Genomic DNA, 144179 nt, shown 5'->3' with positions numbered 1-144179 from the left:
TGACGGGGTATTTTCATCTGCCAAATCGTGCTACATGATATCTATGTGCTTCTACATAGATAAATACAGGTAGGATGATTTGACAGATGAAAATAACCCGTGAGATCATGCTTCCACATAGATAAATGCATGTAGGACTATTTGACAGATGAAAATAACCTGTGAGATCACGCTTCCACATAGATAAATGCATGTAGGACTATTTGACAGATGAAAATAACCTGTGAGATCATGTTTCCACATAGATAAATACAGGTAGGGTGATTTGACAGATGAAAATACCCTTTGAGATCACACTTCCACATAGATAAATGTTGATGTCTATGTGGAAGCGTGATCTGACGGGGTATTTTCATCTGTCAAATCATCCTACCTGCCAATATCTATGTGGAAGCGTGATTTGACTGGTTTTTTTCTTCCGCCTAAGCGTCTTACACATAGATCTATGTGGACGCACATTCTGACTTCCTGCTGTTAAATCGTCTATTTGCATGAAAAAGGTTTTGAAAAATAGGAAACTGAGATAAAAGAATCGGGGATCGTATGGTAGTATTTTCTGCCGAGGTAGGACACCTCGGCAAGGTAGGACATCTCGGCAAGGTAGGACATCTCGGCAAGGTAGGACATCTCGGCAGAGAAGTCTGTCATTTCATCCTACGGGTAGGACGATTCGCGGAGGTAGGACAACTCGGCAGAACACCGGCTCGTGTCAGAAGCGGATCTTGTGGCAAGAATTCATGCAACTGGTACGTAGTCGGCTGGTTACAGCATGCTGTGACGGCACTCTTTGGTTACTTTTTTCTAATTTACTACCGACCTGCATCTGATCACTTTTCTAGCACGTCCGTTGTTCAGCATCCTTGCAGCGCAGACGACTCGTGAAATGCAGCGAGCTGCTTTAGAATGATTAAGAAGCCTTACATCGCCTGGTATGTGTCTTTTTTTTATGAATCCCGGTCTTGCTGCAGTTATTTGTGGCATCAATTAAGTGTTGTGTACGTCCTTATAGGTGTTGCGGGTTTTTGCCCCCACTGCCGTTCTTGCCAGCGTTCTTGTCTACGGGAAAAACACGGAGCCGTGGTCTGGCTGGACTGACACGGCCGCTCACGTGAAGAGGCTGCAAGACCTTCGAGCATCCAAGACTTTTTGATATACTAAGTTTTTAGCAATTGTGCGTGTGTGTGTGAGAGAGAGTGTGTGTGTGTGCGTGTGTGTGTGTGTGCGTGTGTGTGTGTGTGTGTGTGTGTGTGTGTTTGGAGCGTGGTGTGAGGGATATTCTTCTTTTGGGTTAATTTGTGTTCTTTTTGTTGCCCCTGCCTTAAACCTATTGGCAGGAGGTCCATTGTATAACTGCAGATAACCAATAAGGTTTTTTTTGGGCCGGGCTTATTGTGTTTTCTTTTTCTTTCCATATCTGTTATTTGTTTTGGGGCTCGAGAGCTTGTTGAGTTCATACGTCGTGTGGTTGGTAACCACATTGGTTAATTTCTTTATTTTTCCATTACTTTTGTGCTGTTTACATTTGGTTTTGTATGTTTGTCCTTGATTGTTCATCTCCTAATACCCTTTATTTTGGTTTCTTTGCTTTCCAGGTGCTGAGCGTCCACGGCGGGGTGGCAAGCCAATCCTTTGGGTGATGGTGCTTTATTTTCCGTGTGTGTGAATTTCACGTATGCTTAGTTTTCCTTAGTTTGCTGTGCCTCTTGATTTATATTATCCTACGTTTGCAGTTCTTGGTTTATTTAACTTACTTTCTTTTGGTTTATAGTTAGTGTGACACGTGTGTCTGCATGGTGTGAATCTCTGGACCATTGATCCATTCCTCTGGTAACCCCCCCTGCTGGTGGGCCTCAGCCCTGTCCTTAGCGAGGATCCCCTCATCCCTGCCCCAAAATACGGGGGTGTGATTGTATTATATATTGTATTTTTTTTAAAAGAATCCTGGTTTTTTTACAGACATTAAATAAAATAAGAATTTGTATTTTCACAACCGTTTGTCTCTGGTGTATTGGTCATCCCAGAATCTCACGTGCGCCCTTAAACCGTGTAAGGCCACACAGGCTAGGTAGCCTCAACAATTACTATTAAGTCAAATTCAATATCAACCACCATCAGGGGACTATTTAAAGCAAAACATTATCTTTATTTTATTAATTTATTGATTTTCAAATAAAATAGATGAGATAAGCACTAATCTACAAAACACAAGATCCCTATTTGGCTATGTTGGTCCTAATTATCACTTCTAAAACAGGAAAAATAAGCAACAACAATGTAGGTTATATTTTTCTTCAAAGGAGGATTATAAATCACTTCAAATTTGTATCAGGCCTACTAAATGATATTACTGGATCAACATTAGCCTACCGGTATGTCCAGTGTTGAGTCCCATCAGTGTCAGTCCCACAGGTGTTCAATATCCCCCACTACTCCATTTCCACTTCAGCAAGGAAAACTTCAACTTCAGTTGGTGTCGCAAAAAGTTTACGCTCTCCTTGAAATCTGATCTGCAGCTTAGCGGGGTAGCGGCTGGTATATTCAATACTTTTCTCTCGGAGTTTTTTCTTGACGTCTTTGAACTGAATCATCCTGCGCTGGATCTCGACGCTGTAGTCTGGATAGAAGGAGATGCGCTTGTTGTCCAGGTACACCGCACCCTTCTCTCTGGATAGACGGAGCACCTTCTCCTTTTCCCTGTAGTTAAGGAATTTAGCGATGATGGGTCTGATCCGGTCCGAGGGTCTTCCCAAGCGGTGAGCTCTCTCCAGGGTGATCGGGGAGGTGAAGCGGTCGTTCCCCAGCAGGTGCGGGATGATGCGCTCCAGATATCCGACCATGTCGTTCCCCTCAGATTTCTCCGGCACGGTTATGATCTTTATATTTGATCTTCTGTTTCGGTTCTCCAGGTCGTCTGATTTTTCTTTTAGAAAAGCGATCTCCTTTTCCATCTTTTCCATTTGAGAGCAAGTGTCTGTTAAATTATCCTCATTTGCACTAATTCGGGTCTCCATTCCGTCAACCCGGTCAATTTTAGACAATGAGGTTTGAATGTCTGTTGTCTTTTTGTACAACTTATGCTTATGGGGGCGGTGGCCGTGAGTGCGAGGGCCCGTTCATCGCTGCTTGCAGCTTTAATTGTATTTGTTTTCGTAATTCTTAAGATCCTTTGTAACCAAGATAATTTAAAAACTTGAATCAATTGTAATTGGATCAATTGTAATGTAGACTTTGTGTTTGAGATGGAATTAATTGATTTGACTTGATGTAAACCACTCCCACAACAATTCTTCTAGGTCTGTTTTCATTGCTGAGCTCTGCCAGGGGAAACTGAAGCCTGCTCGTGTGGTTGTACTCAGACTGTTTGAGTTTGAAGCCACAACCACAGGTATCCTTGCAAAAATACACGATGCCCTGCAGAGTGATGACCCTCTCATCCTGACTGATGCCCAGGGAAATGAGATTGTGGACTCTGAAGGGACAAGAGGTACTAATTGAAAAAAAATGAATGATGACATAATAAATAAAAATACTTTGTTTGATCAACTATATGCCCCATCTACTACAATACTGTGCTCTCTTTGTCTATTAACGTTTTGACCCACAAAGTATTCTGTTTTGCTGCAAATGTGTCTACATTATATCTGTTAAATGATTTGTCTTCCTCTCTTGCTAGGCTCCAAACATTGGAAGCAAAATGCAAAAAAGTTTCTTGCTGTCCCAGAGCAGGGGCCTTATGTACTAAGAGTGCGGCGCACAAAAAACGTGCGTACGCCGCTTTAAACGCTCACGGTCGGATGTACAAAGAATGACGTGAACGTAGAAAGCTGCGGTCCTTCACTCACGCATCAAGGCTGTTGTACGCACTTTTCTGAGGTTTTGTCCGTTGGCGACACTCACTGGTGATGCAGTGAAGTGCAGAATATGAGGAAACTTAACGTCAACAATAAGTTCACGACCACGTGAAGGACATGACAGTCCCCACATCACCAGATAAATTACACAAGAGTGGAGCTGCAACAATCTCACAATCAACCACATGATCTGAACAAACAACTAGAGGCAGGAGCTCAACGATGGAACCTGCAAATCCTGATGGAGCTTTGGCTCCGTTAGAGGAACCTGCTGATGGCAGGATCGGGAGCGAGTCTTCAGGGACCAGACTGATCTGCTGGTCCAGGACTAAGACTGAACCATCAGCTGGTTCAGGTACCAAGAGGATCCTCCTGGATCTCTGCCCTGAACTGGACCAGCTGCTCCGGTTCAGACCAACATGATGCTTCATCTGGAGCTGCAGGTCGGACATCTGTCTGTCATCATGACGACCGTATGGGACGAGTACTGGAGATAAAAGCCAGACCCTAAACATCCCATAACTGTGTCTGGACAGAAATACATTAAAATTAATTTTGAAGCAAAAACCGGTGTCGTGCCAAAAAGTGATTGCCTGCCAGAATCTGATTTCTTCTGATTTGTGGCCGCGGGAGCGCGCACAGCAGCCCGTTGAGCGAGAGCGCTAAACAGTCAGATTTCAGATTATGAAGCTCAAGAATGAGATCAAGTCATATTTAGGCAGAAACAACCTTTCATTAACTGTATTTGGCCTTCAATCAATTTTTGGCAGGTAAAAAGACCCATTTTCAGGGGAGAAATCAGATTCTGGCAGGCAATCACTTTTTGGCACGACACCTGTCTCCTCCTGCGGATGCAACACTCGAGTTACAGCAATTTTGCTCTTTATTTCTCACGTTTGCACCTCGATAATCCCGTTGGCACAAATTGTCTTTATTTCCGCAGCAGAGGAATCAGATCGTAATGCTTCATGTTTTAAATATAAATGTATTTTGTTCACATTGTTATACTTATGAGAGTGGTGATCGCGGACATCCACAATGTGTAAGACTCAATAAACGTGTACATTGGTCTTAATCCGTTATTATAATATGCATGACAATAAAGCGGAACGAGGAGCCGTTTTTCATCCACCAAAAATTCTGGTGTCGGTTCTTAAAATACAAACAAGAAAAGCAGAGTGTAATGATGCACTAACGCTGCCCATAAACATTAACAGACCCGTACGATCATAATAAAACCACAACTCTTCACGGAACGCAACGCAACGCAAAGCAAAGAACAGCATAATGTAGGTGTCAAAGTGAATCCCAGAAGGGCCGGTGTCCTGCATGTTTTAGATGTTTCACTGCTTTAACACACCTGATTCTAATTAATCATCATCACCAACTTGTCATCAAAGTCTGGATAGTTCTGTTGATGACACAGTCACTTGTATCATGGTGCAATGAAGCAGAGAAACATCTAAAACCTGCAGGGACACCGGCACTCGAGGACTGGAGTCCGACACCCAGCTCAGAGCCGATGTTTTCTTTTTTTATTTGTTTTACTTTTTGCACATTTCTTGTTAGGATGAGCAGTTTTTAATGGATAATTATCTTCATTATCATATTCAAACATATATTTGAGGGAGGAGACAAGGCGGAGTGTTGTGCTCCCGCATGTGCGCTCAAATCCACGCTGATTGGGATGTACAGAGAAACCTGCGTGGATTTGGGCGTACGCACAGTTTTGTACATATGAATTGTTGCGTTCTTGTTAATTCCACGCACGGATTCAAGTTGAAATCCACGCACTCTTAGTACATGAGGCCCCAGATCTTCCATGAGTTCCAGCAAGGAACAAAGGGAAAGAAACCGAGGTAAACATTTTAGTTACTGCCTATTAATATTTGTCTTTCATTTTGTTTTTATTAACATCTCTCTTAGAAAAAGGGTTATCTGAAGAGAACTGGTGAATATTGTCTGATTTCTTTTTGTCCCTCCTTGTAGTCATAAAGATATGGACTCCACCAGTCTGCAGGAGGTCCAGGATAAAATAGAAGAAGTGATCTTGGCTGCTCAAGGACTGAGTGAAGTCACCACAGTCATGAAGGACCTGTCAACACATGCCAGCAACACCAGGGGCGCCATGCTGGTTCTGACCCACACCATGAACACACATGAAGGATGCCAAAGGTCTGTAACATCATTTTCTGTTTGATCTATATTAAAGTCTACCTTTAAACAGGATCAAATTGAATGTCGAAGTGAATCAAGCATTAATTCACTTTTGCATGTTAAAGTGAAACTGTCCCTTGCCAAACTTTTAAACATATGTAATATATAGGTAAAGAGAAGATAATATATTGAACTCTAATCTTGCATGTGTATTGTCCTTTTTATTTTCTTCATCAAACAGGGCTAATGGAAGAACCTGTGATGGCCGTGTGCTGCAAAAGCTTTGTTGGCTGCAAAAACTGCGTTGACCAGTGGATGCTGACATCCGACCAGTGCCTCAAATGCAGGGCAGATGAGTTCTCTGTCAATGCACACAGGCTGATCGGTCTGGACAATGTTCTCTCCATACTGGGGGGTGTAATTAAGATGTGATTGATTTAAGCTTGATTACCTCTGTTACAGTACGTCTGGCTAATTGCCTTGTTCAAAGCCAGTTGGGATTTTGCACTTGTTCAATGGCTGTAGAGGATACAGAATATTTTTATTATACATTTTTTGTATTTCATGTTGCACAAAAATATGTTCACTGGGTGGGGAACATAGTGTAATGTTTAGCATTGCTATTGTAGCAAGTGTTCAATTTTGTTGCAACATCTTAAGCCTTAGAGGTTAAAGGAAAATAATAAAATATACATTATATCCACAACCAACTTGTCTTTATTTGACATGTTCTTTTTTTTTTATATATATATTATATAATATTTAATATATAATATTTCACAACAATTCATCTGCAGAAGGGTTTTTAAACTATTGTTAAATTGTCGTTTTCTTTAGCCCTGTTTCTTTTTTTTTTATTTTCTTTATTATTATTATTCTCACATCGTACATTACACAGCTGGTGTACAATTGGTTTACTATTATTGTCAGGGAGAAAGAAAAACATCAGCATGTCAAAACATAGCTGTTGCCCTATAGTTGTGTAATGTTGAAAGAAACAAATCCTGCGTATATTTATATTTTTTAAGGTAAAACGAACAAACAGAACTAACCAAAGACAAACATACACACCAAAAAAAAAAAAAAAAAAAAGGGAACAATGATGAATCAGAACGGGATGTATGGGCTTGTAACAGCGACTTAATTCAGTTGCAGGGAGACCAAACTACGATATTATAAGGGTTTGGACACACATAGAATTATGTACGTATAAAACACATGAAACCTGGCAGTTCATCAAACCAACAGAGAAATGACCGAGAAAGTAAGTGAGTGGAGACAAGTAATTCAGTTTCTAGATAATTGTGACTTTTGTTTATAGGAGACCCATTTTGACCATGACCTTGTGAATTTATCCATTTGTAGCCGAAGTGAGAAAGTAATCCATTCCATTTTATATATTTCATTGACAATATCAGTCCATTCCTCCATCGTGGGGGGGTCAGGATGCAGTATTTGACATGTTCATGCATATTGTTGCGTAATGTTTATCAGATACAGCAATGCATCCTGAAAAGGTACAAAGTTATAGTTTACCACGTTGTCTAATAAAACTGAAATATCAGGGTACTCCTCAGCGAAATGTTGTTCTGCTGATATTTTGTCCTCAGTTGAGACCATGGATGTATTATAGAACTGGATGGGACATCAAAAATGGCCGCCCATTCATTTCAATGCATTCTGCTCAGCCAGCGCATACGCTGAAAAAGTTCCTGACTTCCGGGTTTACTTCCGCATACAGCGGCCCATAGAGCATGCTCAGTTGAGTCACCTCCCATGATGCTCTGGGGCCTCCCATCATGCCCCGGGGGAATGACGCGAATATTAATATAATATGTATTAATATAATATATTAATTAATGTATATTATTACATGTATAGCATTACATATATTATTAATGTATTAATATAATATAATTACATAATATATATTAATATAATATATTAATAATGTATATTATTACATGTATAGTATTACATATATTATTAATGTATTAATATAATATAATTACATAATATATGTTAATATAAACATCCGTGGAATGCACGGACACGGCTGTGACGTCAGCCGTGACGTCACGCCCAGAAAGAGACTTTTCTTTGACTTTTCTGGCCGTTATAAAACATTTTTGACGGATATAAAGTCCATGACTTAAAAATATAGAATACAAAGATTAGTAATTGCCGGTGATTACAGCTGGAGGTTCCTGTGAACAGTTTTAGAGGACGATCTTTTACTATTGCGGTCTATGGGAAAAAAGCTTTCTGGGCCCCATGGGATTTTTGGTTGCAGTACCGCGGCTGGACACTGGGGGAAATTGGCGTGCCTGCTGAGCGCGAGATTACTAATAATTGCTAATAAATCCAAAAAGCTCCAGTTTGGTCTCATCTGTCCAAAGGACATTCTCCCAGAAGCGTTGTGGCTTGTCAACATGCATTTTTGCAAATTCCAGTCTCGCTTTTTTATGGCACATCAACTCTATGTTCATAGACTCAAAAACCAAGCATACGAAGAAAAGAACACTGTCCCTACGGTGAAACATGGAGGAGGCTCAGTAATGTTTTGGGGCTGCTTTGCTGCATCTGGCACAGAGTGTCTTGAATGTGTGCAAGGTAAAATGAAATCTGAAGACTATCAAGGCATTCTGGAGAGAAATGTGCTGCCTAGTGTCAGAAAGCTTGGTCTCAGTCGCAGGTCATGGATCTTCCAACAGGACAACGATCCAAAACACACAGCCAAAAACAGCCAAGAATGGCTGAGAGAAAAGCGTTGGACTATTCCAGGAGCCCAGATCTGAATCCCATTGAACATCTGTGGAAGGAGCTGAAACATGCCATTTGGAGAAGACACCCATCAAAGCTGAGACAACTGGAGCAGTTTGCTCATGAGGAGTGGGCCAGAATACCTGTTGAAGCTGCAGAACGCTCATTGACAAATACAGAAATCCTTTAATTGCATTGATTGGCTCAAAAGGTTGTGCAACAAAATATTAAGTTATGGGTACCATTATTTTTGTCCAGCCCTATTTCATTAGTTTGTTTTTTTTAATAATTATGCTAATCAACAATTCAAAAGTAATGGCTGATTTTGATTATTTAATTTTTCAAATTTTTCTTATTTATTGTTACTTTTGAAGTTTCAAGTGATTTCAGTGAGAATTGTGGGTTTTTCCTTCTTTAACTGAGGGGTACCAACAATTTTGTCCACGTGTGTATGTACCAACATTTTACTTTAATGCATGTCCTCTAATTACAGTATGTTTTACTAACTCATTGTGCAGGTGATTTGTAGAATGTGTTAGTTATTTAATTGAAGGTGTTTTCTGTTTCTCTGATTCAACAGGTTCACACCTGTTGAGCTTGCATTCCTGGCCGAATACATGAAGACCATGGCCCCGGTGGCGAAGGCCCTGGATGTCCTGCAGGGTGAGAAGACCAACAATCACAATACTCAAGAATAAGCTCCAAAACCTCCACTTTTCCACCAAGTTCTTTAGGCCTTTAATTGATGCCAACTAATATGAATCCTTTATTTTTATTACAGAAAAGACTTTGAGTTATTTACAATACGCATTACAGAGAAAACACCAACAGATTATTTATTGAATCAAGATTAACTGAAACTCCATGATTTGGTTCAGTTACAGACACTCACAATCATGTAACAGCTAAATGTAAATTATTAACAGAAAACGTACAATACATGTTTACTTTCAGTTCAAATAATGAAGATAGTCGTAGAAAATGTAATTTTAAACATTTATTTGCCCGAACAACGTTAAAGCAGATGAGCGTTTCTGTTGTTGGAATTAAGTTATGGAATTAATTACATTATAATTTAAGGGCTGTATAAACATATTTCAGTTTAAATATAAATTGAAAGAGAAAAAAATAGCAATGTATGGATGAAATAGTCAAAATGTATAATAGATGCGTATGGAGACAGACAATCTATCTTTGATTTTTTTGTTTTTCTTTCTTTGTGATGTTAACTAAGTAATTAGTTACTTAGCAAGCGGGGGAAACGCGCCGGAGCCCTCGTGCGTCTGAGAGAGAGAGGATTCCGAACCGCGCTCCCCTCCATTCACCTGGGAAACGTCCGATCCCTTACTAACAAAATAGATGAGCTTCTTATGCTCATCACAAGGAACCGGGATTTTAGCAGATCTGCCGCCTTTTGCTTCACGGAAACCTGGCTCAGTGATCTCGTCCCGGACAGCGCAGTACGGCTGCCGGGATTCCAGCTCATCCGAGCGGATCGCTGCAAGGAATCATCAGGGAAACGAAAAGGCGGCGGGGTCTGCCTCTATATAAACGAAGGCTGGTGCACAGATGCCACAGTGCTAAAAGTTTCTTGCAGTCCTCACTTAGAGACACTTTTTGTGAACTGCAAACCGTTTTATTCACCGCAGGAGTTTTCATCCTTTGTTCTGGTCGGCGTCTACATTCCACCCGACGCGTGTGTGGCTGAAGCCACTCAGTGTCTCGCCGATCAGATAACAGACCTGGAGAAAAAACTCCCGAACTCATTTTTTATTGTTTTGGGGGACTTTAACAAAGCAAACCTCACTCACGAACTCCCGAAATTCAGACAACACGTCACGTGTCCCACCAGGGACACGCGGACCCTGGACCATTGTTACACCGTCATAAAGAATGCATACCGCTCTGTTCCCCGCGCAGCTCTTGGTCACTCTGACCATTGTCTGCTCCATCTCATCCCTACCTACAGGCAGAAATTAAAGACCTCGAAGCCTGTAGTTAATACTGTTAAAAAGTGGACTGAGGAGTCAAAGCTGGAGCTTCAGGACTGTTTTCAGATCACCGACTGGAGTGTCTTTGAAGCTGCGGCCTCAGATCTCCATGAACTGACTGATACTGTTACATCCTATATCAGTTTCTGCGAGGACATGTGTGTGCAGACCAAGACGTTCTGCACATACAATAACAATAAATCCTGGTTCACCCCGACCCTCAGAAAACTACGCAGAGACAAGGAGAAGGCCTACAGGAGCGGCGACCGAGCCCTGTTCAGGCAGGCCAAAAACACACTGACAAGAGAGATCAGGAAGGCGAAGCGATCCTACGGCGAACGGCTGCAGAATCGCCTCTCTGCCAACCCTGACCCCTCGTCTGTGTGGAGAGGCCTGCAGAACATCACGGGGTTCAAAAGACCAGCTCCACGCCCTGCAGGCAACCGCAAACTCGCCAACCAGCTGAACAGCTTTTACTGCCGGTTCGACTCATCATCATCATCACCATCATCATCATCATCATCATCACCTTCATCATCTTCATCATCATCATCATCACCATCATCATCATCACCATCATCATCACCTTCATCATCTTCATCATCATCATCATCACCTTCATCATCATCATCACCATCATCATCATCACCATCATCATCATCATCATCATCACCTTCATCATCTTCATCATCATCATCATCACCATCATCATCATCATCATCATCATCACCTTCATCATCTTCATCATCATCATCATCACCATCATCATCATCACCATCATCATCACCTTCATCATCTTCATCATCATCATCATCACCTTCATCATCATCATCACCATCATCATCACCTTCATCATCTTCATCATCATCATCATCACCATCATCATCACCATCATCATCACCTTCATCATCTTCATCATCATCATCATCACCTTCATCATCATCACCTTCATCATCATCGCCATCATCATCACCTTCATCATCTTCATCATCATCATCACCTTCATCATCATCACCATCATCATCATCATCACCATCATCATCATCTTCATCATCATCATCATCACCTTCATCATCATCACCATCATCATCATCACCATCATCATCACCTTCATCATCTTCATCATCATCATCTTCATCATCATCATCACCATCATCATCATCACCATCATCATCATCTTCATCATCATCATCACCTTCATCATCATCACCATCATCATCACCATCATCATCATCACCTTCATCATCTTCATCATCATCATCACCTTCATCATCATCACCATCATCATCATCACCATCATCATCACCTTCATCATCTTCATCATCATCACCTTCATCATCATCCCCCCCCCTCACCCTCCCCCCCTGCAGCTACACCTCCACCATTCCCCCCCTCCCCCCCCACTGCCCACCTTTTCACACCTCACCTCAGCCAACCCCCCCCCACCTCTGTCTACCCCCCTCCCCCCACCCAAGACCCTGCCTGCACTCAAGATCTCTGTGGAGGACGTGTGCCGGCTGTTCAAAAGGCAGAAGATCAGGAAGGCTCCAGGCCCGGACGGCGTGTCCCCTTCCTGCCTGAGAGTCTGCGCCGAGCAGCTGCTCCCACCTTCACACGGATCTTCAACCGGTCCCTGGAGCTGTGTGAGGTGCCCTCATGCTTCAAACGCTCCACCATCATCCCAGTCCCGAAGAAACCCACCATCACAGGTCTAAATGACTACAGACCCGTCGCCCTGACGTCTGTGGTCATGAAGACCTCTGAGCGACTGGTGTTGAGCCACCTGAAGAACACCACAGGCTCCCTGCTCGACCCCCTGCAGTTTGCTTACCGGGCAAACAGGTCGGTGGATGATGCAGTCAACATAGGACTGCATTACATCCTGCGTCATCTCGACACCTCAGGGACTTATGCAAGGATCCTGTTTGTGGACTTCAGCTCGGCGTTCAACACGATCGCTCCCGCAATCCTCCACCAGAAGCTCACCCAGCTCACCGTGCCTGCCCCCACCTGTCAGTGGATTACCAGCTTCCTGAGTGACAGGAGGCAGCAGGTGAGGCTGGGGAGCATCACATCCAGCACCCGCACCATCAGCACTGGCGCCCCCCAGGGCTGCGTCCTCTCACCACTGCTCTTCTCCCTCTACACTAACGACTGCACCTCAGGGGACTCGTCTGTGAAGCTCCTGAAGTAACGGACGACACCACCGTCATCGGCCTGATCCGGGAAGGTGACGAGTCCGCGTACAGACGGGAGGTGGATCAGCTGGTCCACTGGTGCAGTCGGAACCACCTGGAACTGAACCCGCTCAAGACTGTGGAGTTGACAGTGGACTTCAGGAAAAACCCACTGCCACTCCTCCCCCTCACCATCCTCAACAGCACCGTCTCCTCCACAGACTCCTTCAAGTTCCTGGGGTCCACCATCTCCCGGGACCTGAAGTGGACCACCCACATCAACTCCATCAGGAAGAAGGCGCAGCAGAGGTTGTACTTCCTGCGGCAGCTCAGGAAGTTCAACCTGCCACAGCAGCTGCTGATCACCTTCTACTCTGCCATAATCCAGTCTGTTCTCTGCTCTTCCATCACTGTCTGGTTTGGATCAGCCACCAAACTAGACAGGCACAGACTGCAACGGACCATCAGGACTGCAGAGAGGATAGTTGGGACTAACCTCCCATCTATCGACGACCTGTACCGGTCCAGGACCAGGAAACGGGCAGGTCGAATCTCTGCAGACCCCTCACACCCGGGACACTGCCTGTTCCAACTCCTCCCCTCTGGACGGCGCTACAGAGCACTGTACGCCAAAACCTCCAGACACAAAGACAGTTTCTTCCCGCAAGCGGTTGCTCTGATGAACTCCCACAAATAATAAGTCTCAGAGTAACCAATCACGTGCAATAAAAATCATCCAGCACCCTCTTTAACAATCATGTCTGCCTCACTCTGCTGCACCTCTCACTCTTGTACTTCCTTTTGTATAATTTTTTGTATTTTTTGTATAATTTGTCTGTTAAAATTGTATATAGGTTATACTTATACTTATTCTTATTTTTATTCAGAACTATCCTTCTTTTATCACTACCTCAAACTGCTGCACCTTAAAATGTTAAAATGTTTATACTGTAGATAGTAATACCACATTTGTTTATTGTTTATTTGTTTATTGTTTATTTTTTTACTACCAAAGAGCGAAATAACCGAATCAAATTCCTTGTTGGACAATGTTCGAACCTGGCCAATAAAGCTGATTCTGATTCTGATTCTGATTCTGATTGTGCAGAAATCTGTTATTATTTTTCAGTTTAGTTTTGAGGGAGGGGCAGGTAGAATAAGATTTTCTTCTTCCTGCTCCTGTCTGGTTATGGAATAAGCTTTTGATTGTGTTGTCATTTTACTTGTTTGTTTCTTTTGTTTGCATATTTCCATGATCGGAATAAATAAAAATGAAATGAAAAGCTCTACTAAAAGGCATTGAGAAGCGTTTCGGACACGTCCTCACAGAACCAGAGCTGATCGCTGCTGCAATTCTCGTGCCCAAATTCAAGACCAGCTGGACAAGTGACGACTACACCCTGAGACTCGGTATGTGCTGCTTTTTTTAACAATAATACAGGTGGGTGGGGTACATTCATGGCTGAAACTGTTGGCACCCTTCAGGATTATTTATTTATTTTTGAAGTTTTTTAAATAACCATATCAGGCTTTTATTATCCAAAGCAGCTGAAATGCAATGCGTTGTACAATTTGTTGTAATGTCAGTGTTTTTGTCTTTTCCCCATATTCATTAGACCTTGACTACATCACTGGCGCCCCCCAGGGGTGCGTCCTCTCACCACTGCTCTTCTCCCTCTACACCAGGGGTCGGCAACCCGCGGCTCTAGAGCCGCATGCAGCTCTTTAGCGCCGCCCTAGTGGCTCCTGGAGCTTTTTCAAAAAGGTTTGACCTTTTATTCTTTTTTTTCTCTTTTTTCCTTTTTTCTTTTTTTCCTTTTTTCGATTTTTATCTTCTTTTTTCCTTTTCTTTTTTTTCCTTTTTTTCTCTTTTTTCTTCTTTTTTTCCTTTTTTCTATTTTTCTTCCTTTTTCCTTTCCTTTTTAATCTCGACATTTCGACTTTTTCCTCGAATGTAGTTCAACATTAATCTCGACATTACGACTTTTTTCTCGTCATTTCGACTTTTTTCTCGATATTTTGACTTTTTTCTGATATTTTGACTATTTCCTCAACATTTCGACTTTTTTCTCAACATTGACTTTTTTCTCCAAATTTTGAATTTTTTCTCGACATTTCCACTTTTTTCTCAACATTTCGACTTTTTTCTCGAAATTTTGACTTTTTCTTGATATTCCGCCTTTCGCCATTTGTCTTCATTCTAAGGCTTATACAAGACTTTTCATTTTTTGCGGCTCCAGACATTTATTTTTTGTGTTTTTGGTCCAATATGGCTCTTTCAACATTTTGGGTTGCCGACCCCTGGTCTACACTAACGACTGCACCTCAGGGGACTCGTCTGTGAAGCTCCTGAAGTAACGGACGACACCACCGTCATCGGCCTGATCCGGGAAGGTGACGAGTCCGCGTACAGACGGGAGGTGGATCAGCTGGTCCACTGGTGCGGTCAGAACCACCTGAGCTGAACCCGCTCAAGACCGTGGAGATGACAGTGGACTTCAGAAAAAACCCACCGCCACTCCCCCCCCTCACCATCCTCAACAGCACTGTCCCCACCACAGACTCCTTCAGGTTCCTGGGGTCCACCATCTCCCGGGACCTGAAGTGGATCTGAAGTGGTCCTGAAGTGAACCTGAAGTGGATCTGAAGTGGACCTGAAGTGGACCTGAAGTGGATCTGAAGTGGACCTGAAGTGGACCTGAAGTGGACCTGAAGTGGACCTGAAGTGGACCTGAAGTGGACCTGAAGTGGACCTGAAGTGGACCACCCACATCAACTCCGTCAGGAAGAAGCTCAGCAGAGGTTGTACTTCCTGCGGCAGCTCAGGAAGTTTAACCTGCCACAGGAACTGCTGATCACCTTTCACTCTGCCATCATCCAGTCTGTTCTCTGCTCTTCCATCTCTGTCTGGTTTGCATCAGCCACCAAACTGGACAGGCACAGACTGCAACGGACAATCAGGTCTGCAGAGAGGATAGTTGGGACTAACCTCCCATCTATCGACGACCTGTACCGGTCCAGGACCAGGAAACGGGCAGGTCGAATCTCTGCAGACCCCTCACACCCGGGACACAGTCTGTTCCAACTCCTCCCTCTGGACGGCGCTACAGAGCTCTGCGCGCCAGAACCTCCAGACACAAAGACAGTTTCTTCCCGCAAGCGGTTGCTCTGATGAAGTATCACAAATAACAGTCTCAGAGTAACCAAACACGTGCAAAAATAAATAAATAAATCATCTAGCACCCTCTTTAATAATCATGTCTGCCTCACTCTGCTGCACCTCTCACTTTTGTATTTCTCTTGTATAATTTTTTTTTGTATTTTTTGTATAATTTTTCTGTTAAAATTGTAAATAGGTTATACTTATTCTATTTTTATTCAGATTGTTACCAGTTTTAAATTAAAAATTTTAAATTACCAGAGTCAAATTCCTTGTTGGACAATGTTCGAACCTGGCCAAATCTGATAATAATTATTATTATTATTATTATTAATTATTATTATTATTATTATTATTATTATTACTATAGCGAAAATACCACAGTTTTTAATGCTGACCTTGTAATTTTATTTAGTTTTTATCAGCTACACCTTTAGATTGGGCCATGAAAATATTGTCAGACATTAAACCGGTCCGCGGTGCAGAAAAGGTTGGGGAACACTGGCTTAAGGTCCTGCTCAAGGTTTCTTCCTACTAAAGGGGAGTTTTTCCTTGCCACTGTTTGGCTTAAGGTTTTTCTCCCACTTGGGGAGTTTTTACCTGCCATCGTTTATGTAATAATTGCTCGGGGGTCATGTTCTGGGTATGGGTCTCTGGAAAGCGTCTAGAGACAACTTTTGTTGTATTAGGCGCTATATAAATACAATTGAATTGAATTGAATTAAGGTACCAGGTACACGCCTCGTTTTGTTGTTTTTTTCCCAGTGTTTTAAAAAAAAAACGCTACGAACAAGATATCGGAGTGCAGAGAAGAGCTCCTGATGGAGATGGAAACTAAATTATTTGCACTAAAAGTAAAAAACAAACTGTACAGAGCAGTGGCAGCTGGTGATAAAAATTTTTGGGGGGGGGCATTGGCGAGTGGGGATTAGAGTTAGGATCAGTGTTGTGCTAGTTACTGAAAATAGTAACTAGTTATTATTATTTACTTCATTAAAAAGTAACTCAGTTAGTAACTCAGTTACTTAGACCAAAAAGTAATGCGTTACTATGAAAAGTAACTTTTTAGTTACTTTAAATAAAAACATAATTTTAAATGCTCCCATTAATCCCCTCTAGCCTTCATTTCAGCAGGTTCTGTATGGATTTACATTGTGCATCGTGTTCTGCATTCTGATTGGCAAAACAGTCTCCCCGCTTCTTCACTTCCTGTGTCAATAACGTTGGTTGCTTAGCAACAAGCTGAGAACGGCCAATGAGCTTCAGCAGCAGCTCAAGCATGGAGCTAGAACAGTCTCATAATACACAAATGCACAGGACAAGTTTTACAAATGCACAGACCAATTTGCAAATACACACACCGTTTCACACGTGCACAGAACAATTCACACGTGCGTAGGACAAGATATACAAATGTATTTTTGGCGCACACACAAATATAACCTGATTTACAAACGTTTATTTGTCTGTGAGCTGCGCTGGATTTGCGCGTGACTTTTGAGACTCCCCTGACGTGACTCGATCCACAAATACGTTTTTTTTTTAACACGGACGGATCTGCAACCAATCAGATGTCTTCATTTGTTCCAGCCAATCATAAGAGCGCACCCACGTGGGGGACGCAGAGCAGTGGATACAGCACGACTTACTCGTAAACCAATCAGATTAAAGGGGTGGATACACCTGCTGTTTGAACTGCGTTAGCGCCGTTCGCTTAGAAAAGTGATTAATATTTCGAGTTGGTGGAGTAAAGATAAATAAACAGCAACAGGAGATAAAAGATAAATAAACAGGATGGAGAGGATATCACTGCTCTGCTTTTCTTGTGATCTCGGTGAAGAAAACAGCGCGATCAGAGATGGTTTGTCGGGCCGTTCAACCACAGCTGTCGGGAGAGCTCTTAGTCCTGCCGATGCAGCAACTGCCTCTCTCATCTTTTTAAGTGGAAGAACTTGCACAATTGGTGGCTGACTAAATACTTTTTTGCCCCACGGTATGTCCCGCAACATGAGTCTTTCAAAGCAGGCAGTTGAAAACCTGCAGCATCCATCTTGCTGTCGGGAAAATGTGGCAACCAGAGATTATTTGCATGGAATTTAAAATTTTGCGCACTGGTTTTAAAGAATGTCAGTTTCTGTAGTTCAGAGAGAAGCAAGAGATAAAATATGTCCTTCCGCATGAGTCTCTCAGAGCATGCAGGAGAAAAACCTGCAGTATCCATCTTGCTGTGGGCATTTTAGCAATCAGTCTTGTTTTTTGGATTTAGTGTGTAATTGTACTTATATTTTGTTTCTGTATTTTTGGGCGAGTGGGCACTCCTTTTTTTGATCCATCTTGTTCTTCCCACTGACAGTCCAGATTGACAGGTCCCGCCTCCTGCCGCAGCCATTGGTCCTCCACAGCTGGGGCAGATGAGACTGGCGAACTAACAACTAGCTGCTGGTCCAGCTCAAAAGCTGCTGGTCCACCTCAAAAGCTGCTGGTCCACCACAAAAGCTGCTGGTCCACCTCAAAAGCAGCTGGTCCACCTCAAAAGCTGCTGGTCCACCTCAAAAGCAGCCCACCTCAGTCAGCTTGGAGGGCTGCTACTGTTCAGTGTGGCAATCCTCCTCGCTGTGTTCCGTGCATTCGATATCTGTGTTAGTCTGCTGTCTGCTGAGCAGTTCTTGCTTGAGTTAGCTGTGTGGTTTTGTAACTGGCTTTAGCCTGTCTTATATTTTATACCGAAGCAGTAAGGGTAAACCGCCATTTAATTCTATCCCCTTTTTCTCCTGTTTTTGTTAGTTTAGGAAGTTAGGCTCAGAGATTGTAATTTTGTTTGATCTTTTGTTTCGTCCCAGGGCTTAGGTAGTCTGGTTGAGAAGGTAGTTTCTTTTGTTTGTTATTTAGGCTTAGGTTTACCCCGAAGAGAAGCTTCATTTTTCGTTTCGTCATTTTGTTTCGGTTGTGCTCACCCAGTTAGCACGGATTTTAACTTTTTTATTGAAAACCTTGAGCTGTGCAAAAATAAATACAGCCTTTTTGTTGTAAACCGTCTCTCATTTTTATGTTGCGCCTCTGTTCCCCTAGTCTGGGACGTAACAGTGTCTTGGCCCGCCGATTTCAGTGCATGGCAGTGTCCGTAGTGTAGTGGTTATCAAGTTCTCTTAACACGCGAAAGGGCCCCTGTTCAAAACTGGGTAGAAACATGTATGACTTTGCAATAGCATTATTTGGACTTGGAAAACCACTCCAGTCTCTACTCTGTGCTCAGGACAGGAAGGCCGACCATCTCTTTCTCATATTGGGTCTCATGCAGAAATGAAATTTGTTGCAGTTCCACAACTGACCAAAAGCCAGTCATTCTCCATTCACCTACACTTTAAAATGTGCAACTTTATAACAAAAAAACATTAACTACCTGACTTAAAAAAAAAAAAGTTTTCACACCCATGACATCTCTTCGGTGGATGTTTTTTTAAAATTGTACCACAACAGGACAGTTTATATAAAGCCATACGTTTATTTCTAATATGATTCATATGAAGATAATTTCAAAGCCAATGTGCAAAGACTTGAAGAAAAGGAAGAGATAAAATATTTCTCAGAGAATGAGTCTTTCAGAGCAGCCAGGAGAAAACTTGCAGTATCCATCTTGCTGTCAAGACTTGTAGCAGAATTTTTTACAGGATTTTGTTTGTTATGCCCGCCAACTTTGCAGGTCAAAGCATGTCAGTTTCTGTAGTGTAGCGGTTATCACGTTAGCCTAACACGTGAAACGTCCCCTTTCTGAAACTTGGTGGAAACGTGAGACTTTACAGTGTTATTATTTGGACTTGGAAAACCACTCCAGTCCTCTTCTTGGTGCTCAGGACAGGAAGGTCGACCATCTCTTTCTTGCATTGGCTCTCATGCAGAAATTAATTTTGTTGAAAAAGAAAGTAATTCACCTACACTTTAAAATGTCCAACTTTACAGGAAAAAGAAACATTAACTGCCTGCTATAAAAAGAGGGAAAGAAATTTTTTCCTCAAGGTTTTTTTTCACACCTATGACATCTCTGTGGTGGAGGATTTTTTATTCTACCACAACAGGACAACTTATATAAAGCCATACATTTATTTCTATCATTGATGTTGTGCCACAGGGGAGGTGCTGGTTCAGTTATCAAAGAATTATTAATGATTGTCGAAGGACAATCAATAACAATTAATAAAGTAGATTATCAAATTGAATTATCAAAATGACGTAATCAAAACGGGGCACCACCTGATTTAATCAGGAAAAAGATAACTAAACCGCAAAAATCAGTCTCAAGGTAGATTATTCTTCAGAATAATAGTGAAGGGAGGAGTTTGAACAAAGGCCTTGCAACAACAGTTGTGACAAATAAGCACAAACAACTTCTCTCATTCAAATTAATCAGAATTTATTTACACAAGTGTCAAGAAGATGGTAAAAAAAAATCACTTCGGATAAATTCTGATGGCTAAACTACCCAAAAACAACAATTAACTAAACATGTACACAAAACTTCAGATTACCTGAAGGGGGGGGGGGGGGGGGGGGGGGGTAGTAGGAGCAGAATGAGGGGAGAAAACAATAAGATAAACAAACACACTCAACTAATGAGCACAGTTGTGACGGGATCACCAGTCTGGCTCACAACGTAAAACTAACTTTTCAAATGTGTTACTAAGTTTCTCTGCCCAGACACAGAACAGCCTCTTACGTGAATCTTTGTAAATGAAGAGAAAGTGGTTTGATTCTTAATATTAATTTGTGTAACTTCTCAATACATCAAGATTTTTGACATCTGACGTCTATGTGAAAACATGGTATTGAGTTCAAGGGGTAGGAGAAGTTTTTTTTACTTCTTCCTATTTCTTTTTGAACATGTCAAAACTGCTGCTGTTTCAAAAAAAAAATCTCTTGCATTCATTGTTCAAGTATGTTTGAGCATGTCTGTTACTTACACTACCATCATGTTCAAAATAAAGACTTTTGAATTTAATTATTGTACTTCATTTTATAAATCTGGTTATAACTGAACAGCTCTTACAGCTCTAAGAATCTGCTGTTTTTAAAAAAAAAATATTCAAAATCTCTCCCACAATCAAACCATCACAATTATTTCTTTCAAACTAAATTAACTTAATTGGTGAATGTTAACTGAACTCTCAAAATAAATGATATCAGCACTGATCACAAATGTACAATTTTTATCCAGTGTGAATACGTTGATGTCTCGTCAATTGATCGTGCCGGGCAAAAGTCGCTTCACACTGATCACACCTGTAAGGCTTGAATCCAGTGTGAATACGTTGGTGACTCGTCAAATGATCTTGCCGGGCAAAAGCCGCCCCACACTGATCACACCTGTAGGGCTTGTCTCCAGTGTGAATACGTCGATGTTTCGTCAAATTACCTCGCTGGGCAAAAGCGACTCCACACTGATCGCATCTGTAAGGCTTGTTTCCAGTGTGAATACGTTGGTGTCTCGTTAGAGTACCTTGTTGGGTAAAAGCCGCTCCACACTGATCACACCTGTAAGGCTTGTCTCCAGTGTGAATACTTTGGTGATTTTTTAGATGATATTGTCGGGTAAAAGCCGCACCACATTGATCACACCTGTAAGGCTTTTCTCCAGTGTGAATACATTGGTGATTTTTTAGATGATATTGTCGGGTAAAAGCCGCACCACATTGATCACACCTGTAAGGCTTGTCTCCAGTGTGAATACGTTGGTGACTCGTCAAATGACCTTGCCGGGCAAAAGCCGCCCCACACTGATCGCATCTGTAATGCTTGTCTCCAGTGTGAATACGTTGGTGACTCGTCAAATGACCTTGCTGGGTAAAAGCCGCTCCACACTGATCACACCTGTAAGGCTTGTCTCCAGTGTGAATACGTTGGTGACTCGTCAAATCATCTTGCCGGGCAAAAGCCGCTCCACACTGATCGCATCTGTAAGGCTTGTCTCCAGTGTGAATACGTTGATGTCTCGTTAGAGTACCTTGCTCAGCAAAAGCCGCTCCACACTGATCGCATCTGTAAGGCTTGTTTCCAGTGTGAATACGTTGATGTCTCGTTAGAGTACCTTGCTCGGCAAAAGCCGCTCCACACTGATCACACCTGTAAGGCTTGTCTCCAGTGTGAATACGTTGATGTCTCGTTAGAGTACCTTGCTCGGCAAAAGCCGCTCCACACTGATCACACCTGTAAGGCTTGTCTCCAGTGTGAATACGTTGATGTCTCGTTAGAGTACCTTGCTCGGCAAAAGCCGCTCCACACTGATCACAGCTGTAGGGCTTGTCTCCAGTGTGAATACGTTGGTGACTCTTTAGATGACCTCGTCGGGTAAAAGCCGCACCACACTGATCACAGCTGTATGGTTTATCACCAGTGTGAGTTTTCTTATGGATCTTCAGGTTTGATGAAGTGGTGAAGACTTGCTCGCAATCATCACAGCAGTATCTTTTGGGTCTTCCTTTATGATTCTGTAATAGAGAAGATGACTTGCATTATCTTGGCTGCATTATCAAAAGCCTTTTCAGTTTCAAGTATGGAGCTAGTCTCATAATTCACACATGCACAGGACAAAATTCACAAATGCACACGCCCATCCACAAATGCAAAAGCACAAAATTCACACGTGCTTAGGACAAGATACACAAATGTATTTTTGATGCACACACAAATATAACCTGATTTACAAACATTTTTTTTTGTCTGTGAGCTGCGCTGGATTTGCGTGCGACTTTTGAGACTCTACTCGCCTGACTTGACTCGATTCAGAAATGCGGCTTTTTTTAACACAGAAGGATCTGCAACCAATCAGATATCTTCCTTTGTTTCAGCCAGTCATAAGAGCGCACCCTACATGGGAGATGATTTACTCGTAAACCAATCAGATTATAGGGCGGATACACCTGCTGTTTTAGCTGCGTCGTGCCGTTGGCTTAGAAAAGTGATTCAATACTTCCGAGTTGGTGGAGTAAAGATAAATAAACAAGACAGCAACACAGGATGGAGAGGAGATCACTGCTCTGCTTTTCTTGTGATCTCGGTAAAGAAAACAGCGCGATCGGAGAATGCTTGTCGGGCCGTTCAACCAGAGCCGCCGGGAGACTGGAGAGCTCCAAGTCCTGCCGATGTAGCAAATGATGATGAGAAACAGCGGAGATATTTATGTATGTATCACCACCCACCCGACCCCACTAGGTAATGAAGCCTATAATCGGGGACCAGAGAGAATGCAGTTCTGCCGAATGATGTTTAGTGAAGGCAGACATTATCTCATTACTGATATGATTTAACAGAAGATTCCTAAATTGATTAATACATAGATTGGATTTTTGTTTCCAGTTCATTAAAATGGTTTTCTTTGCGATACATAAGGCAGTGAGAACCAAGTGAGCCAGGTTTTTTTGATTTGATTTATTTTATTTTTGTACATGTAAAAATAAATAAATACACTTCATGAGAAGTTTAAGAAAACAAAACATCAAAACAAAGAATTTCATCCTTTAAAACTTGCTATCTTGATTTACATGTGCCAAAAAAGGAGAGGGAGGGGAGAAAAAAAAACATCTTCACACCGAGTATAATATACAGTGTCAAGGTGTAAAAAAACACCTCGGCACACAAAGCAACAAACATCATCACAAGACTTGCATGTGGGGGTGGGGGGGTTGGTGGAGGGATCCCGGCACATTACATCCAAGTGATCGCCGCGGCTTAGTGGCGCTCGAAACCCGGAGACTGCGTTGGGGGGGGGGGGGGGGGGGGGTTCAGTCAGTTCTGAAAACAGGTCCACAGATGTTCCTGGAGAGGGGAGGATTAGTGGGGGCAGAGTCCCCTGTTTACATTCCACCAGGGAGATTGTGACTAGAGCGATCGGCCAAAACCGCTCTGTCAAGGCCAGATTATAGAATAAACTATTATATTGCAAAGAACAGAGAGACTCAGTAATTTTCCGTCTGCCTTTAGTCTCTGGTTCATCAATGGCGACTCCAAACAGACAAATTTGTGATCAATTCCCGCCAAGCCGAGCTTCCAACTTTTCCAAGGTCTTCTCCATCTTGCCAATGAGCTCAAAGACTGCCGCTAGCCTGTAATTCTGTTCAAGAATCGCATCCAGTTTACGGCTTTGCTCCTCCAGCGTTAAAGTCTGAGTGTTGATCGCCGTGCTTATCCCCCCACGTCCGGCAGCTCGGAAAGGGCCAAAACAGCTGTCGACGACTTACGCGTTTGTCGGTAGACCAGGATTTCCCCCCCTCCGATTAGGAGAAATCCTTCTATCATAAATCCAATTATGAAGCATCTTCAATGTCCTCGACAGACAGGATCGCCAATAGGGCTGCAACGACTATTTTAATTGTCGACTAGTCACCGACTATTGAAACGATTAGTCGACTAATCGGATAATTAGTAAAAAAAAAATAAATTTAGTATGAGGTTGCTTTAATTATGTGGGAAATGATAATAAAAACAAGAAAGATGGGTACTTTAATGAAAAAGATATTTTATTAAACTTTGCTGCATAGAAAAAGTAAATAAAATGTCCTATCTCAAGGACAGGCAGTTTTCAGTCAGAATAGACAAATGCAAAAATAAATAAACCTCTGTCATTTTTAATATTTTAAAGGACGGGCAAATGTTATTTAAAATATAAATAAAACTAAATAATATAAATAACAAAATCAAGTAAACTTTTTTTTCCTGCAAACCAAGGGCAGGCATATTAGCAGCAGTAAAACAGTAAACAAAACAAATTAAGTGCATTTTGTGAAGAACATTCAGTGGTCAACTGCACAGTTGCAAGAGAAGTTTTCAATTCTTAACAGACTGAAACTTGTTCACAGTTTATTCATACAGAGGAAAGTCAGCATATCCACATGGTCTTGTGTCAGGCTTGCTCTCTTCTGAGAGCAGATATTTCCTGCTGCTGAGAAGATTCGCTCTGCCGGGGTGGATGTTGCAGGAATGCACAGAAGAGATCTTGCTAACTTTGACAGTGTGGGAAAACGCCCCTCATTTTCTCTCCACCAGCTGAGAGGGTCATCCTTTTTGGCTATTGGTGGCTCTGTGAAGAACATCTGGACTTCCCTCCTCACCATTTGGATGTTTTTGTCCTCCTGGGTTTCCTCCTCTTCCTCACTCAGACTGTCTGTGTCAGACTGAAGCAGGTTATCCAGCGCTGAGTTTCCCCCTGGGACACGCCCCCTCTTCTGCTGTAGCTCAGGGTCATCTTTGATCCTAGTCTCGGCCTTTGCTTCTTTTTTTTTTTTTTTTTTTTTTTGATCTTTTTAGAAAAGAAAACAACATACAATGACAACATGGACACAAATAATCAAAAATATGAATTATGCATTATACATTGTCCTTTTTTTTTTTTTTTTATAAACACACAGAACTAAGAACAGAGTCTCTGTAGAGTTAAATAAAAAAAAATAAACAGATGAGCAACAAATGAACAATGGAGTAGAGTATGGATGAGCAAATGCGGCATACAAAAACAAATGCAGTGATAAATGCAAATGCCCATCACTAATATCCCATTAATTGGAAATAATAATAAAAAAAAAAAGCAAGCAGCATAAAATGCAGCATAAATAACAATAATCAAAACAAATAAATAAATGAAAGAAATGAAAAGAAAATTGAGGTAAGGGGGAGGGATCAGTCGGTGGGTAGAGTCTTCAATGAGTTAAAATAATCTACGAAAGATTGCCATTTACGAACAAATTTAGATGAGTTGCCTTTTACTGAATATCTCACCTTTTCAGATTTTAGAAAAAACATAACATCACTAAGCCAAAGAGCAATAGACGGAGACTTGGGGGATTTCCATGAGAGTAGGATACGACGTCTAGCTAGAAGAGATGTGAAAGCCAATACTTCTGACTGTACGGGGCTGATACGTGAGGAGTCAACCGAAAGTCCGAATATTGCTATGAGGGGGGTCATAACAACATTTTTCACCAGAACTTTAGACATGATCACAGAATAGTCACTCCAAAATTTCTGTAATCTAGGACAGGAGAAAAACATGTGACTTAAATTGCAGGGAGAGCCCTGGCATCTGTCGCATAAGTCTGCAACATTGGGATATATTTCGGATAATCGGGATTTTGATAGGTGGGCTCTATGCAGCACCTTGAATTGAATAAGTTCAAGTCTAGCGCAAGGCGTGCTAGATCGTATGCTACGGATAGCTTTATCCCACAGCTCCCCTGTGAAGTCCAGGCCCAACTCCCGTCCCCAACCCTCCCGAGCTTTATCTACAGAATGACCATCAAATGTCATACACAGTGCATATATCCTAGATATGAGAGACTTTTGACTAAGTTTCATTGTTAGAAGATCATCCCACGGTTGGTTAGCAGGAAGGGAAGGGAAGCATGGAAACAGAGCAGAGGCACAGTGTCGAAGCTGGAAGTAGCGAAACAGATGGGAGGCAGGCAAATTGAACTTTGACCTCAGATCTGAAAATGTGGAAAAGATCCCATCCTTATACAGATCCCTGAAGTGCTTAATGCCCCGGCTGTGCCAAATCATAAAAGTGGTGTCTATTAGTGATGGAGGGAACAGATGATTCTTAGTAACAGGTGTATAGGCGGATGGAGAAGCAAATTTAAAATGGCGCCTAAACTGTGACCAAATCTTAAGGGAGGAAAGCACCACAGGGCTATTTGTGAACTTAGAGGGATTCAATGGTAAAGAGGAGGAGAGTAGGGCCGTTACAGAGGATGAAGAGAGTGACTGAGCCTCCAATCTGCACCATAATAACTCAGGAGACTGAAGCCAGAAAATTAGTTTGTGAATATGCGCTGACCAATAGTAAAGCAAAAAGTTTGGTAGTGCTAGACCCCCATTAAATTTAAATTTTTGGAGAAGCGAATACCTCACTCTGGGTGTCTTACCGGCCCATAAAAAGTTGGAAACAATTTGGTCAAGTGATTTAAAAAAAGATTTTGGCAGAAATAAAGGAGTGCATTGGAACAAAAAAAGAAATTTAGGCAATACAGTCATCTTCACTGTGTTAACTCTTCCTATTAGCGACAATGGTAGGGAGTTCCACCTCTGTAAGTCCGCCTTCACTCGAGTTACCAGTGAGGAAAAATTAGCGGTGAAAAGAGAGGGCAGAGTGCGGGTCACATTAATCCCTAAGTATCTAAAGCCCGACGGGCTGAGTTTAAAGGGGATATCAGATTGTTTGAGTAGTAAAGCAGAAGTGTTTATGGGGAAGCATTCACACTTGTGAAGATTGACCTTATAGCCGGAGAAGGATCCATAATTCTTCAACAGAGATAATATTGGTGCAATGCTGGTTAAAGGGTCAGATACATATAAAAGGAGGTCGTCTGCATAAAGTGACAATTTGAGTTCCACATTGGACCTAGAGATTCCTCGAAATAAAGGAAGAGTTCTTAAAGCAATTGAAAGTGGTTCGACGGATAGAGCGAAAAGCAAAGGGGAGAGAGGGCAGCCCTGTCTCGTGCCACGTGATAATGTAAAATAAGTGGAGTAGTTGTCATTGGTGTGAATGCTGGCCTGAGGGGAAGTGTAAAGAAGTCTAATCCAAGATATAAACCTGTGTCCAAATCCGAATTTATGAAGTGTTGCAAAAAGATAGTTAAATTCGACACGATCAAACGCTTTTTCAGCATCAATCGCGATAACAACTTCAGGAAGTGGGGAAGAATCTTTAGAGAAAATCACATTTAGGAGTGTACGAACATTATAAAAGAGCTGGCGTCCCTTGATGAAACCATTCTGCTCCTCAGATATGATGCTAGGAAGGATCTTATCAAGACGAATTGCTAGTGCTTTTGCTAAAATTTTGACATCCACATTCAGTAAAGACAAGGGCCTGTAAGAAGTGCATGATTCAGGGTCTTTGTCCTTCTTCAAAAGGAGGGCAATGGACGCCTGCATTAAAGAAGGAGGCAATGAGCCATGATCAAGGGACTCATTGTACATTGAGAGTAGAAGGGGGGCTAATTTGTCTTTGAATTTTTTGAAAAACTCAGCGCCGAACCCATCCGGACCAGGGGCCTTGTTGCTTTGCGTAGCTTCAATGGCGGCAGCAATTTCTTGCAAGCTAAAAGGAGCATCGAGGCCATTAGCCACATCCAAATTGATAGTAGGAACAGTGATACTTTCAAGAAAGGAGGTCATTTCTGCTGTGTCAAGTGGAGATTCTGATTCATATAGAGAGGAGTAGTATGACTTAAAAATTGTGTTGATGGCGACTGGATCGGTGGTAAGTGTGCCAGTAGAATCTCTAATGCTGGGAATCAGTCTCGACGTTGCTTGCCTTTTTAATTGATGAGCCAATAACCTGCTTGGTTTATCGCCGTGTTCATAATAGTTGGCATGAGCGCGTAATAGGAGCCGTTCAGAATCGGCTGTCGCTATAAGATCGAATTTTGATTGCAAATCGAGCCGTTGTTTCAGTAAATTCGGACTTGGGTTAACTGAATTAAGTCTGTCTATGTCCTGAATTTTAGATGTGAGCTCCTGTAATTTAGACCTGCGGATTTTACTGGCATATGCTGAATAAGAGATAATCTGTCCTCGCAAATATGCTTTGAGTGATTCCCATACTAGCGAAAAACTGGTAGAATCTGTTTTGTTTAATGCAATGAAATCATCTATTGAAGCAGATATAGAAACATTAAATGCATCGTCGGATAAAAGCAATGGATTAAACCTCCAGGGAGAAGAAAAACGGGGGCGCTCAGACAATGTTATATTCAAAGTTAGAGGGGCGTGATCTGAAATAACAATTGGGTGGTATATGACAGAAGTAACTTTGGAAAGAAGAGAGCCATCAACAAAAAAATAGTCAATACGTGAATATGACTGATGTACTTGTGAAAAAAAAGAAAATTCCTTATCTCCAGGATGTGAGAACCTCCACGGATCAACAAGCCCGTTCTTGACTGTAAAATCGGTAATAGATTTTGACATAGAGGATTGAGTCAAAGTACGAGGATTCGAGCGGTCCAAAGAAGGATTAATAACACAATTCAGATCACCGCCCAGAATTGTAATATGCGTATTTAAGAAAGGGAGGTTGCCAAACAGCCTATCTGTAAAATTGGGGTCATCAAAATTAGGGGCATACATATTCACCAACAATACAGGGTTACAGTATAGAGTGCCCGCCACAATAAGATATCTACCATTCTTATCGGATATTGTCCTGGAGACGGAGAAATTAACTCTTCTGTTGATCAAAATTGCTACTCCTCTAGACTTAGAATCAAAATTTGAATGAAAAATATCACCCACCCAAGCACGTTTGAGTCTAAAATGATCTTTATTTCGCAAATGAGTTTCCTGAAGGAAAGCTATGTCAGTGTCCAAGCGTTTCAAATGTGAAAAAATCTTTGATCGCTTAATTGGATTATTCACACCTCTAACATTCCAGCTAGTGAATCTGATGATTGACCCAGTATCAGGCTTGTGCAGATTACGATCGTTCATATGGGCATTCTTTGAGAGAAAATAAGACAGACTCACCCACCACAAGAAGAAATATAAGAAAAAGGGGTAAAAAGGAAAACCAAAACAAACAAAACTCGGGAGTATATACATACCTACAGAGACATAATCCGAAAGCCAACAACCCATAACTCCCGCCCACCCACCCGTCGCACATTTGATGATCCCATCCCCAAACGATGGAAACAGCCGTGCAGGCTTCAACGGAAGCCATTCTCAAAAAAGAAATGCTTTCGACTATAAAGCTAAATACAAAAACAAAAACAAAGTCAGCTCCTGCAGAGTTAAAACCTTAAAAAAAATAAAAAAAAAATATCAGGCATATAAGACCAACAGTCTGAGCCATTCTGACAATCGCTGTCTTGTCAGGGTAACAACAAACATTAATTAAATTAAGTAGATCTTTGGCCTGTAGAACAATGATATATACATATATGCACTCGCACACCCACACAGACACGCACACACATACACACAAATTAAACAATAGACAGGGGTGTGTGCATATTTCTAATCAAGGCATCATACCAGAGAAATGATTAGGCCTTCAATTTTAAACGGTGCTGTTCCCATTGAAAGATAGAAAGAAAGAAAAAAGAAAAAAAAAAAAAAAAAAAAAATTAAAAAGAAAATGAAAATAAAATTAAGACATAAAGTCCTGTTTTATGAATTAACTCACTCACTCACCCACCCAGGGCCAGAGTCCCGCATGGACAGCATGCTGGATAAATAAAAAAAAATAAAAAAAAAATAAAAAAAAAAAATAAATAAATAATAATTAAGACATAAAGTCCCGTTTTATGAATTGACTCACTCACTCACCCACCCAGGGCCAGAGTCCCGCATGGACAGCATGCTGGATAAATCAAAAAAAAAAAAAAATAATAATAATAAATAAATAAAAAAAATAAATAAATAAAAAAATAAAAAAATTAATTAAGACATAAAGTCCCGTTTTATGAATTGACTCACTCACTCACCCAGGGCCAGAGTCCAGCATGGACAGCAAGCTGGATAAATCGTCCCAGAAAACTAGCTGGTAGTCACTTTTTTTATTTTCTTGATGAATGCCAAGGCTTCATCTGGCGCCGTGAAGTCACGTTGTTGGCCGTTATGAGTTACACGCAGCCGGGCGGGGTACAGCAATCCATACCGGACTCCTTCAATCTCCCGCAGCTGACGGCGCACCTCATTAAAGGCAGCGCGCGCCCGCGCTGTCTTGGCGGTGTGGTCCGGGAAGACGGAGATGGTCATATTCCGAACCGTTATCCGCTGCCGCTCTCTCGCCTTTCTGAGAATGTCAGCGCAGTCCGTGTAATAATGGAGCCTGGCCACTATTGCGCGGGGCCGGGCACCGGGCTGGGGTCTCGGCATGAGGGTGCGGTGGGCTCTGTCCACCACCAGCTCCGCGTCGAGGGCGAAGGCTTCCGATAACAGCCTGGAAACACCGGCTGCAGATGAAGAGTCAGGATCCTCCTCCGGGACACCAATAATCCGTATGTTCTGCCGACGAGACCTTGACTCCAAATCCTCGCATCTGTCCTCCAGCCTCACACATTCTTTCGACAAGTGATCAACTTTTTTCTGGAGAGCAACTATGTCGTCTGAGCAGCTTGAGAGAGCCTGCTCCATCACAGCAACCGTGGCTGTAAGACCCGCGACGTCCGCCTTCATGGAGGAAATACTGCCGGAGAGATCCGCTTTAAGTGAAAGCAGCTCGGACTTAATAGAAGTTAAATTGTCACTCAGTGCTGCTTGAAGCTCTGTCTTAAATATAGCCGCAACATCGTTGCGAAGCGCGGAGAGCAGTTCCTTTTTGAGCTGGCTGAACTCCGCGCCGGGAGCCGGCGCGGCGCAGGTGCTTTCCGGAGGAGGAGAATCACCGCGGGGCGAGGAGACAGCGTGAGCCGCAGGCCGCGGGTTAGCTGGAGGGTTATTCCCCGCTTTGATGGACTTTGGAGGCATTTTTCTGGTGAGTTCACGATGTAACCGCGTTGAAAAAAAAAATTTGTTCAAACCCAAGCCGTGGGAGTAATTCAAATAGTGCCAAAAAATGGAGAATTATATTAACTCTGCAGGAGCTCCGCTAAGCACGTCTCACCCCATGTATAGCTAAGCCGGAAGCCGTCCGGCCTTTGCTTCTTTTATAGCAAGAACTTCGACTGTACCTTGCACCCTTGTGCCATCTTCAGGTGAGATAAACTTCAGCTTTCTGAATCTTGGGTTGATGGCAGCTGCAAGAACAAGTTGGTTGTCTGTCTCTGCAGAGACAGTGTTAAGATTCTCCCATCTCTCACTTATTCCTTTTCCTGCAATGGTTCGAAAGGCTTTTCCTGAGCTTGTCTCAAACTGGGTTTGCTGTATGGACCGTTGCAGCCCTTTGACCAGCTGTGGAAGACATGAAGCAGTAGCATACTCCTGTCCACTGAGGTAAACTGTAGCACATTCAAACGGCTGCAACCCTTGCACCAGCTCTTCAAGCAGCACCCACTGCTCTGGCTTCAGGTCGAAGTAATGCTTTCCTCTTGGAGTTACCTCAGGGTCTGAGAGAGTTGCAGTAACTGGCCAGCGCTGCTCCAGGAGTCTCTCTACCATGTAGTAGGTACTATTCCATCTAGTACTGACATCCTGGATCAGCTTGTGCTCTGGGGTGTTCATTTGCTGCTGCTTCGTCTTCAGTTTGGAATTTGCCAGCTCGCTTCTCCTGAAGTGCTCCACTAGGTGTCTTGCAGCACCAGCAGCTTTGCTGATGCTGGGCTCCTTGAGGGCACTGTTGACTACAAGTTGGAGGGTGTGCCCAGCACAGCGGACTGAAGACCAACCGTGTTTTTCTTCCAGCAGTCGAACTGCTGCCACCATGTTGGACCCGTTGTCATGAACTACTGCTTTAATTTTGCCTGGCAAGATGTCAAATTTCTCTACCACCTCTTCCATCCATGTCATGATGTTGGCAGCAGTATGCCTCTCCTCCAGAGGTAGAGTGGCGAGGTTCAAGGTCTTCATTTGCCAGTCTTTGGTGATGAAATTACATGAAACTCCAAGATATGCCTCTGTGGCACGACTGGTCCACACATCAGCAGTCAGTGTGAGGGAGCTGTTGACCTCTTTAAGGATATCCTTTACCTTTAAACACAAAAGTTGATTTTTGTAAATATTTTATGTGCAAAAACCTACATGTAAACAGAAAATATTCAACATAAAGGTTTTACATATTTAATTATTGCAGCTACTCTATGATTTTACCAAAATTAAGTTATGTATTTCAGCTATTTTATATATTTTTTATATAAATATAAATATATAATTGCTTTTAAATGAAATTTGTGATTGTTTATATGAAGTGTGTGTGTGTGTGTGTGTGTTTGAAACAATTACCTTCAGAAACGTTGTCTCATATTTCCTCTCCATTAAGTGAGTAAAATGGGTCCTGGATGGCAAGACGTACTCTGGGTTGAATTGCTGTAACATTTTTTGAAACCCGTCACCATCAACCATGGAGAGCGGTCTCATATCGCTGATCAGCATCTGCAGTACAGAGTCCGTGAGGACGGTCGCCTGTTGCGGGGTACACGTCTGCCTCCTCTGCAGAAAGTTGTCCATGGTGGCTCTCTTCTTCGGACTGCATGCATTTAATTTAAAATACTTATCAGGCACAGTCAAGCATAACGTTAAAGCTCTCTTTTAAAGCCAAAATACGCTTAATATCTTACCAAGGCGGCCCGTTTCATTCAGAACCCCGACATGCTTTCTTTTCAGGTGCTCGTGCATCACTGACGTGCTTCCGTGATACGCAAGGTCGACTTTGCAAACCTTGCAAGTAATTTTTTTGTTTGCCGTATCTAGGCTAAAATGCTCCCACACTTTCGAGGTTTTACTGCGCGCAGCTCCTGTCGGGGACGACATCATTTTGTTTTTGTTTTAACCGCAACCGCTCGGCTCGGAATCGACGTTATTGCGCATGCGCGACTCTCGGCAGAGACTGTATTGAAGTGAGATGCCTCACTCCGTTGGAAAAACACGTCTGGCGACAATTGTCGACAATGGAATTTCGTCGTTGACAATTTTGATTATCGATTTTTGTCGACAACGTCGACGAATCGTTGCAGCCCTAATTGCCAAACACAACGTTTTCCAATGTTTCCAGGAATCCATTGTGTATCCAGCAAAAAATGTCCCATCGGGGCAAGAGGGCTCCCTTACCCCCCGACTTCTCATCGCAAAAATGTGGTCAATTTTGCTGAGAGACCAGTTAATCAATTCCATGATTGTAGAATTTCGGAGGATTGAAAAGGAGAGACTCTGAAGACAAGACAGGACAAAAAGCAGTAGCAGGGCAGATAGATAAGGGAGAGGAGCAGAAAAGAGAAATATATTATATATATATATATATATATATATATATATATATATATATATATATATATATATATATATATATATATATATATATATATATATATATATATATATATATAGCCGGTGGGGATGGTGGGGATTTCACCCCCCTCTGGTTTACACTACCCTCTGGTTTGTCCTACCCTCTGCTGAATTATTTTTATCCTCGGTGGGGACTAAATGTATCCCCCACACCCAAAGTATTTTCACCATTACATCGTAATTATTAACAAGTAATAACAACCAAAATACACAGAGTCCGTGTTCATTCTGCTTGTGCTGTGATTTTGATACCGGGAGCGAGTCAGACGCATCGCGCCCACAGAAAGCAGTTTTATTTTGAAAACCAACCGGATTTTCTTGCATTCCAAAAGTGCGACTTCCGGCCCGCCAAAATAAAAGATGTAGTCAGTCAAATGAATGAAAAAATTAACTGTTTTCGGAATCTGACCTATGCCCGATTAACCACAAAAGACAAATACAAAAAAAAAAAAAAAAAAAACATTTTGACAGCACATTATTTCATGTTTTCTGTTAAACTGATATCGAGAGAAAGAATTAAAAAAATATTTTGTTTATTTTCATTTGGCACATTTCAAAACAATATTGGAAGAAAATATTTCTGCAAATGCAGTGGTTCAGTTCATGTTCAAAATAGGCCTACTGCCTACGTTATGTAGCTTAAGTGTAAGGTTTACACAAGAAACAAGTTTTATACCGCTGGCCCGTTGTGTGGTAATTTTTCTGAAAAAAAAAGTTTCTCCAAATTATCCCCCCCCTCCCCCCCCTCCTCTGGTTTTTTCACAAATCGCACCCTGCACGCATGCACGCACGCACGCAGGCTGCTGCCCATTTCTGTACATAAATAAACACAGATCTACCCATTCACCTAATAGTGTATTTTGCAGGCTCCTAAAGGCCGTTAAACCCCTTCCTCTTTGTACCTCATGAGAATCATGTTTTTATATTTGTTTTTTTAAACTGGTTAATTTTTGGACATTGTTTTAATTCTCAAGATGGCCGCCCAGGGCAAAAGTGGTTTGTTGGGCCCCATTCAGGCCCTTTGTGTTTCACAAATAATTGTACTGTTCCTTCTTGTTTGGACCTATAACGTTTTAGCACATGATGGTACTTTGACCAATCTTCCAATAAGTGAAACTGGCAAGCTCTACAACTGTGCACGGGGAACCAGCAGCACACCACAACCCGGAGGACACATCTACTTGTTTGCCTGCCAAAGCGAAAACTAATCTTCGGCCTGTGTGGACCAAGAAACCAATTGACGCCAAGGTAAAATATATTCAACAACAGACGAAACTGTTCCAAACTGTAAATCATGCAAAGATTCTCTGGGACCCGGATGCTAAACCTAAAGGGGTTTTTGGTGGACATATTAATATTAGGAGTCTTCCATCTAAAACAGAACAACTGGAAAAAGTATTGAATGACTAATCTTGATTACTTGGGGCTTTCAGAAATATGGCTGGGCAAGAATACTCCTGCAGGTGTCTATACTATGCCAAACTACAATTTATTCAGAAGAGACAGGACCCACAAAAGAGGTGGTGGGGTACTCTTGTATGTTAAAAGCAGTATCAGATGTAAACAATTTCCCTCAAATGATCTGGCGTGTGTAGGAGTCACAATGTTTTTGTCCCCTGAGATGTCATTCAATGTTGTTGTGCTGTATAGGCCACCAAATGAGAAGAACTCTGCTTTTTTTTGACATATTGAAAGATATATTGAAAGCTTGCAACAATAGAGAAACTATTTTAATGGGTGATTTTAATTTAAACTGGTTCGATAAAGCATGCTCTGAGAAGAATGATTGCCAAACAGTTTAACTTATAGACAGGGTCAATTTTCACAAAATCAGAACCCCGAAGGCATTTTGTGAATATTTATAATATACAACATTTCTAGGGGTATTAAGGGGTGCTGAATCCAAATCTGCTGTATATGAAGCTCAAAAATGTCCCAAAATGCCTCAAAATTGAGAAATCCAACATGGCCGCCACTGCCAGGCTGAAATCTATTTTTCAGTATATCTTTTTGACTAAACAAGGTACAAACATGAATTAAAAGTGCTTTTGTAAGTTTTCCTACATGGGCAATTCGATGCCATATTCAGAATTGAGATGTAATGTGAAGAAACTGCTTAGATATTGCAAAAATAGTTGTTTTTAACTATGAATAATTACTCAATTATTATCATTATAATTAGGCTACTTTTACTTACTTTGTATTTTGTTTTGAGGTAAAATGTATCAAATGTGCTGGAATGGAACCTTTGCCATCCCCAATATCACCCCACCGCTCAAGCTTAGCCTTTCTCACACTTCTCAGAACGGCTGATCGGAAACATGAGACAGCTAACAGGTAAAGTCATGTCCAGTGTATATTTTGATAATGTGACATGTTTTATGTAGTTTAAATAATCGCAGTATATATTTTTAGCATTTTTGATCACTAAAAGAAGCCTAACTAGCTAATGTTAGCTAGCTAGTTGCTGGGATTAGCTAACGTTAGTGGCTAGCTAACATTACTGGCTCAATGAGCTAGCTAAATAAATACATATCGATGTCTTAGACTTTGCATTCGTATTCTAAGAAAACTCACTCTTTCTTGTAGGTCTGAATTAGTCAGTTGGCGACAGAAACCAATGGCTGAAGCAATAGATTATACCCAAGAAAGCTTAATGTCCTCGGACCCACAGTTATGCATCTTTGTTCAGATGGCTGTGTGAAACAGTCTGCTACTACAGTCCGCTCTGTGATTCCTCTTTGGTGCAGGTACTATATTCGTCATTGCCTTGGGGATATTGAGGGTTTCTGACTTGGAGTAAAGATCAATTCCTTCAAGGAGATCACCTTCAGGTGGACCACATTGCCAGGTGGCCACTTGAGTGGCATGGAATGTCCCTTTTCCGTCCAGAGTGTATTCGTTGATGTCAACATTGTCCGCTGAGAAATGAACAAAGCGACCCTATATCAGATTTTGTGGAACAACGGCACCATCATCCCCCATGGTTTCCAAGGTCGTCTTAGCCAGTGCAGTGTCAAGTTTGATTACCTCACGGTAACTCATAACATGACCTGCCTGGTGAAACATGTTCACCAACTCCTTCGAACGTTTAGCTTGATGAAGGGTACTGGCCAGTCCTATGTGCTTCGGAGTGAGGAACTTGTCTCCACTAACTGTGTACATAAGATCCTGTGCAATGCTGAGGATCTTCGGCAGGAGGGTCCCCCCTTATGAGCCTGGTCCTGCTCAAGGTTTCTTCCCTCCTAAAGGGGAGTTTTTCCTTGCCACTGTTTGGCTTAAGGCTTTTCTCCCACTAGGGGAGTTTTTACCTGCCATTGTTCATGTAATATGTGCTCGGGGGTTTATGTTCATGTTCTGGGTCTCTGGAAAGCGACTAGAGACAACATCTGTTGTATTAGACGCTATATAAATAAAATTGAATTGAATTGAATTAAGCTGTCGTTTGGCTGTGTTATTATCATAATCTTCAACGTCATCCCCCAGCAGGCGCTGACCACCTAGTAACAAGTTGAGGAACATGTACAGACTGTTGGGTATGCTGTCTATTGCTCTGTTTTCACTGATGTCTATCCCCTCTTGTTTTGGATGTGAGATCATATCTCTTCGGATGTGCAATGCCACATGGACCATGTTCAGGAACATATCTTGATCCTTATGTTTGAATGTAGGAATGACTCTATGAATAGTGGAGGTGTCATCTTTCACCATTGCTGATACTGGTATGTGCCGGGTATTTGGATGGAACCAAGACAGTACAAGGTTCATTTCGAGGCTGATCATGCAGTACAACAAAGTCGTATATGCCCTCAAGACGATCAGCTATTTGTTCCTTGAAGGAGTTCCTTCGGCTTAGAAATCTAGATGGTATATCTAATTGAGTGTAGAGTGCCGGTCCCACACATGCACAAGATCCAGAATATCCGCTTGCTTTGCTGATTGTTCAAGTTCGTGGCAGATCCACTCTAATGGCATTTCCGTGCTCGGAAGTGACTCCATGCGTTTGGTCCTACGTTCAAACCTGTTTTTGCAAGTCATGTGATAACTTCCTTCTGCAGCTATAAGATCATTTACTCAATCTAGTCGCACTCTTAAGAATGAATCACAATTTACTGCTTGTAGGATTCTGCTGCTGACTTTCATTTCTTGTATGAGATGTAGTTTTTCTTTCTGATCTTGGTGGCAAAAGATACACTGCTTCCAATCTATTGGAGGTATTTTGCTCCGTAGACTAACATTTTGCGGAGTTGGGGTGGGTGCAGACGAACTTTGTTTGGTATCCTTTTTCGATTCTGCCTTCAATTTCCTTTCTATTTCACGTTTATTCATGTATTTAGCTCGGCAGTTCCTATGCCTTAAGAATTAATGAGGCAACTCTCCTTGAAGTATCTCAGTAAGTCAATTGGTTGCATTTCGGAAATTGTCATGATGTAATTTCATCCGGAGTTGTCTTATAGTGTCAGCTGACTGGAGGCCATCCTTACTAATTGTCATGAGATTTTGCTTATTGTCTTCCTGGCATATGATGCATAACTGTGGGTCCGAGGACATTAAGCTTTCTTGGGTATAATCTATTGCTTCAGCCATGGTTTCTGTCGCCAATTGACTAATTCAGACCTACAAGAAAGAGTGAGTTTTCTTAGAATACAAATGCAAAGTCTAAGACATCGATATGTATTTATTTAGCTAGCTCATTGAGCCAGTAATGTTAGCTAGCCACTAACGTTAGCTAATCCCAGCAACTAGCTAGCTAACATTAGCTAGTTAGGCTTCTTTTAGTGATCAAAAATGCTGCGATTATTTAAACTACATAAAACATGTCACATTATCAAAATATACACTGGACATGACTTTACCTGTTAGCTGTCTCATGTTTCCGATCAGCCGTTCTGAGAAGTGTGAAAAAAACATCTCTTACATCTCAATTCTGAATATGGCATCGAATTGCCCATGTAAGAAAACTTACAAAAGCACTTTTAATTCATGTTTGTACCTTGTTTAGTCAAAAAGATATACTGAAAAATAGATTTCAGCCTGGCAGTGGCGGCCATGTTGGATTTCTCAATTTTGAAGCATTTTGGGACATTTTTGAGCTTCATATACAGCAGATTTGGATTCAGCACTCTTTAATACCCCAGGTAAAAAAGTAATATACTTTAATGTACTAAAAATGTACTTAATTTTCTGAAAGTACATTTCCAGCACATTTGGACTTAATGTGTTAAAATAAAGTAAAACAAAAATATATTATAAATGTATTAATTACAAATGTATTATTCCCTCAGTAGTACTTAAGTTTACTTAGATAAAGTACACTACTTTGTACTAATACTTAAATTCATATTAAGTACATTCATATAAAATATACTAACATTGAAATATATATAAGTGTTTTATTAGTATATTCATTTATTATGTACTTTGAATGCTTTAAATATAAGTTTAATTTTAGTATATTTGCATCTACTTTTATTAAGTGCACTTTTAGCAACCTTTTTATAAGTTTACTTTTATAACATTTTTTTTCATATCATTGTTAGCATAGTAGTGTTAAAGTGCACTTAAAATAAGTGTATTAATAATTAAAAACTACTTCAGTGGTAAATTAGTGTATTCTTCATAAGTACACTATAAACCAGAACAAATTCATCAGTATTTAGCCATTTCTTTTAGTGTGCTTAGATCAGTTTAAAAGCATGTAGAATAACAGTTAATTTCTTTAGCTGACCCTTTCTCTTCAACCTTTTAAAATATTGTATTTTACTAGCAAAATGCAACATTGCTGTTATGTAACAATACCTTTTCTAATTGAAAAAATATCCTTACATTTCTATTTCAATTTTAAAATGTTAGCAATTAGTGATACAAAGTACATTTGGATTACTTCAACACCACCATTGTTTTTATGCAATACTTAAAAATCCATCCATTTATTCTTCAAATTTAATGGTGAATTATGAATAAACATGAACAGCAACAACATAGAGCACCTTTCAATTGACCATATGCTTTTATATAATGCAGTAGTCACCAGTATTTCTAATTTAAAAAAACAGTACAACCTTGTGTATTTCTTATCATCACATGGAAAGTACATATTCCAAAGCTTGGATTGTTTCACTTACATTTTACAGCAATCAAAAAACACATAACATAACTGAAAAATTAAGTCTTTGATTTTGCATGAAAACAGTTTGTTAAAGTTCAACATTTTGAGGCCAGGTACAGTGCCTTGAAAAAGTATTCACCCCTATGATTTTGTTTGTATTTTGTTATACCACAACTGTTGGACTATTACTATTACCATTTTTGTTTTAAGGCACACCAAGAATACACACTGATATGTAATCCCTATTTTTTACAATTTGGCAGTGAAAATTTGCATGTGGTGCATTTTTCACATTTTTCAAATTGACCCTGAAGTAGCCTACTCGCGGCTGCGCTGCCGCTGATTGGTTTCCCCCGAATGCAACCTGCTTGAATGAAGCTGAAGGAAACGTCGTCATAGTCGACAATGGCGCAATGCAAGTTCGGGATGTTTTATTTTAGGGACAACACAATTCACGTCGAAAGTACTGACATTGTGACACCTCAGTACAGACAGCAGCTTGTTCAGGTATTAAAACGGCCGGACCTGTCGAGTGAAGACGGATGGATACAAGTGTGCTGGCCGACCAGGAAAGCACCTAAAGACAAGGTGGCCGCAAAACCGCTCCTACTCGAGGTTTGTACTGCTCGTGCATGGTGTGAAGTATTTTATGAATGAATATTATTTCTACAATGACTAAACAAGTTAATAGGCAAAGTAATCATTCACATGCTGCATTAGCTAATAACTAACTAGTTGGCTGCAGCTAATGCGTCAATTAGTGTGGACATTTGTGAGCATGCTGTGTGGAGCATGTTTAGCTAAAGTTTTGTGTGGTGCTAACCATAAATGCATAGACGGATTACCGCATGGGCAAAGTGGGCTTGTGCCCAGGGCCCTGGAGCCAATGGGGGCCCTCGGCTTTCAAAATAAATTTACAAGCTCATAGGGCCCAATGATAGGGCCCCGTTTTGTGTGATACGTTCATATATAATCGTAAATTGTAGGCTATAATTACGATAAAATGTGTATTGTGCGGCCAGTGTAGACTAATTCTTACTTTACAAATGTCCTGAACGCATCAGGGCCGTGAGCCAACGCTGATTGGCTGGAAAGCCTGATTTATGGTTCCGCGTTAAATCGACGCAGAGCCTCCGCGCATCGCCGCGTACCTTACGCCGTAGTCGCTGCGTTGGTTTAACGCGGAACCATAAATCAGCCTTAACAGTTGGAGCCAATTTGCCGACTCGGCAAATTTGCGGCCATGAGATGAGCGCTAAACTTTAAAAGAGGACTAAGCATGTACAGAGTTTTATGGAAGAGTCAACTACCATTGGTGAGTCAGTGGAACCTTCATAAATAATTTCTCAGAATGTTGTGTAGCCTTGACCAGCTGCCTATTTGAATGAGCTTTGTGTTGTTGTTAATTAGACCGCCGAGTCTATTCTCTGTTATAGAGCTCAGAAATGATGTTATAGACCGCTGTGTCAATATCTATCTAAATAGATTGTGTAATGTTTTTTTTTTGTATTTAAGCTGTATCAAAGATGGAACTGAGTCAGTCCGTGACTGAGTTTTCAGCGCCGTGTGATTGACAGCTGTCAGGCCGGTGTGTGTGTGTGTGTGTGTGTGTGTGTGTGTGTGTGTGTGTGTGTGTGTGTGTGTGTGTGTGTGTGTGTGTGTGTGTGTGTGTGTGTGTGTGTGTGTGTGTGTCTTCTGAACAAGTTTGTGACTTTACTCTGCTTTCTGCAGCATAGGCTTAGCTCAATAAAAGTGAGATAAATGTTGTTTGATGGGCAGGATGAGGTGTTGTTGAACGTTAAAATGACTATCATAAGGGCCCATGGAGAATGCTCCGCCCCCTCTGTACTGAGACCCACGCTCCGCCACTCCGCCATCCACAATCACACGGTGTTATTGTGGATTCTCTGCGCCATTGTGTGACCAAACTGAGTGATTGGGGAGGGCATGCACCGTGCACGTAGGATATTATTGTAGGTAGGGGCCCATAGCGAGTTTGTGTCCAGGGCCCGTGGTCATGATAATCCGTCCTTGCATAAATGGACAATTGCCACAATGTAAAGAAAAGAACAAGAACAAAATTGTTTGTACAAATTTGTTCTGCTAGCACTTGCCAACCACCAAGTGTTAGTGATTATTTGATAAAGAATTTGCCAGTGGCTCATGCTAATGATTGTTAATGTTAACCTTGTATGTAATTTAAATTTTTATGTAACTGTCTTTATAAAAAGACTTAAAGTGACTTGTTGTGTATAATATTAGATTGACCGTGGTGCATTTCACGAGACATACAAAATATCTAAAATATTGAGCAAAAGAGGGAAAAAACCTGGTTTTGACAGTTTGTCTGGTGTATGGTTGTGGTTACAGACAACTACAAGGAGTTGATGGAAAGAAAAGAAGCCTTCCTCAAGGATGAAGACATCTGGCACATGGCAGTTGCAAGGATAAGGACCTCACCTTGTACCACAACATATGACGGAAGCAAACCAAAGGTTATTTTTGTTGCTTGTGTTGGTAGTTTATTTAGAAAATAAACTTAGATTAAAACACCCGTAGGTTCAAAATGCTGCTCCATTTCTTATACTTACCAGTCTTGATTCACTGAAATCCATATTTGTAGGTTGGTTATGCTTTTAATATTGTCTCGTCATCTTGTTTATGAAAAATGATATGAAGTGAATGTCACCCACTGAATTATTTTTGTCTGAAACTATAGAACCTTGAGTGATGAATTAATCTGTTTTGAATATCCCAAAATGCACTACAGTAGCTAGTAAAACATTTTGTTTCTCCTGCTGGCTGCAAAGATGAAAGAGAAGAGGAGTGTCATGTCATACACATAAAATCCTTAATGAATTTATGACACTGTAATACTATGATGTTTTATATTTGAAATGTTTTTCTAAAAAAATCTGTGGTATAGTTCATATGTTGTTGTCATATAATACATTCTTTCTCTTCGGTACAGAAAAAAAGAATTACTGCAACTTCCAGTCTCACTTCAGATGAAGATGAAACACAGATTGACCCATCACAAGTTCTTCAAACAAATGTAAGTATTTACAGGAATAAGGGAATATTGTGGGAGGATAAGACACATTTTTCATTATAAGTTTAAGTCTATTTTTCCTTATTATCATTTTGTTTTTCTGCCTCCACCCTTGCCTTGGCCATAGCCAGAAGCAACATGTTTCAGGTTTTCCTCGTGTATGTAAGCCCCCTTCTTGCTAATGTGATAACTTTGGAAAAGCATGATTTGTAATACCATTTTATTTGTCCTTTTCTATTTTACAGATACAGTTATTGCTGAATTTCCAGGAACAACTGTGTCTGATGTGAGAGCAGTGATTCGGAGAAAATGTAACAATGAGAATTTTGTGACCAAAAAGAAACAGTAAGCAGTAACATCAGTAACTGGTTGTAATAGTTTTTGTTTGTTTATTTTTTGGTGGACATACATTTTGAGTTTACACAAACTGTGTCAATGTTTCAAAAGTCAGTTTAATGTTCATTTCTGTCATTACTAGCTTCTCTGCGGTGCACAGCTAGCACATCTATTGTTTCTTCTGAAGATCAAGTTGTTCAGGTCTCTGTAAAATTTGTTGATAAACTTTTTTCTTTTTTTTTTGTGAACTTAATATTACTAAAAATAATTATCTGGGGTCAAATGATCCAAATTTGAAAAAAAATGTTACGATGAAGAGCAACTGTTTGAAAATGTTGTTTAGATGTACTGTACCAACACTAAACTTTACATCTTTAAGTTGTACTTAAATGTACTTGATTTATGCACATTTTCCTGCAATGCCGTGCATGTTAAAAATAAACTTTTTTTCTACTCCAAGTATGTTCTAATTATTTTTTATGTTTACTTAAAACTCATTCCAAATTCAAATTAATTATGAAAAAATTGTACTTTCTGTGTACTATTGAAGTGTATTTTAATGAAGTACATCTAGTATACTTCCTGTGCACATAATTAGTGTACTCACAGTGTACTATTTTCGATGTGCTAACAATGTACTTAGTATACTAATGATATATCATTAGTGCTACTTAAGACATACTAAAGTACAACTTAGTGTACTTATCTGTACTATTTTGAGACACCATTAAGATGAAATATAATATACTTAAGTACAACTTTTTAATTTTTATTATTTTTTTTTTTTAAATATATTTAAAATGCAATGGCAACACATTATGATTAAATTAGAAATACATTTCCAGTATATTCTAAATGTATTAATAGTAATCTGAAAAGTGGATTAAAGTATACTTTAAATCGAATTAAAGAACATTTTAAATAAGTACAGTATTAGTAGAGAAAATTGTACTTAAGTATGTTTAAGTTGATCTTAATGGTGTCTCAAAATAGTACAGTCAAGTACACTAAGTTGTATTTAAGTGTCTTAAGTAGCACTAATGATATATCAGTAGTATACTAAGTACGTTTTTAGTACTCGAAAATAACACACTTTGAGTACAATAATTATGTGCTTATGAAGTATACTAAGTGTGCTTAAATTTATTATGCTAAAGTATACTTTTTTTTCGCCTGGGCCAGCGACCTCCGTCGTCACTTGTGTCCAGCTGGTATCAGACCGGGAACAGCGCCACTCGCGGCCACAGCCAGAACTGCAGGTCGCGTACGCGTTCACTGTCTTTTTGAGAACGTGCACGTCCACGCGCCAAATGAACGCAGGATACGCGTGACGACAACGACGCGTACGCGTTCTGAACTGCAAGTAGAACTGAGCCCTAACTGATGACGGTTGGATTCTTCCTGATGTTGGTCCTCAAAGGCCTTCAAGAAAGCAGCTCAGCGTGAAGTCAAGACACTAAACTGTGGTGTTAGGTAAGTAGGGATTGTTGAGTTTTATGTAAAGCGCTTTGCGTCGCATTTTTTATTTTGTAAGCAAAGCGCTTAATAAAGTTTGATTTGACTGGTCCTTTTCTGCAAGCTGCTACAGCGTTGTCTGCTTCTGACGAGGTGGGGGGCGGGGCGGAGCGGCGCTCTCTGTTCGTGTGTTTGGCTGAAAGTATTTGAGACTCGACGTACTTCGATGGTAATTCATTTCAAATCAACAGAACATGCAAATAACTTACCATCTGCATCTTTTTGAACGTGAACTAGCCGTTCAAAAGTGCCTTTTCATTCTCCATCTTTCAATCCACCATATTTTTCCTCAGGCTACGGGTGCCGACGAGCGTCAGGAATGATATCATGCCTTTTTTTTTTTTTTTTTTTTTTTTTTTTTTTTAAATCGTGCATTAAAAAAAATTGACGGCGTTAAGAGGACGTTCAGTTAACGCGTCGTTAACTTGGACAGCCCATTATATATATATATACATACATATATATACACACACACACACATACATACATACACATATACAGTCAGTCCGGAAAGTATTCAGAACGCTTCACTTTTCCCACATTCTTTTATGTTACAGCCCTATTGATAATAGGAATACATTCATTTTTTTTCTCAGAATTCTACACAAAATACCCCATAATGACAACATGAAATAAGTTGTGTTATGATTTTTGTAAATGTATAAAAAATAAAAAACTATAAATATCACCTGTGCATAAGTATTCAGAACGTTTGCCATGAAGCTCAAAATTGAGCTCTGGTTCATTCTGTTTCCACTGATCTCTCTCAAGTTGTTTCTACAGCTTAATCGGAGTCCACCTGTGGTGAATTCAGTTGATTGGACTTGATTTGGAAAGACACACACCTGTCTATATAAGCTCTCACAGTTGGCAGTGCATGTTGCAACACAAACCAAACATGAAGTCAAAAGAATTGTCCTCAGACCTCCCAAACAGGATTGTTTCGAGGCACAAATCTGGGGAAGGGTACAGAAACATTTCTGCTGCTTTGAAGGTCCCAGTGAGCACTGTGGCCTGCATCATCCTTAAATGGAAGAAGTTTGGAACCACCAGGAATCTCCCTAGAGCTGGCCGCAGCTTAAGCTGAGCAATCGGGAGAGAAGGGCCTTAGTCAGAGAGGTGACCAAGGACCCGACGGTCACTCTGTCAGAACTCCAGCGTTCCTCTGTGGAGAGAGGAGAAACTTCAAGAAGGACAACCATCTCTGCAGCAATCCACCAATCAGGCTTGTATGGTAGAGTGGCCAGGCGCAAGCCCCTCCTTACTAAAAAGCACATGGCAGCCCGACTGGAGTTTGCCAAAAGGCACCTGGAGGACTCTCAGACCATGAGAAAAAAAATCCTCTGGTCTGATGAGACAAAGATTGAACTATTTGGCATGAATTCCACACGTGGTGTTTGGAGGAGACCAGGCACCGCTCATCACCTGGAGAACACCATCCCTACAGTGAAGCATGGTGGTGGCAGCATCATGCTGTGGGGGTGTTTTTCATCAGCAGGACCTGGGCGACTAGTCAGGATTGAGGGAAAGATGAATGCAGCCATGTACAGAGACATCTTGGATGAAAACCTGATCCAGAGTGCTGTTGACCTCAGACTAGGACGACGCTTCATCTTTCAGCAGGACAACGACCCAAAGCACACAGCCAAAATATCAGCGGAGTGGCTTCAGAACAACCATGTCAATGTCCTTGAGTGGCCCAGCCAGAGCCCAGACCTGAATCCCATCAACATCTCTGGAGAGATCTGAAAATGGCTGTACACCGACGCTCCCCATCCAACCTGATGGAGCTTGAGAGGGTCTGTAAGGAAGAATGGGCAAAACTGCCCAAGAATAGGTGTGCCAAACTTGTAGCAACCTATTCAAAAAGACTTGAGGCTGTAATTGCTGCCAGAGGAGCTTCTACAAAGTATTAAGCAAACGTTATGAATACTTATGCTCATATGATTTCTTGTTATTTTTATTTTTAATACATTTACAAAAGTCACATCAAAACTTCTTTCATGTTGTCATTATGGGGTGTTTTGTGTAGAATTCTGAGAAAAAAAAATGAATTTATTCCTATTATCAATAGGGCTGTAACATAAAAGAATGTGGGAAAAGTGAAGCATTTTGAACTGCAAGTAGAACTGAGCCCTAACTGATGACGGTTGGATTCTTCCTGATGTTGGTCCTCAAAGGCCTTCAAGAAAGCAGCTCAGCGTGAAGTCAAGACACTAAACTGTGGTGTTTGTTTCAAGATAACGGAGCCTGGAAGCAGGTTTACCTTCCTCTTCCTCAGCTTGGAGTCGTTGAGCTCCTCCTTGACGGTAATCTCCTGCTTGGGCGGCAGAAGTTCCAGCTCCCTCTCCTTGGCTTCTCTCAGCAGCTGCTCGGCGGTGATCTGCACCTCGGCAGGAGCTTCGTTCTTCACCTGAAACACCACAAACACCCTGAAATATCTCTGCAGGAGCTTTGTTCTTCACCTGAAACACCACAAACACCCTGAAATATCTCTGCAGGAGCTTTGTTCTTCACCTGAAACACCACAAACACCCTGAAATATCTCTGCAGGAGCTTCGTTCTTCACCTGAAACACCACAAACACCCTGAAATATCTCTGCAGGAGCTTTGTTCTTCACCTGAAACACCACAAACACCCTGAAATATCTCTGCAGGAGCTTTGTTCTTCACTTTTTTTTCACTTCGCTCTTTGGTCTTGACTCCAAGTTTACCGACGACTGATATGTTTTCTATGCTGTTGACTGCACATTAGTGCCCCCCCCACCAACTTTGAAACATGTTTTCTCCAGATTTCAGGCAGAAGAACCCGGATGTGATCAAAGTTCTGCTGAAACAAAACTAACCAAACTAAACTAAACTCTGCCAGAAGTCTGGATTAGGGTCGCCACCTGTCCCGTAAAATACAGAATTGTCCTTTATTTGAGAAAAAAAATGTTGCGTCCCGTATTGAACTAATACGGGACGCGATTTGTCCCGTATTTTCATTAACTGTTCTCTATTCTGTCACACACACATTAACACTAAATTTAACAATAATGAACAAAATAAAACACAGGAAACATTAAGGCCAGCAAAATCTTTGTGGCGGGACAACAGGACCTGCTGCGTCTGTGCCAGATCTGTATATATTATTATTATTATTATTATTATTATTATTATATACATGTGTGTGCCAGACAGCGGGGAGGACTCGGGCTTCACCTCCAGGTCGGGGTTGGGAATTAAAAGTTGCGTTCCGTATTGAACCAATACGGACATTTATTATGCTCTTATTTATTGATGTCATAATATACAGATGAAGGTTGGAACATTTGAATATATTGCAAAACGTCATTCGTAGTAAATTTAACTAAATATGAAACAAATATATTATTTCCCACTACATTCAAAGTGAGATAATTCAAGCCTTTATTTGTTATAATTTTGGTGATTATGACTCACAGTTTATGAAAACCCCAAATAAAAAATAAATTAGAGAATAGTTTATGAAATCAATAAACAATTCCACCATCAAAATTATAACAAATAAAGGTTTAACATATCTTGCTTTGCATGTAATAGGACTAGGTAATATATTAGTTTCACCTTTTAAGTTGAATTCTTGAAATAAATTAACTTTTACACCATATTCTAGTTGAATTATTGAAATAAATTAACTTTTAAACCATATTCTAGTTGAATTATTGAAATAAATTAACTTTTACACCATATTCTAGTTGAATTATTGAAATAAATTAACTTTTACACCATATTCTAGTTGAATTATTGAAATAAATTAACTTTTACACCATATTCTTCACCTGTATATTCTACATCTGGGCTGATGTGGACATACATACATACATAGGAGGATATTTCAGTTACTATATGGTTTTTCTGTCTCTACAGTCATGAAAGTTCAACGCTATTAAAGCACTTTAAACTTTAAATCAATGCATTTAGTTTTTTCATATAAAATAAACACATTTTTATGCAGTTTAGAAGTTTTGGGGCTTTTTTTTTTTGCTCCTGCGCTGCTGAAATCAGGACGTCCCTTATTTCTATTTGTGAAAGGTGGAAACCCTAGTGTGGATTAAACTAATTAAACTGAATGAATCCATCAATAAGAACTGATTCCACTAATTCATATGAATGTGAGCCCGACACCAGCCCCAGTTTGACACAGAAACAGTTTAAAACGCTAAGACTTCATGACTAAAACCCGTGCCCTGTCCAAACCCTGCTTAGCTTAGCTTAGCTTAGCTTAGCTTAGCTTCCCTAAGCTCCGGGTTTCGTACCTTCGCCACCTCGGGGATCCGCTGCTTCCCTGCCGCGGTGGACGCCATGATCCTCGGTGTGTCGGGGGTTCGAGCCCCGGAATATCAAACCTGAGCGGGTCAAACAGCAGCTTTTAACGATACATGGTGGTCTTTATATCTATATCTTTATATATTTATATCTATGTATCGCAGCAGCTCCACGGGGCGTCTACATTTATATGTCTACGGTTTGTAGAGCAACATTTGATAATAAAGTTTTTTAAATAAAGGCTCCATAACCCGGAAGTGCTGCCGCCATGATTTCCAACGGAGTCCTATGGAAGCGTCGCCTCTGTTTTATCCACTGCTCTGGTTCAGACCAGAGAAACTCCCGTTACATTGAAGATTGGAACATTTTGGAAGAATGGAGAAGGAGAAGGAGAAAGACCAGGACCAGGACCAGGTAAGTTTTTGTTTGAAACCTTTAAAGTTTATTTTGTGAGTCTAACAATGTTGCAAGTGTTGAGCCGCAGCCACGTGTTGAACATGGTAAAGGTGTAACTTCAACTCTGAGGTCTAACATCAACTGTAAGACCACATTGTCTTCCAGTTGACCACATGGCCCGAAACAAAGAAACCGAGACAATGACCCATCTGGTTTCAAACAGAGCACCAGCATCACTCATACGTAGTTTTTGAAAACTTAATCTACACTTATTTTTATGCCATCTTCTTCCTTCAGGATTATTTTGTAACCCAAACCATATTCATCACCAAGAGCTAGATAACTTTTATTTATTTATTTATTATATTTTTATTTTGTGCATGTAAAAAACAACAATTAAAGACAAGATAAGAAAACAAAACAAAGAATTTCATACTTTAACACTTACTATCTTAATTTACATGTGCAAAAAGCAGTAGGAAGAAGTGTTACATATTTAATTCTATACCCCCATTCACTAATCATTTATTAACATGTATTTATAATAACTAACTATACTATAATTATACTCACACACTTACCTATAGATACATACACATAGTTGAGTATTTCTATATATTTGTACACACACGCCCATATAAATATTTATATATATATACCTATTTACACCATACTATCTCTATATTAACTCCATCTGCGCTATATCTACCTGTATGTATGTATGTATGTATATTAGGGGTGTAACGGTACACAAAAATCTCGGTTCGGTACGTACCTCGGTTTGGAGGTCACGGTTCGGTTCATTTTCGGTACAGTAAGAAAACAAAATCCAAAATATAAACGTGCTAGTTGTTTATTACACACACACAAAATAACATTGGCTCAGACTTAAAAACAAATATCTCCCTGATGTGCAAAATTGAACAGTTGCAACACTGAACAGTTTAAAGTTGTTGCTCAGATTAAATAACATTTATAAGGCTCAGACTTATAAACAACAAAATCTTAAAAACAAATCTTTTCTACATCAAATGTGCAAAATTGAACAAATGCAACACTGAACAGTTTAAAGTTGTTCTCAGATTAAATAACATTTATAACCCTGCATTCACACTGAAAGCGTCAGTTCCTGCAGCGGGGCGGGGGTGGGCGGGGTTTCAAGCGGCGCTGCAGAACTGGAGGGAACAGTGGGAACAGCCTACACATATAGCGTACACATCTTAATTTTCCTATTTCACCATAGATCACACTTTGGGACGCCTTCTTTATATTTTTGCGTTATTTCCGCGTAGATAAGAGTGAGTTTGATGCTCCTTAACAAGTTTGGTCCGCAGATCAACATCAACCCAGCGAGCCCCTGCTCCCGGTGGCTGATTTATGGTTCCGCGTCACACCAACGCAGAACCGATGGCGTAGGGTACGCGGCGACGCACACCGCACTGCGTCCCTACGCCGTCGATTTAACGCAACATTTAACGCGGAACCATAATTCAGGCGAAGCTGCAGTCTAGGGCTGCACGATTAATCGTTAAAAAATCGCGATCTCGATTCATGCTTGAACGCGATCTCATTTCCAAATGACGAAGATTTAAAAAAAAAAAAAAAAAAAAAAAAAATAATAATTTTTTTTTTTTTTTTTTAAAGATGGCTGCATAAAAAAAGGACTAGGCCTATGTTCTAGGTTGTTGTAGTCCTGTCATGGTCAACTATCATGTTGTCATGTTTGTTATATTTTGTTAATGATTGTGGATTACATTTGGAGAAACATCTACCTTTCTCATCACCTGACACATATTGCACATAAATATTGTTAAAATTGTTATTGTTAAAATTATTTACAGACAAGAGAGATGTTTATTGTTTTTATGTTCAATGTCAGCTGTTACAGCAAAAAGCAGCCAGAGGAATAATTTGTTGCCTCAGAACTACAGGATCTGTTACAAGTCCCCTTTCTGAAAGGGTGTTCAACTCAGGGAGGAACAAATATTGTTCAAAATTGTTATTATTGTTTAAATTATTTAAAGACAAGAGAGATGTTTATTGTTTTTATGTTCAATGTCAGCTGTTACAAAGTTGATGCCAGTCTTTTATCAGGCACCATCATATTTTTTGTAACGTTTACCTTTTGTATCGGCAGCTTCTTAATAGCAGCAAAAGGCAATGGGGGGTTCATCCCAGCCAGAGGAATAATTTGTTGCCTCAGAACTACAGGATCTGTTACAAGTCCCCTTTCTGAAAGGGTGTTCAACTCAGGGAGGAACAAATATTGTTCAAAATTGTTATTATTGTTTAAATTATTCAAAGGTTTGTGTAAAGAAGACAAGAGATGTTTATTGTTGTTATATTTTTGTTCAGCTGTTGCAAAGTTAAAGTAATAAGTGCAATACATTTTATATTGGAAAAAAATCGTGAGAGAATCGTGATCTCAATTCTAAGCAAAAAAATCGTGATTCTCATTTTGTCCAGAATCGTGCAGCCCTACTGCAGTCTGTCTGCGCTGATCACAGACACACCGGGTCGGAGCGGATTTGGTCGGCTACAACTGTTGCTTGTTGTTTCTCGGTGTGAGCGCAACTGCCTATGTGCAGCTGCAGCAGCGCTCTGCTCCACAACGTGCGGTCCTCTACTTAATATGTCCGTGTGGAAACTCGTTCGGTACGCCTCCGTTCCGAACAGAACACGCTATACCGAACGGTTCAATACAAATACATGTACCGTTACACCCCTAATATATATATCTACTTACACACGTATTCACACACATTTTATATATATAGTGTGTGTGTGTGTGTGTGTGTGTGTGTGTGTGTGTGTGTGTGTGTGTGTGTGTGTGTGTGTGTGTGTGTGTGTGTGTGTGTGTGTGTGTGTGTGTGTGTGTGTGTGTGTGTGTGTGTGTGTGTGTGTGTGTGTGTGTGTGTGTGTGTGTGTGTGTGTGTGTGTGTGTGTGTGTGTGTGTGTGTATATATACATATATTATATTCACTCTTATGATTAGCAGCCCATTTCTGTACATAAATATAAACCAGTCTACCCAATAGTTTTATATCAGGCCCCTAAAGGCGCTAAAGCCCTTCCTCTTTGTACCTTGTGAAAATCATGTTTTTATATTTGTTTTTAAACTGGTTTAATGCTCACTGGCGTCCGTGCACTCAGTATGCTCTGGCGACTGTTTACCTTTGGAGAATACGCACGTGGGTAACTCTGATTGCATTGGCTGACAGGAATTATCGACCCTTCTTTCAAAAGTTTACAGTCAATAGAAGAGAGAGGCGGTCTCCAAAATAAATCAGACCAAGCTTTCCGGGGAAGAAAGACGGCCGGCTCCCTCCTGACGTTTCAATTCTGCTTCCCAGGTTTCCAGAGGAGAGTTAGGAGGATTCAACTCCGTGAGGCAAAGCTCCAATCTTGTTGCAGCGGTCTCAGGACCTGAGGCCCGTAACACTGACACCAAGGTAAGGTCCAAGAGACACCGGCCATCAGCAGGCCCACAGAGCCAGGGGGTGCAGGTCTAGAAATGGAGGATATCACCACCACATTTTTTTTAAATCAATTTTGATTTATTTCAATTATCAATGTTAACAAACACATTTAAGACGAATTCCTCAGATCCACGGATCAGGAAAGAAACTGTCAAATAGAAAATAGTAATACCAATAATTAGAGATGCACCGATCAGGATTTTGAAGGCCGATCACCGATCACAGCGTGAAATCCATAAGTTTGTCAATATTGTTGTCTCATGTACACAACACTAACATTGTATTATTAGGTATAAATCTTAGGAGATGAGAAAGTATCATGAATTGACTGTTTTACTTCAGGCTGAAGCAATATTTCCCCCTCTAGATCAGGGGTGTCCAAAGTCGGTCTCGAGGGCCGCAGTCCTGAATGTTTTAGTTGTTTCCTGCATCAACACACCTGATTCTAATTAACGGTCGTCACCACCTCGTCATCAAAGTCTGGATAGTTCTGTTGATGACCAAGCTCATTGTATCACGGGTTGATTAAAAAAAGGGACACATCTAAAACGTGCAGGACACCGGCCCTCGAGGACCGACTTTGGACACCCCTGATCTAGAGACTCTTAGAGACGATTTAGACTCGGCTTACAAAGAGTAAGTGTAGCTTACTAGCTTAAGCTTTCCTGTGGTAATAATTATGTACAACTTGTGCAGCAACACAGACAACAGCAGACATGTCACTCTCTAAAAGTTGAATTTAAAACAGAAAGCTTTAGTTGAATTATTAAGCTTTGTGAAAGCTTTAGCGGTAGCATCCGCCGCATGTGAGGAAACTCTTGTGAGTGAAGCAAAACTCTTGCCACTAGAACTCCACATGTCACTCGTGAAGCGACTGACACGGCTTTGGACTGTAAATAGTCTGGTAAAACTCTGACAGGATTTCATCAGTGAAATATTTACGACGCGGCAGCGCGCACCGCGGTTCCAAGCTGCTAACGACACTTTCAAACCCGATGTCTTCTACAACAGAAAGCGGCTGATGAGCAAAGCATATGAATTCATTACCTTACGATGTAGTTCTTTATTTTTCTTGCTGTCGTTTACATGTCTCTGTTACGTTCAGAGGAGTTAGCGGTGTGGCTGCACCTCCTTTTCTTTCTCTGCCTTAGCAGCAGCCAACTTTGACAACTCAATATACTCCTTCGTATGAAAAACTTTGAAATGTCGTATCAGCTTTGTTGTGTTGAAATTCTTTTGTAACATTCCTCCCCGGGGTGTCTTCTCTCCACACACCTTGCAAACTGCAAATTGGTTGTCCTTTTCAGACATTGTAAAACTCCCATACCGGCGAGGCCGACGCCTCCTCAGGACAGCTCAGTCTGAGATGAGATTAGAAATAAGATAATAAATCCTTTAATAGTCCCACAGAGGGGACATTTGCAGATTACAGCAGCAAAGGGGATAGTGCAAAAAACAAGAGGCAACAATAGAAATAGTTATCACACAGTAATAATAACACACTACAAACAGGAAACTGGTATATACAATAATAATAAGAAGAAGGAGAAGAAAAATAAATAATAAGAAATACTAGTATATAAAGAATAAAAAATAACAGATGAATATTTACAGAAGTTATTTACATAATTGCACGTTGCAGAGAATGATATTGCACATTATTTTCCGGTATGTATATTTATTGTCAGGTTGTTATGTTTGTGGTTTACTGTGAGCAGTGCTGGTTGTGTAGTCTCACAGCTGCAGGGAGGAAGGACCTTCTGTAGCTCCTTCACACATTTAGGGTGAAGGAGCCTGTTGCTGAAAGAGCTCTCCAGCGCTCTGAAGGTGTCCTTCATGGGGTGGGAGTCCTTCTCCATCATGGATGACAGCTTAGCCATCATCCTCCTCTCTCCCACCACCTGCACTGTGTCCAGAGAGCAGCCCACGACATAGCCGGCCCTTTTGATGGTTTTGTCCAGCCTCCTTCTGTCTGCAGCTGTGATGTTGCTGCCCCAGCAGACCAATCCGATATGTGGGAACGCACGCGCAAGCAGCGTTTGTTGTTGTAAACGTCATCAGATCGGCCGCTCTGAACTATTATTTTCTGATCTCCGATCAAAACCGATAGAGCCATTATCGGCCCGATAAAGAGGATAAAACAAATTAATACAAAAAAAAACACATAATAACCATTCAGAAAGATCGAACAGATCCTGTGCACAGTTATGTAGTCACTTCTTTCCTTATATGACAACCATTTTCCCCAGTTCGTTACAAAGAGATCTTCTTTCATTTTCAACTTATATGTGAGATGTTCCATCACCAGTAGTTAATCTATAATTGACATCCATTGTTTGCTACTGGGGGGATCAGACTTGAACCAGTTTTTTGTAATGGCCTTCTTCCCAGCCACTAGGAGAATCTTTTTTTTTTACCTTGTCTGCAAACATATTGTTGTGGCCATTTGTAGACAAGAAAAAAGATCATAGAAAAAGAAGTTTCTTCAAAAGTTTCAAAGTTCAAAAATCAAAAAGACAAAAATCCAGTTTTCAGTCAAGATCCAGTTTAAGATGATTTATTTTCAATTGTTATCAGCAAACAAACATGCTTCAAACATGCTGCCTCTCTGCTCTGTCCTGCTGCCTCAGGTAAAAAAACATTTTCCCTCCCAGTGCATTACCTGTCTTGACACACCTGGGCTGCATTACCTTACTTACTTACTTACTTAGGCCCGTCGCTCCCAGTGGAGCATAGGCCACCGACGACTTTTCTCCATTTAACAGCATTTTGGGCTGTCCTCTCTGCCTCCCCCCAGCTGATTCCATGGCTTTTGAGTTCTGCTTCAGTGTCCCGTCTCCAGCTGTTTTTGGGCCGTCCTCTCTTTCTCTTCCCCTGGGGGTTCCAAGTCAGAGCCTGGCGTGTGATAGTAGCCGCCGGTTTCCTCAGGGTGTGACCGATCCATCACCACTTTCGCCTCAGTATTTGATTTTCTACTGGCTCCTGTTTTCCTCTCTGCCACAGTTCCTGGTTTTTATTTTTTTCTGGCCACCTGATTCTGAAGATGCGCCTCAGACAGCAGTTGATGACGGTTTGTATCTTTTGCAACGTCCTTTTTGTCCTTCTCCACGTCTCTGAACCGTAGAGAAGAATGCTTTTCACGTTGGAATTGAAGATACGCACCTTAGTTGTTGTGGTTGTTTCTTTGGATGACCAGATGTTTTTCAGCATGATGAACGCTGCTCTGGCTTTGCCTACTCTCGCAGTGACGTCGCTGTCTGTGCCACCCTGCCTATCTATGATGCTGCCGAGGTAGGTGAAGGAGTCAACCTCTTGTATGGGTTTGCCCTCTACTGTGACTGGGTTGTTGGTTGAGGTGTTTATCCTCATCAGGTTGGTCTTCTTATGGTTTATTTTTAATCCCGTCCCAAGGGATGTGGTTGATAATTTGGTGGTCTTGTCCTGCATTACCTTGCCCTCAATTAAATGATTGACCTACTTAGTGCCCCCTAGTGTTGACCCATAAATGAACAATAATAAACAAACAAAATAAACTAATGAAATAGCTCCTTCACATATTAATGATTGATACCATGCAGGTAAAAACCAAAGGCATATATATGTGCATTATTGCTATATATTTAATATATATACGCATACATACACATACATAAATATATACATACAAACCCAGTGATTTGTTTTTTTTTTTTCTTTTTGGGGAGGTGGGGAGGTGGGGAGAGGGCGTGACATCCACTGCCAATCCAGGAAGCAGGAACACACGGAGGCCTCACGTCGAGCAAAGGAAATGTACAACAAAAACCACAAACGAAACACGAAACCGACACGGAGCCGACCAAAATACGAGCAGCAACCGACCCACAATCTAGAGATCCAAGAACGGTCTGAGCTAAGCTACCGCTAATTAACCCCAAAAACTACAGAGAGGAAGGAGGCAACCCACCGCCAGTGAGTCCAACCCCCCCCCCCCCCCCCCCCCCCCCCCCCCTGTGGCGACAACCCAGACAATCCCCGGCCACCCGGTCCGGGCCGGACACGTGGCCAGGAGGCCACCCTCCAGGCCAACGACCCCCACCCGGTGAGGGGCCAGCCTGCCCAGAGAGACAGAGCCGCCCCAGCCGCCGACGCGGGCAGGAGCACCAGCCCCCATGAAAGTGGCCCTCCAAGACCAGAGGGGCGCCCCGCAGCGGGGGGGACCGGAGACGGGCCCGAAGAGAGGGAACCCCCCAACAGGGGGACACCCGCGCGGGCCCGACAACAGAGGGCCCCAGACCCAGGCATCCCATTCATTCATCCATTAACCTATCCAATATCTATACTAATAATAATATGATATACTATACACAATAATGATGATAATAATAATAATAATAATATTAATAGTAATATTAATAGTAATAATAAAATAATAATAATGTTAATAACCATCTTTGTATGACATAATATTAATAAATTATTAAATTTTGTTGTCCTGCCAATGGAGGCCCAAATCCTCCATGGCAGGACTCTTCCATACCGCATTCTCACAGACACAGACGCACAATCACGCACCGTTCAACCAATCAAATAAATAAATAAATTATTAATTATAATAATAACAACTGTTTGCACTAAAAAATCTGATTTGTATCTGATTTAGAAGTTTTAATCTCTTTGATCTGTTCCCGGCTCCATTTACATTCCAAGTGACAAACTTTAATTTATCCATAATCCAATCATTGAAAGTAACATTATATGTAACTGGTAATGTTGCATGAGGAACTGTTGCATATGTGTGTGCCATGTTATTCTAAATGTATAATATGTGTAGTTGTACCAATTTACCAAACGGAAAGTGCAGCAGAGTCAGACATAGAGGGAAAGAAGAGAAAAGGGAACATTTGTAAAAGGAATGGGAAATTGGGGTGAGGCGGGGGGGAGGGAAATAATTCTAATCATAATAAAAAAAATAGAGAAGAAAAGGAAAGAAAAAAGAAACGATCACCAATGTGTGCCTATGACTTACTGAGACTAGCAGAGCAAGAATTATTAATACAATAATATGTGCCGAAAGTGTTTATGAAGCTATATCTAATCTAATCACCAAGTGTATATGAAGCTATATCTAATCTAATCACCAAGTGTTTATGAAGCTATATCTAATCTAATCACCAAGTGTTTATGAAGCTATATCTAATTTAATCACCATTTAGTGAGAAAGAAAGAGAAAAGAAGAAAGTAAATTTGTACTCATCTTTTAGCAGAGCCAGGGAGTGATGTTGGGGTCGCGGTACATTTGTCCGTTCACGTACAGCTTGTCCACGGTGATGACAGCACGAGCTCCCTCCGTAATGAGCTTCTTCCGGATCGGGAAGAGGACTCGGCGACGGTCCAGGATCTCCCGGGGGAACTGGTATTTCACAGAGAACGGCAGTCCGCGTAGCTGGGGTCCACGGCTTCTCACCTGTTCCTTCTGCTTATAGTGTTGAAATTTGGCAACAATGGGTCTAGGTCTCTGGGCTTCCGATCTTCTTCCTCCTAGGCGATGGACGCGGTGAAACGTGATGGAGTTCGCCAGATCTTCTGGAAGTTTCAAGTGGGTTCGGGTGAAATCCTGGACGGTTGGTTCAGGATCTTCATCAGACTTCGGAATCCCAGCAAACACTAGGTTGTCCCTCATGCTGCGGGCCTGAAGGTCTAAAGCGGCCTCTTTCATGGATTTATTTTCCCTTTTAAGCTGGCTCATCCCCTCTGTTAGATTTTTTACCGACTCTTTTAAATCCCGGTTTTCAGCCGCGAGCGTTTCAACCTGCCGTTGGCTGAATTCCAGGGAGGTCTGCAGTGCTTGTATCTCCCTGTGCAAGACCTCATGGAGGGACAGACAGGACTCAAAGCTATTCATCCGGGCGTCGATGGACAGCAGGGCGTCTGTGGTGGTGTTACCTGGGGGTGATATGGCTCCAGGTGATTTTTCATCTCGGGATCTCTTGGACGATGATGCGTTCAGGGTAGCTCCGTCTTTTTTACCCATGACAATCCTATTATAATTTTCTTCCATATACTCCTCCAGAGAATCTAAGGTTTCTACCTGATCCAGATTATTTATACGTGTATAACCTCTCTGTCAAATAAGTTTTCGCTAATGTATTCTTGCTATTTGTTTGATAACCGAAATGTATTTTTCAGCTCGACATTGAATGTTCTCCTCGCGAGAACTCAGTCTCCTCCGAGAACTCAGCCACCGCTTCTAAACAATGGCGGAAGCTCCGGCTGGCGGAGATAGTTGTGGGCGTGGTTTCACGCAGTGGAGGCCGACCTATGGAAATCAATCCTGTCGTTACGTAACGACAGGAGCAGAATCTGAACGGCTCGTAGAAGTCACATGACACTGGAAGGATCCTCCGGGCGGGGTGAACGGAGACTGCAGAATTTGGTTTATTTACTCCTCCTCTGTGTTGGCAGGGTGAAGGGAGACTACTTTATATATGTTAATAAAGGAAAAACGTGTTTTTCATAATAGGTCCCATTTAAATCATATCAGTAATGAGATAATATCTGCCTCCACTAAACATCATTCGGCAGAACTGCATTCTCTCTGGTCCCCGATTATAGGCTTCATTACCTAGTGGGGGCGGGTGGGTGGGTGGTGATACATATATAAATATCTCCTCTGTTTCTCATCATCATTTGCTGCATCGGCAGGACTTGGAGCTCTCCAGTCTCCCGACGGCTCTGGTTGAATGGCTCGACAAACCATCTCCGATCGCGTTGTTTTCTTTACCGAGATCACAAGAAAAGCAGAGCAGTGATCTCCTCTCCATCCCTTGTTGCTGTCGTGTTTATTTATCTTTACTCCACCAACTCTAAATATTGAATCACTTTTCTAAGCCAACGGCGCGACGCAGCTCAAACAGCAGGTGCTCCGCCCCTTTAATCTGATTGGTTTACGAGTAAATCGTCCCCCACATGGGGTGCGCTCTTATGATTGGCTGAAACAAAGGAAGATATCTGATTTGTTGCAGATCCTTCCGTGTTTAAAAAAAAACGGATTTGTGATTCAAGTCACATCAGGGGAGTCTCAAAAGTCACACGCAAATCCAGCGTAGCCTACGGACAAAAAAAAGTTTGCAAATCAGGTTATATTTGTGTGTGCATCAAAAATACATGTGTGTATCTTGTCCTACGCACGTGTGAATTGTTCTTTGAATTTGTGAATCGGTCTTTGAATTTGTGAATCTTGTCCTGTGCATTTGTGGATCGGCGTGTGCATTTGTGAGTCTTGTCCTGTGCATTTGTGAATTATGAGACTATTGTTCTGTTACTGTTCTAGCTCCATACTTGAAACTGAAAAGGCTTTTGATAATGCAGCCAAGCTAATGTAAGTCATCTTCTCTGTTACAGAATCATACAGGAAGATCCAAAAGACACTGCTGTGATGATTGCGAACAAGTCTTCACCACTTCATCAAACCTGAAGATCCATAAGAAAACTCACACTGGTGATAAACCATACAGCTGTGATCAGTGTGGAGCGGCTTTTACCCATAAAAGTAACCTAACGAGACACCAACATATTCACACTGGAGACAAGCCTTACAAATGTGATCATTGTGGAGCAGCTTTTGCCGAGCAAGGTGCGCTAACAAGACACCAACGTATTCACACGGGAGACAAGCCTTACAGGTGTGGTCAGTGTGGAACGGCTTTTGCCCAGCAAGGTGATCTAAAGCGACACCAAACGTATTCACACTGGAGACAAGCCTTACAGGTGTGATAAGTGTGGAGCAGCTTTTGCCCATCAAAGTGATCTAACGAGACACCAACGTATTCACACTGGAGAGAAGCCTTACAGGTGTGATCAGTGTGGAACGGCTTTTGCCCGGCAAGATGCTCTAACGAGTCACCAACGTATTCACACTGGGGAAAAGCCTTACAGGTGTGATCAGTGTGGAGCGGCTTTTATCCGGCAAGGTGATTTGATGACTCACCAACGTATTCACACGGGAAACAAGCCTTACAGGTGTGATCAGTGTGGAGTTGCTTTTGCCCAGCGAGGTCATTTGACGAGTCACCAACGTATTCACACTGGAGACAAGCCTTACAGGTGTGATAAGTGTGGAGCAGCTTTTGCCCATCAAAGCTATATAACGAGACACCAACGTATTCACACTGGAGACAAGCCTTACAGGTGTGATCAGTGTGGAGCGGCTTTTGCCGAGCAAGGTGCTCTAACGAGACACCAACGTATTCACACTGGAGACAAGCTTTACAGGTGTGATCAGTGTGGAACGGGTTTTGCCCGGCAAGGTGATTTGACGACTCACCAACGTATTCACACTGGAGGCAAGCCTTACAGGTGTGATCAGTGTGGAGCGGCTTTCGCCCAGCAAGGTGCTCTAACGAGACACCAACGTATTCACACTGGAGAGAAGCCTTACAACTGTGATCAGTGTGGAGTTGCTTTTGTCCATCAAAGTAGCCTAACGACTCACCAACGTATTCACACTGGAAACAAGCCTTACAGATGCGATCAGTGTGGAGCAGCTTTTGCCGAGCAAGGTGCTCTAACGAGACACCAACGTAGTCACACTGGAGAGAAGCCTTACAACTGTGATCAGTGTGGAGTTGCTTTTGCCCAGCGAGGTCATTTGACGAGTCACCAACGTATTCACACTGGAGACAAGCCTTACAGATGTGATCAGTGTGGAGCGGCTTTTGCCCAGCAAAGTAATTTGACGAGACACCAACGTATTCACACTGGATAAAAAGTGTACATCTGTGATCAGTGCACGACAGATACACGCATTTCCACGTACATATACACCCACAAGTCCAGTCCACCCCACCATCCCCTCACCCAGCGCAGAATGAGGAAGTCAGCCGTCCCGATCGGCCATCACAATACAAATGATGAGACAAGACAAGAGAAATATTTGTTGGGCCACAGTCCGATATGAACTATGGATTGTGTGATTATATGAACAGTTGAGGCCTTGGGTCAGCTCTGAGTCCCAGTTCTGGGGCCTCAGGCTGAGACCAGCCTCGAATTTATGATACCTGATCGCATGGTTTGGAACAAAGGAAACCTCATGGACGCAAAGCTCAACCAGGATTTGGATCTAAGGCCCTGCAGTGATAAGGAACGGCCCCTGATTGGACACAGACCCCAAGCCACAGGGAGGCCTTGACTTCCTGGGCCAGCTATAAAAGGAAAAGCTCTCTTCTCCTCTGCTCTGTCCGTTTTGCAGCGAGTGGCACGCAAGTTTTCTGAGCCCAAAGAGGAGCCGAACCAGGGACCCTGCAGGCCTCGACGTGAACACCTTTGGACCGACCTGGAGCTGAAGCAGGCCCAGCTGCTGTGCCCATGTATTCCCCTCATCCACACTGGTCCTCATCTGGACCAGGAGAGAGAGAGAGGGACGCTCTTTATCAGGATCCCCTGCTGAGCGTAACTACTCTTTGTTTCATCAAGAAACACTGACCGGCCGGATCAAACCACTTTCTCTTCATTTACAAAGATTCACGTAAGAGGCTGTTCTGTGTCTGGGCACAGAAACTTAGTAACACATTTTAAAAGTTAGTTTTACGTTGTGAGCCGGACTGGTGGTCCCGTCACAACTGTGCTCATTAGTTGAGTGTGTTTGTTTAATGTTTTCTCCCCTCATTCTGCTCCTACTAACCCCCCAAAACACACACACACACACACACACAGGTAATCTGAAGTTTTGTGTACATGTTTAGTTAGTTGTTGTTTTTGGGTAGTTTAGCCATCAGAGTTTATCCGAAGTGTTGTTTTACCATCTTCTTGACACTTGTGAAAATAAATTCTGATTAATTTGAATGAGAGAAGTTGTTTGTGCTTATTTTACGCATATTTGTCACAACTGCTGTTGCAAAGGCCTGTGTTCGAATTCCTCCCTTCACTTTTATTCTGAAGAATAATCTACCTTGAGACTGATTTTTTTCTGTTTAGTTATTTTCCTGATTACATCAGTTGGTGCCCTGTTTTGATTAAGTCATTTTGATAATTCAATTTGATAAATAATCTACTTTATAAATTATTAATGATTGTCCTTCGACAATCATTAATAATTATTTGATAACTGAACCAGCACCTCCCCTGTGGCACAATATCAATCATATTAGAAATAAATGTATGGCTTTATATAAGTTGTCCGATTGTGGTAGAATAAAAAATCACTCACCACAGAGATGTCATGGGTGTGAAAAAAAAACATTGAGAAAAAACAATTTTTCCCTTTTTCTTTTTTTCTTTTTTCCTTTTTTTTAACTACGGAAACTGACATTCTTTGAAATCAGTGTCCAAAATTTAAAATTCCATGCAAATAATCTCTGGTTGCCACATTTCCCCGACAGCAGTCTTCAACTGCCTGCTTTGAAAGACTCATGGTGCGGGACATACCGTGGGGCAAAAAAGTATTTAGTCAGCCACCAATTGTGCAAGTTCTCCCACTTAAAAAGATGAGAGGCCTTCAACTATGAGACACAGAATGGGGGGAAAGTATCCAAGAAATCACATTGTAGGATTTTTACTGAATGAATTGATAAATTCCTGGGTAAAACAAGTATTTGGTCACCTACAAACAAGCAAGATTTTTTCAAGCAAGGTTTTTCTGCAAAGGGACCAGGACGACTGATCCGTTATTTGCAAATACATTCTTTTTAAAATCAGCCTATGTGATTTTTTTTTCTTTCATTTTGTCTCTCTCTCTATATATATATATATATATATATATATATATATATATATATACACACACACACACACACACACACACACACACTTACTTTGATCTACTTCAAATCATGTTTCTCTAGTTTGCCCTCTATGATTAGATTTGTGTTAATTAAACAACCTCAGACCGTGTCAGAAAAGGCTCTGTGGTGCAATGGTAGCGCGTCTGACACCAGATCAGAAGGTTATGTGTTCAACTCACATCAGGGTCATAATGAACTTTCAGTTTTTTTATTTATCCATCCTCACGAGTTCACCAACCAGACAAACTTTAGCTGCAACAGAAAACTTTGATATGTACCTGGAATTGTTCAAGTCTGCATAATCACCTGACTTGATGAAAGGAGGAACAAAAGATAATCTTAATAAAAAACGAATTTCATTTGTTTATCAGGAGACACAAGGCAAGTTTATTTGTATACCACATTTCATGTACAATTTAAAGTGATTTAATAGCAACATTTAAGATAAAAATATGTGTCAAAGTAATAAAGTAAAATCATCCAGTTTTAAAAAGTCTCTAAATTGTCTGATTCTGCAGATTCACACATATAGGAGTGGTTGTTGTGGCCGAGTGGTTAAGGCGGTGGACTCGAAATCCATTGGGGATTCCCCGCGCAGGTTCAAATCCTGCCAACAACGATCGATATTTGAATGGGGAAAAAAGGCTTGTTAAATCTTGTCTGTCTTAACCTCAGACAAAACTGATAAAACTCATCCATCAGGGGCCTCATGTACTGTTACGAAACCCCTGGTCAGGCCATGTACAGGTGTTGAGACCAAGGGTCACATAGCATGACATTTAAACCAGTAGGGAACCCAAGCATAAAAAGGTGCAAATAACTGAGACAACACAGGGTTTTAAACTGGGGTGCTTGATTTTACTTACACTCCAGCAAGATATTTACAATATTTACAAGTGTACAAAATGACCAAACAAAAGTATGCCACTGCCAGGGGACGTGGATGTTGCCAAAATAACAAATAAGCAGCTAAGGAAAAACACAGTTCTATCTAACTGTCTAATAAGGAAACCAAAAGCCTGTCTGCCTAACTACACTAACCAGTGGGACAAAAATACAATAGTGGCAACCATCCCTTACCTAATGTGACTAAACATAGATTCTACTACGTGATGCCTGTGTATAGGGGCCCCCGTCTTACCTGTCCCAAGGCAGGGCATATACACCAGACTATGAAGCAGAATAATAGCAATAACAGCAGGATGTGCTTCTGGACTCTAGCAAGCAAGCAAGCAACCATCAACTTGCTATGAGAGAGAGCCAGCAGGAACTGGCAAACAGCCCTTTTATAGGGCACAGGTGGAGTTGATTGGAGGAGGGCACAGGTGGAGTTGATTGGAGGAGGGCACAGGTGGAGATGATTGGTGGAGGGCAGAGACAGGGAACCAGAGGCTGGCCAATGGGAGATGGGTGGTGAATGGCTGCTGGTTATGGACCTCACCTGCAGAGAATGAGTGGTAGGGAGGGGAGGAGAAGGTGGAAGAGAAATGCAGAGCCACAGAAAATCCTACCTCTGTGGCACGTAACACGCCCACCGACAAGAACAAACTTACTCTAAGTTTGTTCACAAGCAAAACAAAAACTATTGTGACACTTAGATGCGGGACAACGCATCAGCCATCACGTTGTCTAAACCTTTCTTATGTCTTATGTCCAGGTTGTAGTTCTGGACGATGAGAGCCCATCGCTTTAAGCGCTGGTTCTGGTTATACATTCTGGACAAGAATGTTAGTGGGTTATGATCGGTGAAGACGACGACAGGTACAGAGCTCGAGCCAACATAAACTTCAAAATGTTGCAAAGCCAGCATCAAGGCCAGTGCTTCCTTCTCAATGGTGGAATAATTAAGCTGTGGCTTAGTAAATTTTCGGGAGAAGAAACAGACGGGGTGATCAAGTCCATCAGCATCCTCTTGAAGCAATACAGCCCCAGCTCCCAAGGCACTTGCGTCTACCTCTAACTTGAAGGGCAGAGTAAAGTCTGGAGCAGCAAGCACCGGGGCACTGCAAAGCAAAGCCTTGGCCTTCTCAAAGGCCTGCTGACAATCTGAAGTCCAAACAAACTGTTTAGCATCACTGAGCAAACTAGTTAAAGGAGCTATTACAGAGGAAAAGTTACGGCAGAACGAGCGATAGTAGCCAGCCATCCCAATAAAACGTTGCAGCTCGCGTTTGTTCGTTGGGGCTGGATAATTAACAATAGCCATAACCTTAGCATGCACAGCCCGTACCTTTCCCAATCCAACCTCCTTGCCCAAGTAAGTAATTGTTGGTTTTGGTTTTCCGGTGATCTGACAGTGATGACAGGTTTTGCAAAACTGCGCAACAGAAGATCGTAACTTAGGCCAAAAGAAATGCTTCCGTACCCTGTTGTAAGTTTTAGTTATCCCCAAATGACCAGACCAAGGAGTCTCGTGAGCCAACAGCAGAACCTGGTGGCGAAAGGGGGTAGGCATAACCACCTGGGTCATCACACCCCAGTCCATGCCAGCTGCAGCAGGCAATGACCATTTCCTCATTAGCAAGTCATTTTCCACAAAATAGGCTATTGGTTTGCCCCTTGCAGCCACAGGGGAAACAGCCAATGCAAAGCAATGAGCTAAAGAGGGGTCAGTTTTCTGGGCAGCAATTATCTCGTTGCGAGTAACTGGAAGTGTAATGGAAGGCATATGGACTGGCTTTGATTTTACCTTCGCTTGGCCAGTTGAATGCTGGGGAAAAACGTCAGTCGCAAGTGGAGTGGCCAAAATGGAGTCTGACAAGTGAACCGCCCCACTCTCCTTGCGTGCCTGAGCTCGTGTAAGCACACAGGCTGGAAATATACCTGGGTGGACATCTGAGCCGCATGGCATAGCCATGACATTGGGGTGTTCAACAATCTCCAGCACCGGGCAAACCTTGTCACCTGCAATGTCGTTCCCCATAATGAGGTCTATACCAGGAACAGGCAAAGCAGGGCACACAGCTACCTTAAAGCAGCCAGAAACCAGTTTTGTGTCAAGAAACACATTGTGTAGTGGAACTTTAATGAAACTCATATCAATTCCTTGAGCAATGTTGTGTGCACCAGAAAATGTTGCATCCGACAGAGGCAGCACATCATTTAGCAGGAAGGACTGAGCCGCCCCAGTGTCTCTCAAAATACGAATCGGCTTCTTACTACCGGGGTCACCAACCAAGGACACCATGCCCTCGAATGTGAAAGGCTTGAAGCCGTCACAGCATGTAGGAACAGCACTGGTTGGAGTCTGCTCAGACACTGTCCTAACAAAACCCATCGGTTTAGCATTAGCAGGTTTAGAGGAACCAGAATTCTTTCTCCTCAACTGAAAACAATCCTTCTGGACATGACCCTTAGTGTGGCAATAATAGCATTCCCTCTCCTCCTTAGCACCGGCAGGAGGGGCAGAGTTAGCCACACCAAAACCCTTACCTCGAGGCGCCACAAACACCTCCTTATGGGTCAACATATACTCATCAGCAAAAATAGCGGCTTCATGAAGCTGAGAGACCTTCTTCTCATTCAAATAAACAACACAACGCTCTGAAGCACACTTCTTAAACTCCTCTAAGAGTATTAGCTCTCGAAGTCCAGCAAAATCAGTGACTTTGCTAGCAGCACACCACTTATCAAACCGTTCGCCCTTCTCTCTAGCAAACTCTACAAAAGTTTGAGTGGGACTTTTCTTGAAGTTTCGAAATTGCTGCCTGTAGGCTTCGGGTACGAGCTCGTAGGCTCTGAGTACAGCAGACTTACACACATCATAATCAAGACTATCGGCAAGAGGCAATGAGGCTATTACGTGTTGTGCTTTACCGGTTAGCTTGCACTGCAGCAGAGTGGACCAGTTCTCTTTTGGCCAATTAAGAACAGTCGCAAGGCGTTCAAAAGTATGAAAAAAAGAATCCACTTCCGTTTCTCGGAAGGGAGGAAGTTCTATGTGCCGAAATAAATCATATCTACCAGGTGGTGTTGGCGAGGCAGTGGAGGTGAGTGGACCATGGGTGCCAATTGAAGAGGCAGGAGCCGCCACTGTGGACGGAGAGACGAAGGCGGAGAAGGTGGACGGTGCCACGGGTTGGGGAGAGGACTCCAGCTCCAACTTACGCAGCCTTATGGCTGTCTCCAGTTGGAATTCCAGCTCTAGCCTGCAGATGGCAAGCTGCTGGTCAAGTTCAGCTCTCTGAGCTCTTCCCGCAGCTTCTCGGAGTTCCCTTTTCTCCTCCCGCTCTCTGTCGAGGCGAGCCAGACGCAACTTGAGCTTAGCGCCATCCAGGGACCCCGTTGGGGACGGTGAGTAAGCGTTAGGGTCCCCCTTTGGCAAGGTCGGCGTCGACCTTACCCTCACCACTGTTTCCGGGGAGGCTGCACCAACCAGCCCAGCCTCCAGAGGGCCACCCAGAACACCTCTGTCCACTAACCCCTCCAGCACCACTGGTTTTAACTCCCTTTTAAGGGCACCACTGTCAGTCACAATACTATAATGTTTGGCCACCGAAATCAGGTCAGCCTTGCGACACTTCTCAAATGACTCACGGGAAGGGTTTGCAATGAACTGGTTTAAATCAAAACCGGATGCCATGGTACAACAAAAAACGCACAAAAACCAACTATCACCTCAAGTCTAGAGAACCAAGTATTTGCACCCCCAAATGCTCAGAAATTTCCCGGACGAGCCCCCACTTTCATGCTACGAAACCCCTGGTCAGGCCATGTACAGGTGTTGAGACCAAGGGTCACATAGCATGACATTTAAACCAGTAGGGAACCCAAGCATAAAAAGGTGCAAATAACTGAGACAACACAGGGTTTTAAACTGGGGTGCTTGATTTTACTTACACTCCAGCAAGATATTTACAATATTTACAAGTGTACAAAATGACCAAACAAAAGTATGCCACTGCCAGGGGACGTGGATGTTGCCAAAATAACAAATAAGCAGCTAAGGAAAAACACAGTTCTATCTAACTGTCTAATAAGGAAACCAAAAGCCTGTCTGCCTAACTACACTAACCAGTGGGACAAAAATACAATAGTGGCAACCATCCCTTACCTAATGTGACTAAACATAGATTCTACTACGTGATGCCTGTGTATAGGGGCCCCCGTCTTACCTGTCCCAAGGCAGGGCATATACACCAGACTATGAAGCAGAATAATAGCAATAACAGCAGGATGTGCTTCTGGACTCTAGCAAGCAAGCAAGCAACCATCAACTTGCTATGAGAGAGAGCCAGCAGGAACTGGCAAACAGCCCTTTTATAGGGCACAGGTGGAGTTGATTGGAGGAGGGCACAGGTGGAGTTGATTGGAGGAGGGCAGAGACAGGGAACCAGAGGCTGGCCAATGGGAGATGGGTGGTGAATGGCTGCTGGTTATGGACCTCACCTGCAGAGAATGAGTGGTAGGGAGGGGAGGAGAAGGTGGAAGAGAAATGCAGAGCCACAGAAAATCCTACCTCTGTGGCACGTAACATGTACAAAGAGTGTACGTGCGCCACTTAGTACGCTTACGGTTGGATGTTCAAAAAGTGATTGAACGTGAAAAGTTGTGGTCCTTCACGCACACATTAATTCTGGCTTACGCACATTTCTGAGGTTTTGTCTTATGGCGACACTCACTGGGGATGCAGTGAAGTCCAACATATGAGGAAAAGTGACTTCAACAACAAGTTCACTACCACACATGAAGGGCACGGCAGTCCCCACATCACCAAATAAGTTACACAGGAGTCGAAATGCAACAATTTCACAATTAACCACATGGTCTGAACATAAAACTAAAGGTTGGTGCAAAACAATGTATACCTCAAATCACACTGTCAGCCTTGGCTCTGTTAGAGGACACTGCTGAAGTAAGAGTGAGGATTGAGGGTTTCTTTCAGAATAACAAAGTTTATAAGGATACGCTGAATTATCATAAAATTGGTTACCTGGAAGGGAGTGCCTAATCTGACCTCTCTGAACAGCTTGGTATAGAGATTTTGAGTTCCATCGTGAATCTGACCTTTCAGCTTAGTTTTGCAGTGATTCACCACATGTTCAAACACCCTAGGTGGGACTTGGCCCCACAATTCCTGTTTTAGGAGGCCGGTTCCTTGTCCACTAGGCCACTAGGACTTCAGCGGTAGCATTTCCACATATAAGAGGCCCAAAGCCAGGAAACGTACCCAGGAACAGTGGACTCTCCCTGCATGTAGGACCCTGGAAGGTGCACATTCCTGGTTTTGGGCCACAGTCCTACGTGAATTATGCGACTGTGTGATTATGTGAACAGTAAAGGCCTTGGATTAGCTTTGAGGCCCAATTCTGTGCCTCGAACTGAGACCAGGCTCGAGTTTTACAACACCTGACCACATGTTTGGAACAAAGGAAACCCTCCCCCCCCCCCATGGTGTTTCCAAGCAGAATTTGCATCTAAGGCCCTACAGTGATAGGGAACAACCCTCTGATTGGACACAGACCCCAAACTGCAGGAAGAGCCACATTGACTTCTTGGGCGCAGCTATAAAGAGCAAGGCCCCCCTCTCTCTCGCCCTCTCTTCTCTTTTGCTCTTTTTCCTACAGGATCTCTGCACCTCGGACCTGCCAAGAGAGTTCCCTGTGAGCAGGAACTACCACTTTAGCATGACGTGCGTCTAGCCACGAGCTGGCCCCTCCAGGATCATTGACCGAAGAAACGTCTTATCTGGAGCGCTGCAACTGGTGGCCCACGAGTGTTCCGAGCCTCAAGAGGAGCAGAACCAGGGACCCTGCACGCCTGGATGTGAACGCCTTTGGACCGACCTGGAGCTGAAGGAAACCAGCTGCTGTGCCCTCGCTGCAGAACCCTCATCCACAGCACGGATAACGGGAGAGAGTGAGAGCCGCTCTTAATCAGGATCCCCTGCTGAGCATAATCACCCGGCTGTTCATCAAGGAACGCTGACCGGCCAGACCAAATCACCTTTTCTTCATTTACAATGATCCACGTAAGGGCTGTTTTGTGTCTGGGCAGAGAAACTTAGTTAACACAAACTTAGTTTTACGTTGTGAGCTGGATCGCTGATCCCGTCACAACCGTGTTGTTAGTTTAAGTGTGTTTATTTACTTTATTGTTTTCTCCTCTCCTACTAACTCTCACACACACTCTTATCTTGGTCATAAAGACCCCAAGCTTGTTTGAGTCATGTGACACACACACACACACACACACACACACACGCTTTACGCATTACGCAGTGTTAGTATGTCAGGCCCCGGTTGTCTTTGGTAAGAGAAATCACCATGGAGACGAGGTAACTGAGACATTACGGTGGCCCTGTGGCTTAGTTGGTCAAAGCACCTGTCTAGTAAACAGGAGATCCTGGGTTCAAATCCCAGCAGAGCCTCTAAACTCATCTGTCTTTGGAGGAGAGAAAGATTAGAGATGTTTCATTCATTCATAATTCAACTGTGGTGGTGAAATGGTTAAATGACATGTAGCTTAATAAAGGAAGAAAATCACATTGAAGATTTCTTAACCAAAGTTAATTCACACTTAAAGTTCTTCTAAGAGATGTGGACTGCTTGAGAAGCAGGTAGTGTCTGGTTCTTCTCCTTTTAGTCACTTCTATGACTTTAATGGTTTGCTGTTCTTCACTCGTGCCACAAGGTGGGGTACTCCTGCAATTCTTTTTGACCAAATGTGTATTTCTTTACGTGGTGTGTCTGACAGTCAGTTACTTCCCAAGTTTGACCTCACTTAAAAAAGTCTCTACTTGGTTCGGGAGACTGTGCATGTAACTCAAGATGTTGTAAACCCAGCCTGGATCAAACATATACATGCATACATACGTACGAAAAAGAAACCCTCACCATGAAGGCCTGTTAGCTCAGAAGGTCAGAGCGTGGTGCTAATAACGCCAAGGTCATGGGTTCAATCCCCATACTGGCCAGAATGTTTACCACTAAAACACGGGTTATCTTTGAAAGAAAGCACCTGTCTTGTAAACAGGAGATCCTGGGTTCAAATCCCAGCACAGCCTTTAAACTAACAATTAAGTATATCACTCCTGTAATGATAAAAAACAGTCTTTGTGGAAAAATGGATCCAGTTTGTCTTTTTTCCACATGGTTGGATAAAGTCTTCACTTTCTCTGTTTGGGAGGAAACTGTTTGTCAACACAAACACTTACAATGTTTCTCAGTGTAGCAAGTGCTTCTTCTAACATTTCCTAAGCAGTAAAAGCAGACTGAACTCATGACGTTTTAACAGGCCTCGTTCATACTGAGATGATAATTGTTGCTCATAAGGGAACAGTCGTTGGCTGACCGTCACTGCCAGGGTTCTTGAGAAAGCTGTAATCCAGTCAGGAGTAGGTACGAAGAGAGAGCTGTTCATTCAAATGTCAATGACAGTTGTCATTATCAAACCTCTCCAAGTCTATGGTCTCTTTCTAAGAGGATGCTGTAAAGCAGTGATTCTTAACCATAGGGCCGCGGCCCACACTTGGGCCGCGAGCGCCATCTAGTGGGCCGCCAAAAAAAATTCAGTTTTGTACGTGTGGGCCGCGGGGGCCGCGGGACTGCATAGCAACTCCCGACCAAATGAGGAGAAGAAGACACTCAGCTAGCTGTACGTGTAATAGTAAGAGAAATGGTGTGTCTTTACAGAGAAAATCCTTCATTTTGCACAGAGTAGGTTTAGATCCGCCAGGATTAGGGATCGATTAATTGGGTCTGCGCCCAGAGCAAGCGAGCGCGGCGTGATCATTTACCCTGACGCGTCCCCGCGGCCGGGGAGGTCGGCTGAGGCTGCCGCTCGGGCGGTGGGCTCCGTCGTTACTGCTGAAGGATGGTAGATGTAGATGCGTGGGCTGTCGTGTCTGCTGGACTGGACTGTTCGGGCTTTCGAAAAAGCATCGGAAAGTAACTGCTGCAGCGCGACCAGAGAGCTGCGGTGCGGGCTGTGCCCGTCGCAGCTGATCAGGCTCGGATGAACCCGACACACTGAGTCCTGACAACTTATTAATGTAAATAACTTAAAGTAAAATCAAACTAAGTTTTGTCCTCGCTGCATTTTTAAATATGCAACCCGGAATGGACAAATTCATCCTGTTCAGTCTTCCCACTGGGACAAAACCAGTGTCTCATACGTTCAGAGACCGTGGCGTTCAAAGTGCGAAAGTGAAACGCCACTGAAACAAAACACAAAGTTTTTCATCAAACATATCCACTCAAGTCTGAACTGAAGTCACAGAAAATAAACTGACCATCTTAAAAGATCCTGCCCATGTTTGGGTCCAGATACAGCTGTGAAGCAGCTTTCTCCACAGTGAACATAATTAAAACTAAATATCGTTTCAGGCTCATCAATGAGCACCTCCACATGCATATGAGAACCTGACACCATCCAGCCCAGATTTAAAGTCCTGGCAGGAGAAATCAGAGCTCAGTTCTCTCACTGAACAACAGAAAGTGGGGGCATAAGATTATAAGAGGGGAAGAAAGAAAAACTGCAAAACTGTTAAATTGTTAAGATGTGTTTATATTAATTTAGTATAAAAATGTGTTGAGACAATTAACAAAGAAAAGGGGAAATTCAAAGTGCTGGTAGAGAAATAAAATAAGATAGCATTTGAAAAATAAAATAAAATCTACTTTATTTTTAAGAGAAAAAAATATGTTTAATTCAAGTTAAACATGTTAATTGGCAAATATGTACTTTTTTAATATAACAGTCAGATGCAGATGTTGATACAACTATGAGGCTACTTGAATATATACACACACACATATATATACACACACACACACACATATATATATATATATATATATATATATATATATATATATATATATATATATATATATATATATATATATATATATATATATAAATATAATGATGTTCTGGACCTTCGCTTGAGTAAATTTTCTCCAAATGGACCTCTTAAAGTTTTAGTTGAATACCCCTGCTATACAGTGTATTTAATGGGCCCCGGGCCCCTCTGTACTGAAAAAATTGGGCCCCAAGGTCAGAAAGGTTAAGAACCCCTGCTGTAAAGCAATGGATGACATACAACACGTGTCTAACTGAATATACATGCAAACATTCAATCGTTAATGTAGAAGTTGTTGTATAAGGTGAAGGACAAATGGAGGTAAGTAGCTTGGGATTTTGAAGAAACCATCAACAAACAGTTACTTTCCTGACATCATGACTGCTCACCTGCTCATGTGGCTGGTCAACTGTGACGTCTCCTGCAGCGTTGGTGGTTTAGTGGTCAGCATATCTGCTAGCAGTTGACCTCGGTTCAATTCCAGCCCATGCAGCAAACATGAGAGGGAGTTAAGAGTGAACTTATCTTTTTGGGGGAAACTCAGCAGTCATTATGAACATGAGTTCTAACAGTCGACACCTATGTCCACATGGACAACAATACTCTGATCATAATCAGATAAAAGATGTTTCTCTTTAGCTTGGAGTGGAGATAGCAGCTGGGTTTCAGCTAAACATGCGGTGAAGTAGCAGGAGAATGCTAGAGACAGACAGGTGGGAGGTGGACGGGTCCAGCATCTCCTGGTGCCGGAGGAGACGATGATGGAGCAGTAGAAAAACCATGAATGAGCTGGAAGATGAGACCTCCATCTATCTGGTTCTCCTTCTGCCTGAAGCCTGTTCTTCTTCATCCCAGATCACACATCTCTCACATTGTTCTGCTGCAGCTTGTTCTCCGGCTTCCTCCTCCTTATCTTTAGTCTGGACTTTCAGTAGTTTTTGTCCTGACCTCAATAATCTTCTGTCTCCCTCCCTGAAGGCTCTTTTCTTCTGTTTGAGGATTTCCTTCAGGTCACTGGTGATCCAGGGTTTATTGTCGGGTAAACACCTTTGTGTTGTGGTGGAGATGATGTTTTCCACACAGAAGGTGATGTAGTCACTCACACACTCAGTCCTGGCACTGATATCATCTACATGTGGCTCAGAGTGAACAAGTCCCACTTTGCTGCCATTAACATTGTTCCGTTATTGTTGTGTCAAATACCAAGTTTCATACTCCAAACCAGCAGAGGGCGACCACACACAGTACTGCTGCTCCCAGGAAGTCACTAATTGGGGCCATGTTCACCTGTGCACAGGAAGGCATGGCAGGAAATGTTTGGTCTGGTCTCGGTTAGCTCCATCTCTCTCCTGGTAACTCCTGACCACACACCTGATCCATTGAAAGACGCAACTGGTAGAAAGAACCAGTTTGAATGTGGATGTGATTGGTTTTTTAGTTTAGTAAATCCAATGCAATTTAAGTTGACTTAATTTGTTTATGTTAATCTAAGCATGTATAGATTATTGAAAGTAGTCAAACATGATGTTACTTTATGTTTAGTTAATATTGATCATTTGAGAAACTATTAAGTTAAGAAATTAACTTTGAGAAGTTAATTTAAATGTTTGAGTAACACTGAGTGACATATTATTTAGAAATCTTAAAGGAAAAATGCTTACTGATTGTTGTTTAAATTGAGTCTAATTAATGTCTTTTCTGTTTATCTTAAAGGTTATCAACCTACTACTACTACTCTTCTTTATCCCATTCCATTATTTGATTATCCCGATTTAAACCATCAAACTAAACCCATCTTCAAGAAAATAAAAACTTACGAGTAAGAAGATTTGAGTTGTCCTTTGCATCCTTCTACAATCGATCGAGCAGTTTGTCAAGTTTGGGCAGAGTTGGGCACAGTTATTGTTTGGAAAAATACAGGTCCCATGGATTAAGAGTGTGATGCTCTGAATCCGAACTACCGAGGTCTTGCAAGAGAGCTTTGTCTCTGTATTTCACCCTTTGTTTTTTATTTAATAGCTTGAGATGGACATTGAAAATAATCCGGTTGTTTCTTAACAGTTAGAAATTGTGGTCAGCAGTTTATCCACCTGAACAGGGACTTGAAACCTGGACCCTCAGATTAAAAGTCTGATGCTCTACCAGCTGAGCTACTCAGGTTATTGTCTGAATATTTAGTTTCTTCTTTTCTTCATATTTTTACAAATATAAGGCATTGGAAAGCCTTTACCACTCGGCCACAACAACCTGTCAGAGAACCTGGAGAACCAGAGCATTTAGAGCCTTTTTTATTGTTGGATGATAATTATTTATCACTGACACATATTTCTATCCTCATTTTTCAAATGTTTTAATGTAAAGCACTTTGAATTGTACATGGAATGTCTATTACAAATAAACTTCCCCTCGCTTTATAAACTTATTACATTCCTTATGTTTAAAAGTCATCTTTATTTCATCCTTTCTTCAAGGTAGGTGATCCTGCAGACGTGAATAATTCTTGGTCCACATAAAGTTAACAATGAAACATACGATCTTTAAAAACTGAAACTTTGTAAGATCCCCAGAGTTTAACTGGTAACCAGTTTGGCCAGTATGGGGATTGAACCCATGACCTTGGCGTTATTAGCACCACACTCTGACCTTCTGAGCTAACCGGCCTTCATGGGACATGGTTGTTTTTCGTATATATCTAGGTATGTGTACGTAGAGATCCAGGCCTTGATTACAAAACCTTGAGTTACATGTGTAGCGCCTGTTAGATAACGCCAGCAGAGCAACTGTGTCACTAACATGATAGTGCTGGTTAGCACCAGAGAAGAAGCCCTTGTTCTTTGTTGGTTTTTAGAGTTGAGGGAAAAAAGCAGAGAAATGTACTGAATGCCTCAGAGCAACCGTATGGTTTTACCCTGTCTTCCGCTGAAATAAAGTCCATGTCTGCACCACCAAGTCGTCCCAGTGAGTGCTGTAACAATTTGGAGATGATTAATGGACATTATTTCACGGCGAAAGACCTTTCCAACTCTGGAGAAAAACGCTGTAACGCCGGACACGTGTGAGAGCAAGCTAACTGAGGAAGCGCTAGCTTAAGGCAGTGGTCCCCAACCTCCGGGGCACAGCCCGGTACGGGGCCGCACAGAAAGAAAAAATAATTTCTGTAGAATCTGATGGTTGACTCTCAAACTGAGGGTTCACAAAGTTTTTATTTCTTGAATGTACAGTAAATACACTGCAAACACACCATAAGAGCTATAAAGTTATAAAATAAAATAGTTAGTCTTTCTACATTCATATAAGTTTAATTTAACTTAAATACAGACCGAGCTGCTCGCTCGGTCGGCAATAAAGCTTCCACAATACATGAGCGACCAAACTCAAGCTGGACATAAATACGGTATAAAATTTGCACAAATCCTCATCAGCAGTGTCAGTTAGGCTCCAATTTAGCATTCCCGACACTCGCTTAGTCTTTCAGACACACTTTCTACTGCCGTTACACTTTTACCGTTAAAGTCTGAAGCGCTGGATGTTTACAAGGTCTCGCGAGATGCCTTCAAAATAAAAATACTAAATATTGGTCTCCTTAATATATAACAATAAAATAAAAGCCTGGCTTTAAATAACGTTAATGAGAAAAAAAACAACATAAAAACACATTTATAGAAATTCTGATATTGGTAATTTACAATTTCCATTATTTCAATAAATGTTTTCAAAAATTATGTTTGATTATTTATTATTATTATTATTATTATTATTATTATTATTATTATTATTATTATTATTATTCATTATTATTACTATAGCGAAAATACCACAGTTTTTAATGCTGACCTTGTCATTTTATTTAGTTTTTATCAGCTACACCTTTAGATTGGGCCATGAAAATATTGTCATTGACATTAAACCGGTCCGTGGTGCAGAAAAGGTTGGGGACCACTGGCTTAAGGTACCAGATACACGCCTCATATTGTTGTTTGTTTCCCAGTGTTTTAAAAAAAACGCTACGAACAAGATATCGGAGTGCAGAGAAGAGCTCCTGATGGAGATAGAAACTAAATTATTTGCACTAAAAGTTAAAAAAACAAACTGTACAGAGCAGTGGCAGCTGGTGATAAAACAATTTTTGGGGGGGGGGGGGGGGGGGGTGCATTGGCGAGTGGGGATTAGAGTTAGGATCAGTGTTGTGCTAGTTACTGAAAAATAGTAACTAGTTATTATGATTAATTACTGCATTAAAAAGTAACTCAGTTAGTAACTCCGTTAATGGTAACACTTTACTTGAATGTGTTGTCATAAGACTGTCATGATGCTGTCATAATCATGACATAACATCTTTCATGACACATTATGAATGCTTATGACAGTCGTCAGTAAGTGTCATTAAGTGTCATTTGGTAAATGATGTCACTTTTAATCTCAAACAATGTCAACTTGGCATTAAAAGTGACATCATTTACCGAATGACACTTAATGACGACTGTCACTCTGCTGGTCCAGGATGAAGACTGGATCATGAGCTAATTTTATTCCATGCAAGGATTCACAATTAAATCCATGCACTCTTTGTACATGAGACGCCAGGTGCTGGAAGTCAATCTGGCCTTGCAGCAGAAGATGCTGAAACATCCAAATGAGGTTCTGGAGAGACATGTTCCAAAACGAGACGAGGTAACTGAGAGTTTACAGAGGCCCTGTGGCTTAGTTCAGGGGTTCTTAACCTTTCTGACCTGGGGGCCCAATTTTTTCAGTACAGAGTGGCCCGGGGCCCATTAAATATAAACACTCTATAGCAGAAAATTTACTAAAATTTACAAGCGAAGGTCCAGAACATCATAATATATATATATATATATATATATATATATATATATATATATATATATATATATATATATATATATATATGTGTGTGTGTGTGTATATATATATATTCAAGTAGCCTCATAGTTGTATCAACATCTGCATCTGACTGTTATATTAAAAAAAGTACATATTTGCCAATTAACATGTTTAACTTGAATTAAACATATTTTTTTCTCTTAAAAATAAAGTAGATTTTATTTTATTTTTCAAATGCTATCTTATTTTATTTCTCTACCAGCAGTTTGAATTTCCCCTTTTCTTTGTTAATTGTCTCAACACATTTTTATACTAAATTAATATAAACACATCTTAACAATTTAACAGTTTTTCTTTCTTCCCCTCTTATAATCTTTTGCCCCCACTTTCTGTTGTTCAGTGAGAGAACTGAGCTCTAATTTCTTCTGTCAGGACTTTAAATCTGGGCTGGATGGTGTCAGGTTCTCATGCACATGAGAAAGTGCTCATTGATGAACCTGGAACGATATTTAGTTTTAATTATGTTCACTGTGGAGAAAGCTGCTTCACAGCTGTATGTGGACCCAAACATGTTTAAGATGGTCAGCTTATTTTCTGTGACTTCAGTTCAGACTTGAGTGGATATGTTTGATGAAAAACTTTGTGTTTTGTTTCAGTGGCGTTTCACTTTCGCACTTTGAACGCCACGGTCTCTGAACGTATGAGACACTGGTTTTGTCCCAGTGGGAAGACTGAACAGGATGAATTTGTCCATTCCGGGTTGCATATTTAAAAATACAGCGAGGACAAAACTTAGTTTGATTTTACTTTAAGTTATTTACATTAATAAGTTGTCAGGACTCAGTGTGTCGGGTTCATCCGAGCCTGATCAGCTGCGACGGGCACAGCCCGCACCGCAGCTCTCTGGTCGCGCTGCAGCAGTTACTTTCCGATGCTTTTTCGAAAGCCCGAACAGTCCAGTCCAGCAGACACGACAGCCCACGCATCTACATCTACCATCTTTCACCAGTAACGACGGAGCCCACCGCCCGAGCGGCAGCCTCAGCCGACCTCCCCGGCCGCGGGGACGCGCCGGAATAAATGATCACGCCGCGCTTGCTCGCTCTGGGCGCAGACCCAATTAATCGACCCCTAATCCTGGCGGATCTAAACCTACTCTGTGCAAAATGAAGGATTTTCTCTGTAAATACACACCATTTCTCTTACTATTACACGTACAGCTAGCTGAGTGTCTTCTTCTCCTCATTTGGTTGGGAGTTGCTATGCAGTCCCGCGGCCCTCGCGGCCCACACGTACAAAACTGAATTTTTTTTGGCGGCCCACTAGATGGCGCTCGCGGCCCAAGTGTGGGCCGCGGCCCTATGGTTAAGAATCACTGGCTTAGTTGGTCAAAGCACCTGTCTAGTAAACAGGAGATCCTGGGTTCAAATCCCAGCAGAGCCTCTAAACTCATCTGTCTTTGGAGGAGAGAAAGATTAGAGATGTTTCATTCATTCATAGTTCAACTGTGGTGGTGAAATGGTTAAATGACATGTAGCTTAATAAAGAAAGAAAATCACATTGAATTTTTCTTAACCAAACTTAATTCACACATAAAGTTCTTCTAAGAGATGTGGACTGCTTGAGAGGGAGGTAGTGTCTGGTTCTTCTCCTTTTAGTCGCTTTAATGCTTTGCTGTTCTTCACTCGTGCCACAAGGTGGGGTACTCCTGCAATTCTTTTTGACCAAATGTGTATTTCTTTACGTGGTGTGTCTGACAGTCAGTTACTTCCCAAGTTTGACCTCACTTAAAAAAGTCTCTACTTGGTTCGGGAGACTGTGCATGTAACTCAAGTTGTTGTAAACCAGGCCTGGATCAAACACATTTATTTACTTTATTGTTTTCTCCTCTTCTACTAACTCACACACACACTCTTATCTTGGTCATAAACCCCCAAGCTTGTTTGAGTCATGTGACACACACACACACACACACACACACACACACACACACACACACACACACACACACACACACACACACACACACACACACACACACACACACACTAGGGGTGTAACGGTATTTGTCACGGTTCGGTGCACGTAGTCATACGGTGAATACGTCTGACTGAGTTAAAAAAAAAAAAAAAAAAAAATCAATCATCGTTTTTTTTTCCCTTTATAAAAATCAACAGTAACGTTCCATTACATACCTAAATGTGTGCTAGTCTGTGCATATCAATAAATATATGTGCAATTCATATATCATCATAAATTGTAGGCTATAATAACGATAAAATGTTCATATTCTTAATTTACAACTGTCCTGAACGCATCAGGGCCGTGAACCAACGCGGATTGGGTGTAAAGCCTGATTTATGGTTCTGCGTTAAATCGACGCAGAGCATACGCCGTAGGGTACGGCGCAGTCTACGGCGAGGTTATGCGGCGACGCGCAACCTTCGCCGTAGGCGCTGCGTTGGTGTAACGCGGTACCATAAATCAGCCTTAACAGTCACAGTGAAGGAGATTAGCGCTAAAGTTTAAAAGAGGACTAAATTTGTACAAAGTTTTGAATGTTACCCCGTTTTCCACGTTACCTGGATTATTTTGGGTTATGGAAGAGTCAACTACCCAAGTGAGTCAGTGTAACCTTCATAAATAATTTATTTATCAGAATGTTGTGTAGCTTTGACCAGCTGCCTATTTTAATGTGCTTTGTGTTGTTGTCAACGAGACCGCCGAGTCTATTCTCTGTTATAGAGCTCAGAAATGATGTTATAGACCGCTGTGTCTATATCTATCTAAATAGATGGTGTAATTTTAGACCAGTTAGGTTTTTTGTATTTTGTATTTAAGCTGTATCAAAGATGGAACTGAGTCAGTCTGTGACTATCTGAGTTTTCAGCTTCATGTGATTGGCAGCAGGCGTGTGTGTGTGTGTGTGTGTGTGTGTGTGTGACTTTACTCTGCTTTCTGCAGCATAGGCCTATAGGCTTGGCTCAATAAAAGTGAGAATAAATGTAGTTTGATGGGTAGGATGATGTTGTTGAACATTAAAATGACTATCATAAGGCCCATGGAGAATGCTCCGCCCCCAGACGGCTCTGCCCATATGCAGCAGTAGAGGAGCCCGGGTTCAAGTATTTATTAAAAGTCCTCGAGCTCGTTACAATGTCCCATCCCGCACTCACATAAAAAACATAAAAAATTAAAAACACTAATGCAAAAGTTAAATGTTTTATTCTATTTATTTATTTAAGAGATGCTTTTTAGTTTTCTAGCCAATTGAACAAACTTTAACTTTCAAATGCTATGATCAAAATAAAGGAAGAAAAAACTCGTCTTATACATTTGGGACTTTTTGTATTTTTATATATATATATATATATATATATATATATATATATATATATATATAACAGTGGAGCAAAAAAGTATTTAGTCAGACCACCGGTTGTGCAAGTTCTCCCACTTAATAAGATAAGAAAGGTATAGATATATCTGTAATTTTCATCACAGATATATCTCAACCATAAGAGACAAAATGAATAAAGAAATCAGAAAATCACATTGGCTGATTTTTAGAGAATGTATTTGCAAATTATAGTTTAAAATAAGTATTTGATCAATAACAAAAGTTAATCTCAATACTTGTGTTACTGGTTATCAATACTGATAACCAGTTAAAACAGGGGCCATTAATGCAGGTAACGAGTGGAGGACAGAGGAACCTCTTGAAGAAGAAGTTACAGATCTGTGAAAGGCAGAAATCTTGCTTGTTTGTAGGTGAACAAATACTTGTTTTACCCAGGAATTTATCAATTCATTCAGTAAAAATCCTACAATGTGATTTCTTGGATTCTTTCCCCCCATTCTGTGTCTCATAGTTGAACACCTCTCATCTTTTTAAGTGGGAGAACTTGCACAATTGGTGGCTGACTAAATACTTATTTGCCCCACGGTATGTCCCGCAACATGAGTCTTTCAAAGCAGGTAATCGAAAACCTGCAGCATCCATCTTGCTGTCGGGAAAATGTGGCAACCATAGATTATTTGCATGGAATTAAAATTTTTGCACACTGATTTTAAAGAATGTCAGTTTCTGTAGTTCAGAGAGAAGCAAGAGATAAAATATTTCCCTCAGCATGAGCCTCTCAGAGCATGCAGGAGAAAAACCTGCAGTATCCATCTTGCTGTGGGCATTTTAGCAATCAGTCTTGTTACGGCCCCCAGCCGTTAGTGCCTTTGATTTAGTGTGTAATTGTACTTATATTTTGTTTCTGTATTTTTGGGCGAGTGAGCACTCCTTTTTTTGATCCATCTTGTTCTTCCTACCGACAGTTCAGATTGACAGGTCCCGCCTCCTGCCGCAGCCATTGGTCCTCCGCAGCTGGGGCAGATGAGACTGGCGAACTGACAACAAGCTGCTGGTCCACCTGAAAAGCTGCTGGTCCACCTGAAAAGCTGCTGGTCCACCTCAAAAGCAGCTGGTCCACCTCAAAAGCTGCTGGTCCACCACAAAAGCAGCTGGTCCACCTCAAAAGCTGCTGGTCCACCTCAAAAGCAGCACACCTCAGTCAGCATTTCGAGGGCTGCTACTGTTCAGTGTGGCAATCCTCCTCGCTGTGTTCTGTGCTTGATAATCTGTGTTAGTCTGCTGTCTGCTTGTGAGCAGTTCTTGCTTGAGTTAGCTGTGTGGTTTTGTAACCGGCTGTAGCCTGTCTTTTATTTTATACCGAAGCAGTAAGGGTAAACCGCCATTTAATTTGATCCCCTTTTTTTGTTAGTTTAGGAAGTTAGGCTCAGAGATTGTAATTTTGTTTGATCTTTTGTTTCGTCCCAGGGCTTAGGTAGTCTGGTTGAGAAGGTAGTTTCTTTTGTTTGTTATTTTGGCCTAGGTTTACCCCGAAGAGAAGCTTCATTTTTCGTTTCGTCATTTTGTTTTGGTTGTGCTCACCCAGTTAGCACGGATTTAAACTTTTTTATTGAAAACCTTGAACTGTGCAAAAATAAATACAGCCTTTTTGTTGTAAACCGTCTCTCGCTGCCTCATTTTTATGTTGCGCCTCTGTTCCCCTAGTCTGGGACGTAACAGTGTCTTGGCCCGCCGATTTCAGGGCATGGCAGTGTCCGTAGTGTAGTGGTTATCAAGTTCTCTTAACACGCGAAAGGGCCCCTGTTCAAAACTGGGTAGAAACATGTATGACTTTGCAATAGCATTATTTGGACTTGGAAAACCACTCCAGTCCTCTACTTGGTGCTCAGGACAGGAAGGCTGAGCACCTCTTTCTCATATTGGGTCTCATGCAGAAATGAAATTTGTTGCAGTTCCACAACTGACCAAAGGTCAGTCATTCTCCATTCACCTACACTTTAAAATGTACAACTTTATAACAAAAAAACATTAACTACCTGACTTTAGAAAAGATTTAGAAAAGTTTTTTCTTGATTGTTTTCACACCCATGACATCTCTGTGGTGGGTGTTTTTTTTTTTTTGTACCACAACAGGACAATGTATATAAAGCCATACATTTATTTCTAATATGATTCATATGAAGATAACTTCAAAGTCAAGACTTGAAGAAAAGGAAGAGATAAAATATATCTCAGAGAATGAGTCTTTCAGAGCAGCCAGGAGAAAACCTGCAGTATCCATCTTGCTGTCAAGACTTGTAGCAGAATTTTTTACAGGATTTCTTTTGTTATGCCCGCCGACTTTGCAGGTCAAAGCATGTCAGTTTCTGTAGTGTAGCGGTTATCACGTTAGCCTAACACGTGAAACGCCCTGTTTGAAACTTGGTGGAAACGTGAGACTTTACAGTGTTATTATTTGGACTTGGAAAACCACTCCAGTCCTCTTCTTGGTGCTCAGGACAGGAAGGTCGACCATCTCTTTCTTGCATTGGGTCTCATGCAGAAATTAATTTTGTTGAAAAAGAAAGTAATTCACCTAAGTAATAATTCACCTACACTTTAAAATGTCCAACTTTACAGGAAAAAGAAACATTAAATGCCTGCTATAAAAAGAGGGAAAAAATGTTTTTTTCTCAAGGTTTTTTTTTCACACTTATGACATCTCAGTGGTGGATGATATTTTATTCTACCACAAAAGGACAACTTATATAAAGCGATACATTTATTTCTAATATAATTGATGTTGTGCCACAGGGGAGGTGCTGGTTCAGTTATCAAAGAGTCATTAATGATTGTCGAAGGACAATCATTAATAATTAATAAAGTAGATTATCAAATTGAATTATCAAAATGACTTAATCAAAACGGGGCACCACCTGATTTAAATCAAGAAAAAGATAACTAAACAGCAAAAATCAGTCTCAAGGTAGATTATTCTTCAGAATAATAGTGAAGGGAGGAGTTTGAACAAAGGCCTTGGCAACAACAGTTGTGACAAATAAGCACAAACAACTTCTCTCATTCAAATTAATCAGAATTTATTTACACAAGTGTCGAGAAGATGGTAAAACAACACTTCGGAATAAATTCTGATGGCTAAACTACCCAAAAACAACAACTAACTAAACATGTACACAAAACTTTAGATTACCTGAAGGGGGGGTGTGGGTGGTAGCAGGAGCAGAATTAGGGGAGAAAACAATAAGATAAACAAACACACTCAACTAATGAGCACAGTTGTGACGGGATCACCAGTCCGGCTCACAACGTAAAACTAACTTTTAAAATGTGTTACTAAGTTTCTCTGCCCAGATACAGAACAGCCTCTTACGTGAATCTTTGTAAATGAAGAGAAAGTGGTTTGATCCGGCCGGTCAGTGTTTCTTGATGAAACAAAGAGTAGTTACGCTCAGCAGGGGATCCTGATAAAGAGCGTCTCTCTCTCTCTCTCTCTCTGGTCCAGATGAGGACCAGTGTGGATGAGGGGAATACATGGGCACAGCAGCTGGGCCTCCTTCAGCTCCAGGTCGGTCCAAAGGCGTTCACGTCGAGGCCTGCAGGGTCCCTGGTTCGGCTCCTCTTTGGGCTCAGAAAACTTGCGGGCCACTCGCTGCGAAACGGACAGAGCAGAGGGGAAGAGAGCGAGGAGAAGAGAGCTTTTCCTTTTATAGCTGGCCCAGGAAGTCAAGGCCCCCCCTGTGGCTTGGGGTCTGTGTCCAGTCAGGGGCTGTTCCTTATCCCTGCAGGGCCTTAGATGCAAATCCTGGTTGAGCTTTGCGTCCATGGGGTTTCCTTTGTTCCAAACCATGCGGTCAGGTATCATAAACTCGAGGCTGGTCTCAGCCTGAGGTCCCAGAACTGGGCCTCAAAGGTGACCCAAGGCCTCAACTGTTCATACAATCACACAATCCATAGTTCATATCGGACTGTGGCCCAACAAATATTTTTCATATCTTTTCTCATCATTTGTATTGTGCTGGCCGATCGGGACGGCTGACTTCCTCATTCTGCGCTGGGTGAGGGGATGGTGGGGTGGATTGGACTTGTGGGTGTATATGTATGTGGAAATGTGTGTATCTGTGTATTATATATATATATATATATATATATATATATGCTTTAATGCATCTAGAAATATTTGTGTGAGAATGCCCGTAATGAATAAGATTGTACACGGTAAATAATGTATGCTTTTATGTATAGATGAATACAGGGTATACAGGGTAAATAGTGTTTATATAGAGGGACATGTAACTGCAAATGGCAATAATCACCCAGGGATCCGCAAATGTATACTCATGTATACCACAATATGTTTACACTGTGTAAAATTGTTAATATTAATTTGTGTAACTTCTCAATACATTAAGATTTTAGACATCTGTTTTGGGAGAAATCTCACTTAGAATTCGAGAGCGGTCGGCTGTGCAAAAATGAATCAGACACACGCTCGCTTTTGCTATAAGATATGAATACATTTATTACCAGCCAGAAAAGCAAGCAAAAAAAAGAAGACTCACACACAACTGCCCTTTGCTAGGATAACTGTGTCAGGTTATCCCCCGCAAATGGCAGAGCAACAAACAATTACACAGGGGCTAGGCTTGATAACTCTTACCTCGACACACAAAGGACTGGAGAGCCGGAACAGTCCAGGGGCAGAGCAGCCATCAACCCGCTCGGCGTCCGTGCACTAGACCCGCAGCTGACTCTGACCCGACTTCCGGCTTTCTCCGTCTTTATATGACAGCTCGCGGAGGGGGAGCGAAAGGGCCCCTTCAACCCCCGCCCGCAAGCTCTCACGCTAAGCCTTGGTTCACACGGGACTGAGCTTCCCGTGTGAACAAGCGCCTCTCTCACAGTTACATTAAACAACAGGTGCATAGCTGATATGACTGTTTTGAGAACTAAGGACATTTCAGGACACAAAACTTATTTTTTCTTCCATCATTCCACCTCTTGGCCTGGAAATGTCCTAATTCAAAAACAAGCATAATACATGAGCATAATTAATAAACAAGCATGATACATGAGCATAATTAATATGAAAAGTTGAATTAAGGGCATTCCAGGACACCAAACATATTCCGCTTCTCAACATCCAATAAAAAGCTGCTGCTTCAAAAAAAAAAAAGTCTCTTGCATTCATTGTTCAAGTATGTTCGAGCATGTCTGTTACTTACACTACCATCATATTCAAAATAAAGACTTTTGAATTGAATTCTTGTACTTAATTTTCCAAATCTGGTTATAACTGAACAGCTCTTACAGCTGTAAGAATCTGCTGCTTTTTTAAAAAAATATTCAAAATCCTTCCCACAATCGAACCACCAGAATTATTTCTTTCAAACTAAATTAACTAAACTAAATTGGTGCCTTTTAACTGAACTCTCAAAATAAATGATTTTAGCACTGATCACAAATGTACACTTTTTATTCAGTGTGAATCCGTTTATGTCTCGTCAAATGACCTTGCAGGGCAAAAGCCGCTCCACACTGATCGCATTTGTAAGGCTTGTCTCCAGTGTGAACACGTTGATGACTCGTTAGAGTACTTTGCTGGGCAAAAGCCGCTCCACACTGATCACATCTGTAAGGCTTGTCTCCAGTGTGAATACGTTGATGTCTCGTTAGAGCACCTTGCTCGACAAAAGCCGCTCCACACTGATCACATCTGTAAGGCTTGTCTCCAGTGTGAATACGTCGATGTCTCATTAGAGCACCTTGGTCGGCAAAAGCCGCTCCACACTGATCGCATCTGTAAGGCTTTTCCCCAGTGTGAATACGTTGATGTCTCGTTAGCGCACCTTGGTCGGCAAAAGCCGCTCCACACTGATCGCATCTGTAAGGCTTTTCCCCAGTGTGAATACGTTTGTGAGTTGTCAAATCACCTTTCCGGGCAAAAGCCACTCCACACTGATCGCATCTGTAAGGCTTGTCTCCAGTGTGAATATGTTGGTGACTAATTAGACCACTTTGCTGGGCAAAAGCCGCTCCACACTGATCGCATCTGTAAGGCTTTTCCCCAGTGTGAATACATTGATGTCTCGTCAAATGATCTTGCCGGGCAAAAGCTGCCCCACACTGATCACACCTGTAAGGCTTTTCCCCAGTGTGAATATGTTGGTGAGTCTTCAAATGAACTTGCCGGGCAAAAGCCGCTCCACACTGATCGCATCTGTAAGGCTTTTCTCCAGTGTGAATACGTTGATGTGTCGCTAGAACACCTTGCAGGGCAAAGGCCTTTCCACACTGATCACACCTGTAAGGCTTGTCTCCAGTGTGAATACGTAGATGTCTCGTTAGAGCACCTTGCTGGGCAAAAGCAACTCCACACGGATCACACCTGTAAGGCTTCTCTCCAGAGTGAATACGTTGGTGTCTCGTTAGTTGACTTTGCCGGGCAAAAGCCGCCCCACACTGATCACAGCTGTAAGGCTTGTCTCCAGTGTGAATACGTCGGTGACTCGTTAGAGTACCTTTGTGGGTAAAAGCCGCTCCACACTGATCACACCTGTAAGGCTTGTCTCCAGAGTGAATACGTTGGTGAGTCGTCAAATCACCTTGCCGGGCAAAAGCCGCCCCACACTGATCACAGCTGTACGATTTATCTCCAGTGTGAGTTTTCTTATGGATCTTCAGGTTTGATGAAGTAATAAAGACTTCCTTGCACTGGTCACAGCAGTATCTTTTGAGTCTTCCTTTGACTTTATGATTCTGAAAAAACAGAGAAGATGACTTAGATTATTTTGGCCTTTTCAGTTTAAATGAAGTGCTGCATTTCGTGTTCTTTGCTGTGAAACAATTAAGTTTATCTTATGAGGAATGATGTTAAACATATTCTATTATGACTGGTCCTTAACAGTATGAGACCTTCAGGTGAGACTTAAGGGGGGCGAATGTCCTTGCATGGCCGACACGCGTATCCTGGATTCGTTTTACACATCTGCATTGTCCAAAAAACACTGAACGCCTCTGCAACCTGCAGTTCTCGGTTCGCCCACGAGTGGTGCTGGTCCAGCTCAGAGGACCAGTTGAACATGAGTGACTTGACGTGGAAGTCGGGAAATTGTTGAATTCTTTTGAGAGAGGCTGACTGAGCAGGAGCTGTCATCCTCATATTTATGATCGACATTGCCACTGCACAGTGACAAACATCCGTGTCAAATTAGCGGGCGGCAAATTGGCAGTCCTTGGTACAGATATGAAGATATACAAGCAAGTGGAAAGAACTGTGTAACATTTATGTCTGTGCTCGTCTGAAGATGCAGGGCAAACACAGCAGTCATGGTGCTGATGGGTGGACACCAACTTTACTCCAGATATTTCGGTAAATGAATCTCTTGACGACATGCGCGTGTATGTTCCAAGCTTGTAACTGGCTGCTATAGCTTGTCCCCATCGCCACATAGAGCAGGATGACAGCCAACTGCTCTGCTGCGGTCTCAAACACACCTGGGGCAAGGTGGGTAAGGTGTCTTGCCTAAGGACACTACGACAGCAACTGGGACGGAGCAGGATTTGAACCGCCAACCTTCCGATCATTGGACGACCTGCTCTACCACCTGAGCTGGACTATGTGATGCGTAACAATCTGAGTAAGTCCCTCTATTTTTCCACTTTCATTCAGGTCATCCCCACTGGTGGAGCACTGTAATTTAACTTATAATTGTAAACTGCCTGTGTATGTGTCTATATTAGGGGTGGAACGGTTCATGAAAATAATCCGAACCGTTCGGTACAACTGCTTCGGTTCGGTGCGTGTGTGTGCCGTTCGGTTCATATGCATGCGAAACTTTATCAGTTTTTCATAATGGAAGTAATGGAGTGTAGTAGCAGGGACACACCTGCGGGTGGCGGAATGCAGTTGTAGCGGTTGCTTGTCTCAGCCGGCAATAATCACACGAAGAAGAAGTTTAGCAGCTGAGTTGTAGAGATGGCTAGTGGCAGCGTTAAAACATAAATAGAAGACGCACCGGCAGCACAATATCGCTCTGCAGTGTGGAGGCACTTTGGGTTTGGGGTGACATACGAGGCCGGCAAGAAAGTTGGTGACAAAAGTACCACCGTGTGCAAGCATTGTTCGACCCGCGTTATTTACGCTGCCGGCAACACGTCCAACATGTTGACTCACATGAAGAGACATCACCCCACTCTGTCACTGGACAGCACAAAGAGGAGAGGTACAGAACAACTTGTACTCCCTGCAGCTTTTAAACTACCTTTAAATGACAAGTCCGACAAGGCAAAAGCTATAACCGAAGCAGTGGGGTGTTTTATAGCTAAAGATATGCAGCCTTATGCCGTGGTGGAGGGTGGGGGATTTCAGCGCATGTTAAAAGCGCTTGAGCCACGATACAACGTCCCCTCCCGAAAATACTTCAGCAACACGGTAATACCCGCACTTTATGAAGAGACACGAAGAGGAATTGTTAAAGAGTTGTCTGAAGCAGCGTGTGTAGCCCTTACTACCGATGGATGGACCTCCAGGGCTACTGAAAGTTTCCTGACTGTAACTGTCCATCACATTACCTCAGAGTGGGAGCTAAAAAGTTCCGTTTTACAGACCCGCCCCCTATATGACAGCCATACAAGCCAGCATCTCTCTGAAGCACTGACAGAAGCACTGACAGAATGGAAGTTGGAAAGGGGCAGCAGCACAATCCCTGTTACTACAGACAATGCAAAAAATATGGTGAATGCAGTCAATGTAACAGCTGGACTGGGGCCACAAATTGGCTGCTTTGCACATACTGTTAATCTTGCAGCCAAGAATGCAGTATCAGTAAATCAGGTATCCCGACTCCTGGGAAGAGTTAGGAAGGTGGTAGCATTTTTCCATAAGAGTACCGTATTTTCGCGACCATTCGGCGCACCGTGTGGAAAGGCGCACCCTCATTTTTGTGTGTCATTTTTAGATTTAAAACATACATATGGCGCACCGACCCAAAAGGCGCAGTCTACAGAGCAGAGCTGCACACACGCGTGCCGCAAAACACGCCGGCCGGAAAACACACACACCCGCTGCAGAACGCACACACATGCAGAACGCACACACAAGCACACAAGCGCTTATTTAAAAAATAGAGCGGGAGCAAAACCTCTGTTTCTGCATTAAAGAGCTCCGCTAATTCAGCTGCGCCAGTCCGAATTTCCTCGGTGTCAGTCACTTTCTGCACAACAGTAAATAAACTTTTCATACCCCGTTGTGCGGATCCTCCCCCGCGCAGAGCCCGTCTCTCCCCAGCGGGGTGGAGCAGCGCGCGTCACAGCGGCTTTAACCGGGAATGTGACCTATTCGGACCGGCTGGGACCGAAGCCACCCACCTGTATGGGAGCAGGGGCTCCCGGGGAAAGACCAGCGGCATTTCGGCCGGATCTGCCCCGGGGATGGTGCGCCCTGGCCCGGCAAACCCGCGGCGGGAGCCTGGCGGCTCCTGAGCGCATCCTCTGCATCTTGGTTAGGCTACCAGAGATCAAACCGACAGATTTGCCTGAAAATCTCGCAGGGTGAAGTTGTTCCGACCTGGGACAGACCCCTGAATAAATAAAGGTAAGAAAATAAACGTTTCATACCCCGTTGTGCTGCGTTGTGCTGCGGATCCCGACCGCGGCGGTCCCGGGTCCCGCGCCCCGGGTCCCGGGTCCCGCGTCCCGGGTCCCGGGTCCCGCTCCGCGCTGGTCCCGGGTCCGCTCCCCGTCTGCTCCCCCGCGCTGGACCCGCTCACACACGCGCTGTCGGGGAGCCGGTACCGGGGTTTGTATCCGACAGGAGCTCCAGTCCGAATTTCCAGACCTGTCTCAGCCACCTGATCATCATCATCCCTTCATCCAGCCCCCCCTTTCCATTCGTCCTTATAATGACTCCGGCTGGAAACGTCTTATGCAAAGTTTTTCTTTTAAAAATCACCATAGGTTTCTGTCCATCAGCTGCGCCAGTCAAGCGCTACATAAATGAGAATCTGTGTGTGTCGCCGCGAATACACACCCGCGCATGTCGGGGTCCGGTACCGGGTTTGTAACCGACAGATTTGGCTGCAAATTTCGGAGGGTGAAGCTGATCAGACCTGAGACAGACCCCAGAAATCTCTGCTCGCAAAGCGGCCGGGAACCAGGTCGATTGGACCGCTTGGGGAACCAGGAAGTCGGGTTGCAGCAGCGCCCATCACCGCGCTGCTCCAGCCGCTGCTTTAACCGGGGAAAGTCACCGGTTCCGACATGCAAAACACACGCGCGCTGCAGAACAAGTGTGCTTATTTAAATAGAGCGGGAGCAAAACTTAGTTTGATTGTATTTTATTTCACTTTACACATCAAGCAAATCCTTAAAAGTTTTCATCTTCTGTTTCGCATTAAACAGCTCAGTGGATGGTCTCATTCAGCTTCACCCGCCCCCTTCTCCCTTTACCGTTCTCATGGCCGGCCTTACATTACCGTAATTCAGGTAATAGACACGGCGCACCGTTTCTTAAGGCGCCCGGCACATTTAAAAAAAAAAAAAGTTGCGCCTTATGGTCGTGAAAATACGGTACAACAGCCAGCCATGCCCTCAAACTCAAACAGGCGATGCTGGAATTACCAGCTCACAAATTAATTCATGATGTCACAACACGCTGGAACACAACATATGACATGTTAGAGCGTTATGTAGAACAGCAGGCTGCCATCTATTCTGCTCCGATGGACAAGGATATGAAGAAGAATGTCAAGGACATTGCTGTTTTGACTGACAGTGAGGCAAAACTGGCAGAGGATCTGATAAAGATTCTCAAACCTCTAAAGACTGTGACGACACTGATGAGCACAGAAACATCTCCCTCAGTGTCCATGATCATCCCTCTGCAGAAGATGATACTGAAATCCATGACACCAAGTGAAGAGGACAGCTCCACCTCCAAAGATGTTAAGGCAGCCATCACTAAAGACCTGGAGGGCAGATATGGGAACCCTGAACTTCAGGACTATCTGCACAGAGCCACAGCACTGGATCCAAGATTCCAGTCCCTGCCCTACTTGGAAGAAGCCTCTGTTCAGAAGATCTACCGTGATGTCACCAGAGAGATCATGGAAATTGAAGGTATTGTTTTTTATTTTATTTTGTAATTATAACTGAATTTAAACTAATTTTTACCTATTTTATCATCATAACAATTTCTCTATTTTTTAAACTAAACAATGATGAGAAACAATGAAGAGAATGATTTTTGTGTCTTTGCTGCTATGAAAGTGTTAGTTATCAATATTTTTAAAACAACTATGCTATTTGTCATTTTATCATGCAGGGTCAACCCAGAGAAGCCCAGATGGCCAGTTAATCCTCAGCTGGAGAGCCAGAGGCATCAGGGATGTCATCTCCTCCCCTTAAAAAATCTGCTATGGCAGAGCTCTTTGGAGAGCTCTTTACAACAGAGGAGAGAGCCACCAAGCCTTTGTCCCACATCATTAAGGAGGAAATCACAGCATACAGGGTCACAGGCTGCATTCCTGTGGATGCAGATCCACTTGCTTGGTGGAAAAGCAACGAACAAAAGTATCCTCACATTGCTAAGTTAGCACGACGTTACCTTGCAGTCCCAGGTACATCTGTACCAAGTGAGCGAATTTTTTCCACTGCAGGGGACATTGTCACTGCAAGTAGATCTCGTCTCTTAGCAGAAAATGTGGACAAATTGATCTTCTTGCAAAAGAACATGAAAACATGAGCAAAGCAGTGTTGAATAGTGCAGTGTATGTGTTAGTTTTGGTGTATGCTGCACTTAAATTTCAAGTGGCAAACTGATTATTTTATTTTAGATGGCACAGTGACACTTTAAGTTTTTATAAGAAATCCGGCGTTATTTATTTGTATTTCAAACACTGCAGTGCACTTTAATTTCAAGTGGAAAAATTATTTATTTTGTTATTTTAGATGGCGCAGTGATACGTTTTTATAAGAAATCCAGCATTATTTCTTTGTATTTCAAACACTGTACTTTTATTTTTAAGACTGAAGAAAACTCATCTTTCAATTAAAAATTTCAGAGTTGAAATATGTTGACATTGTTTTTGTGTTGATTCTAAACAAAGGAAACTAAACCGAACCGAACCGAAAACCGTGACCACAAAACCGTGATGTGAACCGAACCGTGGATTTTGTGAACCGTTCCACCCCTAATAGGAGGATATTTCAGTTGCTAGTATTGTTGGCTGTCTCTACAGTCATGAAAGTTAAATGCTATTAAAGCACTTTAAACTTTAAATCAAAGCATTTTGTTTTTTTCATATAAAATAAAATTTTATATAAAGTTTAGAAGTTTTGGGGCTTTTTCTTGACTCCTGCGCTGCTGAAATCAGGGCTTATTTCTATTTCTGAAAGGTGGCAACCCTAGTGCCGACACCAGCTGCTGGTCGTATAACGATGCACGCACGACAGTATGTAACTGACGTATGTAACTAGGTGCGCTTGTTTTATGTCTCTGAGAAGGAGAGACGAGAGCGTGCAAAAAGCCTGTAATTTAATTGCCCGCGGCTAAAAGCAAATACGTGACAATATATACTTGAATATTCACGATATAGTCAATTTGTACATCGCACAGAGTAGAAGCCGCGATACATCGACTATACTCGATATATCGCACAGCCCTAACTCAAATATGAAATAGAAATGAAAGCAAGATATTTAAAACGGAACTATTATGAATCAGGTCCCAAAGCAATGAAATTATTGACGAGATGTTTATGAAAACAACAAGCACAAATTACAGTCAGTAAAATGTATGACCCCAAAACAAATCAGCCCAAATATAAACCAAAAGAAATTGAAAATATCTTTAAAGATTATTACAAAGAACTCTAAACTGAATAGTCAGATTTGAACCAGGAAAATATTAAAACTTTCCTCAACTCCCTAGACCTACCTTCAATAGGCACAAAACAAAATGAACAAGTAACAACAAGGATAACAATGAAATTTGGAAAGCAATTGGCAAATTAAAATCAAATAAAGCACCTGGTAGCGATGGATTTCCCTCTGAGTGGTATAAAAAGTTTAGTGAAGAACTAACACCACTACTCCACAGTAATTTCAATTGGGTTATGAGTGATAATAAAATCCCCCCCCTCCTGGACTGAAGAAATAATTACACTTCTTCCCAAGCCCCTAAAAGATAAGGACTATTGCCAAAATTATAGACTGATATCAGTATTAAATATTTGATAGAGTTAATTTGGAATTTGTATACTTAACTCTGGAAAAATGTGGATTTAATAATAAGTCAATTGCGTGTATCAGGTCTATATATAACAAACCCACAGCTAGGCTGAAAGTGAATGGCTCTTTGTCAGAAAGATTGACCTTAGAACGAGGAACTAGACAGGGCTGCTGCCTTAGTCCCTGCACATTGAGCCGTTGGCCCAGATGGTTAGACAAGACCCCTCAATAAAAGGCATAGATATAAATGAACAAAAACATATAAGTTTGTTTGCAGATGATATTGTGATTTATTTGAAAAAAACCCAGTTGTTCATTCAAGCAGCTTACACAAACTCTAGAAAGATTTGGTTTATATTCAGGCTATAAAGTAAATATACTTAAAACCCAACTTCTCATGTTTAATTGCTCGCCTAATCAAGAACTGAGGGAATGGCAGATAAACTGGGAAACTAAATCAATAAAATATTTGGGCATAAAAGACCTTTCTAAATTATATAGAAGCAAATATGAACACATTGATAAAAACGTAAGGGAATACATTAATAGATGGATAACCTATCCACTGGGATTAATTGATAGGATAAATTTCAGGTCACAGTTACAGATCACTACAATTCAGGACAAACAGCCATGTCAAGCTTCGTGCCCTCATCAATCAGACTCATAAACAGCTGATCTTACCTATTCATTTTTGTACCCGCTTTTATACATATTTTTAAAAAATCATTGTATTTATCACGCACTTAACGGGGGACTTATATTTTTTATCTCTCTTTCTCTCGTATTTTATCTATGCTATGGTTTTACAGCATCTAAGTCCAGCAGTATTTGTGATTGCCCAATGTATGTTGCTTTATATTGATTGTTTGGTTTGTTTCTGTACTGTCCTGTTGCATATGTTATCTGTACACGCACTGATGCTGATGCTTTTCCACAAATGAAGTTCCTAACGGATAAATAAAGTTATTATTATTATATTATTATTATTAAATGTGGTTAAAATGAACATCCTGCCACGTTTGCTATATGTGTTCTTATCTTTACCGGTTGTGATATCGAAAGAACAATTAAACAAATGGGATAAATGCATATTAAGGTTTGTGTGGGGAGGCAAACGACCCATAATACGCTATACCACTTTATAATTGTCTAAAGACAAAGGGGGAATGGCACTCCCAAACCTAAAAGCGTCTTTTCATGCCGCTCAACTGCGTCATCTAATCAGCTGGTGTGATAAGGGGTATGTAGCTCGATGGAAAGATATTGAAATCTCCATATCCAAAAACACAATTCAAACGAATATTGGGGAAATAGAGACCCCCAGCCGCATAAGAGGAGAACATAATTTAACCCAGTGATTTCATTCACTTTAGAAACATGGTATTCCTTGGTGAAACAATTAAAACTTGGTAAGGAAATAGGATTGCTAAAATGGATTGTATTTGACGATACATTTATACCAAGAAAACTTGATGGGAGATTTAAACAGTGGGCAGAAAGAGGAATTACAGCCATGTGCACAACTATTAAAAAGGGTGAAATGAAAAGCTTCCAGGGACTAAAAAATGCACACGATCTAACTAATCAGGACTTATTTAGATACCTGCAAATGAGGGACTATTATATCAAAAATATGAGTATAAAATACATCCTATCATAAAACTACTGGCTAGGGCATATAGCCATGCCATCTGTTTTATATGGCTGCTTAATGGACTCCAGAATAAAATCAACATTGTATGTTAAAGCAAAGTGGGAAAGGGAGCTGGGTGAAGAGATTCCAGAGGGCAAATGGTATGATTTGTGGAAAACAATCCGACATACTACACAGTCTCAGAGATGGAGAGAATTTAATTGGAGGAACTTAATTTGATATTTTATCACACCTAAAATCAGAGCTAAACAGATAAATACTCACCAACCATGCTGGAGATTGTGTAACCACATGGATCCAGATCACACACACATATTTTGGAAATGTATAAATGTACAGCCCTTCTGGGGGAATGTCACTCAGTTCTCTGTAATGTACTGGGATATGTGATCCTGTCTTATTCTGTACCTTGGACATTTGGATGGATGGGAATATGTTGGAGACAGATATCTGGTCAAGATTCTCCTAGTGGCTGGGAAGAAGGCCATTACCAAAAACCGGCTCAAGTCTGATCCCCCCAGTAGCAAACAATGGATGTCAATTATAGATGAAATACCGGTGATGGAACATCTCACATACAAGTTGAAAATGAAAGAAGATCTCTTTATAATGAACTGGGGAAAATGGTTGTCATATAAGGAAAGAAGTGACTCTACATAACTGTGCACAGGATCTGTTCGATCTTTCTGAATAGTTATTATATGTTTGTTTTTGTATTAATTTGTTTTGTCCTCTTTAGTATTATCATTATTGCCGTTATTATTTTCTATTTGACAGTTTCTTTCCTGATCCGTGGATCTGAGGAATTAGTCTTAAATGTGTTTGTTAACATTGATAATGGAAATAAATCAAAATTGATAAAGAACAAAAATGTGGTGATGATGTCCTCCATCTCTAGACCTGCCCCCCCTGGCTCTGTGGGCCTGCTGATGGCCGGTGTCTCTTGGACCTTACCTTGGTGTCAGTGTTACGGGCCTCAGGTCCTGAGACCGCTGCAACAAGATTGGAGCTTTGCCTCACGGAGTTGAATCCTCCTAACTCTCCTCTGGAAACCTGGGAAGCAGAATTGAAACGTCAGGAGGGAGCCGGCCGTCTTTCTTCCCCGGAAAGCTTGGTCTGATTTATTTTGGAGACCACCTCTCTCTTCTATTGACTGTAAACTTTTGAAAGAAGGGTTGATAATTCCTGTCAGCCAATGCAATCAGTGTTTAAATGTGTATGAATGTTGGTGGTGGTCGGAGGGGCCGTTTGGCGCAGTATGGCAGCCACGCTTCCATCAGTCTGCAGGGCAGCTGTGGCTACAAAACGTAGCTACCACCACCGTTGAGAATGTGTATGAATGATTAATAGTTTAAGTGTAGCACTTTGAGCTTCATTGAATGTAAAGTGCATTACAAGTTTAATTTATTATTACGTGCGTATTCTCCAAAGGTAAACAGTCGCCAGAGCATACTGAGTGCACGGACGCCAGTGAGCATTAAACCAGTTTAAAAACAAATATAAAAACATGATTTTCACAAGGTACAAAGAGGAAGGGGTTTAGCGCCTTTAGGGGCCTGATATAACACTATTGGGTAGACTGGTTTATATTTATGTACAGAAATACATACATACATACATACTAGGGGTGTAACGATACACTAATGTCACGATACGGTACGATGCACGATATTGAGGTCACGATAACGATACGATACGATATTATAGCAGTATTTTTTTAACAACCTTGAATGAGGAACATATGACTGGAAAACATTGTCTTTTATTTTAAAGACACAAAATACAAAACAATGCTGTACGTTTGCCCTATTGTTACAGTTTGTAATGCTTTATAACTGTTTAAGTTTTAAAGAGAAAGCCAGGCCAACCATTTTCCACAAACTGAACTAAAAGTAAATGTCAGGTTTGCATTATGATCTTCTGTTACAGTTCAGTTACAATAAAAATATTTAGCCACAAACTGAATAGTTTCTCTCATGTATGATTTGACTTTTTTCTTTTCCAGAAATTTAACAACTAAAATGAAATAAATAAAAGTAAATAATTACATACAATTTTACATCATAAAAAAGATTGATTCATGCTCACCTTATAAGTGTAAGAGGAGATTTATTTTTGTTAAGAAGGTTATTTTGCTAATTCAGGGTTCATTATTTTATAAATATATTCTTTATATTCTGATGTAAATCAGGGACTATAATGACACTAGTCAGTTTATCTGTAGTGATTAGTCTGTTTTAGATTGGGCGGAGTGATACGCCACAGTACGGCACTAGGTGCTGTGTTGATGTTCTAAAATCCTACACTGTTGAGGGACATTAAAGTACACTGGAACTCAGCAGAAGTTGTCCCCGTGTTTGTCCTACTCACGACCCGAAAAAGGTTTAATTTAATAAGGTAAGGCTTCTTTCTACACCAGACTTAAAAGTTCAGAGCTCAAAACCCCGCTAGAGTCCCGTGATCGGGACCACAAAAAGGGACTAGTTTCTTCTGAGCAGAGGAAGATTTTGGTCCGTGGGTCGAGACGCGGTCGGCACGCGCGGTCGGATGCCCGTTACTAGTCAACACAACAAATTAATATTAATAACCCAATATCGCGACTTTGTCACCTCCACGACACGTTTCGTGGTGTTTTTGTATCGCGAAATTTCGTGGCACGATATATTGTTACACCCCTAATACATACATACATACATACATACTATGGTGCAAAAAAGTATATTTAAATATTTATATGGGCGTGTGTGTACAAATATATAGAAATACTCAACTGTGTGTATGTATGTATAGGTAAATGTGTGAGTATAATTATACTATAGTTAGTTATTATAAATACGTGTTAATAAATGATTATTGAATGGAAGTAGGATTAAATAAGTTTACACTTCTTCCTACTCCTTTTTACATGTAAATTAAGATAGTAAGTGTTAAAGTATGAAATTCTTTTTTTTTCTTATCTTCTTTTTAATTGTTGTTTTTTTACATGTACAAAATGAAAATAAAAAATTAAATAAATAAAAGTTCTCTATCTCTTGGTGATGAATATGGTTTGGGTCACAAAATAATCCTGAAGGAAGAAGATGGCATAAAAATAAGTGTAGATTAAGTTTTCAAAAACTACGTATGAGTGATGCTGGTGCTCTGTTTGAAACCAGATGGGTCATTGTCTCGGTTTCTTTGTTTGGGGCCATGTGGTCAACTGGAAGACAATGTGGTCTTACAGTTGATGTTAGACCTCAGAGTTGAAGTTACACCTTTACCATGTTCAGCACGTGGCTGCGGCTCGACACTTGCAACATTGTTAGACTCACTAAATAAACTTTAAAGGTTTCAAACAAAAACTTACCTGGTCCTGGTCCTGGTCTTTCTCCTTCTCCGTTTGCATTCTTCCAGAATGTTCCAATCTTCAATGTAACGGGAGTTTCTCTGGTCTGAACCAGAGCAGTGGATAAAACAGAGGCGACGCTTCCATAGGACTCCGTTGGAAATCATGGCGGCAGCACTTCCGGGTTATGGAGCCTTTATTTAAAAAACTTTATTAGCAAATGTTGCTCTACAAACCATAGACATATAAACTAGGACGCCCCGTGGAGCTTCTGCGATACATAGATATGAATATAGAAAGATATAGATATAAAGACCACCATGTATCGTTAAAAGCTGCTGTTTGACCCGCTCGGGTTTGATATTCCGGGGCTCGAACCCCCGACACACCGAGGATCATGGCGTCCACCGCGGCAGGGAAGCAGCGGATCCCCGGAGAAGGGTATGGCTGCAGACCCGGAGGCAGCAGATCTGAGCAGCAGATCTGAACCGCAGTTCTAGGCGCCATAGAGCCCCCTACTGGATTACTTTATAACTGCAACTAAATCAACAGTTCAGATCGAGACGTCTCGTTTTTTTCCGGCAGCGTGCTCTTTTCTCCTTTTCTCAAGATGGATGACGACCGGAGTGTGAGTATTACCGTGAATCACATTTTTTGTGTATTCTTTTCAAGATGTATTGGCACTTAATTGGTCTGCAAAAGTGATTTAATCAATCAGTGAAATGCCTAACATGATCCACAAACTATATTGTTAAGTTAAATTTGACAGAGAAATTAACGTTAATGACTCTATTTGCCACGATACATTACATGAGAAAAGCATGAAGGTCCTATTTATATATATATATATATATATATATATATATATATATATATATATATATATATAAACATATATATATATAAACATGAACTAGCTCCAATTTTATGACTAATTTTGTAGCATGAATACTACTAATACGTGGCACAATTTCTATTGTCTGCAATATATATTTTTCATTTATTATGTGCAATAAGAACATGATCTCTGGTATATTACCAATCATTACCAAGATTAATCTTGTAAATAATGTCATGGTTATTATATTGATTATATATTTTTACTATTATTGTTAGGGTTGTTATTTTTTTCGTCCCAATAATTCATTGTTCATATATTGTTTGTTATTGCTACTCTTCAATCAACTGTGCCGTTGCTGCTGTAACTGTGGATTTCCCCATTGTGGGACAATTGAAGGAATATCTTAACTTATCTTTTTATTCATATTATACATTATGTGTGTTTATATAACTATTCACATTTATATCACTATATAGCCTATATTTAGATATTTTGTGGACAGAAATTTAGTTAATCCAGTGCATAAGATGAAAATGTATATTTGTCCGTTATTAGGTTTTGGCCCAGTTTTGTCTGTAAAACAGTGTAAAAATATTAACTTGGACTAATTGAACACTCTTTTTTTAGGTACACATAACAATCCAGAAAGGAAGGGCCTTGCCCCAACTTCACAGATGCACATCATGCTGCAATAACTACCACTGTCCATTCTGCAGCCCTACAGTTTACTACCCCTCCCCGTTGAACAAATGTCAGATACACATGGATCTTCATTTTAACAGAGCTGTTAGCCATGAAGGTAAAGTTTGAAAACATTCTCCCTGTGTGTGTGCATGTAGTGCATGCTGGAACTTCATTGTTGATGCAGGATTTGTATTTTTAAGTGACAATTTGTAATGGAAAACTGATTATATAATAATATTTATATCTATGTGCTTATGTTTAAGAATACACCATTCACAGATGTGGACTGGGATGTCGGCCGCAGCTGCATTATCACTGTCCATACTGCAGTTCAACAATAAAACGGAAAGACGATTTTATTAAACATATACATTGGTGCAAGAAGAAACCAGGTTCCAACCCTACAGTCCCACCAACCACCACCACCCCCGGGCACCAACCACCACCACCCCCCTGTCACCAACCACCACCACCCCCCTGGCACCAACCGCTCCTTAATGTGGGATGTGACTGCACCTGCACTGAATATATATTATATACTGTACATTTCATCAAGATGAGACAATTGTTTACCCCAAGTTATATTGTTAAATAAATGTTATATTGTTCTGTTTGGGAACTTTGGACTTAATACTACCATACTTACCATTTCAGTATATCAAAGTGTTTTTATTTCTTTATTTCTTTTTTTAACAATTACTACAACAAAAGTGAGGACTTGACACCCAAATACACTATGTTGTAGTGGGTTTGATCAATGCTGTTCAAGTTTTGGGGGTAATATATCCCACTAAACGCCACATCTTAGTCCTCTCTGTCAGTGGCAAGACAGTTGTCATCTTCTCTGTCCCAGTCTCTTTTCATATTCACGCAATTGCAACACCTTTATAATTCTGTGCATATAACAGTCCTGCAGAGACATGGTAAAATACCAAGCCTCAATCACGACATTATCTATGATGTTTATGGTTGCTCAGTGTTTAAATATATATTTATTGTCATTAGGCTAAAAACAAGTATAGAATAATTTTTTTATATTGCCTCATTCATGATTTAAAGAAATAATTTAAAATTTCACCTTAATTTGATAACAGTCTTAACTGCGCCTACTGGTGCTGCCTATGATCTAAATCTCTTGCCACAAAAAAAAAGAGCCTACCAGCAAAGACCTATGCTCTACAAATGACATCTGAAATAGTGCTGAATGAGCTACGAATCCCTGCCGTTTACCCTGGAAGTAAGTTCTTTAATTATAAGCTCCATCCTCATTATCAATTAAATCTTCATATATTGAGCCTCATTATCAATTAAATCTTCATATTTAAGCTCCATGCCTCATTATCAATTAAATCTTCATATATTTATTAAGGTGGAACGCTGATTTAGTTGCAGTGCAGTTCTACTAGTTGCAGTTCTACAGTCATCCAGTAGGGGGCTCTGTGACGTCTAGAACTGCGGTTCAGATCTGCTGCTCAGATCTGCTGCCTCCGGGTCTGCAGCCGCATAGACATATATACATAGACGCCGCATTGACTGCCTGAGAACGTCGGGCGTGGCCGCCATCTTGGATCGGTGGCGCTTTGACTCCAGTGCGTTCACTTCTATTGAGGAAGGAGGTGTATGCATGAGTAAAATAACTATAACTCACTTCATTTTCAACCGATTTTCACGCGGTTTGCTTTGTTACAAACGGCAGACATGTAGCTATGATAGAGGATGCTTGATGTACGTTAAAAATGCAGGCTTTTATGCTAAAATACGTTCTGCAGGTAGTCACACTACTGGTTATGTTATTCAGGTATACTCACATATATATTATATATATATATATATATATATATATATATATATATATATATATATATAAATATATATATATATATATATATATATATATATATATATATATATATACACACACACACACAATATACACAATACAAAATACAGTATAGCATATTAATGAATGTATTAATATATTTATATAACAGACATAGCAAACTTAAAAACAAAAAACATAACGGATGACAGCATTCAATTGTCATAATGGAGAAAAAAAAGAAACATTTGGAAGGAGTGTGTGTGTGTGAGGAATTGTATATTAGTGTTATAAAGGAAATTATATAATCAGTATATCAGTATAAAACAGTCAAAACTATATGAAATGAAGCAACATACAATAATATAATACAATATGCTATATTACTGGGTACGCTAATATGATATAATAACAGTTATATAATATGGTATAATAGATTAATATAATATCATACATTCTGGACCATGAGATAAAGCTGTACTGTATGATCATGATCTGATTTCAACTACTATCCTCTCATCTGTACCGCCATGATTGTCTCTGTATGTGTGTGTGATGTGAGCAAGTAGAGTCATGTTTTTATGAGTTCCTCATTTAAAAAAACACTGAAAATACAGTGGCTCTGTGAGAGAAACAGACAGAGAGAGAAACAGAACTGTTGTGAAGTGTGAAGAACAGTTGGTAAAAATGTAAATAGTGTAAATGAAATAAACTCAACTCAACAATCTTTTTATTATTATTATCATCATTATTATCATAGTGTACCTTATTTTTTGTTACCCCTTATTACATGTTATAGTATAACAGAAACGATGATATTATATTAATCTATTATACCATATTATATTACATGTTATTATATCATATTAGCGTACCCAGTAATATAGCATATTGTATTATCTTATTGTATGTTGCTTCATTTCATATATTTTTGACTTTATTATATTATAAAATTATATATCATAGCGATTGCATTATTATATAATTTTCATTCATAACACCAAATGTTTCTTTTTTTCTCCATTAAGACAATTGTATGCTGTCATCCCTTATGTTTTTTGTTTTTAAGTTTGTTCTGTCTGCTACTAAAATATATTAATACATTCATTAATATGCTATACTGTATTTTGTATTGTGTATATGTGTATATATATATATATATATATATATATATATACCTGTGTGTATATACCTGAATAACATAACCAGTAGTGTGACTACCTGCAGAACGTATTTTAGCATGAAAGCCTGCATTTTTAACGTACATGAAGCATCCTGTATCATAACTACATGTCTGCCGTTTGTAACAAAGAAAACCGCATGAAAATCGGTTGAAAATGAAGTGAGTTATAGTTATTTTACTCATGCATACACCTCCTTCCTCAATAGAAGTGAGCGCACTGGAGTCAAAGCGCCACCGATCCAAGATGGCGGCCACGCCCGACGTCGGCCCCAATAGGAAGCGTCAGTCAATGCGGCGTCTATGTATATATGTCTATGTCTATGTGCAGCCGTATAGACGAATCCGGCGACCGGTTTGTGTGCGCCGCCATCTTGCGGCGGCGCCATTGCTGCGGTGGCAGGTGTCAATCTGCCACCGCAGCGCTGTTATTGTAACCTGACGCTCTACAGCATCATTATAGCTGGATTGATGATGTTAGACAGTGGCCTTCCATAAATAATGAAGGTATCTTAAATTAATGCTGATGTTAATTTATAAATAATGATTTGTTTGAGCGATAAGCAGGAAAGAATAGAGGAATAGGGAGATAAGGGAGTGTATGATTAAACACTGTAATATAGCTCTCTCCACCTCCTCTCCTTACGAGGCATGTCTGCACAATTAAATATTACCTGTGTATGTTTTGTTTAATTTTAGGTATCCAATAATATTTTATTGATCGCCTGGCGTCCGATGACGAAAAAAAACGCAATTACAGGTCTCTAATTGAAGGGCAGAACTATCTCAGCTCCGGATGATACAGAATACATACATACATAACCCCAATCTGCAGATAAAACTAGTTTGTTGAGGAAAAAATATTAACTCTATTTGTAGCTGCAGAAGAAAAAAATAATCTCACGAGGAAAACAAAAATATTGCTCATGTCTCGGAGCCTCTTCAGCATAAAAAAAAGAAAAGAGAAGTAAGAGTAATAAAAAAGATGTACTGTATGTTGTACTATTATACTAATTTATTGAAACACATGGCGAGTCAAACATCTACCAAAGCAGCTGTCAAACACTAAACAAGGTAGTAAGACGTGGGTTGTGCAGAACTGCGGCAGTAAATCCTCATCGGAGCTCCACTAGTAGTGATTTCATATGGATCAAACCGTTAATAATCATTATTTTCTCCATATACCGCTCCCTGGCTTCCTTGTTTAAGGTATCCAGGTAAATTCCAGTTCCTTTCCAGCAGTTTAACATCTTTTTTTTGCGTTCCGTCTGTTCACTTGGTGAAACAGAAAAGTGGTTTTGACAGTCCGTCCCGTCTTCATTCACTATCAAAACAAATGCACGTGACGGGACAGGAGTGTTCCGATGATACAAATACATTTAGAGAGCCTGGCAGGGAGCGGAGTAATAGATCCATACGTATATATGTCTATGGGCTGGAGCGGAGGAGCGGAGCCGCCACCGCAGTAATGGCGGCCCGCTCGACTTCCGGGTTTCGCCGGATTCGTCTATACTATTGAATCATGGCGGCAGCACTTCCGGGTTATGGAGCCTTTATTTAAAAAACTTTATTAGCAAATGTTGCTCTACAAACCATAGACATATAAACTAGGACGCCCCGTGGAGCTGCTGCGATACATAGATATAAATATATAAAGATATAGATATAAAGACCACCATGTATCGTTAAAAGCTGCTGTTTGACCCGCTCAGGTTTGATATTCCGGGGCTCGAACCCCCGACACACCGAGGATCATGGCGTCCACCGCGGCAGGGAAGCAGCGGATCCCCGAGGTGGCGAAGGTACGAAACCCGGAGCTTAGGGAAGCTAAGCTAAGCTAAGCTAAGCTAAGCTAAGCAGGGTTTGGACAGGGCACGGGTTTTAGTCATGAAGTCTTAGCGTTTTCAACTGTTTCTGTGTCAAACTGGGGCTGGCGTCGGGCTCACATTCATATGAATTAGTGGAATCAGTTCTTATTGATGGATTCATTCAGTTTAATTAGTTTAATCCACACTAGGGTTTCCACCTTTCACAAATAGAAATAAGGGACGCCCTGATTTCAGCAGCGCAGGAGCAAAAAAAAAGCCCCAAAACTTCTAAACTGCATAAAAATGTGTTTATTTTATATGAAAAAACTAAATGCTTTGATTTAAAGTTCAAAGTGCTTTAATAGCGTTGAACTTTCATGACTGTAGAGGCAGAAAAACCATATAGTAACTGAAATATCCTCCTATGTATGTATGTATGTATGTATGTATGTATGTATGTATGTATGTATGTATGTATGTATGTATGTATGTCCACATCAGCCCAGATGTAGAATATACAGGTGAAGAATATGGTGTAAAAGTTAATTTATTTAAAAAGTTCAACTAGAATATGGTGTAAAAGTTAATTTATTTCAATAATTCAACTAGAATATGGTGTAAAAGTTAATTTATTTCAATAATTCAACTAGAATATGGTGTAAAAGTTAATGTATTTCAATCATTCAACTAGAATATGGTGTAAAAGTTAATTTATTTCAATAATTCAACTAGAATATGGTGTAAAAGTTAATTTGTTTCAATAATTCAACTTAAAAGGTGAAACTAATATATGACCTAGTCTTAATAAGACTAAGTCATATATTAGTTTCACCTCAGTTTAGTTTGGTTAGTTTTTGTTTCAGCAGAACTTTGATCACATCCGGGTTCTTCTGCCTGAAATCTGGAGAAAACATGTTTCAAAGTTGGTGGGGGGGGCACTAATGTGCAGTCAACAGCATAGAAAACATATCAGTCGTCGGTAAACTTGGAGTCAAGACCCCCTAAACCCAGACCAGGACCAGAGAGTTTACTTACTTACTTGAATCTTATTTGAGAGGGACCATGTGCAATTAAAAACATAAATGTAAACATGTGATGCATTGCACCAGAGTTAGCCTTAGGATCATTTGCATCTGCAGTCCCTTGGAACAAATAAATACAGCACAGATAAAAAACCTCACACATTATTCAAGGATATTATCAAACATCACCCATCAAACATTATTCAAGGACATATAACACATACTGAGGTTGGAGGTTTCCGTTGTCTTACAGCAGCAGCATGAACATTGTTGTGATTAGCTGTCCCGTTTGGTCGGAGGTGGAACTCTTAAAAGGAGCGGCGCTAAGTGTTTCAAATCCTCAAACCAAGGAATGTCTCCCATCATAACTCCAGCTTTGGTTTTGCTACATTACTTGGCACGACTGCTTTTTTTAACTCAGGGTGACGGCATGAAACACAAGATCCTGATTGTCCTTTCAATTCTTTGGATTCTGAAAAGACCCAGGGAGCATAAAAGTGGGTGGAGAAAGATTTCAGGGTGTTTGTGGTGTTTCAGGTGAAGAACAAAGCTCCTGCAGAGATATTTCAGGGTGTTTGAGGTGTTTCAGGTGAAGAACAAAGCTCCTGCAGAGATATTTCAGGGTGTTTGTGGTGTTTCAGGTGAAGAACAAAGCTCCTGCAGAGATATTTCAGGGTGTTTGTGGTGTTTCAGGTGAAGAACAAAGCTCCTGCAGAGATATTTCAGGGTGTTTGTGGTGTTTCAGGTGAAGAACAAAGCTCCTGCAGAGATATTTCAGGGTGTTTGTGGTGTTTCAGGAGAAGAACAAAGCTCCTGCAGAGATATCTCAGGGTGTTTGTGGTGTTTCAGGTGAAGAACGAAGCTCCTGCCGAGGTGCAGATCACCGCCGAGCAGCTGCTGAGAGAAGCCAAGGAGAGGGAGCTGGAACTTCTGCCGCCCAAGCAGGAGATTACCGTCAAGGAGGAGCTCAACGACTCCAAGCTGAGGAAGAGGAAGGTAAACCTGCTTCCAGGCTCCGTTATCTTGAAACAAACACCACAGTTTAGTGTCTTGACTTCACGCTGAGCTGCTTTCTTGAAGGCCTTTGAGGACCAACATCAGGAAGAATCCAACCGTCATCAGTTAGGGCTCAGTTCTACGTGCAGTTCAGAACGCGTACGCATCGTTGTCGTCACGCGTGTCCTGCGTTCATTTGGCGCGTGGACGTGCACGTTCTCAAAAAGATAGTGAACGCGTACGCGACCTGCAGTTCTGGCTGTGGCCGCGAGTGGCGCTGTTCCCGGTCTGATACCAGCTGGACACAAGTGACGACGGAGGTCGCTGGCGCCGTTTCCTTTGCCCAGATTCTGCTGCTCTCTGCTGGAGAAAGGTCCCCATGCAGGTTAACTTGCCCAAACTTTCTATCTGAAAACATATTCTCATCTTGATGTTTCCTGCTAATTCATACACAATCTTCACTTTAATCCTTAACTTAGTTTGGCAACAGAATGTTGTTTTTTTTATTGAAACATAGATACAAACAAACAAACAAGGCAGATATCAGAATTACAAACTTTTGCCTTGGGTTGAGCAACATCAGTATTCAGGGATTAAAGTTCTCCGTCTCTAGAAGGATTTCCGTCATTTGGAAAATGAGGGGGAAAAAAAGAGAACAAAAAACATTTGCACGTGCGTTTTCTTGTAATACAGTTAAGACTATCAAATGAAATCATTTTAGGCATTAAACTGACGCTGTTGTAAACCAATAAATCTAGCCAGAGCCTTGGTATTATCCAATCAGAAATGGAGGAGGGCAGGTTCGCCCCGCCCCCCTGGGGTGACGGGTACCAGTAGTCACGTTATTTAATTCACATATGGGCGTGGTGTGAAACTATCAAACAATGAACACGGCGTCAAAGTGCAGCGGTAGCGTTAACAAAGCGCTGGTTTTTAAAACTCGAACTAAATTAAGTTTTCTTTTGAGAAAATGCTGAAAGAAGCGGCCGCCTGAGAAACCAGCGCAGAAGCTACAGAACCACGGGTTACTCCGTACAGACGGCGGGCTGAGCAGGACTGTTAATGCTGGAAATTACTTGCTGTTTGAGTCTGTGTTTATGCTGCCATGTGCGTTCATCTCCGCTCACACAACCAGCTGCGTTAAGAAACGGACCTCGCTCGAACCACGCGAGGAGAGCGCGTCGTGCTTTGGGTTGCCACCCGTCCCTTGAAATACGGAATTGTTCCGTAAAGCCTGAATTATGGTTCTGCCTTAAATCTACGCAAAGCCTACGCCGTAGCCTAAGGCGTAGGGTACGCGGAGACGCGCAACGCACGGCGCGCGTCGCTGCGTACCTTACGCCGTAGGCTCTGCGTTGGTGTAACGCGGAACCATAAATCAGCCTTAATTGGGAATTAAAAGTTGCGTTCCGTATTGAACCAATACAGACACACAATATGCTCTTATTTATTTATGTCATAATATACAGGGGAAGGTCGGAAAATTCAACTTAAGGCGAAACAAATATATTATTTCCCAATAACAGAAGAAACCAAACAAGCTATAGTAAATATAGATAATACTTTTTTCACGCGGCTGATTGTGGGACAGCACTGGTTGTGCACGGTTGGGGGTGTGTATGAGTGTGTACTTGTCCGTGTGTAACGTGTCTGGCGATTCAATGATCTGCAAGTTTTGCCAGCACACAGTTGACTGGACACAAAAAGATACGTGCGAAAAAAGATCATTTACTTTAACGGCGACGTCTGTAGTCAAAGGAGTCATCAGGAGCCAAAAGAAGGGACATCCCCAAAACTTCTAAAATGCATAGAAATGTATTTATTTTATATGAAAAAACAAAACGCTTTGATTTTAAGTTTAAAGTGCTTTAATAGCATTGAACTTGCATGACTGTACAGACAGCCAACCGTACTAGCAACTGAAATATCCTCCTATGCTATGTATGTCCACATCAGCCCAGATGTAGAATACATGACTGTCTCAGAAAATTAGAATATTGTGATTTTCTGTAATGCATTACAAAAGCAAAAATTTCATACATTCTGCATTCATTACAAATCAACTGAAATATTGCAAGCCTTTTATTATTTTAATATTGCTGATCATGGCTTACAGCTTAAGAAAACTCAAATATCCTATCTCAAAAAATTAGAATATTCTGGGAATCTTAATCTTAAATTGTATGCCATAATCAGCAATATTAAAATAATAAAAGGCTTGCAATATTTCAGTTGATTTGTAATGAATCCAAAATGTATGACTTTTTTTTTTTTTTTTTTTAATTGCATTACAGAAAATAAAGAACTTTATCACAATATTCTAATTTTCTGAGACAGTCCTGTATAGCCTACAGGTGAAGAAAATGGTGTAAAAGTTAATTTATTTCAATAATTGAACTTGAGAGGTGAAACTAATACATGTATATTACATAGGACACACGGTTTGTCATGAAATACCTGAAAAATGCCTGATGCTTCATGTTCAGCTATGTGTCTGGTGACAGAATAAATTAGACAAGCTAAAATGATTTTTTTTTACTGCATTATATATAAACTTTATTTGCAGACACTGGGTCCAGAATACAAAACAAGATACACAGACATTAAACACAAAGAGAAAGAGATTCACTTGTACCCTTCAAATAAGTTTAAAAACATACAAACATTTCCTGGTGCCATTCAAATTAGCTGAAAACATACAAACATTTCCTCCAGTGTTTCCAGAAACAGGAGGAGAACCTTGTATCGCTCTGTGTCGTGTCAGTTAAGGCCATAATTAAAAGATTCTTTGACTCCTTCAGTCTACACATAAAACTAAACATAAAATTCCTCAATACAGCATGGAAAGTGGGAACATCACTGCTCACAAACATTACACTTGCACTTGTCCATCTAGGGAGTTTTAAAAAAATTCTAAAAGCATCATTGTATGACACCTGTAGCTTTTTTATTTTAGCACTTGTGTAATGGCACCACAAGTGAGCAGTGTATAGCGGCGTGCAATATGTTTTAAACAGTGCTATCTTAACACTATCCGTACACATATGAAACTTAAGTGCCAGCATATTGGCTTGGCCATATAGCTTACAGCACTGACGCTGCAAATCATCATCGTCACAGAAATCATCCCTAATTATATGGCCCAGTTATTTAAACTTCTTTACAACCTCTAATACTTCTCCTGCCAAAGAAAAAGAGGGGAAGGTAAGCTTCAGATCGTCCTTTGTTCTGCAGATCATAACAACACACTTTTTAGGATTGAACAAAATATCAAAAGATTAGTTATTGCAATCTTTTTTTCACTTTAAATGGATATTTAAAGGACCATTTGAGTTATTTATTTTTTAGTTATTTCACAATAATTATTGTGAAATTATTATTTCACTAGTTATTTTACAGTCTTATAATTCAGGCAACAGCTCAAAAAGCATTTTTAATAACACTAACCCACATCAATATTGGATCGACTCAAATGATGATTAAAAAACAGAAAACAGAAGGGCTAATACAGCATTTAACTTTTTTAGTTGAAACCTTTGGGAAGTGACCGCACGGCAGAAAAGGGGTCGTTCTTAAAGTGTGATGCAGCGCATAGATTCCGGGGGAATATGAACTGGCCTGAAAATAATTTTTCAGTCAAATATTTTTTTTGCTTTAAAGGGAAAGTTCGGTTTTTTACAACCTGGACCTTATTTCTGGCATTTTTTATGGTTGTATACTCACCCAGAGGTGTTTGGTGTCATTTGGAGTCCTTCGGAAGATATTAGGAGTTTTTTGCGAGCCGCTTCTCCTTATAACGGTAGCGCCGGGGGCACAGAGGGACACAGACGTTGCAGCGTCTAAATAACACATGATTGCCGCGAAACTCGCGCAAGTGCGCGCACTCTGTCCTCCGTTCAGTGAGCTCTTCAGCCGTATACTCCGGCTCAAAACGGTAAGGACGTCCATCATATTCAAAGTCGTCCACAACCTCAGAATTTGACAAATATTCAGACATGTTTCAAATAACTAACAGTAAACTAACAGTAGTGAACTCCAGCTGTACACGGAGCTGCGTCTGGGACGCGCGCACAGAGATGACGTCATGAGTTCAGAGGTCTTGTTTACAAACTGATTTATTTATTTTATTTATTACACAGACAGCGCCACAATGTTACAACAGGTCCTGGAAGCAGATCTAGTGATTCATAAAAGAAATGAAGAGTTTTGCGGCAATCATGTGTTATTTAGACGCTGCAACGTCTGTGTCCCTCTGTGCCCCAGGCGCTACCGTTATAAGGAGAAGAGGCTCGCAAAAAACTCCTAATATCTTCCGAAGGACTCCAAATGACACTGTAGCAGGGCGAGTGCTACCGGGCCCGACCGAAGGATGGAGAGGACACGGAGTTTCGTGCAGACCCGTTTATTCAAACACCAACCACACGTGCAGAAGCACCTTCACAGCAGCTTCAGAGGAGCCCTTGCTGCTGGGCAGCCATGCCTTATGAAGGCTGGCAGAGTGGAGAGGCTGATTGGGCCCACATGTGCCCTAATCAGCCTGAGTGGCTGCAGCTCCTCCACCCTGCCACAGACACCAAACACCTCTGGGTGAGTATACAACCATAAAAAATGCCAGAAATAAGGTCCAGGTTGTAAAAAAACGAACTTTCCCTTTAATCCCTGAGTATTACAAAATATACACAACGACGTCGACAGCAAACCTAAAACGGCACATTGAGCTAAAGCACCCGGCTAGCCTTTCAAGGTATGTGCGAGGGAATAAAAAAAACACGACAACAGCGAGCCACGTTACCACCCAAATCGCATTAACATCATACAGTAGGGGCTATGTTTCCTCTGTCTCCCAGCCGCAGCTGGACAACCTGGTTTTGCAGTACATCATTGGAGACCTGCAGCCTTTGAGTAAAGTGGAAAGGCCAGCTTTCATAAACTTAATTAAGGGGTTGCAGCCATCCAAAAAAGTACCATCAAGAAAAAAAGTACAGACACTGTTAAGCAAGAAATATAAAGAAAACATATGTGAACTTAAGGCTGAACTCTCTGAGGTTGATGCTGTGTGCACAACAGCAGATTGCTGGTCAGCTGTGAATAAGTCATTTATGGGCATCACTATCCACTGGCTAAACAAAACTGATGTTTCTGAAAGACACTCTGCAGTACTGGCATGCCGGCGGATTAAAGGAGCACATACACATGATGTATTGGCAAAAGTATTGTCAGATGTTAACAAAGAATTCAAAATCCACAACAAGGTTGTGTGTACAGTAACAGACAACGCTGCAAACTTTGTCAAGGCGATCAACTGTTTTGGGATGGATGTTGCTATTGATGCTGAAGAGCCAGAGACAGTTGATGAAACTGAACGTGAGGATGACAATGAACCAGAGTCAGCCTTTGCTGCCGCCAGTGACAGCTCAGATGAAGATGACCAGATGGAGCCTGAGCCTCTCTCAGATCTGGATCATCCCTCTCTCCCCCCTCACAGAAGGTGCATGGCTCACACCTTGAATTTAGTGGCCAAAGATACTGAAAAAGTAACTGAACAACGCTACAAAGCAATGTCGAGGGCTGTTTTTGCGGAAGCGTCTGCTCTGTGGAACAGGGTTAAGCGGAGTCCAAAGGCTTCTGATACTGTAGAAGAAAAGCTTGGGATTGGTTTTGTCGTGCCAAATGACACCAGATGGAATTCTGTATTTCTTGCCATGGAGCGACTGTCTCGCATTGCAACACTGCACACTTCACACTTGAGTGATGACTTTGGCTTTCGTCGATTCTCGCCAGATGAAGTCAACTTCATACACAAGGGTTAGGGTAAGTGTTGACGCAAAACCTAATTTTTACCGTCTCTCGTTGTTGAAACAGCCACCCTTCTAAACAATGGCGGAAGCTCCGTTAAAAAAGCTCCGGTTTAAATAAGTAAAAACTTGCCGAAAGGTTAGTTAGGGGATCAATATTCAGTTGGAGAGGAAATAAGTAACATGGATGGCGTCTTACGACTTGAGTAAGTATAAATACAAACCGGCGAGCCCGAGGCCTATTGCTGTATATTCCACCCCGAGCTCGAGTGCTGACCAGCCCATTGGAAAGTTTGACCATGGACACTACGGAGCTAAAGGCGGACATCATTGCGTCCCTTCGGAAAGATATCACCACGGCACTGCGGGAAGAATTAAAGAATGCCCTGGCTGCTGATTTCGAGAAGTCGGGGAGCGAAATGCAGGCAATTAGGTCTGAAATTGCAAGCAGTAATACTGGATTTCGCTCAGAAATCGACGCGGTGAAGTCTACACTCGTGGATGTCGAAGGCGGCCTGTCAATGTGGTCAGATGAAGTCGCTACCCTGCGAGACACGGTGAAAATACCAATAGAGACTTTAAACAAGCAGAACTTGAATTTGGAGTCTAGAATGAGGAGGAGAACGTAAGGATGTCAGGGGTCGACGAGACTTCTCATCTTTAGCCATTTTGGATCTTTCCAAAATGGCTACTATTAATGAACCCAAACCTATCCCTGGGTAAATGTGTGCATGTATGTGTGTATGCATGGGTGTACGTAGGTTTGTGTGCATGTGTCCGTGAGTCTTCGTGCCTACGCACATCTGTCTATGTGACTTGTTTCTACAGTTATTGTTGCTCATCTATTCCTTTCTGTATTGCTTTTTTTTTCTCTCTTTCTAATTGTATATATATCCCTCTTTAGTATTTTTCATTTCCGTCTTGCCCTACCTCTATTCCCTTCATTATATGTATCCCCTTTTACTCCAGTTGTTTTTTACTTACGAGGTTGGCTTTAAGTGCATTTATATGTAGAATAGTACATTCACAACCTTCGTTTTAGCTTCATTAGTACCTTTATCTTTTCAACCACTTCCTGCTGTGTGGGATCATCCATAGCTGTTTGTTCTAACCCTTGGGTTTCGTGAAACCCGTCGAACTTCGTTTCTGGCATTTGTTTTCTTTTCGTTATGGCTTTGAGTGTTCTTTCCCCCATATTTCGAGGGGTTCATTTTGAAATATTTTCGGCAACAGCAACTTCATGCATTTTATTTCATAGTTTTTTTTTATGAAGATTTCTCTAATTTCAATACGCGAATACTTCTTCAACAACTCAGCTGTATTATCACTACTACAACTATGCTACTGTTTCCATTACTATATCTTAGCATGCCCTATGTTTGCTAATAATCTTTTGGTGCTTCTCTTCTCTCCAACCACAGTCATTTATATCATCAAACCTCCAATACTAGTATTATACCCAAACGCAGTCCTTCCCGTGTGTGCCTCACTTGCATCCCGTTCCCCTCTACAGAGGCTCCCAACGATATCAATATTGAATACGGGAAAAATTGCCTTAGATATCCAACCTAAAATGACCGATAGATGGGTTGGCTGAGGGTTTTGAGCTACAACGTCAAGGGTTTACATAACCCAGTGAAAAGGAAGAAAATCCTTAACCAGTTAAAGCAATATAGTTAGCAAGTTAGCAATTCTTATACATGGACTGGTCAACTTTAAACTAGATTCACTTCATAAGGATTCAGAGGGAAGGTATATTTTAATAAATGGCTCCATTGATGGCACACAAATTTCACTTATGAATGTATACGCCCCCAATGAAGACGACCCTGAATTTATTAAGACAATTTTTGATATAACATTGCATTATAGCTCCGGCGTACTTTTGAAAGGGGGTGATTATAATTGTGTGATGTCACAATTTAGGGATAAACAACCCATACCCAAAACCCCTTCCCTCTAGAATGAACAAAATGTTAAAGCATCTGTCTACAGAGACAGGGATAACAGACGTTTGGAGAAGTAAATATCCTGGCGCTAAAGACTTTACTTTTTTTTTCTAATAAACGTCTGTCCTATTCTCGATTAGATTATTTCTTCACCCCTAAAGCTGAAATGCATAGGATAATAGATACAACCATATACCCGATCACTATTTCAGACCACGCACCAATTTCAGTAGATTGGGATATAGGACACAGATTCACAACCAAAATGGAGGCTAAACGCTTCCCGACAAAGGATTTTGTTACGTTTGTGAATTCTGAGTTAAAAAAATACCTTGAAATAAACACATCGCCTGAAACGTCACCACTTATACTATGGGATTGTGCTAAAGCATACATGAGGGGCTGTATTATTTCATATTCCAGTGCGAGAAAGAAGTAGAGAGAAGCAAAGCGCCAGGAACTAGAGGGAAAAATAAGAGGTTTGGAAAGACAGCATAAAAGCACACCCAATTTGGATGTATTAAATACTCTCAAACAAGCAAGAAGAGACCTCAACAACCACCTCTCTGAAAAGATTGAGGGCAACCTGAGGTTCACTAACCAAAAATACTACCAGTCTGGAAACAGAGCCAGTAGATTATTGGCCCTGTGGCTGAGAAAACAACAATCTTCTAATATAGTACAAAAACTAAAATCAGGTGAGTCGACATTAACGAAACCAGACGAGATTTCAAACTCATTTGCAGAATTTTATAAAACTTTGTATAAAAACACAGATACCGGCACAGACAACGACGAACTAAAACGTTTCCTGGAAAACATCAAATTGCCAGAGTTATCAGAAGACTCTGTGAAAGAGTTAGATCGCCCAATTAAGGCAGAGGAACTACTGCAAGTAATCTCCATACTGAAAAATAATAAAACCCAGAGCCCGGACGGATTCATTAATGAGTTTTATAAGACTTTCAAGGACGTTGTTTCTCCCCTACTACTAAATGCCTATCATCACGCATTACAATGTGGCAGCATGGCCCCTTCTTGGAGAGAAGCAACAATAGTAGTGATACACAAAGAGGGTAAGGACCCGACTAAATGCCAGTGATATAGACCCATCTCACTCTTGAATACAGATATGCGTATGTTGACAGCCATCCTAGCTAAACGGGTAAACGTCATCATTAGTATTATCCACCCTGATCAGACAGGCTTCATTACGGGGAGATATTATGGGGACAACATCCGCAGACTACTAAACAAAATTACCCACCCGTCGGTGAGGAGACAGGAAGTGATGTTGCTATCTCTCGATGCACAGAAAGCATTTGACCGCGTTTCCTGGCAATATTTGGTACAAACTCTGGAGAAATTTAAATTTGGCCCCAATTTCATAAAATGGGTACAAACGTTATATAATGGTCCGCAGGCGGCGGTTAAGGCCAATGGCTTTCTTTCTGACAGATTTACTTTAGAACGGGGCTGCAGACAAGGATGCTCGCTATCGCCACTACTGTTTGCAATCAGCATTCAGCCGCTTGCACAGTTGATCAGGGATGACGTCAATATAAAAGGCATTACAATCGATGGTGAACAACACAAACTTTCTGTATATGCCGATGAAGTGTTACTATATTTGCGAGAACCGGCAAAGACAATCCCATATCTAAAATCTGTTATTTCTAGTTACGGGTATTTTTCGGGCTATAAAATAAACGTGGACAAAACGATGGCATTAGACATCAGTACCAAAATCCCACAGACAGTTAAGACTCTGAGTGAATTTAGATGGCCTGATAATGGCATCAAATATCTTGGGATTTTTATTCCTCTATCCCTGGACAAATTGTATTCATTTCTTGTAGTTGGTCTCATATAAACTATTAGTGATGACTTACACCGGTGGTCAGCACTCCCTCTTTCTCTCCTGAGTCGAATAGAGAGTATACATATGAATGTCCTACCTAGGCTGCTGTATCCGTTTCAGATGCTTCCAGTGGACATTCCTAAAATGGTATTTGATAAACTGGACAGACGTATCTCTACATTCATATGGCAGGGGAAAAGACAGAGGGTAAGGCTAAAAACTCTACAGCTATCTAAGGAAGGGGGGCTTAAACTCCCAAACCTCAGGCACTATTTTTGGGCGGCACAGCTGAAACCACTAATGGCCCTTTTGCACTAGTCTCGCTTCACCTCGGTTCTACCCGCCACAGCCCCGTTTTGCGCATTTGCACTAGGATTGAGACGGGTAGAGCCGCTCCAAGCCGATACATTTTTCTGTAACCATTCTAGCGAGGTTCTATCACGGCTGAGCCGGGACTATTTCTGACGTCACCACCCTCCTCGCCACCGATTGGTCGGAGGGCAGGGCTGTCATCAAACTACAGGCCCCTGATTGGTCGGGGGGCGGGGCCGTCAAACGTCTGAATCAGGAAGCGGGAGTCAGCGCGATGCGACTCGTGGCGATTTTATTATAAAGCGCAAAACGTCTGTTTGGTGATCCAACTCAAATATTGAAAAAAGCCTTTGCTCCCCACCCCTATGCTCTTTTTAGATACTCCACTGATAGAAGTCCAAATGAGTGATTGGACTAGAGTCACTCTGAAAATTTGGAGAATGATAAGAACTACTTTTGGGTTACCTAAACAAATCTCATCATTGACGCACATAGCATACATGAAAGAGTTCATACCATCTCGCTTGGATTCAGGGTTTAGGAAATGGACGGATTACGGTTTAACCAGTATACACCATTTGGTTGGGAAAGATGGACTTAAATCATTCGAGCAACCGCAGATGGAATACGGGCTCCCAAAAACTAATTTTTACAGATATCTGCAGCTGAGAGATTTTCTAACAAAACATAAAGATTGGAAGAGAGCCATGAAACCTACTCCCATTGAAGAGATGCTGCTAAAATTCAAATTTGGGGAGGGCAAGGTAATCAAAGAATTTTACCAAGTCTTCTTGGATCTAAGCCCAGATAATTGTGTGTGTGTGTGTGTGTGTGTGTGTGTGTGTGTGTGTGTGTGTGTGTGTGTGTGTGTGTGTGTGTGTGTGTGTGTGTGTGTGTGTGTGTGTGTGTGTGTGTGTGTGTGTGTGTGTGTGTGTGTGTGTGTGTGTGTGTGTGTGTGTGTGTGTGTGCGTGCGCGTGCGTGTGCGCGTGCGCGCGAAAAATGGTAGGCTGAGTTAGGCATAGAAGTAACATCGGACTCGTGGTTGGATATTTGTAGTGACGCACACCTGGTAACCAACTCCAATACCTGGAGGGAATTTAAGTGGAAAGTAATATCCAGATTCTTTAGGGCACCTCAAATAGTGGCCAAAATGGGTCAAAATTATTCAAATGTATGTTGGAGGGAATGTGGGGCACACATCGGGAACCACTCTCATATATTCTGGACCTGTACCAAATTAAAACCCTTCTGGGTGGAGGTATCTGAAGCATTGAAACGAGTTTTCGATCAGCCTGTCACAGTCGACCCTGTGGTGATGCTGCTGGGAGCTATACCGGAGGGTTTGGGGAGCAGAGCCAAAACGTATCTATTGCATATATTACTTACAGCGGCTATAAAATGCATTACTATAAATTAGTTAAAACCAGATCCGCCCACGTATAATTTGTGGGTGGAGAAGGTAAAGGACATCTACCGAATGGAGCGAATTACTTATTCTTTGAGACTGCAATTGGATATATTTTGTAAGAGATGGAGCCCTGCAATGCCCCTATTAATGGAGCGGTAGACTCAAACCATTATAATTCGGTAATCCCTAGATTTGCTGTCCTACACTTCCCACCAGACCCCCTGGCGGGTTCGGGTTTGCCTTGTCCCTTAATGTAGTTTCTGTCGATGTCCTGTTGTACGCAGGGACGGACTGGGACTAAAAAACGGCCCTGGACTTTGACTAGGCCCGGCCCAAAGCAATCGGCGCGTGGAAACTCAACAACAATAACGCCTGGCATGAGTGTCACAATACTTAATTGTGGCTCATGATACTATACCATCCAAATTATAGCAATATCACTGATTTGACTAGATGTGTTAAGAGCATAGTATTCTAGTTTAACTTGAATACTCTCACATAGAAATTAAGGTCTCACTGCAGTCCCTCTGGTTGAACCAATACAAAACAGGTATCTGAAATACACAACACTGTATGAGTTATGATAAATCACAATGTAAAGAGGGTGTAAATATACAGTTTAACTTGAATACTCACATAGAAATGAAGGTTGAATGTTAACCTAAAAAAACAAACCAGCAATGCCATTTTTCTCAATGTTTAGAGATAAGGAGTTTCTTCAACAGGTCACTTTTTTATGCAACTCTGTCATTGTCTAGGGACATGAGGATGTCTTTCTCTGTTGTCATAAGCATGGTGTTCTTGTGACTGTGTGCTCCCCCCTCACAAAAGAAAAACAGAGAAACATATTTTCTCATGAAAAAATGTAATTGTCTGAAAAATGTTTCAAATGTTATTTCATTGCCCGAAAAATATGTTATTTTGTTACTTGGAAAATTTTAAATATGTTGTTGGTGAGAAAATATGTTTCTCTATTTTTCTTATTTTTGTGAGGGGGGATATATATTGTTTTTCGGCACTACCTTGTTCTCTATAGCTGATATAACATGAATTACTCCTATGTGGGATCAATAAAGCTCTTATTTTTGCCATCTGAGAAAATTAAATATATTATATTTGGTGCCTAACTGTTTTCAACAATCTTTTTCATGTGGGAAGTCAGGATGACATTCCCTTCATCCAAATGCACTTTTGTTCTTATTCTACCAAAGTCCATGTTGTGCACCTTTCCAAAAAGACACATGTTTACAGCACCAATAATTTCTGTATTAATTCTGATTTTTGATCGATTTCTTTTTATGTTTTGAAGATAATTTTAAAAATAAAACCGGGTTAAACTTTATTCAAAACGAGGCGTAGTTTAATAGAAAAACACAGAGAAACTCCCACAGGGAACTCAGAACTTCTTCACAAATAATTTAAAAATCACAGAGAGGAAAAAAAACACCAGTAAACTAACAAACAAAGCTCAGAGTTAACAAAACAAACCAGCAAAGAACAACTCGCAGCCCCGTTCTTTAACTTCTCCTCCTGATGAGCTGACGGGCTGCAGGTGGTTTAAGAATGATTTATGGTTCCGTATTAAATCGACGCAGAGCCTACGGCGTAGGTTGCGCAGATTTGCGCGTCGCCGCGTAACCTACGGCGTAGGCTCTGCGTCGATTTAACGCGGAACCATAAATCGGGCTTCACAGCGCGACTCACTGTCCGCCGGGCAGCTCCTCGCCACGCCGACTCCGCACTCATATATTTAATACATTTGTAAAGCCCATATATTTATAAAGCCCCGCCTGGCCGAGCCCTAACACTGTGGCCGGCCGCCGGCCGTCCTGGAGTACCGGCCGTTCTGTGATTCTCCAGATCACACAGATGGCAAGTCCGCCCCTGGTTGTACGTGTGTTTTTGTTTGTATTGTCCGACGCTGCCTTCATGCTGCTACTGTGGGTACTTATGTGTATGGAGATGTGTGTAGGAATGTACTGTATTTTATTTTATTTTTTTTAATTTTTTTATGTATGGAACAGCTGAGTATGTGTGTATTTAAAAAAAAAAAAAAAAAAAAGGAAACGGTTGTGATACGTGGCTATTGTATTCTATATGAAGTTGCCTATTAAAAACAAAGTTAAAAACAATACATTTGTGTATCTTGTCCTACGCACGTGTGAATTGTTCTGTGCATTTGTGAATTGGTCTGTGAATTTGTGAATCTTGTCCTGTGCATTTGTGGATCGGCGTGTGCATTTGTGAATTTTGTCCTATGCATTTGTGAATCAGTCTGTGCATTGTGAATTATGAGACTGTTCTAGCTCCATACTTGAAACTGAAAAGGCTTTTGATAATGCAGCCAAGATAATGTAAGTCATCTTCTCTGTTACAGAATCATAAAGGAAGACCCAAAAGATACTGCTGTGATGATTGCGAGCAAGTCTTCACTACTTCATCAAACTTGAAGATCCATAAGAAAACTCACAATGGTGATAGACCACATAGCTGTGATCAGTGTGAAGTGGCTTTTACCCATAAAAGTCACCTAACGAGACACCGACGTATTCACACTGGGGAAAAGCCTTACAGATGCGATCAGTGTGGATCGGCTTTTGCCCGGCAAGGTGATGTGACGAGTCACCGACGTATTCATACTGGAGACAAGCCTTACAGATGTGATCAGTGTGGAGCGGCTTTTGCCCAGCAAGGTCATTTGACGAGTCACCAACGTATTCACACTGGGGAAAAGCCTTACAGATGCGATCAGTGTGGATCGGCTTTTGCCCGGCCAGATCATTTGACGACTCACCAACGTATTCACACTGGGGAAAAGCCTTACAGATGCGATCAGTGTGGAGCGGCTTTTACCCATAAAAGTAACCTAACGAGTCACCGACGTATTCACACTGGAGACAAGCCTTACAGATGTGATCAGTGTGGAGTTGCTTTTGTCCAGCAAAGTGAGCTAAAGCGACATCAACGTATTCATACTGGAGACAAGCCTTACAGATGTGATCAGTGTGGAGCGGCTTTTGCCCAGCAAGGTCATTTGACGAGACACCAACGTATTCACACTGGGGAAAAGCCTTACAGATGCTATCAGTGTGGATCGGCTTTTGCCCGGCCAGATCATTTGACGACTCACCAACGTATTCACACTGGGGAAAAGCCTTACAGATGCGATCAGTGTGAGGCGGCTTTTGCCGAGCAAGGTTCTCTAACGAGTCACCAACGTATTCACACTGGAGACAAGCCTTACAGATCTGATCAGTGTGGAGCAGCTTTTGCCCGGCACGAACAATTGACGAGACATCAACGTATTCACACTAGATAAAAATTGTACATTCGTGATCAGTGCTGATATCATTTATTTTGAGAGTTCAGTTAACATGCACCAATTAAGTTAATTTAGTTTGAAAAAAATAATCGTGGTGGTTTGATTGTGGGAAAGATTTTGAATATTTTTTTTAAAAAAACAGCAGATTCTTACAGTTGTAAGAGCTGTTCAGTTATAACCAGATTTAGAAAATGAAGTACAAGAATTCAATTCAAAAGTCTTTATTTTGAACATGATGGTAGTGTAAGTAACAGACATGCTCGAACATACTTGAACAATGAATGCAAGAGATTTTTTTTTTTGAAGCAGCAGCAGTTTTGACATGTTCAAAAAGAAAGTAAGAAGAAGTAAAAAAAAACTTATCCTACTCCTTGAAGTCAATACCATGTTTTCACATAGACCCTTGTTATTAGATGTCAAAAATCTTGATGTATTGAGAAGTTACACAAATTAATAACAATTTTACACAGTGTAGACATATTGTGGTATACATGAGTATAAATCTGCGGATAGACAGTCCCATATGAACTATGGATTGTGTAATTATATGAACAGTTAAGGCCTTTGGTCAGCTTTGAGGCCAAGTTCTGGGGCCTCAGGCTGAGGCTCCAGAACTCTGCATTCCTCAACGTGAACACCTTTGGACCGACCTGGAGCTGAAGGAGGCCCAGCTGCTGTGCCCATGTATTCCCCTCATCCACACTGGTCCTCATCTGGACCAGGACAGAGAGAGAGAGAGACACTCCATTTCCGGATCCCCTGCTGAGTGTAACTACCCTTTGTTTCATCAAGAAACACTGAGCAGCCGGATCAAACCACTTTCTCTTCATTTACAAAGATTCATGTAAGAGGCTGTCCTGTGTCTGGGCAGAGAAACTTAGTAACACATTTTAAAAGTTAGTTTTACGTTGTGAGCCGGACTGGTGATCCCGTCACAACTGTGCTCATTAGTTGAGTGTGTTTGTTTATCCCCCCCCAACACACACACAGGTAGTAGAAGTTTTGTGTTCATGTCTAGTTAGTTGTTGTTTTTCTGTAGTTTAGCCATCAGAATTTATCCAAAACGTTGTTTTGCCATCTTCTTGACACTTGTGTAAATAAATTCTGATTAATTGGAATGAGAGAAGTTGTTTGTGCTTATTTTACACATATTTGTCACAACTGCTGTTGCAAATGCCTGTGCTCGGACTCCTCCCTTCACTATTATTCTGCAGAATAATCTACCTTGAGACTGATTTTTGCTGTTAAGTTATCATTTTCCTGATTACATCAGCTGTTTTGATTGTCATTTTGATTCAATTTGATAATCTACTTTATTAATGATTGTCCTTCGACAATTATTAATGACTCTTTAACTCAGTGGTTCTCAAACTTTTTTCGTCATTCCCCACTTTGAACAAGTGGGGATTTTCAAGCCCCACTTGCCCCCGTCGCCCCAACAGAAATCTTGACGAATTACTTGAAATTATTTTAAATGTATTGAAATTACTAGCACCAAGTATATCAGTCATATTTGATACTGAATCAAAATCAAAAACAACAATTAACACGAAGTTCAAAAAGAGAACAACTTTATTAGAACAACAGAATAACTTTATTTGCAAAAACATAAACAAGAGAACTATCCCTGCATTAGTGCTGCAGTGTGCCTGTTTTGCACTGCACAAAGTTCAAAAAGAGAAAATAAAAGTGCAGTTGCGCCAACTTAATTTGCAATCTGTGCAAAAAACTAAAACATAAACAAGATAACTTTCCCTACATTAGTGGCTGCAGTGTGCCTGTTTTGCACTGCAAAAAGTTCAAATGAGAAATTAAAAGTGCAGTTGTGCCAACTTATTTGCAATCTGTGCAAAAAACTAAAACATAAACAAGTTAACTTTCCCTGCATTAGTGGCTGCAGTGTGCCTGTTTTGCACTGCACAAAGTTCAAAAAGAGAAAATAAAAGTGCAGTTGCGCCAACTTAATTTGCAATCTGTGCAAAAAACTAAAACATAAACAAGTGAACTTTCCCTGCAACACAGTACTAGTGGCTGCAGTGTGCCTGTTTTGCCCTGCACATCTTTTCAAAACGGGGTTGCAGGCTGGAAACTGCCACCCTCAAATCATGCTCAATGTTGAGCTGGGATCTGTGCTTTGTTTTCAGAGAAGCTACAGCTGAAAAGCCTATCTCGCAGAGATATGAAGTTGCAAAGGGAAGAAGGATGTTAAGAGCTTTCTGTCCGATGAGGGGATATTCCCTTTCAACTCCAATCCAGAACTCACTAAGAGTGTGAGCTGTAAACCTCAGCCTCAGGGTGGAGTCAGAGGTCATGTCAATGAATTGGTCCTCTTCAGGTTGGCTCAAATCAGCAGGCACTGCAGATAGAATAAAAAAATTGGATTACTTTATTTTTCATTGCATAATAAACATGAAGAAATCTGTATATTTCAGTTAGTAAGTATATACAACATAAATAAAATATATGATTGATTATGATCAATAAAATCTTAAAATACCAACCTGCTGCACTGAATGGATCCATAATCCAGGCATACTGAGCACTGTTGTTCGGGAAATATTTCTGAAACATTTCTCTCAGAGAAGAGATGTGCTGCTTTATACACGGGATCACTGTGGTGGCTCCAGTGTGACTGGTTTCAGCAACTTCACTCAGGTTCTCAAAGACCTCTACATTTTGCTGATCGAGGCGTCTGCCCCATGCCTCGAGTTTTCGGGAGAACGCAGTGATCTTATCTGCCAGGTGAGGTAGGTGCTTGTCTTTGCCCTGTAGCTGAAGATTTAAGTCATTCAGCTTGCAAAAAACATCGCTGAGATAGGCCAGCTTCAACAGAAATTGTTCATCTCTGAATTTGTTTGCAGCCTCGGACATGCGCTCCTCCTCCAAAAAAAGTCGAATCTCCACTCTCAGCTCAAAGACGCGCGACAACACTTTGCCCCTGGAGAGCCACCTTGCGAGAGAGCAGTCGCGCTTTCAGGGGTCGGGTTTTAATGAAATTAACAATGCCCACAACCTCTGTTAAAACCTCGTTGAGTTCAGGGCTGAGCTGTCTTGACGCGAGCGCTTCCCTGTGAATGACACAGTGCGTCCAGTGCGCATCTGGAGCAACCTTCTTTATCAGTGCCTGCAGCCCGTTCCTTTTCCCTGCCATGGTCTGTGCGCCATCAGAGCAAAAACCCACACAATTTTCCCATTTAAGACCGTGTTCTTTAAAATAACTGTCCATGATCTTAAATAGCTCATCAGCCGTGGCTCTCTTTTTTACGTACTTGCAAAAGAGCAAATCCTCGCACATTGACCCGTTGTTCACGAAGCGGACGTATGAAATAAACAAAGTGTCCTTATTGCTGTCGGTAGCCTCATCCACTTGCAATGCAAAACGAGTGTCTTTTATGTTTTGTATCAGTTGATCTTCAAGATCATCTGACATGTCACATATACGCCTCGCAATTGTGTCATTTGAAAGCGGGATAGTTTTCAATTTGGCTGCGCTTTTCTCATCGATCATTGCTGTCACCACGTCAAGAGCAGCGGGCAAAATCAGCTCCTCAGCAATTGTATGTGGCTTTTTACATTGGGCGATTCTGTATGCAACTCTGTATGAGGCCATTTGTGCTTGGCAGTTAACTGACGCAGCCTTTGCCATGCGTTGCTCCTGCTGTTGATATTCAGCCAGTTTTCTTTTAAAGAAATCCAGTGGTTTGGTAGCGTGACTGGGGTGTGTTGTCTCCAGGTGTCTTCTTAGTTTGTTTGGTCTCATGCTGTCTGCTGCTAACGGCTTCAGACACAGAACACACATCGGTCTCTCCTCTGCACCGACCACTGAAACCGTAAATCCGAGACCAAGATAGCTTTCGTCATATTTTCTTTTTGGTTGGATTTTTGGTTGACTTGGCCCCTCTGTCTTGTCTTGTGTGTGTGATGTTGCTGGCTCTTTTCTCTTCCGTGTCACAAATCTATCCATCTTGCTCACAGTTACCTGCTGCCTTGTTGTAGGCTACTGATACAATCGGATACAATGTAGCAGCTACAGTAACGGCCCGCCCCAATTAACATTCCGATGTCAATCATTGTATTTGTTTTAGTTCCGGTACATTTTTCTCTGGTCTCCTAATGCTTTTTAATAATTTTAGCTATTAAATATTACTATGTTTGTGTGTGTGTGTTTGTGTGTGTTTTGTTTAGAATGAATTATCTTTATTGTCAATAGCATTTATAGTAAAATAGGCATGAAATTGAAAACTTCCTCCCGTTTGTCGCGCGGCTCGCGCCCGCTCGCGCCCCACCTGTCATGTCTCCGTTCCCCACCAGTGGGGCGCGCCCCACACTTTGAGAAGCACTGCTTTAACTGAACCAGCACCTCCCCTGTGGCACAACATCAATCATATTAGAAATAAATGTATGGCTTCATATTAGTTGTCCTGTTGTGGTAGAATAAAAAATCATCCACCACAGAGATGTCATGGGTGTGAAAAAAAAACATTGAGAAAAAGCAATTTTTCCCTTTTTTTTATAGCATGCAGTTAATATGTTTCTTTTTTCCTGTAAAGTTGGACATTTTAAAGTGTAGGTGAATGACTTTCTTTTTGACAGTTGTGGAACTGCAATGAGAGCCAATGCAAGAAAGAGATGGTCGGCCTTCCTGTCCTGAAGAGGACTGGAGTGGTTTTCCAAGTCCAAATAATAACACTGTAAAGTTTCAATTTTCCACCAAGTTTCAAAAAGGGGACGTTTCACGTGTTAGGCTAACTTGATAACCACTACACTACAGAAACTGACATGCTTTGACCTGCAAAGTCGGCGGGCATGACAAAAAAAATCCTGTAAAAGAATTCTGTTACAAGTCTTGACAGCAAGATGGATACTGCAGGTTTTCTCCTGCATGCTCTGAGAGGCTCATGCTGAGGGACATATTTTAACTCTTGCTTCCCTCTGAACTACAGAAACTGACATTCTTTGAAATCAGTGTGCAAAATTAAAAATTCCATGTGATGAGTTATTGTGACAGCACCGTGGTCGACCTGAATGTCAGCTTCCTGAACCCCTGCAGGGACGACGCCTTGCAGGTGGCTTCAGCCTCATACTCCTGCTTGAGACACATTGTCACGCAATTTCCGGCTTCCTGCACCCCTGCTGAGACGGCACCATCGAAGTGGCTTTGGCTTCCTGCCCCTGCAGAGACGAGGACTTGATCCATGGGGATGCCATATGATGGACTTCCTGACTTACTATGGGGTAGTTCCAAACTGAATGATCACATCTAACTGTAAATAGCTTTTAATTGCTCCTTGTCTTTCACCTTTGGGTTGTTGATTCTTGCCGTCTGTGCTTTGAACTTTTTGTATAAAAGCCCTGTTGTCAAACCTCTCTGGGTCGGCATACCAACTTCAGACACGATCTGTGCTGGTCCTGCCCACCGCCGGTTTACTGAAATAAAACTCTCAACCTCACAGCGGATTCCTGAACTGGATTTTATATTATTCTTCAACAATTTGGTGCTGTGACCCGGATGAAAATAGACCTTCGATGGAAACTCCTCTTTCCAGTCCAACGACACACCAGTGACTTTTATCCAAATTACTCAGAGGTAAAAGGGGTCCATTTACAAAATCCCAAATTATTGTTGCTGGGCTGTTGTCGAAAGTCTGTGAACTGGAGTACCAGAGGAAGGTTGACGTCATCCCAAAATTTTAGGTAAGTCCGCTGTGTGGTTGTGAGCAGAGGATATTGAGAACGTTATTGTAGAGATGTTTAGGAACACTTGCAATTTCATAACACTTGACTTTGATTGTGTTGTGAGAATGCTTTGCTTCTCCTGCCTTCGAATTTGACTCGCTCTTCTAAAAAAGGTTTAATATCTCGGGTAACATTAAAGAGAGAATGGCCAGAGTGCCATGGTTGGTCTGAGTACCAAGAGAATAGTCCAGTGGGACTTATAGGATATGCAGGACTTGAGGTCCATAAGAAGTGTTTGGAACACAGAGAATTTTTCGCCCCATGAGGCTTTGCGCGAATTGTGGGTGCTACTTCCGGTGCTGCCAGAACCGGCGTTTGTTTACATGCTGAGTGAACGCGTTAACCCTCTTTCTCCGAGCGTTGGGGATATAAAACATGTGGAAACACCACCTGTCACAGCTCAAACGGGACAATATCATCTTACCTCTGCCTCCTGCTACTGAGGGATGGGAGGACGACCTGAAGAAGTGAAGAAATGCTTAGAAGATGAGAAGTATCTCATTCTTCCCAATGGGCAAAGTGGATACTCCTCCAGGTGGGTAAATATTGTTACTTATCAGTACTCGAGATGAGGGGGGATGAGATCCCTCCTGAAATAAAAACGGTCCAAATCATCCCCCTTTCCATCCCTTATGTCGTTTCATCAATGAATGTGGTTTTACTGCTATTTCAACATTTAGAGTCATCACCAGAAAAATAACATTTGACAATTTTCACCTGTTTCAAGTAAATTTCCACCTGAAATAAGTAGAAAAATCTGCCAGTGGGACAAGATTTATCTTCTCATTACAAGCAATAACATCTTGTTCCACTGGCAGATTTTTTTTACTTATTTCAAGTGAAAATCTACTTGAAACAGGTGAAAATTGTTGTTTTTTCCAGTGATGAGTCTTGTTTTAAGTGTAATGAGATTTTCTTTTTACTAAAATGAGACATTTTAACTAGAAATAAGACAAATATTCTTGTTAAGATTGTGAGTTTTTGCAGTGATCCATTTTACTTATCCTGTGAAGGACAGAGTCATATTGATAAGTTCAGAAAAGTGTTTTTTATTGTTGTGTTTTGATGTATTTGATGTAAGCCCAGTGGATATTTAAAGCTTACAGAAGGCTGCATTTAACTGCTGCTATGTCATTCCTGCAGTATTTCTGCAGGTGTTTTGGTCACTGCTATTATTTGTAATATATTATTTGTAATCAGCACAAATTATCTGTTCCCATATGATAAAATCCACCACCCCCCCTGATTTTTTTTTACAACTCGAGTACTGCTTATAATCTATGAACTAATGTGACAGGTAGGCTACTTGTGAACCTTCATTAAGACAAACTGTAAGCCATCTTTTATATTTATTCTTTCAGGTCCAGCTGGCAGTGATGTGCCTGGGGCTGCAAGCTGGTTATCTGGACCAACTGAGCACCTGGAGTTCCACATTTCATTTGACAAAGACTTCAGATACACACATGAAACACCTCCAGAACTTTCACATACTTCCAACATTTGTAGATGAATTTGTTGCAAAGAAGATTCAGCTCTGCCCCTCTGTATAAAGCTAGGGGGAAAACAGTAAAACAGACTTCATTTTTGTTTTCAGTTTTATTAAAAACAACCTGAAAGATCCCCTCCTGACATATTAGGACATACAATATAGGGACATGAATCAAAACATTTTAACACAAAAATATTGTTTAACAAAAGCACATTACATTTGTGTCTTAAGTGAGAGAGATTCAGTTTACTGTCGGAGGACTTAAGAAACCAGAAAATATTCACACCTGACAAGCTGAAATCACAATATTTGGACTTTTATTTCCTCAAAAAAAGAACAATTGCAGCTGGACCTCAGTTGTTTCAGAAAATGTTAAATGAATGAAATATGTAAGTGCAGCTCTACAAACTACATACAGCACTTAACCTGTTGAGAGTTATGTGTTAAAGATACTGTAAGTGTAACTGTACATAAATTGTTTTCAGAAAATGTTAAATGAATGAAATATGTCAGTATGTTTAAGTTCACTTGAAATAAACTCAGCTCTTAAATTCACTAAACCAGTACAAATCTTGAGCATTTTGTCAATTTTGGGCACAAAGTTAATTTGGCCCTGTTTGAGAAAGAATCTTGTACACCTCCAGGTTCCTTATTCAACATGAATGCAGCCATGAGCAATGCGGCGTGTGTGAGTGACCTCCTCACTGGTCAGCTGGCATCCTTTGCGTGTGAATGCTGGAATGATTAGCCTCACCCTACGCTCCTCCAGCAAGTCTCTAACTGTGAAACCACGGTCACCCATCACCTCATCTCCAGCAGTAAATAATAGAATATGTGTGGTCCTCCATCCCTGGGTCTGACCACTGTGTTTGGGCATCACAGGAAGCTTTGGTGTTGATCACAGCTCCTCGTTCTGATCCATCTGGTCAGGCTCATCTGAGGGAGCAATACAGTACACAATTATTAAGATAAGATATGATACATTAGGGTTTTCCCTACCATTATAACACCCCCAGCCCCCTCATCTAATGTACCTGAGGGAAGACCCACAACCCCCCACCTGCAACCACATCACCTAAGCACTCCAGAAGTTTAGGAAAAACCTGGTACATTATCACAGCTACGATTTAAGATTTAATTAACAAAAAACATTTTTCTTATCAACAAGTCGGTAGTGCAACTATTGTATTTTTACTCTAATGCTGCCCTGCAGTCCGTACCATAAACACACTTTGTATTTTAACTGTACAGAATATCGTAATACTAAAGGTTGTCATAATAGGAAAATACTACAATGCTGTGTCCTCCATACACCTGAAATCATACCTGATATTCTCATGACATTAACCTGAAATCATAACTGATGTTCTCATGACATTAACCTGAAATCACACCTGATATTCTCATGACATTAACCTGAAATCATACCTGATATTCTCATGACATTAACCTGAAATCATACCTGATGTTCTCATGACATTAACCTGAAATCATACCTGATGTTCTCATGACATTAACCTGAAATCATACCTGATGTTCTCATGACATTGCTGTCAATCCTTCGGAGGATTTGGCATCTCTTCTCCGGTGGTTTGTCGGATCTGTTGGGCCTCGCCCATATGCTCATGTGGACTCTGAACTTATAAATGTATGAACATTTTGTGAATGTGTATATTCAACTTTGAAACTGCTCAGTCAAAAATCGGCTGTAATGTGCCTCCATAAATGGCCACCTTGCCATGAACTACAACCCCCAGCATGCCTTGCTTGGGGGGGGGCGGCGCCTACAAGCGGCGCGCATCCAATTGCAAGCGAGGCACCGATGACGTCACCGCAGCGCGCGTAGGATCAAAACGCCGCTCTGCTCCTTTTTCTCTCTCTCTTTTTCCTTCATCAACCAGTGGGTCAGTTCGTCCACTTTTGGCTCCGGGCCAAAGGGACCACGACCTTCCCCCCCCAAAGGGGGGGTAAGAGGAGAGATCTGCGGCGTGCACCAGCCGGTCCGGCCGGAGGATCCGAGGATCCACGGCGCGGACCGCGGCGCTGCGTCCCTCTCTCCCTTTTTATCTCTTCCCCACAACATCTCGTCCTGGAACAACTGGATCTTTGGCTCCGGGCCAAGATCCCATCTTTCTCTCCCCCCCGGGCTGGGGGGGGAGAGCGACCCCAGTCGACAAGCCCGCAGGCACCCGATCCGGATCCCGAGGAGACGTGAGGTCGTGAGCAGTGATCAGTAGGACTTAAGGGCGGTTCAGAACTGTGTGAAGTCGTGAGCCCTGGTTATCAGTAAATTGGAGCGGTTCAGAGCTAAATCTGTGTTCCGAACTGAGATTACGGCATAGATCATCATCATTGTTATCATTATCGTGTTTGATTATTTGGTAGTCGTCGTTTTCTGCCGTAGTCTGTTTGAAACGCCCGCGTTTGCCATCCGGTCCGATTGCACGTGGCGAGGGCGCGTCCATCTTTAAATACCACAGAGTCCTGCCGTCTTTAAACACCGCAGCCATCTTTGTTCAGCCACCATGTTTTAAACCGTAGATGTTCGTTGATATCATGTTTATTATTGCTTTTGATTTCTTTTACATCCCATGCATTTAACTTTCATTTCATTTTTACTGATTTGTTGTTTTCTTAATTAATGGTTTTATAATGATGTAGTGTGCCATCAGGATTTATTTGGGTATTTAATTACATCTGCTTTGATACCCGTATGTAAATAAATTCCGATTGATTTTTAATGAGTGGTTTCTGTTGTTTCATGCAAATTTTGGTCATATCTGATTGTTTGAACAGAGCCAGTGTTCGAATCTCACCCTTCAATTAAATTATACTATACTTAAACCTTAATCATCTGAGACTGATTTTCTGCTGTTAAAAGTTATCATTTCCCTGCTTAAGGAACAGGGTGGTGCCCCGAAGATCTTTTTATCACTTTTGATCATTCAATTTGATAAATAGTCGACTTTATTAATTATTATTAATTATTAATACAATTATTAATAACCCTTCGATAACTAGACAGCCAAGCTAACCCGCTGTGGCACAACAGATCCCAGCCACAAAGTAGGATGCGGGTTTTCCTCCGCAACACGACGTACCCGAGCTCCGCAAGGACATTTTAATAAATGGTTGATAAATATGTTAAATATTAAATGTCAGAAACAAACCCGTAACGTCTCTGCTAAATTGAAAGCAAATTGCTTTAAAATAAGCCGCTGTTCGCGCTCAGCTGCCATGGTTAGTCAATGGCTTCATGCTACTTCCGGCATCTCACCGGAAGTTACACCCATAATCATTTCTACAGAAGCGCCTCCAGGAATAAAGTGGATACCACAATATGTTTACACTGTGTAAAAATTTTAATATTAATTTGTGTAACTTCTCAATACATCAAGACTTTTGACATCTAATAACAAGGGTCTATGTGAAAACATGGTATTGACTTCAAGGAGTAGGATAAGTTTTTTTTACTTCTTCTTACTTCTTTTTGAACATGTCAAAACTGCTGCTGCTTCAAAAAAAAAAATTGCATTCATTGTTCAAGTATGTTCGAGCATGTCTGTTACTTACACTACCATCATGTTCAAAATAAAGACTTTTGAATTGAATTCTTATACCTCATTTTCTAAATCTGGTTATAACTGAACAGCTCTTACAACTGTAAGAATCTGCTGGTTTTTAAAAAAAATATTAAAAATCTTTCCCACAATCAAACCACCAGAATTATTTCTTTCAAACTAAATTAACTAAAGTAAATTGGTGCCTTTTAACTGAACACTCAAAATAAATTATATCAGCACTGATCACAAATGTACACTTTTTATCCAGTGTGAATACGTTTATGTCTCGTCAAATGACCTTGCCGGGCAAAAGCCGCTCCACACTGATCGCATCTGTAAGGCTTGTCTCCAGTGTGAATACGTTGGTGTTTCGTTAGGGTACCTTTCTCGGCAAAAGCTGCTCCACACTGATCACACCTGTAAGGCTTGTCTCCAGTGTGAATACGTTGGTGAGTCGTTAGAGCACCTTGCTGGGTAAAAGCCGCTCCACACTGATCACATCTGTAAGGCTTGTCTTCAGTGTGAATACGTTGGTGAGTCGTTAGGGCACCTTGCTGGGTAAAAGCCGCTCCACACTGATCACATCTGTAAGGCTTGTCTCCAGTGTGAATACGTTGGTGAGTCGTTAGGTTACTTTGATGGGCAAAAGCTGCTCCACACTGATCACACCTGTAAGGCTTGTCTCCAGTGTGAATACGTTGGTGAGTCGTTAGAGCACCTTGCTGGGCAAAAGCCACTACACACTGATCACATCTGTAAGGCTTGTTTCCAGTGTGAATACGTTGGTGAGACGTTAGGTTACTTTGATGGGCAAAAGCCGCTCCACACTGATCGCATCTGTAAGGCTTGTCTCCAGTGTGAAAACGTTGATGACTCGTCAAATTACCTTGCTGGGCAAAAGCCGCTCCACACTGATCGCATCTGTAAGGCTTGTCTCCAGTGTGAAGACGTTGGTGAGTCGTCAAATGACCTTGCTGGGCAAAAGCCGCTCCACACTGATCACATCTGTAAGGCTTGTCTCCAGTGTGAATACGTTGGTGAGTCGTTAGGTTACTTTGATGGGCAAAAGCCGCTCCACACTGATCGCATCTGTAAGGCTTGTCTCCAGTGTGAAGACGTTGGTGAGTCGTCAAATGACCTTGCCGGGCAAAAGCCGCCTCACACTGATCACACCTGTATGGTTTATCACCATAGTGAGTTTTCTTATGCCTCTTCAAGTTTGATGAAGTGGTGAAGACTTGTTCGCAATCATCACAGCAGTGTCTTTTGGGTCTTCCTTTATGATTCTGTAACAGAGAAGATGACTTACATTATCCTTAAGTTTCAAGTATGGATGTAGAACAGTCTCATAATTCACAAACGCACACGCCGATCCACAAATGCAAAGGACAATTCACACGTGCGTGGGACAAGATACACAAATGTATTTTTGATGCACACACAAATATAACCTGATTTACAAACGTTTTTTTGTCTGTGGGCTGAGCTGGATTTGCATGTGACTTTTGAGACTTTTAACACAAAGGATCTGCAACCAATCAGATATCTTCCTTTGTGTCAGCCAATCATAAGATCACACCCCACGTGGGGGACGATTTACTCATAAACCAATCAGATTAAAGGGGCGGATACACCTGCCGTTTGAGCTGCGTCTCGCCGTTGGCTTAGAAAAGTGATTCAATATTTTGAGTTGGTGGAGTAAAGATAAATAAACAAGACAGCAACACAGGATGGAGAGGAGATCACTGCTCTGCTTTTCTTGTGATCTCGGTAAAGAAAACAGCGCGATCGGAGATGGTTTGTCGGGCCGTTCAACCAGAGCCGCCGGGAGGCTGGAGAGCTCCAAGTCCTGCCGATGCAGCAAATGATGATGAGAAACAGCAGAGATATTTATGTATGTATCACCACCCACTCGCCCCCACTAGGTAATGAAGCCTATAATCGGGGACCAGAGAGAATGCAGTTCTGCCGAATGATGTTTAGTGGAGCCAGACATTATCTCATTACTGATATGATTTAACAGAAGATTCCTAAATTGATTAATACATAGATTGGATTTTTGTTTCCAGTTCATTAGAATGGTTTTCTTTGCGATACATAAGCCAGTGAGAACCAAGTGAGCCAGGTTTTTTTGATTTGATTTATTTTATTTTTGTACATTTCATGAGAAGTTTAAGAAAACAAAACAAAAAAACAAAGAATTTCATCCTTTAAAACTTGCTATCTTGATTTACATGTGCCAAAAAAGGAGAAGGAGGGGAGAAAAAAAAAACATCTCCACACTGAGTATAATACACAGTGTCAAGGTACAAAAAACACCTCGGCACACAAAGCAACAAACATCATCACAATGTGGGGGGTGGGGGGGGGCGAGGAAGGCGTTGAGTTGAGGGAGGTGTGGTTATCAGCAAGTGTGTGTGAGCGGTAGGTCCGTGAACTTCGCTCAGAGCTGCTCCTCAGCCAATGTCCTTGATGTTATCAGGCGGCTCAGTCAGTTCTGAAAACAGGTCCACAGATGTTCCTGGAGAGGGGAGGGTTAGTGGGGGCAGAGTCCCTTGTTTACATTCCACCAGGGAGATTGTGACTAGAGCGATTGGCCAACACCGCTCTGTCAAGGCCAGATTATAGAATCAACAATTATATTGCAAAGAACAGAGAGACTCAGTAATTTTCCCCAATAAACTTCCCCAATAAGAAAAGATAGATATACACACGTGGACAAAATTGTTGGTACCCCTCAGTTAAAGAAGGAAAAACCAACAATTCTCACTGAAATTACTTGAAACTTACAAAAGTAACAATAAATAAAAATGTATTGAAAATTAAATAATCAAAATCAGCCATTACTTTTGAATTGTTGATTAACATAATTATTTAAAAAAAAAAAACTAAAGAAATAGGGCTGGACAAAAATGATGGTACCTCTATAAGAGATTGAAAACTATTTGACCAGAGTGACATGATTAACTCAGGTGTGTCCTTTAATTGACATCCCAGGTGTTTCCAAACTCACGCAAGAGGAAAATTGATGACAGATTGAAGAGACGGATCGTTCGAATTGTATCCAAAGAGCCCAGGACAACCTCCAAAGAAATTAAAGGTGAACTCCAAGGCCAAGGTACAGCTGTGTCAGATCGCACCATTCGTCGTTGTTTGAGCCAAAGTGGACTTCATGGGAGACGACCAAGGAGGACACCACTGCTGAAAAAAAAAAATCATAAAAAAGAGAGACTGGAATTTGCAAAAATGCATGTTGACAAGCCACAAAGCTTCTGGGAGAATGTTCTTTGGACAGATGAGACCAAACTGGAGCTTTTTGGTAAGGCACATCAACTCTATGTTCATAGACTCAAAAACCAAGCATACGAAGAAAAGAACACTGTCCCTACGGTGAAACATGGAAGAGGCTCAGTAATGTTTTGGGGCTGCTTTGTTGCATCTGGCACAGGGTGTCTTGAATGTGTGCAATGTAAAATGAAATCTGAAGACTATCAAGGCATTCTGGAGAGAAATGTGCTGCCTAGTGTCAGAAAGCTTGGTGTCAGTCGCAGGTCATGGATCTTCCAACAGGACAACGATCCAAAACACACAGCCAAAAACACCCAAGAATGGCTGAGAGAAAAGCGTTGGACTATTCCATGAGCCCAGATCTGAATCCCATTGAACATCTGTGGAAGGAGTTGAAACATGCCATTTGGAGAAGACACCCATCAAACCCGAGAAAACTGGAGCAGTTTGCTCATGAGGAATGGGCCAAAATACCTGTTGAAGCTGCAGAACGCTCATTCGCAAATACAGAAATCGTTTAATTGGATTGATTGCCTCAAAAGGTTGTGCAACAAAATATTAAGTTATGGGTACCATCATTTTTGTCCAGCTCTATTTCATTAGTTGTTTTTTTTTATAATTATGTTAATCAACAATTCAAAAGTAATGGCTGATTTTGATTATTTAATTTTCAATTAATTTTTATTTATTGTTACTTTTGTAAGATTCAAGTGAGTTGTGGGTTTTTCCTTCTTTAACTGAGGGGTACACACACACACACACACACACACACACACACACACACACACACACACACACACACACACACACACACACACACACACACACACACACACACACACACACACACACACACACACACACACACACACACACACACACACACACACACACACACACACACACACAGGGTGCGATTTGCCGGTGGGGATTCCCCCCCCCTCTGGTTTACACGTCCTACCCTCTGCTGAATTATTTTTATCCTCGGTGGGGACTAAATGTATCCCCCCCACCCAAAGTATTTTCACCATTACATCGTAATTATTAACAAGTAATAACAACCAAAATACACAGAGTCCGTGTTCATTGTGAAAAATTTATTGTTTTCGGAGTCTGACGGTCAGACTCTGACCTATACCCGATTAACCACAAAAGACAAATACAATAAAAACAAAAACATTTTGACAGCACATTATTTCATGTTTTCTGTTAAACTGATATCGAGAGAAAGAATTTAAAAAATATTTTGTTTATTTTTATTTGGCACATTTAAAAACAATATTGGGAGAAAATATTTCTGCAAATGCAGTGGTTCAGTTCATGTTCAAAATAGGCCTACTGCCTACGTTATTATGTAGCTTAAGTGTAAGGTTTACACAAGAAACAAGTTTTATACTGCTGGCCCGTTGTGTGGTAATTTTTCTGAAAAAAAAAAAAAAAGTTTCTCAAAATTACCCCCCCTCCGGTTTTTTCACAAATCTTGCAATATATTCAACAACAGACGAAACTGTTCCAAACTGTAAATCATGCAAAGATTCTAAACCTAAAGGGTTTTTTGGTGGACATATTAATATTAGGAGTCTTCCATCTAAAACAGAACAACTGGAAAAAGTATTGAATGACTAATCTTGATTACTTGGGGCTTTCAGAAATATGGCTGGGCAAGAATACTCCTGCAGGTGTCTATACTATGCCAAACTACAATTTATTCAGAAGAGACAGGACCCACAAAAGAGGTGGTAGCGTACTCTTGTATGTTAAAAGCAGTATCAGATGTAAACAGTTAGATTTTTCCCTCAAATGATCTGGAGTGTGTAGGAGTCACAATGTTTTTGTCCCCTGAGATGTCATTCAATGTTGTTGTGCTGTATAGGCCACCAAATGAGAAGAACTCTGCTTTTTTTGACATATTGAAAGATATATTGAAAGCTTGCAACAATAGAGAAACTATTTTAATGGGTGATTTTAATTTAAACTGGTTCGATAAAGCATGCTCTGAGAAGACTGATTGCCAAACAGTTTAACTTACAGTAACTGACCCAACCAGAATAACTAGCTCCTCTAAAACTCTCTTGGACTTGATTTTCACAAATAAAGTGGATCTTATTAACAAAACTTATAATTTAATTACGGGGTTATCAGACCATAACCTCACTCTTGTCTCAAGAAAACTTTTGAAGACCCGTTGGAGAAACCAAAACAGGAATAAAGTATTTACCTCTTTTATTCCTAAACGGGACATGGAGCTATTGGATATGGAAATTAAAAATACTGTTCATAATGACCTTGTTTCTGGCCAGGACGCTGAGTTGGCATGTGGCATTTTGAAGGAGCACACCACCACTATTTTATCTAAATTCACCAAAACTGGATTGCGAAGATCTAAAAGCAGAAAACAATTACCTTGGCTCAGTGAGGGGATATGGCTTTTAATGAAGGAAAGAGATGCTGCCCTTAAAAGTTTTTAAAATCTAGACTGAATACAGACACATTTAATTTTAAAAGCCTGAGAAATAAAGTGATAAGTCAGTTAAGAAAAGCAAACTTTTTCTTGGACGTTATATCGCAAGCAAAAGGAAATGGTAAACTGATTTGGAAGTGCAATAATAACATATTCATATTTATTTTCATTTATTGAAATAGTAAAAGCATAAAATAAAAACAAAACAATAAAATATAGACAACTGAGGAGTCAAGTTCAACATTATTAAACAAAAGTCCAGAATGTTACCAGTGGTACCCACCGAAAAAAACTAGGGATGCACCGAAATGAAAATTGGAGGCCGAAACTGAAGCCGAATAAAAAGACTTGGCTGAATACTGAGTACCGAATAGCCTACGGAATGCGGTTGTTCACAGTTTTTCTATTTTTTTTTTTATTTTATTTTGCCTTTTTTTTTTCACAATTGCAAATGACATTATTAACAACAGAAACAGTAAACTAATGAGTTGAGCCACTGTCAGTTTGTGTACTGTACGTGACTCTGACGCTGGATAGTAATTAAGGAGTTAAAACTCACTCACCACTTACGGGACTCAGTAGCCAGCAGAAACGGCAGTAGGAGCATTTATTACATTTATTAACTGTACACCGCTATTATGAGAGGTTATTTCTCACAGTATTAACCTAAAGGGACTTACTCACTGCCGCAACGTGTTGCCTCCAGTCATTTCAATGTGAAGCACACGGCAAAACACCGCATTGAATATTCAGCGCCGCACAGAGGCTCCCAAATGGAAATGATTATTGATTTCTGAATTAATGGATAGATACATTGTTTATTTTTGGCATATTATTTTTTTCTTTTCTGGCCTGGCGGGGGCTCTCATTGGCCTGGCGCCCTGCCAAGCCTGTACAATTGTAGAAAACACTATTATCATTATTATTACAACTCACTCGCCATTGCATCTTCTTTTATTCATTAGTGTAACTAATGAAGTGTATGAAAATACACTCTACACGTGTCGCAGGTGGTGCTAATTGAACGCTTGAAGAGAAGACTGGATTCCCGGTAGAACGTTTTGGGCTAAACAATGCAACGCGGTTAGGCTTTCTTTTGGCGTTTCTCTTTTTAATACGAACTGATTAAACTGATTACATTTTGTAGTAGATAGCCCGAGTAAGTCAGGACGTACCGTTTTTATGGTGACAAAAGAATCATCATCGTGAGCTCTGCTTGTTGCCTCCGAGTTCCGATACATTCACTCCGCTGAGCGTGCGCACACACACACGCACGCACACACACACGCGCGCACACACACACACACACCCCCATGTCGGGGCCGCAGAGTTTTTCTCAATCAAGTCGGCGGTGATCAGAGTAATTTGTGGTTATTATCGGTACAAGCAGAGCGAATCACAACTTTAATGAGTGCGGTTCAGTTTGACATTATTGTCAGTCTATGATAAAAACATTTAATTTTATTAAAATCGGGGGGCGTCGGATGTGCTTTGCCGTGTGAGGACGTACGAGTTGAGGCTCCGTGAAAAAGTTGTCAATAATTACTAACATCGCCACATTTCTCACATTTGGTGGGATTAAACAAGTGTGTTTTTGCACGGGGAGCAAACGGGGACGCTTTAAGTGCAAATTGAAGCCGAAATGACCGCCCGAGCAACACGAACAGGAGACAAGTCGCAGGTGGCCTCCTCAGCCAGCAAGCCTGCTAGTCCGCCCCGTCGGGACAGCATGCCGCAATGGGCAGAGGAGATGATGGCCGAGATTAAACGAGGCAATACCGAAATTGCAAAATGCCGAGCGGAGACGAAGACTGAGATCACGAAGTGTAAAGAAGAAATAGAAAAGGGGAGAAGAGAGACAACGGCCGAAATGGAAAAGTGGGTCAAGAGCCTGGAGGAAAATACAAAGGCCCAGATTGAGATGCTGGGCGCGGAGGTGAGGCTGATTGACAGTAAAACAAGAAGTTTGGCTTGTAAAATGGATGAACGGGAAAAAGAAGTGGATGAGACGCTGAGTGTGCAGTCTGATGCCATGGCTGACATGGAGACTAGGATGAAAGAAATGGAGAAGGAGATATTAAAGTTGAGGGGACGGAGTGAGGATCTCGAGGCACGGTCACGGCGCAACAACGTGCGTGTCGTGGGGATCAAAGAGGGAGCCGAGGCTGGTAAAAAAACATCAGATTTTATTGCTGTCTTGCTGAAAGAAAAGTTGGGACTGGCAGTAATACCGACGCTGGACTGAGCGCACCGGACTCTCGCAAGACGAGACAGAGACGGGGTCCCGCCGAGAGCCTTCGTGGTGAGATGTCACTATTATGCAGAGAAGGAGGAGATACTGAAGAAGGCGAGGGAAATGGAGAGAACACCGGAGGGTCGGAATGGCCGGATTCACATCTTTCCGGACTACACTCAGGAAGTGAACAATAAAAGAGCAGCCTTCAAAGAAGCAAGAAGCCTCCTGCGGACCTGCGCGGGTGTCAGGTACGGGCTGCGTTACCCGGCAACGCTGGTCATCACGCCAGAAGGAGGGCAGACCAAAGTCTTCCAGAATCCAAAGGATGCTGTGGGTTACATCAAGAAAGAACTGAGCCCCGGATGAAGTCAACAGACTGGTTTGAACTGGGCTAAGTAGCTTTTTGGGGTGTAATTGTGTGCAGGATTTTAGGGCTGATTTAGGGTTAATTATACCTCCCTGTTCGTTTTCCAATTTTATTTCTGGGCATTACTTTATCTAAGATCTCACGGTTAGAGGTCCTCCAGTTTGTTTCCTCATTAGATGACTAAGTCAGAGGGGCGATGTTACGTTTTTTAAGGGGGGTGATTGGTACGGAGCCGCACGCGGTAGGCTTTGCGTGTGGAGATGGTGGACCGGTTGGCCACGAGAGAGCTCGTTAAAGAGCTCTGTGTGCGTGTTAGAGTTCATGTATGTTATATGTTATGTGTTGGTTGTGTTTATGTTTCACGGGGGCACAATGGTGACACCTGGCTGCAGATTCCTGATATGGCGTCAAACATGGGTGTGAGCAAGATGGACACAAAAATCAGCTGGAATGTAGGGGCGATCAATAAGCCAGCTAAGCGGAGTAAGGTATTCTCACATTTGCAGGACCAGGGAGCAGAAATAGCTTATTTACAAGAGACCCATTTGTTAAATAAGGATCATCTTAAACTCTGTAGGGGGGGATTTAATCAAATCTATCACTCGAACTTCAATAGTAAGAGTAGGGGAGTGGCCATCCTGATACACAGGAATTTACAATTCGTAGAAACAATTACAATAAGGGATAAAAATGGTCGGTATGTTATTGTTGTGGGAAAGCTTTTTAATATGCCTGTAGTGCTGGCGAATATATATGCTCCAAATTGGGACAATATGCAATTTTTTAGAGACTTGTTTTCACGATTACCTAATCTCGATACTCACAATCTGATTTTGGGGGGAGACCTAAATTGTGTTCTTGATGCAACTTTGGACCGCTCTAGTTCAACAACCACGGTATTAAGTAAATCAGCACAATGCATCGGTTCTTTCTGTAACGCGTACGGTATATTCGACCCATGGAGATTCACAAATCCAACTTCCAGGCGGTACTCCTTCTACTCTCCACCACATCAGACATATACAAGGATTGACTATTTTTTATTAGACAATAAATTGACCCCTATGGTGACGGAAGTGGAATATTCTGGTATAGTAATATCCGACCACAGTCCGGTCATATTGAAACTTTGCTTTCCTGAGAACACGCCACCCCAGCGGACATGGCGTCTTAATACCAGACTGTTGGCAGATGACAATTTTACTACATTTATTAATTCTCAAATAGATTTTTTCTTAGAGCTTAATGATACCCCTGGGATAGGATGTGGTACCTTATGGGAAACCATGAAAGCATATATACGAGGTCAAATCATTTCATATAGTGCAGGTGAAAGGAAAAGAAGGATGAAACGCACTACTGATATAATGAAAGCCATAAAGGAAGTCGACCTGGCACACTCTATAGCCCCCTCTGAAGAGTTACATCGAAAGAAGATTTTGCTCCAAACTGAATACGATGTACTGATGAGTCAACGTGAGGAGGACCTATATTTTAGATCAAGACAGGATTTTTATGAGCATGGTGAACGCGCAGGCAAACTCTTGAGCCAGCAACTGAAACGATCAGCAGCTACAGGTAGGATAGTGGAGATTGGGGATATTTTAGGAAATAAAATTATAGATCAGAAGGGTATTAATCATCAATTTAAGTCCTTTTATAAGGACCTGTACACCTCAGAAATTAATGACAGGGAGCGTGTGAAGAGATTTTTTGATGAGCTGCAAGCACCAGCCTTAGAAAGGGCGGATGGAGATAGCCTAGAGCAGGGGTGTCGGACTCCAGTCCTCGAGGGCCGGTGTCCCTGCAGGTTTTAGATGTTTCCCTGCTTCATTGCACCATGATACAAGTGACTGT

The 144179-nt window shown here is 41.4% G+C and overlaps 3 protein-coding genes, 2 long non-coding RNA genes and 7 other non-coding genes across 12 annotated transcripts; 9 read left to right on the top strand and 3 right to left on the bottom strand.

Moving 5' to 3' along the window:
• Positions 1-42328: 42328 nt before the first annotated feature.
• Positions 42329-43952, top strand: LOC133460790 (uncharacterized). Its single transcript, XR_009784156.1, has 3 exons — positions 42329-42637; positions 43114-43197; positions 43440-43952. It is a non-coding gene; the product is annotated as an uncharacterized LOC133460790 (long non-coding RNA).
• Positions 43953-49617: 5665 nt separating this feature from the next.
• On the top strand, positions 49618-62875 carry LOC133460774 (zinc finger protein OZF-like). Its single transcript, XM_061741544.1, has 5 exons — positions 49618-49749; positions 53085-53183; positions 60591-60906; positions 61076-61292; positions 61545-62875. The coding sequence occupies exons 1-5, from the start codon at positions 49711-49713 to the stop codon at positions 61951-61953; spliced, it is 1080 nt and encodes a 359-aa protein (XP_061597528.1). The 5' UTR covers positions 49618-49710; the 3' UTR covers positions 61954-62875.
• A 1209-nt stretch (positions 62876-64084) lies between these two features.
• trnaw-cca (transfer RNA tryptophan (anticodon CCA)) lies at positions 64085-64156 on the top strand. Its single transcript has one exon. It is a non-coding gene; the product is annotated as a tRNA-Trp (tRNA).
• A 348-nt stretch (positions 64157-64504) lies between these two features.
• On the top strand, positions 64505-64586 carry trnas-cga (transfer RNA serine (anticodon CGA)). Its single transcript has one exon. It is a non-coding gene; the product is annotated as a tRNA-Ser (tRNA).
• A 6676-nt stretch (positions 64587-71262) lies between these two features.
• Positions 71263-71336, top strand: trnat-agu (transfer RNA threonine (anticodon AGU)). The gene has a single exon. It is a non-coding gene; the product is annotated as a tRNA-Thr (tRNA).
• A 472-nt stretch (positions 71337-71808) lies between these two features.
• trnai-aau (transfer RNA isoleucine (anticodon AAU)) lies at positions 71809-71882 on the top strand. The gene has a single exon. It is a non-coding gene; the product is annotated as a tRNA-Ile (tRNA).
• Positions 71883-75859: 3977 nt separating this feature from the next.
• trnak-uuu (transfer RNA lysine (anticodon UUU)) lies at positions 75860-75932 on the bottom strand. The gene has a single exon. It is a non-coding gene; the product is annotated as a tRNA-Lys (tRNA).
• A 427-nt stretch (positions 75933-76359) lies between these two features.
• trnai-aau (transfer RNA isoleucine (anticodon AAU)) lies at positions 76360-76433 on the bottom strand. Its single transcript has one exon. It is a non-coding gene; the product is annotated as a tRNA-Ile (tRNA).
• Positions 76434-79983: 3550 nt separating this feature from the next.
• trnat-agu (transfer RNA threonine (anticodon AGU)) lies at positions 79984-80057 on the top strand. The gene has a single exon. It is a non-coding gene; the product is annotated as a tRNA-Thr (tRNA).
• Positions 80058-87249: 7192 nt separating this feature from the next.
• On the bottom strand, positions 87250-140662 carry LOC133460936 (zinc finger protein 845-like). Its single transcript, XM_061741651.1, has 4 exons — positions 140656-140662; positions 134353-135207; positions 87990-88577; positions 87250-87821 (listed from the first exon to the last, which is right to left on the bottom strand). The coding sequence occupies exons 1-4, from the start codon at positions 140660-140662 to the stop codon at positions 87448-87450; spliced, it is 1824 nt and encodes a 607-aa protein (XP_061597635.1). The 3' UTR covers positions 87250-87447.
• LOC133460788 (uncharacterized) lies at positions 100751-102134 on the top strand. Its single transcript, XR_009784154.1, has 3 exons — positions 100751-100812; positions 101653-101824; positions 101973-102134. It is a non-coding gene; the product is annotated as an uncharacterized LOC133460788 (long non-coding RNA).
• LOC133461371 (zinc finger protein 239-like) lies at positions 106463-123179 on the top strand. Its single transcript, XM_061742258.1, has 3 exons — positions 106463-106510; positions 108388-108534; positions 122238-123179. Exons 1-3 carry the CDS (start codon positions 106463-106465, stop codon positions 123177-123179), a joined length of 1137 nt encoding a protein of 378 aa, XP_061598242.1.
• Positions 140663-144179: the final 3517 nt, after the last annotated feature.

This window comes from Cololabis saira, chromosome 15, assembly GCF_033807715.1.
Source record: "Cololabis saira isolate AMF1-May2022 chromosome 15, fColSai1.1, whole genome shotgun sequence".
Taxonomy (NCBI): Eukaryota; Metazoa; Chordata; class Actinopteri; order Beloniformes; family Belonidae; genus Cololabis; species Cololabis saira.
This window is presented reverse-complemented; position numbering and strand designations above follow the sequence as displayed.

Coding starts and splice junctions, on each gene's coding strand:
- LOC133460774 (XM_061741544.1), top strand. CDS start 49,711: ATGGAGAAGGAGAAGGAGAAAGACCAGGACCAGGACCAG. Junction 49,750..53,084: donor AAGACCAGGACCAGGACCAG/GTAAGTTTTTGT, acceptor TCTGCTTCCCAG/GTTTCCAGAGGAGAGTTAGG. Junction 61,293..61,544: donor ACTGGAGACAAGCCTTACAG/GTGTGATAAGTG, acceptor CAAGCCTTACAG/GTGTGATCAGTGTGGAGCGG.
- LOC133460936 (XM_061741651.1), bottom strand. Junction 88,578..134,352: donor AGCAGCTTTTGCCGAGAAAG/GTACCCTAACGA, acceptor TTGCCCGGCAAG/GTGATTTGACGACTCACCAA. Junction 87,822..87,989: donor AGCGGCTTTTGCCCAGCAAA/GTGGTCTAATTA, acceptor TTGCCGACCAAG/GTGCGCTAACGAGACATCAA.
- LOC133461371 (XM_061742258.1), top strand. CDS start 106,463: ATGGCGTCCACCGCGGCAGGGAAGCAGCGGATCCCCGAGGTGGCGAAG. Junction 106,511..108,387: donor GGATCCCCGAGGTGGCGAAG/GTACGAAACCCG, acceptor GTGGTGTTTCAG/GTGAAGAACGAAGCTCCTGC. Junction 108,535..122,237: donor CCAAGCTGAGGAAGAGGAAG/GTAAACCTGCTT, acceptor TCTCTGTTACAG/AATCATAAAGGAAGACCCAA.